The sequence below is a fragment of the Amphiura filiformis genome, chromosome 12 (genome assembly GCF_039555335.1).
Source record: "Amphiura filiformis chromosome 12, Afil_fr2py, whole genome shotgun sequence".
In the NCBI taxonomy this organism is placed as follows: Eukaryota; Metazoa; Echinodermata; class Ophiuroidea; order Amphilepidida; family Amphiuridae; genus Amphiura; species Amphiura filiformis.
This window is the reverse complement of record NC_092639.1, coordinates 33,480,087-33,624,265: the sequence shown is the minus strand read 5'-3', so window position 1 is coordinate 33,624,265 and position 144,179 is coordinate 33,480,087. Positions and strand designations below refer to the sequence as shown.

The window sequence follows — 144,179 nt, the reverse complement described above, 5'->3', positions numbered from 1 at the left end:
TGACTTTGGAGTCTGGTCTGATGTTGGATAAAGCTTCTGGAGTTGCAGCGGCGAGAAGGTCGGGCAACTGGCGTTAGGTAACGGTCACTGCGGATGTCCACCTCATCGTTGATGATCTTATACAACAGGGTCAGGCGTGCAGATCTTCTGCAATCCTCCAGCGACTGCCACCCAAGGTAGGTATGTCCACATTGCTTATTATAGAGGCGACGTTCAACTCAAAAAGCTCAAAATGTTGGTACTTGTATACTATAATTCACCAGCGAATGTTGTCGGTTTTCACTCATTGTTCAAAATGTGACATGCACAGTCACAGCACAACAAATACAGCCCTGAAATGGTCTACTTTTAGCGGACCTTAACTCCGAAACAGTTCAGTCAAAGTTAAAAATGCGATCCCCAACCCTTTGCTTACCTTTGGACGAATTTGTAGTAATCTCCGCTAGCTCCGTGTTGAAAAATGTCCGGTACTTGCCCGGTACAAACATAGAAATGGCCACATTGCTTCAGTCCTGGTAATGAATATTTCTTCCGTAATCCAATGGTTCCAACGTGGGCGTCACGATGATAGTCTCCTACACAACCAGATTGTGTCGGCCTGACGCTCGTCGATCCTATTAAATCGCTAAAGCAGTAGCGTACGCAGGAATTTTTAAAGGGGGGGTGTGAAGATTTAAAAAAATAATAAATTTTAAAAAATGGCCGCGTAGCGGATATCGCGTTGTGCTTGCCAAAAACGCCTATTACCCAAAATCACGTAAGAAGTAGGAAATTTTGCAAAATGAATACCTAATTGAAGTGATTTGGTGGACCATTTTGGTACTATTAGTGTGTAAAATAGTCTGAAAAAGCCGAAAAATTGTGAAATGAGGGTCCACGAAGCCTTTTGTGAACATGTTTTCCCTTTAGGCTTATGATTTCTGTTAAACACAAATTGGTAAATGTCGAAAGCGAATATGGCCACTTGTTTATCCACTATGCAGGGGGGGGGGTGTCTGAGGGTGGATGTGCCCCCCTCAGAAGTAAGAAACTTTTGCAAAATGAAGACCTAATTGAAGCCATTTGGTGGACCATTTTGGCACTATTAGTGTTTAAAATATTAGTTCCAAAAAGCGAAAACTTGTGAAATGACGGTCTATGAAGCCTTTCGTGAATAAGTTTTTCCTCCTCAGAAATGTTGCAAAATGAATGTCAAATTGAAGCCATTCGGTGCATAATTTTTCCACTATTTCAATGCAAAATACTGTCTAAATATGCTTTATTTTAACATATTCCTTTGAAAAGCGATTAGATTTAGATTACAAAGTAAAAATCATCTATACGATAACGATCGTAGCTTGCAAACGGTTTCAGCTGATAACATGGCGCAATGCGGTGTAAGAGATGCAAATGCGTGATGATGGGGTTGACAATTAAAACTTTTAAGTACGTTGCTGGGGTGTTGGTGTAAACATGTATATGTCAATTAACAATTAATGTATGTTGCCAGGGTTGTGATGATGGGTGGGGGGGGTTGACATGTATCAACAACACATTTACATTATGTTACCGGTCAATACCGGTTATGGGGTGAGATCATTTGTGTGGGGGTTGTTAAGGCTATAGGCCTATGATATATTGTGATAATATGTCCTCTATGCCTTGCTCATCTCCCACCTCTCCTCCCCTATCTCCCTCCCTCTCTCTCTCTCTCTCTCTTCCCCCTCTCTTTCTTTGCCGAATCTTTTCCCTCATTTTATTTTTTTGACAGATCCAAGGGGGGTGTTTCACACACGTAACACCCCCCCTGCGTACGCCAATGCGCTAAAGTGAGGACAGCGTGAGCTTGGTACCTGCGTAAGAGTCTGTTCAACAAAGGTGATTGTGAATAATGTAATGATATGAATGAGCTATAATGTGACGTAGCTACGAAAAGGATGATTGACAGCGCCGTATATGGTTCATTAGGCGGAGCCATTATGCCCATATTAGGCTGTTGTTGTGCAGACGGCACGCTCTGCGAACGGTACAAAAAGGTGACTGATAGATATATTATTATGGCATGGCAGCAGACAGGTTGCGCTGTCCTCTGACTGTTCGTCACGTAGACAGACCATGACCTGGGTAAACACGCATACAAAGCAGGGGATGCGACTGCGAGCCGCCATTTTGACACGTGGTATCTACTCTTCAGAAAAATTACTTTTGTTGACGTTTTATATCAAACAATTTTCGATAACAGGTCATACTAGGATTTCAATTTTTTATTAATGAAGGTACATGTAGTTTTGAGGAATAACACGGGATGTTTTGAGTTTTATTTCAACTGGTGGTGTAGGAAGGTGAGTGAATTCGTGAATGAGGCCGGGGAATGAGGTTTTCTTGTTTCAACAATCTGATAGTAGGATACGAAACGTAGGCTAAAAATGTCTAATGACGTCATTCATTCGCCATGTTGACATGAAAACATTAGCTGCTGCGAGGTCAGTGTCGTTCAATTTGTTACCTAAATTCCTTTCAGGATATTCTGATTTCACTTATTTATAATGTGTACGAACATGCTCCATGCAAACTCAAAAGTATGAATGCAAGGTGTAATTGCTGAGAATAGAAACATTGTTGCAACATCATTGAAAACAGGTATGTACTACAGACGTTTTTTCGCTGAAACGTGATACAGGCTAGTAAGTCAATGTGCTCAAAAAGTTGCGACCGCAGTAAATGGCTTTAATGTGTAATCCCCTTAGGAAAATACAAAATTTCGAAATTTGGACACCAGAAACTTGGAGACGTAGTCTAAAAAGTGCTGGTACTTTACCCTTGATACAGAAGTCATCATGCAGTGATAAGTTAGATTTCGTAAAATAAAATCGCCTTTGTGTAAGGCATTCTGCAAATAAGTTCATTGTAAGGCATTGTCAATGATGGCTGCAGAAAAATTCAGAATTTTAAAAACAGACATTTGCCCATGTAACTTTGCTGATATTTGAGCTACAGACATGGTTGACCCCTCATTTTTTAAGTTTTAAAATAATCACCTTTGTAAACAACATAATTTCCATGTGAAAAAAACCTACTTGAAATTCTGTGATCGTGCTACCCAAGGCGAGTGACATGGTCTTTCAATTCACGTCGAGTGTCCTTGACAGGCTTGACTATGCTTCAGTGGTCATGAAAGAATTCAAAAGATAACCTCTCTGCCCCAATTGTTTAGGTATGCCAGGTGAATTCAAATTTGCCATCAAACTGCATCATTTTATATATCAAATTAAAGCCCTTGAGTAAAGAAAGCCAACACTGAAAACCTTTGTTGTCATAGCACTTTCCGTAGCAAAGTTACATCTAGTCAAAGATTGACTTTCATCAAAAAGATTCAGCTAGCAAAATTCCCAAAAAAAGCATTTCGGGGGCGTTTCTAGATCTTAGTCTCATGGCGATAGCAGCTTTTTTTAATGGAACTGCTATCGAAATCCCTCTGAAATTCCATGTGCGAGTCTCTCATCACCAAAAAAAATCAAATATTTGGGTCAATTGAAGTATAGACAACATATTTATGTAGGTTTCCTTGAGCAAGCGGTTCTTTTAAATTCCTTAAAATGTAAATTTGTATTGCCGGTTTAGGCCATTTTGGCTGACTAGCAAATGTGTTAACTGACGTTTCCCTCTCATACCTACTTTGTTACGGAAAGTGCTAAAGGTTTTCAGTGTTGGCTTTCTTTACTCAAGGGCTTTAATTTGATATATAAAATGATGCAGTTTGATGGCAAATTTGAATTCACCTGGCATACCTACATCGAGGTCGCGTCACTGAAGTCATGAAAATATTACGTGTTTGTATTGTAATTGTTCTCAGAAAAATCTCAGATTTTTCTATCTATGGCACTCTAGCCGAAATACAGCAAGATAATGTAAGATAGCATTAATGTTAACCTGTATTTTAGCTAGAGAGTACATTGTATATATATAGCGCCACATCCGGTTCATGACAACATCTCACTCTGCACAGCTCGCTGTATTTTGCTTTATTTTACACCTTTTGTCAAACTTTTTTGCTGCTCATTGGTTCTTGGTGGAATTATTACCTGCTTGTTGCAACATCTAACCAAGCTGTATTGAAGTACTAGTTTTAATGGTGATGTTTGGATGCTTTGTATACTTGGTCTGTATGCAATTCTGAGGTGAGTCTGTTCCAAGATGGCCTCCGCTGTATATCACTATTGATTGATGGACTATAAGCTTCAAATCCGATGTCAACAGCTTACCAAACTTAACTGTTTTATTCTGGACTTGTTTATTTTACCTTCACACATAAATGAAAATGAGTATTTAGTCATAGTTTTTTTTAATGCTGGCTTGCATCTTTTGCCTCCTTGTTTGATGATGGAATGTGCTAAAATCAGACAATAGTCAATCCAAGATGGCTGCTCCCATGGGCAATAACATTTATCACCGATTATGCATGACAACTATAGCAACTTTAACTCTTGTACCTGACTGCCTGTACTATATAAAGCCTCATGCTAGTCCCATATATTACTGTTGGTAGTATACCACTTGGAGTTTTGACCTTTTCACCATGTGGGCAATAATATTAATAGTCAGTATGTTGCCTAAAGCTGGCTTGCTTCCCTGGAAGTGGAAGTTATGGGAATGTAAGCAATGTTAAAGCATTTTTGAACCAATCAAGTGCTGTCAATCAGCATCATAACACAGGAGAAGACTACTCTTGCTCTACATCATGTGGCTCCCATGCAATTGCTCTCCCACCTTCACTGGCAATGCATAACCTCATTACTGAATTTAAGCATAAATCTGATAAAGGTTTGAACTTGTGTAACACATCTGAAAGAAGACTGCCAAGTAAACAAATTTGGACAATGATGTTGTTAATCATTCTGCTGGGTGGTGATATCCAGCTTAACCCAGGACCCATCAAATTCCCCTGCGGTATCTGTTCTCGACCAGTAGCCAAAAACCACCGCGGCTTGGAATGTGATGATTGTCAGGCATGGGTTCACATTAAGTGTGGTGAGGTCACTTCCCAACATTATCAAACTCTCCTGCAGAAAGGTAACTTCACTTGGATTTGCCCTAAATGCGCTCTTCCCAATTTTAGTGACAGCTTTTTTGAAGAAGATTTGCAATCGGACGTCAATCTTTATGACTCTTTGTCAGACCTGGAAAGTACTTATGAGAGTCCTACCAAATTGACTAGGGATGATAAGAGTAAAACAAATCAAGGTGAACCAACTCTTCAACCAAGTGCCTGTAGTGAGAAGAAGAATGACAACAAAAATCAAAAACCAAAACCTAAACCTAAACCTAAACCAAAGCCTAAAGTGAAGAAGAGAAAACTTAAAGTTATGACTATTAACTGCCAGGGCTTGAAGGGGAAACAGCGGCAGAAATACTTGGCTGCTATAATCGATGCTGAAAATCCTGACATCGTGATGGGGCAGGAGTCTAAATTAGATGAGTCCTACACTGACTCTGAGGTGTTTCCAGAGGGATATCTGGTCAAGCGTATGGATCGAAATGCCAATGGCGGTGGTGTCTTCATTGCCTATCGTGAAAACATTGTTATCAATGAAGTCAAAGGTATTGGGGTAAACTGTGAGCTGGTGATGTTTAAGATAGAGGTGTGGAAATCGGCACCGATATATGTTGGCTCCTTCTACCGTCCTCCGTCTAGGAATGTGGATCCTATTGAAGCACTCTCGCGAGACCTTGAAAAGATCTTCAAATCAAAGAGCATTCCCAAACTCATCATCATGGGAGACTTCAATCTTCCATCAATCAACTGGGAGAATTACGACATCAATGTAGCTCCACAGTATGGCATACCTGTGAACGAGGCTATGCTCAATCTCATTGATAGATTCCACCTTGAACAGCTGGTTTTGAAACCCACCAGAAAAAATAACATTCTGGACTTGATTTTAACAAATATGCCTGACAACTTTAACAACATCGAAGTGATACCAGGTATGAGTGATCACGAGGCTGTGACAGCAATGTGTGATACAAACATACAGACAAACAAGAAGAAAGCAAGAACTGTCCACATCTACAGGAAAGCTGACACCAAGAAGATTGAAGAAGATCTAGATAGTTTTTCAAAGGACTTTATGGACTTGTTTGAAACCAGGAGTACGCAAGAAAACTGGGACCTTTTCAAAGAGACGCTGGGAAATTCCATGGAAAACCACATACCAAAGAAAAACATCTCTGGTCGATGGAATCTCCCATGGATGAATAACACCATAAAGAAGTCGATGAACAAACGTAGGAGACGCTATGATGCCTGGAAAAAGTATGGAGACGTATCTGACCTTGAGAAATATAACGCACTCAAGAAAGAAGTCAATGCAAGCCTCAAGAAAGCTCATGATGAATATGTCCAAGGCATATTTGAAGAATCTGAGAGTGACAACTCTTCGAAGAGATTGTGGGGATATGTGAAATCCCTAAAGATGGACAAGATTGGAATATCTTCCCTCATTTGGGAAAATAGACTGTTTAGCCAGGCCAAACAAAAGGCTGAAGTACTGTCAAAACAGTATACATCCATCTTTACGGTTGAGAACATGAAATCTATGCCTGACAAAGGACCAAGTGAAATAGATGCCATGCCTGATATAGACATAACAACCAAGGGAGTTGAAAAACTTCTCACTTCCTTGAATCCCAGGAAGGCAATTGGCCCAGATCAAGTTTCAACCTGGATGCTGAAGAATTTCTCATCAACTCTAGCGCCTATCCTGAAGACTATCTTCACTCAGTCACTAGTCAGTGGAGATGTACCAATTGATTGGAAGACCGCCAATATCTCAGCCATCTTCAAAAAAGGCGATAGGAGTGACCCCAGCAACTACCGTCCAGTCTCACTTACAAGTGTTACATGCAAGATGTTTGAGCACATTCTGGCAAGCAACATCCGTAAACATCTTGATGACCACAATATTCTTAGCCCATCACAACACGGCTTTAGAAAGAAGCACAGTTGCGAGACACAGCTCCTCACAACCATTGAAGATTTAGCTAGAGGCCTTGATCAACGAGAACAACTAGACTGCCTTATACTAGATTTTTCCAAGGCTTTTGATTCGGTGCCACACCAAAGACTCCTCTACAAGTTGGATTGGTATGGAGTTCGTGGAAGCACACACACCTGGATCAAAAACTGGCTCATCTCGAGATCGCAGTCTGTAGTGGTGGATGGAGAGAGATCTGAAGAAGCTGAGGTAATCTCCGGGGTGCCGCAGGGCACAGTATTAGGACCGCTTCTGTTTATACTGTTTATAAATGACATCAGCGAGAAGACGTCATCTACCATCAGACTCTTCGCCGATGATTGTTTAGCATATAGACGCATCCAACAAGCAAGCGATGCTTTGGCACTACAGGAAGATCTGAATACCATGGTGCAGTGGTCCAATACATGGCAGATGTGCTTCAACCCCAAGAAATGCACCCTGTTAAGAGTAACTCGCAAGAGAAATGTCATCCCACACACATACACAATGATGGGTACAGAGCTGACTCAGATGGAACACCATCCCTATCTTGGAGTCGAGTTGTCATCTTCACTGGATTGGAAACATCATGTCAAATTGGTCACCGGGAAGGCTCGTAGGAACATCAACTTCCTCCAGAGAAATCTGTACAAATGTCCACCAGATGTGAAGAAACAAGCCTATACAGCACTCATTAGACCTACCCTGGAATATGCGGCAACCTGCTGGGATCCATACCATCAACAAGATAAGAAGGCACTGGAAAATGTCCAGAGGAAAGCTGCTTGGCGCTTCATCACCAACAACTACGCGCAGAAAAAACAGTGTAACCGCCATGTTATCAGACCTCAATCTACCATCTTTGGAACAGAGGCGAGAATCTGCCAGGCTATCCATGATGTACAAAATCCACCACCAAGAAGTACAGATGGAAGTGCCCAGTCACTACACTCAACCTAGCAGAATAGTTGTCAAAACCAGAAGCCACCACAGTGACCAGTACACCATAATCACACCCAGGACTGATGTTTACAAATACAGTTTCTACCCAAGAACAATACCAAAATGGAACAGTCTACCTATCACAACCATACAATCACCAACAGTCAAGAGCTTCAATGCATGCACCAACCAAGCTGAAACCAGTGGGATACCAGAGCTGTATATTGGCCAGGTCTCCTCAGCAGCTGGTCCAGCCTCCTTCTAGACCTCATCTGTATTTCCTGCACTTTTTAATCACCGTTATCTTTGCCATGCACATATGGTGGTGGGCCGTGTATTTGTGTTTTGTTATTACTGCACCGGATGTGATACTGCACCACTGGGCGCGATACCAGTCTTGATTGGTCTACCCAGAAATCCTGTAGATGTAGATGTATCTCAAGCTAGGGTCTAGGCTAATCAACAACAAGTCAACACAACACTCATGTCAACACTTGCACGAATGACCTACATTTAATTTATAAAGTATATTATCAGAATATAACGAAACTTGGCATAAAAATTGGACAAGAATGGCACTGATACGTTACCTATAGAGCCTAAAAATCGCTGGCAGAGACATTAAAAATTCGATATGTGTATCTCTCCACCCATTTCTCGTAGTCTTTCCATGCTTTCTTGCCGAATTCGTTGACTTCCTGGTAATTTACCAAATAACTCATTGCGCAAGTGTACAAACAGCTTGCAGTCCATTAAAGTTCAAATAGTCTCGATATCAGATTTTGAATGCGCTATAAAAAGCGGACAAAAAGAGGGGCACTTTGGAAGTGATGCCCTGATGGGGATGTGTGGACAGCACCGGGGGACAGAAGTTTAAAAAAAACACCTAAAATGGGAGTCTTTCAATGAGAAGGCCCAAAAGGGGGACTTTCCGTGAGACTTGAGAAATCTGACCAAAAAAGGGGGTCTTTCAGTGAGACTGGGAAAAATTTAAAAGTTGATACAAAATTTTCAAAAATTTTGAAACTAAATTTGAAGAAAAATAATGAAAAAACGGGGTAATTCACTATAGATTCATGATCAGAAATTTTCCATATTTGAAAAAAGGGGATTTTTGGTGAAGGGGGTAACTTCAGTAAACCCGCGGGTAAAACAAAAAGGGGGTCATAGCCAGGGGCGTAGCCAGCTTTCTTGGTCAGGGGGGGCAACATAAAATTTTGGGGGCAAAGACGAAAAAAATTGCAGTTGCATCATACAATACATAGAGACTGTATGTCTTCGAGCTTCCCGAAAAGGGCCTTATTGGGATGATGTGCGTGCGTAGCGTGAAAAAAATGGTATTTTACACTATTTTCGCCCATTATTCGGCTAAAAAAGGGCTTTATTGTTACAATGTGTGCGCGTAGCGCGGAAAAATTTTGTATTTTACACTATTTTGGCCCTGAATTTTGCCAGAAAAGGGGCTCCTTGCCCTTTTTCTTTTCCTTTGCCCTCCTGATTTTCTCTTTCATTTTTTAGTCCTAAATTGGCAGATCATGCAAACCAACAATTTTGCAAGTAATTTCAGTAATAATGTGTTAAACTGGAAGGGGGAAGGTTGCAAACAATGGCAAGCCAACTTGTAGGCAATCGAGGGGGAAGTGAGTGCATGGGCAGGATGTTGAAAGGGGGTCATTTTTGTTTAAGACCTAAGGCTAAGCTGCCTAAAATTTGGGATTTATACGTGAGTGTCAATTGCCAAGCTGGGGGGGCATGTGTAGGATTGATGGGGGTGGCGGGAAGATGCCACATCATAGTCCCCTGATTTTCAGATACTTAGGCCTATACTGAGTCTGTTTACATGCCCATAACATGCAAGAACTAGGCCTACATGCAGTTTCACCTGCCTAAAGGGGCTGTCACTGTGCAATAATTGTCTGTCTAGGCCTAGGAAGCAAGTTTTGGCAACAGCACCCTAACTGCATTATTCGACACCACCCCTTAATATAGGCTATCTACAATTGTCCATTTAAAGGTTTACAAAGTGCAGGGCAGGGGGGGGGCAGGCTAAGGGGAGCCAAAATATTTGTGGAGGCTGATAGGGTGGGCCTGGGCCCCAGCAAATTGTTTGCCCCATGGTTTGTCCACCCCACTGGGCCGGTTGGACAGATTGCCTGCAGGCCAAGTTGTTTGCCCACCCGTGCCGGACAGATTGCACGACCGATTATTTTCTCTAATTGACTCTGATTCTTAGGGGCTGTGCAATAATGGGGGGGGACAAACATTTTTGGCACACATTCATGGGGTGCCTTTTAAATAAAACACTTTTCTTCAAACAGCATTCGCCCAATGTCATGACCCTTAAGGGTGGGGCAAAGATGATTTATTGGCGGGCTAAGAGGTGGGGGGGGGCGATTTTTGGCGAGCCGTTCGGAAACTTCCCCCGGCTCATAATTATGATTGCACAGCCCCTTAGGCCTACCAGCAACCCGCAAATATTCAATCATTGTACCCGACTCAGGGGTGATGCAAAAATTAGCCTATGTGTACCCCCCTGCAGGGTACGGGTGGAGGCAACGATTTTTCAGGCCAAACCGCCTTGGCAGGTGTTAATGGGGCGGGGGTTGGGCATACGATTTGCACTATGATATTTTCACCAACCGGGACACCGTTTCTAGTAGGCCCTAATGCCCTAAAAAGTTGTGAAGATTGTTACTACTAGGCCTAGAACTTGCTCAAATATCAAAAGGGGGGGGGGGGCAACTGGGTTTTTTGGCACGTCGGGGGAAATCTGTGGCACAGCCAAAGGTGGGGGGGGGGGGAAGCAATTTCTCATGTTGAGAATTTATTGATGCATGAATTTGGGCAAATTGTTTTTGGTAGGGGCCTATGAGCACGGGGCACCTAGGGGCGCTATGAGCAGCTAGGCCGTAGGGCTCGACCTATTAGGCTATAGAGAAAGTCAGCATCCGAAAATCTGTGGCACATCATGACCATTGAAGACCGACCCCCCCCATGAGTCATGATTGTGCAGTCGCCGGTCCAAAGCGCAGTGACTCCGCGCGATCCGTGTAGGACTGCCTAGGCCCCGGCCCCCCGGGTACCACGATACAACGTTTCCACTGAAAAGTTCAACATAGGCCTAATTTCACGCCAAGCTTTATATTTTTGCAACCTATTAGCACTTTCCCCACTAGTAGCCGGGACTAGTAGGCCCTGAGACTTGGTTTAGGCCCCTACATTGCCCTGTCTGCCTGGCCAGGGTCCTGACTTTCACGGTGGAGTTCCCCTGGATCGACCCGTGGTGGTGACGAGCTGTGCTTAGTTCAATGCAAAAACAATGTCTTTGTTGTCAATTTTTCTGACAAAATTGTTGTAATTTTGCGGATTCCCACGCAAAAAAGTGTCTTGTTTGATATGAACGATGTGTCAATTTAATTTTGAATATTCGATACAACAATAAAAGGTTATAGTTACACACAGGTAAGCTTATCAATTATACTGTTCAAAGCTCAAATGTCAAGAGTCAGTTCCAATCCCGGCTCCGACACAGAATGGCAATATTAAGTACATTTAAGCCTGCTAAACCTGAACGCAGTAACTCCCAAAGATGATTTTGCTACCCAAGGTAACTGCTAACTAGATGACTTATGTGGCCAAAAATCATGGAATACTGTGGCTTTATTAGTCTTAGAACACTACGTAGGTATTCTAGGTGAATTCAAATTTGCCATCAAACTGCATCATTTTATATATCAAATTAAAGCCCTTGAGTAAACAAAGCCAAAACTGAAAACCTTTTTTTCATAGCACTTTCCGTAGCAAAGTTACATCTTGTCAAAGATTGACTTTCATCAAAAAGATTCAGCTAGCAAAATTCCCCAAAACGGCATCTCGGGGGTGTTTCTAGATCTTTAGTCTCATTATGATAGCAGCTTTTTTAATGGAACTGCTATCAAAATCCTCTAAAATTCTATGTGCGATTGTCTTATCACCATAAAAATCATATATTTGGGTCAAGTGAAGTATAGAAAACATATTTATGTAGGTTTCCTTCTTCGCCAGTTGTTTTAAATTTCTATGTAAATATGCATTGACATTGTCGGTGAATTTGGCTGACTAGCAAATGTGTTAACTAAGGTTTGCCTGGGATACCTACACTTCGGATCAAAATGTTAAAATCCAAAGTTACACCCTTTTTTACCGTGATTTATTTCACTAATTTTGGGCATTTTCAAACTAAATTTTACAAAAGTTTCTCACTTCTGAGGGGGCTGTGCCCCTCAAACACCCCTGCATTGCGCTGAGGTGATGGCCACTTGGCGGCTATTATTTACATTTTCTTCAGCTGCCACTGACTGCCCCCCCTTTCACAATCGTTCCGCCACCGCCGGCCCGGTTTCTGTAGGGCCTATGTCAGTTCCAATAATTGAAACTCCCGGCTCCGACCGGGAGTTCCAACAGGTGCTGTGTATGTGGTTATATGTGTTTAATCTGCATTCACATACACACTTAGCCGTCGATCTGAAGAAATCGTTGCTCAAAAATGATTGCAAATTACACATTTGTAATCATTTTTCACCACAAAATATGATATGAAAACACAGGTGAGCAATGAATATATGGAGAGGTCAAACAGGTTGTTAATTATTGTCATTATTAATATTTTGCGACATTTATATTTATAATATAAACAATTAACACTGAAGACACCCTATGGCACCTTCTACAACTTGAGAACAAGTCCTCAAATGTTCGAAATTTGTAGTTACTACAACTGGGCCTATGTGGAAAATATAATGATGACTTACACTTTACAGTAATGCAATAAATAGCAGAGTAATTTGAGGCTCTGTATCTTAAGTTTTTTTTAAAATTGCATACCTGCCAATTGTCCCTATTTAATAGGGACTGTCCCTATTTTACTGCAACAAATAGCAGTACAAAGAGAGCGATTTTACCATGTGTCCCTATTTTTGCAAAAATATGACTATAGTATTAGTAATGTATAGGAAATTCAGGAATGTCCCTATTTTCAGATTTTTTCTCCCATTTGTCCCTATTTGTGAGGTTTTAGGGTTGGCTGGTATGAAATTGTTTGGAGTGCAAAAAAACCCAAAAAAAAAACGATGGCCGAGAAAGCTTGGAGAGATGAAGAAAGTGAGATATAGGAAAATAAGAAAATAATTGATATTATTTGTGATGAAATAAAACAACTGATTTGCAACTTTTTTGTTTTAACAGCTAATTTGCCTCTTTGCTATTGAACCCATATATTCCTGATAATAAGGTAAAAATAGTGCACCAAATCAAATGCCTTCAATTGGGACTTCAATTGTCAAAATCTTCCAATTCTGAGGGCACATCCCCTCAGACTCCCCCTGCTTGCGACCATAAGTTACATTAGTCTATTAATATTAATTACCCGGTACCATAATTAGCAAAAACGAACCCCTTAACTCTGAGGGCTGGCTACGGGCCTGTCGCGGGGTACCGGACACCAATAATTATTTTTGTTACGCGCTATGGAGCAGTGTAGTAATACACATAATCATGCATAACTCGCAAACGCAGAATTGGAATCAACTTAAATTTTGGGAATAAGATTTTTTCATGGATATCTACTGAAAAATGTCATAAAAAGAGGATGCAAGGATCACAAAATACTAAAAAAGTATGTTTATTGTGAAGATTGTTTTAACTTGATAAATTTCTATATATTTATTTCAGATTCTTATTTTTGTGAGCGACCATCCAATTTAGTGTCATAGGATACCAGTGTAGGCCTATGGTTGTGAGATTGTGTTTCTACTGGCAAGGAAAAAAAGGTACATTGATTTTGATAAGGCCAAGTCACTTCTGACCTACCAGGAGTCTGCAAAAGAGAAAATCCTAATTCACAATGCATTGCATCATGCAGTCAAGCATGAAACACTCCACGGGACGGTTTTGAGCTGAATCAAATACACAGAGAAGGCAAAGACAGCTGGGTCATTTTTCGAGGAATGACACTGACAACTCTAAAAACATATCGCTAACAAAATGGATCAACCAGATGTAATGCACCAGCCACATGGACAAACCAGTGATATGGCTGAAAGCAAGAATGCCATATTACACCCATTCTCATGTAACTTCTGTAATTTCCAGCTACCTTCGTTTGACAGACTGAAGCAGCATTTAGACACACACTGGTTGAAATACACCAGGACTCATTTAAAGAAGAAGCCAAGTGTCCGAAGCTATTATCAGCGGTGGCGGTTATTATCAGCAACTGCAAAGGATCCTCTAAACGCTATCAGTGTGGTTATTGTCAACTGTATTTTTCTCATGAGAATAATATGCAATCTCACATGAGGATTCACACCAAAGAGAAACCCCATCAGTGTGAATATTGTCAGAAATGTTTTACAAGGAAAAACAACCTTCATGTGCACATCAGGACTCATACTAAAGAGAAACCGTATCAATGCGAGTATTGCCAGAGATGGTTTGCTCAAATCAACACTCTGAAATTCCACATGAAGACTCACCGAAAAGAAAGACCTTATCAGTGTCAAAAGTGCTGCAAGTATTTTGCGCAATATGATGTGCTCATCGAACACAGCAAAATTCACATCCAGCCGGACATCTTCCAATGTCAGTATTGTCTTAAAGCGTTTGCTGACAAACGTGTACTTAATAGACATATACAGAATCATACAAAAACTTACGAGTGTGATTATTGCCAGAAATGTTTCGCTACGAATACAAATCTCCGGAGGCATGTCAGAACTCACACGAAGGAAAAACCGTATAGATGCAAATCTTGCGATAATTGTTTTACAGCGTCTAGTAATGCTAAACGCCACTTGGAATTTCACTGCAAAGGGAATCCCTATCCGTGTGACTTTTGTCCGAAGAGATTTGCTCAATTTAGCAAGTTTGAGGTGCATACCAGAGAGCACATCAGGAAGAAACCTTTTTTATGTGAAATATGTCAGAAGCGTTTCGCAAAACTTGACCACTTTGAATCTCACATGGCGCACACAAAGCGAGGGGCCATTGAAATGTGAGGTTTGTCATCGACATTTTACAAAGCTTTGCTTTTTGAATAATCATATCAAAACACACACCAAGAAAAAACATGAGTGCGAGTTCTGTGGAAAAACCTTCAAAAGTGTTAGTCTTCGTAATATGCACCTTGTAACGCACACAAAAGAGAAGCCATATCAATGCGAGTATTGTCAGAAATGTTACCCATTTAAAAGTACCCTTCAACGACATATTAAAGATCAACACCAAATTATCACAAATTCTGTATATAATGATACACAGCCAAATGTAGTATGAGACTGACAATTCAACCACATCAAGGTATGCCATTGCCATGTTATTTATTGATCTGGTCAGTGGAAGATGTATTGTAAGATCTATGAGGACTAGATTTCTCAAAAACAAGGAAATAATCCACATTTCCAAATTTTTAAATTACAGCAATATTTCTGAATCACATGTCATTTTATTAATCCCCCTGAATGTACATGTGTATCAGCAGAGGGGTGAATTCTCAAAATGGTTTGCAAAAATGTTTGGGCTCCTCTCAATGTGCACCCCACCCACCCATCAATATGTCATGTATAATAATATTCATGTCTACAATGTATATTTGGGTAAGTTATTGACAACTTTTCAGTACTCATACAATGTAGTTCCTATATGTTGATTACCATTTTTAAAGTTTTGCATCTGACTTATCGACTGGTTTCATTCAACGACTCAAGAATTATGTGTGTTTATTTGGGGGGATGGGGATATTCAAGAATTTAATAAAGTGCAGAAAACATGCTTTATATCTTTCGTGTTACTGTCTTTTCTAAAAGTTAAGTTGCACAAGTTCCAGCTAATATATCAGTTTAGCTTTAGTAATACATGTTGAGAGTTGAGAGCCAGAAACCCTCAACTCACAATCACCTGCTCCAACGAAATGAGCATAAAGTCACCAGGGCACAGAAGATAGAGTCCATTAATCATGACAAAATTCAATAGAAACAAAAGACATTGTGGAGGAAATATTGATTTTTGAAGACCAAAGCAAGCAGCCAAATGCTCATTTTGTGAGAGCTGGTCATAGTGAGTTACAGCTTTCTGTATCTGAACCCTCAACATACATGTATAAGTCAGTTATAATCCAGTCATCATCATCAATCAGCTGCAGAGCAGGTGACTACAAGCTTTCTGCAACTATTGCGATCATAGGCAAGCGAAACAATTTTGTTTGGCTGCAGCATCCCTTCATCACAGATCAGTATCTCCCAGAAAGTGCTGGACATACTATAAGTACAGTGTGCGCGGCCGTCCCGGTTTCCTCTTCCCATGTGGTGGAATAAAAAGGGCATTATTCTCAGTAGCGTAGGGGCAGGGGGGGCAGAGTGCCCCCCTGACAAAAAAAAAAATGAAAGAAAAAAGTGCCCCTTTGACAAAAAATAAAAGGGCAAATCAGGAGGGCAAAGGAAAAGAAAAGGGCAAGGAGCCCTTTTCTGCGAAATTCAGCCGAAAATACAAACTTTTTCTCGCTTACGGCAAGATATTGCAAAGATTAAGCCCTTTCCATCCTGATAATGGGCGAAAATAGTGTAAAATACCAATTTTTTCTTGGCGCTACACGCGCATTATCGTCCCAATGAAGCCTTTTGTCTCTATGTATTGTATGATGCAATTTAATATTTTTTCGTCTGTGCCCCAAAAATTTTATTTTGCCCCCCCTGACCAAAAAAGCTGGCTACGCCCCTGATTATTCTTTCACAGGCTCGTTGTCTTCGCAGTATGTGATCGAGAAATTTGAGTTGATGAATCTTGACTCTGGCAACCAGTACTGAGAATTTAAGTCCCAATGATGCAGTAACGTATTATTCCAACAATTTATTTTTAAATGTTTTGGAAGTATTTCTTTTCCCCAGCTCCAAGTCAAATTACCCCAGTTAAAATGATGTGTGTCAAGGTGGATTCATTGCGGCTGACACTTTGCATCGAGAACTACAAAATTCTAGTTATTTATTGATTGCGTATTTCAAATTTATATTTACTTCCTAAGGAGAGAAACATTTCTACAATGCGAGGTATGAGTGTATACATATGGGTATCTCCATCACATCATAAATATAATATAAACTACTAAAATCTGCTCCTGATATCAGTGTGGATGAAGTAGCTATCTAATGCTGATATCAGTGTGGTTGAAGTAGCTATCTGCTCCTGATATCAGTGTGGATGAAGTAGCTATCTAATGCTGATATCAGTGTGGATGGAGTAGCTATCTACTGCTGATATCAGTGTGGATGAAGTATCTATCTACTGCTGATATCAGTGTGGTTGAAGTAGCTATCTGCTCCTGATATCAGTGTGGATGAAGTAGCTATCTAATGCTGATATCAGTGTGGATGAAGTAGCTATCTGCTCCTGATATCAGTGTGGATGAAGTAGCTATCTAATGCTGATATCAGTGTGGATGAAGTAGCTATCTGCTCCTGATATCAGTGTGGATGAAGTAGCTATCTAATGCTGATATCAGTGTGGATGGAGTAGCTATCTACTGCTGATATCAGTGTGGATGAAGTATCTATCTACTGCTGATATCAGTGTGGATGGAGTAGCTATCTACTGCTGATATCAGTGTGGATGAAGTATCTATCTACTGCTGATATCAGTGTGGTTGAAGTAGCTATCTGCTCCTGATATCAGTGTGGATGAAGTAGCTATCTAATGCTGATATCAGTGTGGATGAAGTAGCTATCTGCTCCTGATATTAGTGTGGATGAAGTAGCTATCTAATGCTGATATCAGTGTGGTTGAAGTAGCTATCTGCTCCTGATATCAGTGTGGATGAAGTAGCTATCTAATGCTGATATCAGTGTGGTTGAAGTAGCTATCTGCTCCTGATATCAGTGTGGATGAAGTAGCTATCTAATGCTGATATCAGTGTTGATGAAGTAGCTTATCTGCTGCAGATATCAGTTTTCATGAAAGTGTTTATGAAGTAGCTATATTTACAGCTGATATCAGTGTTGATGAAGTAGCTGTCTACTGCAGATATCAGTATTGACGAAGTAGCTATATCTGCTGCAGATATCAGTTTTCATGAAGTAGCTATCTACTGCTGATATCAGTGTTGATGAAGTAGCTATATCTAAACCTGATATCAGTGTTGATGAAGTAGCTATCTACCACTGTTATCAGTGTTGATGAAGTAGCTATCTACTGCTGATAATAGTGTCGATAAAGTAGCTATCTTCTGGTGGTATCAGTGTTGATGAAGTAGCTATCTTCTGTTGATATCAGTGTTGAAGAAGTAGCTATCTACTGCTGATATCAGTGTTGATGAAGTTGCTATATCTACTGCTGATATCAGTGTTGATGAAGTAGCTATCTACTGCTGATATCAGTGTTAATGATGTAGCTATCTACTGCTGATATCAGTATTGATGAAGTAGCTATATCTGCTGCTGATATCAGTGTTGATGAAGTAGCTATCTATACCACTGATATCAGTGTTGATGAAGTAGCTATCTACTGCTGATATTAGTGTTGATGAAGTGGCTATCTTCTGGTGGTATCAGTGTTGATGAAGTAGCTATCTTCTGTTGATATCATTGTTAAAGAAGTATCTATCTGCTGCTGATATTAGTGTTGATGAAGTACAGCAAAACCTCATTATAACGAAATCTGAATATTCATGAGTAAATCAGGCCACTTAATTGGTCAATCACAAATGACATGACGTATTTCACCGTGCGAAGGTCGGTGTAATAAAGCCAATACTACATGGTTTATATCGGGGAAATAGGGCTCACTATTTTCCCTCGGTACTGGCTACAGGCCTATCACCCCTCGCCCTCCAGGTTCGGGGTGATAGGCCGTAGCCTAATACCGAAAAGAAAATAGTTTGACCTATTTCCCTCTAACCATGTAGTATTTGTATACTACTGCTGATATCAGTGTTGGTGAAGTAGCTATCTACTACTAATCAGTTGGCGGGCCATTCAACTTTGACGCGCTATTATTAAACTGTACGCTATGAATACGCACACAACGAAAATTTAAATTTGCTTGATTTGGGTTGCAGTTTTAAAAGCTTCCAAATTTCTCTCTATAACTCCTAATAGCTATATATTTTATATATAACTACAAGAAAGGCTTTCAACATATATTATTATTGTATATTTATTGTATATTTTATTATAAATCACATAGCAGCCAACGGCTGAATTGCATGACATGTACATTAAAAATAGCATTATGAAAAATACATACATTAATAATTAAAACACTCAAACATTAAAAAACATACAAATAAATAAGAACACATTATAATTGCACTTGACTGGATTTGGAACAATATCAAAAAATGACTGGCAATAAAAGCAAATTACATTGCTTTTAGGATGTTGGTGAGAAATGGTAGGGGACTATTTTGAAATCTGTTGGTCCTACATCTAAAAGATTCAAATTTTGGTTGTCTTCTAAGAGTCATGTGGGAGTGATACTTACTAGGTGGAAACCAGTGTGAGAACCTCACAGACGTGCTTGCTTTCAGGGCAAATTCCTTGCAGATGTTTTGTCTCCTCTCAGACAACGAATGAAGTTCAAGGGTAGCTAAGGAATCTGCATAGGTAGTATACTTTCTACCAAGGATGTATTTGCAAACACGTCTCTGAATTTTCTCAAGCTGGGCCACCTGATTATGAGTAAGACCAGAATGCCAAAGTGGGGCGGCATACTCTAAAACAGGGCGTATGTACCCCTTGTACACCAATAACAACTCCTCGGGTGAGAGAGATGCTTCCTTCAGTTTACGGAGCATGAAGAGTTTACGATTGGCCTTCGCATACATTGAATCAACTTGTTCATCCCAACATAAATTGTTTTGGATCATAACACCCAGGAGTTTAACCTTCTCAACAACAGCTAATTTATGATCATCAATGGACAGATCAACATGTGGGGTAGCCTTCTTACCAAAATAAACTTGCATGGCCTGACATTTTGAAGGGTTCAACTTCAATTTATTGCTCTTAGACCACTCATTCAGGGCATCAAGATTCTCTTGGATTGCACTATCATCACTATATGTCCGATTTTCACCTATTGTCAGGTCATCAACGTATTTCCAGACTCTGTTTGTATGCTGGACATCATTCAATGCATAGTTGATCATGGCAAGAAAGGTAATAGGTCCCATGTTGGTACCTTGTGGAACACCTCCAGAGAGAGTAACCCATTCAGAAAAGGTTTGCTTGTACTTAACCCTTTGTTTACGGGAGGAAAGGAAGTCAATCACCCACTCCACAATTGCAGGGGAGACGCCCATCTTCAACAAATTGATGACAGCAATTCTGTGGTCTATCATGTCGAAGGCTTTGGTATAGTCCGTAAGGACAAGAGTGCTAACATTACCAGCCTTTTCAGCTCCAGAAACCATATGATGGTAAACATCAATGAGGCAGTGGGTGGTTGACATTCCTTTCTGATTACCATATTGTCGGTGATCAATGTGGGGCTGAATAGCATCAAGGACCCATTTGGATACACGACCTTCAGCAACCTTGGCAAGACCAGCTGTAAGAGAAATTGGCCTCTGTAAGAGAAGTTTGTCAATGGAAGGGGGGGTTTGCTTTGGAATAGGCACTACATTAGCTTCCTTCCACTGAGAGGGTACTTTACCTTGCCTGAGAGAAGAATTGATAATATCTGCAACAGGCCTACTGAGTTCATAGGCAAATTCTTTCAGAACTCTTGGTGGAACATTATCCGGACCTCCTGCTTTTGAAGCTGATAATTTCTTAAGATCACCATAAATATCCCAGGGTTGAATGATAGGGGGTGGATCTTTACTGGGCAAGTATGCAGGAAGATCATCCAGCTTGAGTGCTGTTTGAGACTGAGAGAAACTGGCTAAGTGGATATTAATTTCATTGGCAACCGCTACATAATTTGTAGGATCAATGTTGGGGACATGAATAGTGTTCTCGACCTTATTCTTGTTGGCAAGGTTACGAATCTCCCTGTGCCATTTACCTGGTTCAAGTTTTTGTAACTTTCTGATCTTGTTGATGTTGTGAGAAACCTTTGCTTTCCGAATTTCTCGGATCACTTTATTTCTGAGCTTATTTCTAGCATACTTGTTTCCATCAGCAAAAGCCCTCTGTCTCAGACCAATGAGGGCCTTAACACGATCCGTCATCCAAGGTTTGTCACGAGAGTGTAACTTGACAGTCTTGGATGGAAAGAATGTGTCAATGCCCCCACTTAGAATGTGATAGAAGGCATTTGCCTTGGATTGAACATCATTTATGTCATACACTTCAGTCCAGGTCTGGTTCTGTATCCACAGACCGAACATTCCATATATGTTCACAAAAAATACCGTAACTTTGCAAGGAATATGATATGGGCACATAAACACAAATTTTTGTCATGAATTGAGATAAAAGAGTAAGAAAAACTGTTATTTTAAAAATGGTGCGAGTTCATAAATCAGGAATTTGCATATGATTAGAAACATGGCTTATTATCCTCATATTAAAAAATCAAGATTTTTGGTTGGTTAAGACAAAAACCTGCGGGATGAAAAGGGTATTTTACAAGACGGAAAAATACCAGTAAACAGTAGGCCATGCGACAACAGCATTGAGAAGGTTCATGCGAGCAGTGTTAAGTGCGCGCTGGCGTATTTCACTGAACGCAGATGAATGGCGCGCTTAGGCTTAACAAAGTCACGCTGCGTGTACTGCGTTCATGGTGTCAAGTCACGCGGTATTGTTATGAAGTTGTTTACTTAATTTTCGTCGATGGGCCTAATCTGGGTAACCAATTTAAACTATTATAACAATTTAGAATTTTAAGTTCAAAATTTGGGACAAAGACTAATCGATAGATAAAGGTTGAAATTACTTGTCTGGCTAAAAATTAGAATGATTAAAGCGTTAAGACAGAAAATATCCGGGTTAGAAGTCCTTAGCAACGAAAATAAATTTGAAGGTAAAGCAAACGCATAAAAAATTTAATTCTAACGACAAAAGTAGACAAAATGGAAATCAAGTAGAGAATTGTGAAGATATTTTCTAATAAAACTTATTTGTTAATTGCCCAAGATGATTGGCTACACATAATACGATACATTTCAAATCGAAATTTTCCATGGGAAAAGTAAAAAGCATACCCAAGAGTGCGACGGTCATTTTTGCCAAGGTCGCGTCCGTTAATAATTTGACCTTTAACGGAAAACGCGCATGATGGCCCTCCGACTGTAATATCAGTGGTATCAGCAGTAGATAGGTACTTCTGCTTATACTAGTGATATCATATTTCATGGAACAGGTACTTCATCAACACTGATATCAATGGTAGGTACCTACTTCTCGATATCATTTGTGATTAATTTTTTGATTGATTTAATTGTGTTTTTTAATTTTATGTGTCCAATAACTCATTCAACCATGCAACATCTTTCAGTATAAAACAATAAATCATTGACATGTTTTTTTACCAAGAATGAGGTTTTCTTATTCAGCCAGTGTTTCAAAAATAGTAAAATCACTGTAGAAGTAGTAATAATATTTTTTTGCACTGAATGATTGTTGCATGAGTGACTGAGGGATCTGAGTCGGAAAAGTGAAGGAAAAAAACACAATTAAATCAATCATAACATTGATATCGAGAACGTTTTGTACATTACTTGTATGGATGTTGAAAAGGAAAGGGCATCTCTTTCTGAAAGCATCATTTTTGGAAATTGGATAACTTTGGGAGGGTTGAAAACGATTTTTGAATCAAGTTATACAAAGAAATGTTTTGTAATTTTAGGGGGGTCTTTTGAACCATGTACTTCATCAATACTGATTGCCAGCAGCAGATTGCTATTTCATAAATACTGACATTAGCATTAGATATTACTACTTCATCAACACTGATATCAGCAGTAGATAGTTACATCATCAACACTGATATCAGCAGTAGATAATGCTAGTTCATCAACACAGATATCAGCATTACTTCATCAACATTGATATCAGCATTAGATAATGCTACTTCATCAACACTGATATCAGCAGTAGATAACTACTTTATCAATACTCATCAGCAGTAGATAGCTACTTCATCAACACTAATATCAGCATTCGATATAGCTACTAAGTATATTCTTCATCAACACTCATATCAGCAGTAGATTGGTACATTCATCAACATTGATATCAGCAGTAGATATGTACTTCATCAACACTGATATCAGCTGTAGATCGCTACTTCATCAACAATGATATCTGTAGCAGATATAGCTACTTCATTATGGAGTTACGAGCAAAAATGTAATATTGTGACATCATAGGTCTAATTTTGGCACCACATGGAGGAAATTTAAAAATTGCTCTGATTTTGTTGAAAATGGTCCCAAATTATTGGTCTTTTCATGATAAATCAGAAAATTAATAGTTTGTGCTCTATATGATGTTTCATTACGTTAGTAACACATCAAAATCGACAACGCCCATTGAGTCCCATTGAATCAATTTGACCTTGACAATTTGTTGTGTTACCTGGATAAGAAAGCACCCAAGATGGTTAAAACTATCCTTTTTCTGGTTTCTTGTGACAAGACAAATAATTTGAGACCAGTTTCATGAAAATCAGAGCAAATTAAATTTTCGCCCCCCAGCGGGGGAAAATTGGACCTATGATGTCACAATGTTACTCTTTTCACCATACGTCATAGTATACTTTTTCTATCACTATTACCAGAGGATCACGATGGTGTGAGTTTTGAACAGGACTGAGTAATTTTGAACTTTACCCTCTGTGCAAAGTTCAATGACCTTTTCCAAGTAAAATGAGGGTACTGTTAAAATGCCTCCATAGCCTAGATTATTTAGCACTAGAAGTACTACTCATCTGCCAAATATGACAACTTTAGCATGATTTGCACGATCGTAGTGCATGCAAAATGAAATCAATTGCACTACTCATGCATATTATCCTGGTTAGGATTTGACCTGTGTTCACTGAAGGGGCATGAAACCTAGCCCTACAGCCCTGTTGAGAATACGATAAATGCTGGGAATAATTTTATGTTTAATAGTTCTGAAGCTACAGACATTTGTAAAGCACTACTTTTTGTGAAGCCTTTACATCACTTTTCACTGGACAGACTTTTCAAGTAAGGTCGGTTGGTCAGGATTTTAAAAAAACTCTGGGAGGCTAAAATGACTCTAAAATAACACCAAAAGCTTGAAAAAAATCTGGCATAAATTTGATATTTTTGCAAACAGTTTTGAAAATGTCCTGATTTTTTCCCCCAAAAAAAGTTGATTTTACATGATTTACATGATTCCAAACTGCAAAATCTGGGTCGGCCGGGCCCGTAAAACATGGATTTTTTTCTGTCAGCTTATCGTTTTATTGAAATTTTGCACTTATTTGTAATGAATCTCTTAACGCAATATCAACACACAACAAAGTGTCTTTTCAGCGGTATTATAAATAGTGTTTTATTTGTCTCATATTCATTACAAGTCATTCTCTCATGTGTACACAGAAAACAAGAATGTGTTAAGTATTCAATTACATGTGTCAATTACCCACAATTCTGGGTAGGTAGTGATATCATACAATGACTGTGGTTATATACAATAACTGTACAAATAACACATGCATATACATGACAGTGACAAAATATCCGTACATTTTAATGACACATTTCTATACAAGTAGTTGTAAGTATTTTCTAGATGATTTGTGTTCTTTGGCTTGGATTACATTTAATATGTTATTTCGACTGCTCAGTGCCAGAAGTGGGCAAGTGCAATAGCTGCCCTGTGAACATTTGGCAATTTACACACAGTATATTGCACTCATCCACACATGGCAGCCATTGCACTTACCCACTTCTGGTACTGAACAGTCAATTTGTTTGTTTCCATCATTTTATCATTCCCAGAGTTGCCGCACCAATTTGGTAGCCCAATTAGGTGACTGAACTATTATCACACAAATTTAAAATACACAGTGAGATCACTACTTTTGGGCTACTTTTGAGCTTGAGCAGATCACTACTTTTGGGCTACTTTTGAGCTTGAGCAGCAAAACATTTCAGCCCATTTTTCAGTGAATCATTAAGTTTTTGACTTTTCCACAGGAAATAAAATAAAATTTCAGACCAATTTTGTTTCAAAATGCCTTCTAAAATTGATTGCTGGATTTTTGTAAATATGCGACATTTCAAGTGTCGCACCCATCAATGGGCTGCATATTTCTTGATTGTTGATTGATGTCATAAACAGTTTTATGACAATAATTATGATCATTTCAAGATGACCCTATGTTGCATTTGGAAGAAGTATGCTTTTCAATAAACAGCCTGTAGAGTCTCACTGTGCACGTTTTTTTTGCAATGTATTGTAATTCTCTGCAATATTGGGCCACAGATGAAATTATGTAAGTGTTTCTATGTTTCAAGAGTATAGCTATTTTAGACTATAACACGTTGTTCATATGCTCAACTTACAAAATGCAATACCAAAAATTTAAGCCACAGGTATGGGATATGAAAGTTTACAAGCAGTAATTCGTTGATTTCCCTGGTGCTCAAAAATACTAAACATGTGCGAGTATTCAATGAATACCCCATACAATAATGTTGCTATCCAATGGAATACGGATGTTTCAGAAGTTGGACAATTGTTGACGATGTCCTACATATAACATATTATACTTGCATACATCAGTATACAATGGAACTGTTATCATGCTCAAACTGAGGTTGCTGACCAGAAGTATTGATACTACGTTTTTATTTCCTATTGTGTTGATGAGCTGTACGCATAAGCCATGTATACTGCCCGAGTTCCGAACAAGAACCTCAAATTGTGCACTGTCTAAGAATGTAAGCAGTATTGATACACATAATAAAGTTACAACATAATATAGTAAATAAACAGAAAGATCAAATAAGACCGCAAGCTCTCTATAACAGGATGCCACAAGCTCTCTATTTCACAATTGTTTATGCTATATTTTGTATATTACAAGTATGTACATCATTAATTAGGAAGCCCCTATCCAGCATAATCTATTATTTCCTCATCCTTGATCCCGATAAAGGAAAAGATCACACACAGTCTAAGGCACGAGAGAGTTTGTTTACATTACATATAATATTTACGAGTTGTATACCACAAAATTTAAGCTGAATTTTATAAATGTACAGTAGTTCCCAATACTATGATGATCTTAAACATGCCATATGGTGTCACCTAAAATAAATTATGTAATTCTTCAGAGTTCTGGGTACATCATGGTGATCATCAAGCGCTTAGTAGAGGCAAAGTCTCTGCCTCCTCTATGTGCTCGATGATAAATGGGTAACCCTTCTAGCTAAACAGCCAGTCGGTGTGATTGTTTACCATTTCTGCGTATACGCTTGATGCACGGCATGTAACTCCTACCAATGCAGGCACAAATCTCCTACCAATTTGGAAATTTTGTTTAGAACAATCAACTGCATTGTGCTGCAAGAAGCAATGATCCACTTCATTGTTTGATGCACCAACAAACTTGTGTAACTGCAGGTTTTTTATTTACACAGGCAAGTTTTTCAAAGACGTCCATTCAAAACATCATCCCTGTTTAAAAGTCACCACTGAGAAGTTTTAAGCTTTCAATGCTTTTTCTTTCCTGCATGGTCCCTAGATAAAACTGTCTATTCTGTTTGGTTAAAATAAACTCTCACATACTTCACAGCATTTGAAAACTGTGCATCAACAAGAACTGACCCAGATAATGAATGTCAAAAACTAACTGCAGTCGTTATAAGCCTATTTTGAAAGAAATCGTCTCCCTTTTACTGATACTTCATCCTCCACCGGTTCCTCCAAGTACGACACAGGTACGTGTACAATTAGTAATAACTCTACCACGATAGAAATTGATGTAAGAGGATGGTAAGGGTTACTTGATCAATGCACAGTGACTCAATATAGTAATACTCTGCAGTAATCACAAGTAGATTGTGGATATAGTTTAGAGTTGGTTTACATTTGTGATGCGATCAAGCTAAACGAGTCTGATGTCTATCAAAATCAAAATTCTGTTTTCAACTTCATTACATGAGCCATTCTCAGAGCTCTATTTTGCTGAAAAATACACCCTAATTAGACTTATAATGGCTATTTTAGTGTTGCTCAGAACATTAAAATACAAAGGAAGTTGAATGCTATTATTGGCTATATCTTAAAATCAATATTCATGACATCCGACTCATTTTACTTGATTACATCAAATTTGTCTGTACCCCTATATGAATTGTACTAGAAGGAAGGGAAACAGGATACCGCTACCGGTAGCTATCAAACACTTGCAGGCATTGTCTTTTGAGAAGAATGACAGCTATATATGACTCATCTGCAGCAATTTCAGATAAATTGTTGACATTATGGAATGTACCTGTTATGACTGAGCACAGTGTTTTGTACACAGTGTATGTTGCAGTAGTATGCCCATATATTGTCGTAGGGCTACATGCATTCAGAGTGTTCAAAAATGGCAACAATTTACTTTTCAATCTTTAATCTCCCACACAGGGGGTGTAGATTTCACATGGAGTCACTCGTTCAGGTAACTCCACTTAAAATGCACACTCCCTGTATGGAAGATTAAGGACATGTCTTTCATAAGGGGTGTATGGATTTCAATTGGAATAGCACATTGATATCACCTGATTTCAAAAGACAATGCCTGTGCAACCTGTTTCCACAAACAGCTCATAATACATGCTCTCCATATGTGCTGACCCCCACCCTAGTCCACAGACACTAAGATTCTGCCCATTACTGCTGACCTTTATTAGTTACACAGATGGTGCCACAGTGTAGATGCACTCATCAGCAGGGGTCATGAAACTTTGCACACTATAGTGAGAGTATTAAGAGGTGAGAGTGGAAATGTCACTTTGAGATCCACTGTTTCAGAAAAGCTGAACTAAACTGAGCTCAAAAAGAAACTTTTTTTTTTACAACTTGTGAATCACAAGGTCATATCTTAAAATACTGTTAATCAAAATGAACCAAAATTACACACAGGATTACCTTAATACTCTCCTCAAAACACATGTTAGTAACCAAGCAGTTGTCCAACTGACACAACAGCAAAATGCACTGTCATGGGACAGCTTCCTGGACTTCCTTCACTTTCACAGCCCAACATTTGGCACCCAGGACCAAAAATCTGTGAGAATGCACACAAGATCCTTGCACAGATGATAAAACGGTGCTGCTTTCTGCTTTTCATACACTTTTTTCATGAAACAGGGCTGGGCTGTGAATGTGGTCCAGGAAGCTGTCCCATGTCAGTGCATTTTGCTGTTGTGTCAGTTGGATAACTGCTTGGTTACTGACATGTGTTAAGAGTAGAGTATTGAAGTAAATCTGTGTGTAATTTTGGTTCAATTTGATGGACAGGATTTCAAGATATGACCTTGTGAAAAATTATAAGTTTCTTTTTGAGCTCAGTTTATATTAGATCAGTTGCTAGCAATTATCATATACGACCACATTCCCACTGCTGAACGATGACAGCGTGCCCACAAAGGCGGTTACTGCATGCGTACTGGACGCAGCAGATGCATATAAAAATGGCATGCTGTGTTCGTTCATTATATAACACAATCTGGTCCAGGGAGGCCAAAGGAGGCATTTTTGTAAATTGAGTTACTATAATTATTACCATATACAAACATTAGGCTTCATAACCTGAAAACACCAAAAGTATATAATACTTGGTTATAAAGCTATGAAGTTTTGCAATGCCTATTTTCTTATGTATTTTATGGTTTTTTAACTCCATATTTTTGCATTGATTTCAATTTCAAATTTGCTGCCTTTGGCTTCCATGGAACAGATCGTGTCACATTTGAAATGCTCACTGTACAGAAATTCTAATCTTGTTCTCGTATTGATAGGATACAAATATTATCTTATCATACATATGACAAAGTATTCAATGCCAGATTAAAATAAAACACATTTAGAACTTTAAACACAAAATAGGCATTATGAATTGAATCAGAGTAACAGCTTTTGTAAACCTACAGTTTCTACCAATGGAGAACACACCCTGTTTATCACATAAAAACAATGGGGTCACACGATGCACCAGCTTGGTTAATTGAATGAGGTGTTGATGTTTCAGTATTTCATAACGTGATTCAGTTAACCAATTAGAACCCCATGTTTACGCAGTGTCAAAGTGCAAAAGAGTGCCAAACTTCACTAAATACTTGTGTAGTACAAGTACTATAAATCACACTGTGTATTCACAGAATTGGGAGTAACTTAGTTGCTTAGTCCATGAGGCTAGACTAAGATAGTCATACTGCCTTTCTACAATTTCTGAATCTTTCACTCTGATAGTAGTTACAAATGATCATGAGTTGTATTCAATAATTAAATTATTAACAGAAGAGTAACAAAAGATGTTTCTAAACTAAATGGTGATTAAATATAACACAAAAGGCTGCCGTTGATCTCACAACAAACATTTTTTTATACTTTTTACCAAAAATCTTATAATTGAAAGTAACACAAAAATCTTGACCTTGATAACCAAATATGAAAGAAAAACACTGTTCTAAATCAGCGCTAGAAAACAAAACTAATAAAGTTGTGTTGTGAAACAATACTGATTATAATACAACTTAGAGTGTGGTTAATATCTGTACAAAAAGTTTTCTACTTACAATAAATAAACATTATACAAATGTACAATTATAATGACTCTAATTATTTACAATGTGCTCGGTGCCAACTGAAACATCAATGTGGCAGCCCTTCCTAAAATTATGCTATTCCAGTTGAAATCCATAGCCCCTATGTAAGACATGACCTTAATTGACCACACAGGATTTGCTGAGGTTAAGGGGGTACTACACCCCTTGCCAATTTTGTGCCTATTTTTGCATTTTTCTCAAAAATTTTAGCGCATTGGTGACAAGTAAGATATGTATATTATAGGGGCAAGGACTACAACTACTGCACTAAAAATGCAGCAACTCAAGGCAAGTAGTTATTGATTTATTGATCAAATATTGGTTTCCCTCATTTTTGACTGTAACTCCACAACTGTTGTCTGTGTTGAAATAAAATTTCCAGTGCAGTAGTTGTAGTCCTTGCCCCTATAATATGCATACCCTACTTGTCACCAATGCACTATAATTTTTGAGAAAAATGCAAAAATAGGCACAAAATTGGGCAGGGGTGTAGTACCCCCTTAAGTATTTGGAATTCACACTCCCTGTGAGGAAGAATAAGGTAATGACTTCCATAGGAGGTGTATGGATTTCAACTGGAATAGCCCAATATAGCTGCCTAGCAGCCTTATAATCACCTGTGGGCCAACATTAGTTAACCCTATGGGCACCACTGTGTTTCTTACAGAGTTTCCGATTGGTTAAATATGCTAATTATTCATCTGAGTGACTAATCAGCAGGTAGTACTCATGGGAAAAAGCCTCTTCAGCCCAAAAACCATTCTTACCGTGCAGCTGATTGGTTCAATAAATCATATATTAGTCTTCTTGTAACCAATCAGCAGGTAGTGCTGGTAAAGGTGTTGGGAGGCTATTTGGAAAAACAACCAGCATAATAGGTGTGCTTATATTCCAATAATTTGTGAAATCAGAACTCTTAGTGTCACAATTTTGGTGCAATACTTCAAAAGAGCTTCATAATTTAAATTCATATTTCATGAGATTTAATTTATTTTCTGAAATTATGTTCATTTTCCCTCTTCATCAATTTGATCTTAAATTTTGACTTGGATTTGGATTTTGAAAAGCATTATCTTCATCTGATTTAAAGCCACCTGTCTGTATGATTTTATGAAAAGGTGGCGGCGAGCAAGTTCAAAGGTCATTTACTTTCTAAAAATACTAACCTTTGAGAAAAATCTCAGTGTTTTTTTAACAGTTTTAAACCTTGAAATATCAAGCCTTAACCAGGTACTTTTCAACAGAATGGATCACACTGATATACAATAAAGAGGTTTAGCAGTTTGATGCAAACTTACACATGATGTAACATACATATGCAGACTAGCTTACTTTGTATTCACACAAATAAGTAGAGTATTATGTAAGAGTAACTAAACCTCTTCATTATATTGGTGACTAATAAAAAGGGGAAAATGTAGTGAACTATGTGGGCATGTAATTATAATAATATAAGAGGTAAAAGTCGGTGGCGGTGCCACGGGGGGGGGGGGCAAATGCCCCCCAGTCAGAACTCTTGCCCCCCCTGTTGCCCCTCCCCCCGAAACCCAAAATTATGAAAATTTCCACTTTTTGCGGTAATTTTGCGCAAAATTTGTTGATTTTGCCCCCCTGAAATTCACTTTGCCCCCCTTATTCCCCTCGAAAAAAATTTCCTGGCACCGCCACTATAAAAAGTAAAATATCATGTACAATAGTATATATTCAATACATATATTGTAGGGTCATATAATATGAATATGAAGATATTTCTCATTTTACCCATTTGATTTTTTTGGCAGGAGAGCTTTCTTCAAAAAGTGCACTTGAAACATCTTAGAACTGATAAACTCTCATTTTAATGATATACACACCCAAAAATATTTATATCCTGGGTATAGATTGGATAATGTGTTAATAATGGTTAACTCAGAACTACAGCTTCTGAGATGAGAGTGTGGCAAGTTTAGATTCATAACACAGAAAATCTATGAAAAATCACTTCTTTTGGGTAAAATAGGTCTTGCAAATGTACAATATATTGATTTCTTATAATTACATTTCAAAATTTACAATATTTTACAGGTCCAACAAAATTCTGATATCATCAAAATTACCACTCATGAAAACAACCCATTCTCCCACATTATTTTTTTTTTTAATATATTTTTTTTCTCAAAAGATTGCCTCAAAATAGGCAAACGAAAGTTCAAAGTTAGCTACACATACACTTTACTGAAAGGTTGTCACAGATAAGGGTGGGTTCTCAAAGTTCTTGACTAGAAATAAATTCTAATTTACACCAAATTTGAATTTTTCTACATTTAATTACTGCCTTTACAGCAACTGAATTAGCACCCATGATGACTTATCATTATGTGAATTACATCATGTCCCTATTCGCTCTTGTTAATACACCGTTCCCCTCTTATATCCTACCCTGCAACATATCTGGATCTGGTCTTGCAATGGGTTATTCCAGTTGAAATCCATACACCCCCTATGGAAGACATGACCTTAATCTCCCACATATGGAATGTAGAATTTCAAATGGGGTTACCTGAAAATCTACACCCCCTGTTGCTGGAGAAGTAAGGTCATGTCTTCTATAGGGGGGCGTATGGGTTTCAACTGGAATACCACCATGTTGAGTAGCAACCTCTAAGTATCTCCACAATCTTGCTCATCCCTTCAAATAAATTTCATCAACATGAAAAGTTTGTATTCCATACAAAATCTGGTTTTCCTATGAAAAGAACACTCTCTGCACGTACGACACCTCTGCCCTGCAGATCGGACACTTGACGCATTCCTGTGCGCATTGTTCGCAGCAGATCATGTGACCGCATGGGCAGAAGACGGTGCCCATTTCTCGTTCTAGGCAGACTTGGCATAGTCTTGAGTCCCGCATTGAGGAGAGTTGATCTTGTAGTGACACGACTAGTTCCGCTTCTACTCCGTCCGATGAGCTTGTTCCGTCTTTGGATTTGTCCTGAAAGATTACAATGTTTACAAGAAATATGTCAACTTGATATCTTTACCAAGTGATAAAGTAATAATAATATTTTTAAGTTAAAGCCACACTCACACATTATATTTCCTTGTTTTCCAGGAAAATGACAAGACTGTAACATAAGCAGATGTAAAATTTACCTTGAGCACATGGCAGCGTGCACATGGATAGTCTTACAATTAGGGTCTGATTTCCCCATGCATGGCCACCCAATATGCCCAACATAGTAGGACTACGACTGGTCAGTTGCACTTCTATTTGTTTCAAGTGATGGCTTTAAATGTATTAACAATGTTAACTTCACCTGTCATCATTTTTGTTTTGTTGCAATTTGAAGGTGACCTCAATGTGTATACTTTGATCAGCTCGTAATCGGCAGGTCTTATAACATCGCGGATTAATATCAAAATATTTCATTTTGAGAATTTTCTTGTAACATCTCGCCACAAGCATCACAAATTATTTATTCAAGTCCTATACATTATCTACTTTCTTTAACACACAAAATATGGGCCAGACAGGTCAACTAATAGCACTCTCAATGTGACCCTACTTTTCGGCGTAGTGGTGAAAGCCAAATATTTCCCGCCTATTACGAGCTGATCAAACTATATTTTCATATTTCGTACTTCAAGTATTGATCAGTGTATAGGGGGGGGAGGAAGCAACATAGTACAGCTGTATAGCATAATCTTTTAATCACAGAAACTAATTCAACAATAAAAGATATTCTTCTTCCATGAGGCTGTGCTCATACAAATTAATATTGCAACTCATCAGGGGTGTGAGAGGCCACAGACCAAAAACGAGGAAAATCACTAAAAACAGCGTAAAATCAGGGTAAAAACACCAAATATGGGCTGAAAATAAAAGAAAAACGCATAAAATTTGGCAACAAAAAAAGAGGAAATCAGCTGAAAAGAGGAACTCTCACATCCCTGAACTCATACATATAAATAAAAATACACTAAAGAAGTTCAAATGGTAAATCCTCTGTTAATTCTAGAATTAGAGTATAATTGCTTGTGGTCCATGGGCCTGTTCAAACTGGGATAGATAATAATTTCTCAAGATGCTAACATCAAAGTTCTCAAGTTCCCCATTTTTTCCCAGTATGGTCCGTTTTATTTCTCAACATCAAATTCATTGGCTATCCAAAACGCTGTACCCAAGTTTCAGAAAACATATCCTTCAACTCCAGATGACAAAAAGTATACTCTTGCATTTATAATATAAAACATAGAGGACCCACATAATGCACTATTACATTACAACAGACACCATAACATTAAGTAGTACATGCCCCAAGGGCATTACATTGGGCTTATGTAAACCGGCAGCATCTTACTTTAGCGTTCATTGTCCCCTCCGGCGTGGACTCGTCTTCTGAATTGTTGACGTCCCTTGAGCTGTGCGATTTGATTTGTGGTAACCTCATCTCGCTGGCTCTCGATGGCTGTCTGCTTAGCATGATTTCCTGGGAGTGAGTGCTACGTAACGTCTGCGTGGAATAGGACACTGTATTGTATCTGCCATCAATGTCTTGACTGTACTGATGCTGAAACGGAATAAGACAGGATAAGATTACGGTTAAGTTATGGATCAAACTCTATGGCTATTGTATGCTGTCCTGGGAGTGAGTGAGTGGTATGTTATGTCTGGGTGGAACACAACTTATCAACTGCTCAGTATCAGAAGTGGGCAAGTGCAATAGCTGCTATGTGTAGCTGTCTTGTGTAGATGAGTACAATATACTGTGGTGTGTGTGGGTGTAATTGCCAAATGTTCACAGGGCAGCTATTGCACTTACCCACATATGGCACTGAGCAGTCATTTTGTGTATTATCTACTATAGCTGAAACAACAACACCTTTGTAAAACATACATAACTTATTAACAACAATAAATCAAGCAAGTTTTCAAAGTATATGATTTGTAGAATGAACTTTTGCAAAACATCACAAGTGTTATTTTTCAATAATATATTGATTTAGATAATGAAAATCATTTTTTTTGTTGCTTCGACCAATAATACCTAGTCTACCCTTAACTTAGTATAGCTAATCAAATCCTGTATACTAAAATGCAGAAATTATTGCACCAATTAATCTTTAGCACTTTGCCCAATTTGACCATTTCACTAGATTTTAAATTCACAATTCTAAGCTTCCTTACACCTCTACAACAAGAGCACCAATGGCGCTGTGGCTCTGTGCTTTTTGGTGACAGTGAAAGTTGAATGTGCAACAGGTGAAATCATTCGAGTATATGTGACATATCACATACATTCAATGGGTACATCTGGTCGGTTGGTAGCTATCTCATTTGCATAGCATACAATGATACATCAATCACATTGTTTGATAAGAGCAATATGTTAAACATGCAGAGTGATGTCACTACAAATTGGGACTAAAATAGTAGGCCTATCCCCCGCCTATCCCAAGGGAAAATGTTGACTGTACCTGCCAAGTTTCATGTCCATATAAGAGTTTTTACTAATTTTACCTCAAATGACCCCTGGATGACCTCAGGTGACCTTGAAATGACCCTCCAAAATTAGGCTCTAAATGTTGACTGTACCCACCAATTTCAAAAGAGACCATTTTTGACATAACAAGGCGGTTCTCGAACCACGAGTCTCGCCTGCTTTTGTGACCGCCTGCTTTTGCGATAACTGTTGGTAGAGAGGTAAATGAATTTGGCGGTTATCGGCTGGGCACGATTATCTGGCCGATGGTAACTGTACCCACCAAGTTTCATGCCCATGCAACAGTTTTTACTAATATGACCTCAGATGACCCTGGTGGCCCTGAAATGACCTTCTTAAATTTTGGCTCTAAATGTTGACTGTACCCCTCGTGCTAAGTTTCATGCCCATACGACAGTTTTTACTAATTTGACCTCAGATGACCCCTGGTGGCCTCGAAATGACCTTCCAAAAATTTGGCTTTAAATGTTGACTGTACCCATCAAGTTTCATGCCCATCCGAGTTTTTACTAATTTGTCCTCAGATGACCCCTGGTGACTCCGAAATTACCTTCCAAATATTTGGCTTTAAATGTTGACTGTACCCACCAAGTTCCATGTCCATCCAACAGTTTTTACTAATTTGACCTCAGATGACCCCGAAATGACCTTCCAAAATTTGGCTTGAAATGTTGACTGTACCCACCAAGTTTCATGTCCATACGACAGTTTTACTAATTTGACCTCAGATGACCCTGGTGACCCCAAAATGACCTTCCAAAAATTTGGCTTTAAATGTTGACTGTACCCACCAAGTTTCATGTCCATAAGACAGTTTTACTAATTTGACCTCAAATGACCCCTGGTGACCCCAAAATGACCTTCCAAAAATTTGGCTTTAAATGATGACTGTACCCACCAAGTTTCATGCCCATACGAGTTTTTAATAACTTGACCTCAGATGACCCCTGAGTGACCTCGGATGACCCGTCATGACCTTCCAAAAATTTGGCAAAACCAAAGAACTATTTCATCAAAGTAATAAATCAAAACAGAAAGATGCTTCCTTTACGAGTTATCACTCATTGAAAGTGCTACTTTGCTATACTTTACATGGAAAGCGGCTATCTTAAAGTCGTCATATTTCCTTAATTACATGACCGATCAAGCTGTTATTGGGATATGTGATGCACAGTTGAAAATTAATTGTTAAAATATTTGGTGACCTCAGTTGACCTTTGACCTTGTGTGTGACCTTTGACCTCACGAAATTGGAAAAAGTATGTTGCGCTGAAAAATCAAATTTGGCAATACCAAAGAACTATTTCATCAAATAAATCAAAACAGAAAGATGCTTCCTTTACGAGTTATCACTCATTGAAAGTGCTACTTTGCTATACTTTACAAAGAAAGCGACTATCTTAAAGTCGTCATATTTCCTTAATTACATGACCAATCAAGCTGTTATTGGGATATTTGATGCACAGTTAAAATTAATTATTAAAAGATTTGGTGACCTCAGTTGACCTTTGACCTTGTATGTGACCTTTGACCTCATGAAAATCTAATCAGGTCGAGTACCTCTGGCCACATAACTCCCCACCAAGTTACGTCACTGTACCCTTATACGGATCTCCAGATAATCTGTTCACTAGGTATTTTGCTTATTACGCATATATTATGCAAATTAGGTACTTAATTACCATATTTTACGCTCAAAATCTAATCAGGTCGAGAACCTCTCTGGCCCCGCTTACTCCTCACCAAGTTACGTCACTGTACCCCATACGGATCTCCAGATAAGCTGTTCACAAGGGTTTTTTGCTTGATACGCATCAAATACGCATAAATTATGCAAATTAGGTACTTAATTAGCATATTTTGCGCTGAAAATCTAATCAGGTCGAGAACATCTGGCCACGCTTACTCCCCACCAAGTTACGTCACTGTACCCATATACGGATCTCCAGATAAGCTGTTCACAAGGGGTTTTTTGCTTGATACGCATCAAATACGCATAAATTATGCAAATTAGGTACTTAATTAGCATATTTTGCGCTGAAAATCTAATCAGGTCGAGAACATCTGGCCACGCTACTCCCCACCAAGTTACGTCACTGTACCCCATACGGATCTCCAGATAATCTGTTCACAAGGTATTTTGCTTATTACGCATAAATTATGCAAATTAGGTACTTAATTACCATATTTTGCGCTCAAAATCTAATCAGGTCGACACCCTCTGGTCATGCTACCCCCTATAAAGTTTCATCATCATAGCACTTACGGTTCTCAAGATAACGCGTTCACAAGCTTTTTCCGAACACACACACGCACACACCCCCACACGGACACACACACACCATAGTGATTACCAAGTCTCTCCCTGAACATTCAGGCGAGACAAAAACATGTTTTAGACTTTTTTGAAAAAATGCTTCCTTCATCCTAAAAAGGTGGTTTTAAATGGTCAGTTTCCCATACTTTTGTACACGAGAGACATTCTTCAAAGTTTTATTTTGGCCTAATAACATGGCCTACATGACTGAAATTGATATATATAATGCGCAATATAAAAACAATGATTCATCTAATTTTTGATAACCCCCTTCGGGTATATGTGGGAGCGGGACCACATGTGGGGGGAGGGGGGTACTAATATGCATGAAGAATACATTGTATGATAAGAGTAATTTGTAAAATTCGGTATGTTAAATATACAGAGTGATGTCACTACAACTTGGGACTAAAATAGTAGGCCTATCCCAAGGGAAAATGTTGACTGTACCTACCAAGTTTCATGCCCATATAAGAGATTTTACTAATTTGACCTCAAATGACTCCTGGATGACCTCAGGTGACCTTGAAATTACCCTCCAAAATTGGGCTCTAAATGTTGCCAGTACCCACCAAATTTCATGCCCATACAACAGTTTTTACTAATTTGACCTCATACCCCTGGTGATCCCGAAATGACCTTCCAAAACTTTGACTCCAAATGTTGACTATATCAAGTTTCATGCCCATCCGACAGTTTTTACTAATTTGACCTCAGATGACCTCTGGTGACCCCGAAATGACTTTCCCAAAATTTGGCTATAAATGTTGACTGCACCTACCAAGTTTCATGCCCATATGACAGTTTTTACGAATTTGACCTCAGATGACCCTTGGTGACCCTGAAATGACCTTCCAAAAATTTGACTCCAATGTTGACTGTATCCACCAAGTTTCACGCCCATCCAATAGTTTTACTAACTTGACCTGAGATGACCTCTAGTGACGCCGAAAATACCTTCCCAAAATTTGGCTATAAATGTTGACTGTAGGCCTACCCACCAAGTTTCAAGACCAAATGACAGTTTTTACTAATTTGACTTCAGATGACCCCTGTTGACCCCGAAATTACTTTCCAAAAATTTGACTCCAAATGTTGACTCTACCTACCAAGTTTATTGCCCATAGGCCTACGACAGTTGTTACTAATTTCCGAAAGCAGCCATATATCGGGTCAAATAATTGATCTTTGTAACTTTTTTCTGATTAGAAAGTGATTTCCTGCTTGTCATTGATCCCTTGCCATTCCTTTTGATTTCTCTCAAAATTTAGCTCATGTTTAATATTGCACAAGAAACTTTGCAACCTATGATTTCTGAAACCACTAATTTCAGTCACATTTGAATTCAATAATTATTATGTACATTATTTATGTTCATTATCTAACATTATTTGAACTTTTCTATTACTGCCACCACCCCCCCTTATGACTTAATGAATTGTTCATTCATAACTGTGACGACCTTGAGAGTTGAGACCATCCAATCAGAACAGATCAGAATCGATCAATACGCCCGAAAGGTCATGACCTCCTGGTTGTAAACAAGCAAGCTGCAGTCTAAAATCATGGCGAGATCGGGTCCATCGACCTAACATCGATCAAATAAACCGTGGTCTTGAATTTCTTAAGAAGGCCTGGCCTAAAAACCATGTTATTTTTCAGAAGAAAACATATCAATCTTTGATATTCTTAAGTATAAAATTGTTGTGCAAAGTGGAACATCATTTATTTAGACTGTTTTTGCTATGTAAAAATACGAAAATTATTCAATTTTGCGAAGAGAGGTAAAATAAAATCTCATTGAAAATATAATTTTTCCTCAGAATCATGTCCACAATATGATTAAATTGACTGTTTTTAACTATATTCTAACAAAACTACAAAGAGTGTGATGAAATACGAACATTTTGCATGACTACATGACTTTCGGTCCCGCTTTCGGTCCGTGTTTTGCACAAAAATGGAGTTCACAAAAATATGTGCACTTGCGCAAGGAAAAATAGTCCACTAGGAAATTCATTTACCCGATTCATTAGTTCAGATTTATTCAAGATTCAGACATGTTCTTGGCCATTTTTTGGCATTCCTCAACTATTTCTTTATTTAAATTGTAAAAAAATAGTTAAGAAAAGTTATGAAATCGTAAATAACTTCTGAATCTGAACTGAATCCTAAGAAACTAACCTCCGTTGGTTTCCGTCACTTTCGCGCATCTTAAATTACACAGACCAAAATAATCTCTAGCACACACGGGGTACCACAAAACAACTCGTTCATCGTGGCTTAAAAAAAAAAAAAATCATCTTTTATCGACAGTATTTGAAATCCACCTGGAGTGGAATCGATTAAAAAATAAATAAGCAACATTTAGAAACAAATTTCAAGACATCATATCACTCAGACAAACATCCTTAGCATAAAAACCAACACCCGAATTAGCTCTCTAATGCTTTCTATGACGTAGGCCCAGTAGCTCCGCTCAGAGCCAAAAAAACAGGAATGTATTTGCATCACGGCAGTTACTTGGACAGCAAAAAGCAGAAAAATGTCCACTTTTACAGGTGCTGGTTGAAAGTGTAAGATAATCTGTGAATGGTAGGCTTAGGGGACAGAGATCTATGAGCATTGCATGATACTGACAGAATGTGACATTTTCTGGGTTGTGCATTGGACATGTTATCCAAAGCTCCCAGGTTTAAATCACAGCTAGATAGTCAATGAATTTTCACACTAGTTGTTATTCATTATGTACAGTTGATGGAAAACAAATCTATTTTTATATTATAGAATGTAGGTTACCAGATATGAACAAGTGCCTCGACCAAGATAGAGAGGTTAATAATTCACTTGCTCTCCTATGGGGTGTTAGCTTTTTCAACTCAATTGCATCCTTTTTCCTGGCCTTTCTTGTCCCTGACATCCACTGCTGATGGCCTGTTACAGACCCAACAACAATAACCAGGCACTTTGGATATTTACACTACATTATCATGATTATTACCATACAAATATTATGGCACTCGAAAATAAACATTATGTACACATTAGAGTTTCGGCTAGGTCATAATTGACATTGGTATAATAATTTGCCACAACTTGCAAGACAGGCATACATTTGTACTTCATTTTGGGGGGGGGGGGGTCAGTCAAAATAGAAGCTTTAAAAATCAAAGTTTTTCCCCCAGGCATTTTACTGCATTCACACAAATGTCTAAACTTGTTAATTTATTCTAAAACTGTAATTTCCTTTACAAGTTGCACTCAGTATCAGAGAGTGAGGGTTAATGCAAATACACCCACTTAATAAGTCACAATGTGTTTTCATGCATTTCTATCAGCTGTGAACTGGAAATCATTCTGACTACTAGTCTGTATCACCAAAATATCCATGGTTTTCATGCATTAAAATATCATCAAACTAGACTTAAAATTTTGAGATGCATTTGGGACTTGTGAGCCTGCAATACATGCATCACTTGAGCCCTTGAGTACCGTTTTCAGCCAACTGCACTTATCAACTGTGCAGATTATTGATAAAATATAACAAAAAACAAAACAAACAATACTTAAAAACAAGAAATCATCACTCAAAATAAATGGGGCAAAGGCTGATTTTCCCCTGAAAATCCAAAATAGCCCTAAAAATTGAATTACACGGTAGATTTTTAATAGAAAGTAGCCCCTAAAAGGAAACTATTTTTAGGCTTGTGTGGCTCAAAATAAATGGGGATTATGGGGATTTAGCCCACAAAATCCTGAAAGCCCCCCTCCTCCAGTTAAATTAAGGGGGGATTAGTATAGCAATTAATTGAATATGGGCTGTATGATTGGATGGAAAACAAGGAGAATACTGATCAGGGTATTTTGTAAATGTTTTCCATGTAAAGAAACAAACAAAATATGCTTCCTAATTAATACGTCCAATATTGTCACATCTGGATCCTATCATACTGACATGTAAAGCCTAATTATCATGACAATGCTGTACTTTGGTTTGACATTGTTTATAAGAAATGTAGGATCGGCTGGATTAAAAACAGAATGACATTGCAAAGTTTTGTCTGTTATAAAAGACTTGCTTGCTTGCTTGGAGAGACCGGCACTGTGTTTCCCCAACCCTTTCAACCCAGATTCCTGACTAAAGCATGTTAAATACATCATGTTGCAATTGGTTAAACCAAACGACAAAAAAAAGGGCTTAAAAAGATTCATCATTACCTTAAAGGGACAATCGCATATTATTATGTACAGTACTTTGTCTAACTGCACTCTCTACAAGCATCCACAGATCGCTTTGATGATAATTCATAACCTCATGAATATATGTGATGCATAACACCCAATCAAACTTACAGTGTATTTAGTTTTCAAAAACAAATATGATAATATTTAAAATACAGATGGAATCAAAACAAATTGCAAAGTGACGGTTATGAATGAAAGTTATTTTTCGGGTATTGTGAAAACTCTTAAAATTTTGCTTGGACCTGGAAATATCCTTTGAGGCTGCACCCCTCAGGATATTCTTCGGTTCCAAAGCAAAATGTTAACAGATTTTTCACAATAATATCCTCAGAACCACTGATGCACAGTCATTAACCACTAATTAGTCCACTAATTTGAAACACTGCAAATAACCTGTTTTGTACTTTTATCATAACCTTATGTTAAATGCATGATTTTGTTATCAGATTGCTTTCCCATTTACCATATGCACAGTTTACAAGCACATAATTTATGCTTGATTCAAAAATGCTAATAATCTTTTTATGGCTTCTCATTTTAATAACAACTCACTAATTGTCCTTTAAAGTCCATACACTGCAAGTGAATTCTTAACTTTCAAATCTATGTTATTGGTGCTTTAAATCAACAAACACTCTTCACATCTCAATCCACTAAAGCAATTTTCCCTGCCCTTTTCTGTTTTTCTCCCATCCCAATCTATTAAACTCATCAACCGATGATGATGACATTTACATGTAAGGATGTAAATCAGGGATGTCTGATCATAGCCGTACATTTCTCTGCCCGTTTCAAGTGCTTCCCCCTCATCAATTAAGTTGCAGGGGAAAGCAAACATTGCGTCCGTCCTTGACATATCCTGTGCTATGTTGTGTCGATAAACACTCGTGACAAAGAAGATCAAAGCTTAAAACAACTTCACACCCAATGTTTTTCTTGTCTGGGTCAGCCCTTTGTAATCCCTAATGAATTTTACTGCTAGTAATGCAAAGCTTGATTTTTATCCCCTTATACTGTACAGTTTAAATGTCAATACAGGTAGAGAAGATGAGAAAGATAGTTTGAGGAATAGACTATTCCAGTTGAAATCCCAGGAGAGGGGTGAGAGGAAGGAGAAAGTGTGGGCAAAAGAGAGAGAGACAAACAACCAAACAGAGGCAGAGAGAGCAGGAGGGGGAGACAGAGGGAGGGTGAGAGGAAGGAGAAAGTGTGGGAGAAAGAGAGACAGACAAACAAACAAAGGCAGAGGAGGGGAGAGGGAGAGAGGGGGAAAGGAGGGGAGAGGAAGTAGAGTGGGTGAAAGAAGAGAGGGAAACGACAGAACAAGATGGTAGGGAAAGGAGAGAATATGGAGAAAAGGGAAAACAAAGAAAGAAAGAAAATGGACAGACAGAGACTGATATAGAAAAAGAAAGAGAAAAGGAAAGGGAATATGTTTGACATAACCGACAGCATACTGAACAAGGATTTCTGGATGCTGCTTGAATTAGGCGGGTGTGTACACATTGCTGGCACTTTTTAAAAGTGTTGGACCAAATCAGTCTCCCATTTCCTTACTTTTACAAAACAGGATAACTTATTAATCAGCACCTTGACACCCACACTGGTACTGAAACAAATATTTACACATTTTGCAGCATACCTGCCAAATGTCAAAGCCTAAACATTGCTGAAAATAGTCATTGTTCAAAGCCAAATATAAATACATCACAAATATTCATAAAATGGCTATACTCTCATCTAATTTACTTTTCTCCCAACAATATTTTTTCTGCATTCATCTTTTTGTTTCTTTATTGGTGCTACTGTTATATTGGCTATTCCATTTGACCCACCCACCCCTAATTTTAGCACTTTTACATCAACATTTGAGGCATTTCATGGGACACCTAATAGTACTCCCATCAAAACACCTTACCTGGACTCTGGGCTACTGTCTAGGCAAGATTTCCTGCAAGCACACTCATACTAGCCTGCTGTCGAAAATAAACATCTCAAAAAAGTAACTAACCCCCCTTAAATAATGACCATTATTCAAAAACGGGTGATTGTATTACAAATCTGTAAAATACGTTGGAAGCAAAATTTATTTCTGCACATTTTGACACCTCATTTGTAGCAATTGATTAAATATTGACGTCACAGCGTACATTTGAATCAATGTAGCCCAAGATTTGAAAGTTGCAGTAAAGTGTATTGATTTTTTGGAAGGAAATCTATGTAATGATATCAGAGTGTTTTTGTATTGTAAAAATTTGTATGTAAGTGCAACTTTCAAATCTGGACCTCACTACATTAAATTGACCGGTGTTTTATTGTTTTCCGGGCTATCGTATCAAATGAGGTGTCAAAATGCGCAGAAATAAATTCTACTTCCAACGCATTTTACAGATTTGTAATACAATAGCCCCCTTTTGAATAATGGCCATTATTTAAGGGGGGTCAGTTACTTTTTTTGAGATGTTTATTATCTATTTGTGCAACTATAGCACCTTTATATCAACATTTTTTATTTGGGACACTTTATAGTTTTCCCTTCCTCACCTGGACTGGGGGACTACTGTCTGGGTGTAATTTCCTCCATGCGCACTCGTAGGCCTGCCGTCTCGTGTGGACCACGTCAAAACGATACATCTTTCCAAAACTTGTGTCTGGTCTGATGAGCACCACTAGTGATCCCCAGCCAGTATGCGAGTGCTGCTGACGAACGACTCTTTCGACGTTCTCACACTGGAAAGAGATAAACAATAAATAAAAAAAGATGCAACTTTACAAGGAATTGAAATAACAAAAACATAAATCACATTTAATTTCAACCTAATTAGGGCTCCTCCCCAAATAAGTGTCACTTACAGGTTTTTTTTAAGTGGCACCTGTCACAGTGCCCCATCTTAATACTAATTACGGCGTGTCCGTCCGTCCTTCCCTCTGTCCGCGCGCTATCGCGTTCGCGCGTTTCGCATTCACGCGGTGCACTATCGCGTGCTCGCGGTGCACCTAGGTTTCATTATCACTGAGGTATAGGACTTTTTATTTTTTCGGAGGAGAGCAGGTAGGGCAACTACTTGATTAAATTTCTACATGTTCATACTACATACTCTGAAAATTTTAGAAAATTCGCACGAGTCCGTTTTTTTTAAATTACATTTTTGTTCCTAAAATGGGGGTTATAGCGCCCTCAACGGGCACTCTCTCCATAGGGCTACATGTAAAGACCAGTTATATTCAAATGGCCCTAAAATAAAACGGACTCGTGCGAATTTCCTCAAATTTTGCATATGATGTAGATTTTTACATCTGGAATGTAATGCTAGTGATGTCGTTGCTGCTCTTCTAAATTTATTTTTAAAATGTCCGCCCCATACCAAGGTGGGTGCGCTATCGCGGAGTATCAACGGGAGTGTGCGCGGAGTACAGTGCGCACATCGGAAAGGCATTACAGTGTGACTAACAGGTGCATCTCATCGGACCAATAGGCCTATTTTCAAGACAGGATTAACATAAAAATCATCAGTTATGATATAACCCGTTTGCGTTGAATTTCGGGGTATTTTGGGGTCCTCCAATGTGGTAGCAGGACAGGGTTTGAAAGAGGCGAACGATGGGTTTTCAGATTATGGGTACCGAAGTAAGCGTCACAGCTACAAAACAGAGTTGATTAATCTATGAGCGACGCATATCGTAGTAGTTTGAAAGGTTAGGACAAGCATTGTGGGTAACGGGTGTTGGGTAATTAGAGATAAGCCTATCACGAGAAACGCCCAACCCAAGAACCGCGAAATCTAGTTTACAATAAAAATACAACCAAATTCTGTCAAATGTCTGAATAAAATTACCATCTAAACCTTCCGGCATAGAATTATGATGATTCTGATCTCATATACACTGTGTTTTTTATTATTCTTTGTGTGAAGTCCCAATTTTGACTTTCATTCCATCATTTTAATAAATACCCAAGTCTGAAAAGCACTACCACTGATCCCTAGCCAGCTAAAGTGCTGCTGACAAATGGCTCTTTCAACATTCTCACAAGGGAAAGGGATTAAAATATGTCATTTCACAAACCTGCATCTTACATCGAAACAAGAAAACACCTTTGGCTTTAATCTACCAAATGTTCCACAAGCTAATCTGTTAGAGTTGTATAACACAACAAACCCCTCCTAGTAACAAACACTAATTGATTAATGAATAAGTGTGTATGGATTAACACCATTCTGTAACATACACACAGTATCATCAATCCGCTATGTCTAATAACACAACCTGATTCACAAAATGGGAAAAACACAAACAGATCAATTTGCCAATTAATGTACTGTCTGTTTTGCAATCGTTTTATCACACACACAAACACGCTAATCCTCCTCTGCAATTGGAAATGGTTAAATAACAAATGCGCTGCATCATTGAATCCAGCAATACATGGTGTATTTACCTACATTTTCACTGTGAACATCATCTTAAGCACATAAATCGTCCACCATATTGGATTGTCATGGCCGAATTTGACCAACAAGAGCATCTTACAAAGCATGAGCAATATTTTGTGCACAGTATTTATGTGTAACCCTTGGCTCACTTCAAGTTTGGTAGCGATATAGGTGCATATTTCACTAGTTTCTCTATCAATCGTGCAGCAGAGCTTACACACACACCCCCACACACACATAAGGGCGGTTAGTTGGCATACTTGCGGCACAAATGTGATAAAGCATTGACATCGCTACCAAACTTGAAAAATGTAAAATGTTAATAAGATTGCAGTAAAACAAGAGGTCCTCAGATACATTAAGAAAGAATCATGGGACCACTATTTTTCCACCCTTTATCATGGGTGAAATACAAACATGGTGGATTGCACCATCTCCACTTCAGTTCATTGCAAAGTGAAGAAAGTGTAGGCCTGTAGAGAAAAAAAAACCCTGAAATTTTCTCCATAATGAGTAGATAAAAGGCTTGCGTATCATACTTGGATACTATCATACATTTAAACACCCTTGCATAAAAGATAACTTCATAAAGCTGCGCAATAATGTATTTTCAATTGGTAATCAGTTCATGAATTACACAACAGACATATTGACTGTGCTATATGCGTCACTGTCATATGATTTATTAATTGTGCATATGAGTGTCATCTTGCCATTAATTTATTAAAATCAAAAACAACTGGCAATTCATAACATCATTAAATATCTCATTTTGAAGTGAGGTTTCTAAAAATACTTTCCTATAACTCTAGGGATGCCATTTCATTTGTGTGGGGGTGTGGGTATTGTGCATTTGTATATCCATCCAAATGAGGACACACACAGGAAAAAAATACAGGAAAACATAGCCACTCAATAACCGAGGATGTCCTCATTGAAATGACTCTATTCAGAAGATCGCAAATACATAATTATGCCGATGGTTGACACAGAGAGGGGGTATTGGTAGGGTTGCAGTTGGATAGTATAATTTCTGTGTAACGGTTCAACATCTGTGGACAAAAATCAGCATCATTAATTTTGGGAAAATAAACAAAAAAAAGTAATTTCATTGATTTTAAAACAGATTGGTAAACCCCCATATACTGTATTTCTGAGTTTCAAGTGGACATTTACTCTTACAAATAGCAAAGGAACCCAAACTCTCTCTTGTACCTATCTTTCAGAAACACCTTGTATTGCATCATATTATATTACATCCAGTGTTGAAATTCTGCAAAAAATGCCAAAGAACTTACAGAATTGAGATAAATCAAACAATCAATATCGCAAGAGATGGACATTATTTTTTACATGGAAAGGAAAAATAGAGTACCCAAATTGAAGCACCAACTTCTAAATAGAATTCAATGTGCTATTCATGTTGAAATCCCTACACCCCCTATGGACGACATGATGTTAATCTCCCACACAGGGGGGTGTAGATTTCAAATGAAGTCACCCATTCAGGTAACCCCATTTGAAATTCACACTCGCTGTTTGGAAAATTAAGGTCATGTCTTCCATAGGGGGTGTATGGGTTTCGACTGGAACAGCCCAATGCTTGCGACCCGACAATTATTGAACTTGTCTAGCTCTTCAGACTTGAGGCTTCAATTGCAGACAGCGTTTCTTATACGCGCGGAATAATTAAACTGTAATTTCACCCTTTACCCAAATGTTATCGCCCCCAGGTCGACTGTTTTGTAACAAAGCTTCCCGAATTGGTTCGTCAAACTTTGCGTCAGCTTGCATAACCTCCTTTGCCTCTTGTCATAAAAGTATCTCTGACATGCTAGCTCTATGGACGACTTGAATTAGATGCATTGAGGCTAAACAAGTAATTACTACACCAAAGATTAAATAAACAAACTAATAAATAAGATTCCGTAGTTAACAAAATGAGGTCTGAAACCCTCTAAACAACTCTTCTCGGTTTCTCAGTGTCATTTAAACCCAGTTTGTATGGTTTTAATTGTTTACAAATTTATTCGGTAAACTTCCTGAGTATGTTTGTGTCAAGAGATTGGATGGTTACGGGATCTACTTGATCCTCCTTGCCGGGCAAAATTTGCAATGCGCAGGAAGGATGATGTCTCCCCGAACACTTGCCCCGGTTTTGATGAGATGGGGAGCATAATAACCTCTTGTTGTTCAAGTCGATGAGTTTGACAAGACGAGGAAAGCCATCACATCATCATGGACTAATTTTGCAAAGAATTATTTTCACTGAAATTTTAAAGCACCAGCCATCTCATTAAATAAATTACTGGAGTTTGTTTTTTCTCTGCGAATGGATCCAAATAACAGCCTCATCTACCACTTTATCACATCAAAAATTAAGATTTTGGCATCTGAAGAAAGCGCTGATTTTTCTCATATCCCTGGCAACCTTTTTTAAAAGGTTTTTTTTAAAACAAACTTTAAAAAGTTTGTTTGGCTTATATGAAAAAATATAAAGACTCATAACATCGTGTATTAATATTGAATGGCGTGCCGTGCATGCAGTTGGGCGTATCACTTATGCTAGTTGTGTGTTGCGAAATGCGTAACTGCACTGGCTGGCATGCTCTTATGTGAACTTGTTCCGACTTTTTTGACGTTCGCAGTAACAAAAACCGAATAATTTTTGCCAATTAAGGTAAAAGGTAAAGGAGACGATCCTGTATAAACAGTGATCGGAGTGCCCATATCTCTTTCATTGGCGATTGGGCCAGATTCCTCCATGTAATGTTGCTATAGGGGGATCGCTACACCTCCTTCACAGTGAGTCTGTTACCTTCCCAGCATTTAAGAATGCCGGTACCCATTTATACACCTGGGTGGAGTGGAGTAACAGAGATAAAGTGCCTTACTCAAGGGCACAACACGATGACGTCGCCGGGTCTCGAACCCACAACCTTCCGATTAAATGTAAGCGTCTACCTTTAAAAGTTTTTATGAATATCTTTATGATAACTTGTCGCCATCGGAAAGGCAATTTTGTTTTGTGAACATTTTAGTCCCACAAATAATAGCGCAATATTCACCGAGTCTTACCTCATGGCATAGCAGAGCAGGATAGAATTCAAGAGTTATTCAATTGTGGTGTACAATTAAAGGATCACTTACAATTATTCCTGTCCGATTTATGCTTGCGAAAAGGCCCATGACAGGTAGTCAATAAAACAGCATTGCATTGAAGGCATGGGCACCTGTCACTAGTACTGTAGCAAATGTACTGCTTCTACAAAACATGTGGTGTAGTCAGTGTACCCATAAACAATATCGGACGCATCACATACTGGTCTATCTCGAAAAACACGCATTTCGAGAAAATGCAATTGAAAATCTTAGTATTAAGTTAACCTTTCTATAATTTAATTCTACTATGGATTTTAATGAAAGTGGTTTTAAATTAAAGCATATACTTAACAAATTTATTTAGGTGGAATTTTGAATTATATTTATGTATGCAGTATTGCTTAAAACTACACTAAAGTTGTAGTTCTGTATGTGAAATAGTTAATTTCCCGATATCGTATTTAAAATTCGTTTCATACTGGTCTATCTTGGGGGCTATCTCGATTTCGCGAACAATGATGTGACTTTAGGCGCATCACATACTGGTCTATCTCGAGATAGACCAGTATGTAATGCACTTTCAATACGATATCGGGAAATTAACGATTTCACATACAGAACTACAACTTAAGTGTAGTTTTAAGCAATATTACATACGTAAATATAATTAAAGATTCCACTTAAATAAATCTGCTAAGTGTATGCTTTAATTTAAAACCACTTTTATGAAAATCCGTAGTCTAATTAAATTATAGAAAGTTAAACTTAATACGAAGATTTTCAATTGCGATTTTCTAGAAATGTGTGTTTTTTTCGAGATAGATCAGTATGTGAAAATACGTATTTTGAAAAAATCATAGATAGTTTAAATTAAACATTTTATAACTAATTATCTAGGAAAAATTGAGGTATGTAATTTGTTGTATTTGAAGAGCTCCGTAAAAAAGAACTATATACCAATTTTCTCGAAAAAGTCAAAAATTCAAGATAGACCAGTATGTGATGCACCCAACGAATTGATCCTTTTGTGTGGAGCTATCGGACGGGTCACTTTCATGGCTCATATGAGTATTTAGTACATTTCAAAGAATTGAAACTTGACAATTGATTCATCTTTTTTTTTTTTTTCAAAATTGGTCTTTTTTAGCTGCATGATTCTGATATGAATCCATAATGACCTTTAAATACATTTAGGTACACAAACTCTTACTCCACAACAAGAGGTCAAATGTTGAGCTTAACTGTTGTACAGCGATTATAGAACTTTTCCATCAGAACTGAGACCATTTTCACTCATCGTGTTAGTAATGGAGTGTGGCAAAATTGCCTCAAAATGAAAATCAATGGCCAGCTGGTTGCTAGAAAACGACCTCCAGAGTCATGGATGACACTCCATGCTTGAAGAACAGTTTTGATTACTTAAGCCGCTATAAGAAATATTGAACTTGAGTAAAAACATTGATTCAGATTCTGTCAATTATGGTTTGGGGAGATAAAAGTGTATGTGGCCCAGGAACCTCATTTTGACAATATGAACTACTGAATTTCACTGTTATGTAATGGCAAAGTTGTTCCTATTGCTCCTTCTACCTACCTGTCACCAAAGTTGATTCTGATTCTAAAAGAAATATTCAACTTGAGTAAAAATTGATTCCGATTCTGTCGATTTTGGTTTTAGGATATAAACGTACGGAACCTCATTTTGACAACATGGAGTACTGAATTTCCCTGGTATGTATTGGTAAATGCAACTAGGCTACAGTATCTATTGCTACTTTTAAATCAGTATTGAATTTGGTTTTCATTCTATCAATATAAGGTTTTCACTATGATGTTAGAGGTAAAGTGGGGGTACAAGGGGGCAAACCTGTGTACACAGATCAGAATATCCCTCTCTCTTTTGAAGTGATTGGGCCAGACTCCTCCATGTACTGTTGCTGCCGGGGAATTGCTATACACATTGAATAAAGCTGGTACCCATTTGTGATGCGATCAAGCAAAATCAGTCGGAACTCGGAAATATTAAATTTTCAGTTTCTTATAGGATAGTAAAAAGCATTTATAAAGCTGGATTTTACAGAAAACCCCATTGAAATTGAACAACCAGTTCCAAAGATTTGCGCAATAAAAGAGTTTCCAAAACAAAAGGAAACAAAAAGAAATATCTCCTTTGTTCGGCAATATCTCAAAATCGATATTTCCGAGTTCCGACTGATTTTGCTTGATCGCATCACATTTGTGCACCTAGATGGCGAGAGTTAATGGGGCGAAGAGCCTTGCCCAAGTGGACAACACATTCACTGCAGGGATTCAAACCCATGACCTCAAGGTACCTCTAGCTCAATTATAGTCAAAGTCTTAAACCGCTGTTGCCCCCATATTGGAGAGGAACAACTCTACCCAACAATTTACCTCAACCTTTCCTCAAAGTTTTTCCATGTTACAGTTTGGGTTCCTTACATACCTTATTTTGACCTATAAAGAATGATTGAACATTGATTAAACATTGATAGAAACTGACAGAGCTGTAGGGGATTTCTCAGAAGCTAGGAGGCCCACCCATTTTGACAATCTTAATTCTACTTGGATGTTGTGTATGGGTTCCTCCATAGCTCATTTTGACCTTTGACGATATTTAACTGTCAATTCATGTTACAGTCATGATAATGGGATTTAGGAGTAAATGTGTTTCTACATCTACATGTAGTTTTGTAAACCCCAGAATATCCTTTCTTTACATTCAACTTTACTTTTGAAAATCTGTGCTTCTGTTTTTATTTTTTTTTAACTACATGCAATCATAGGCGTGCAGCCAGCTTTTTTGGTCAGGGAGGGCAAAATAAAATTTGTCAGGGCAAAGACGAAAAAAATTTCCCTGTCGTGTCATTTTGACTCAGTATTATTGGTGGGATATTTTTTTTTTTTTTTTTTTTAGAAAGATACTGTATGTAAAGTCTTTGGGCTTGCAAAAAATGGACTTGAAAGCATCATTAATTTGATCTTGTGCACTACATGTAGTTTTGTAATGTTGATCTTTTCTTGTTTGTTTGGCTTTATTGGGACAATGTGCATGTGTAGCGCTCAAATATTTGATATTTCACCCTATTTTGACCCATGATCGAGGTGAATTTTGGTGGGAAACAGGCTCCACTACCCTTTTCTTTTCCTTTGCCTTCCCAATTTCCTCTTGCATTTTTTTTTTAATTTTGCACAGTTCTCTTTTTTGTCAATGGCTTCCCCCTGGCTACGCTACTTTGCAATCCATTACATTATTACAAAGTGTACCAAGGCTCAAGTTTACCTCAAAGTTTCATCAATTTGCCTGTGGTCCCAGATTGGACCAGTTGCCGTCATTTAAAGCACAGGTTCATGCCTGTATTTTACAGGGCGGAGTGCATACATGTATCTCTCTTTTGAAGCGACTTGGGCCAAACTACTCTGTATATTACGTTTTTGTTTAGGATCCGCCAAGCCTGCTATACAACGACTATCTTCCCCACATTTATATACCTGAATGGAGGGAGACAATACTTGTCTAAGGGCACAACACTGCCAGGGTTCGAACCTGCAACCTTAAGATTGTGTGTCGGAGACCATACCACTAGGCTCCCTTGAAATCAATTAAAATCCCATTTATTAATAGAGATACACTATCCAAATATACTTAACCCAAATCACAGATACCCATAACCAAATCAAAGAAGCGGGTGTCAGCGCCACAGAAACGATAAACCCATACACCTTAAAGCAACAAATCAATCGACACCTGCATGTATGGTAGATGACATATCTGTCAAAGTGTCATCATTTATTGCCCTAAAAGCCTCGTGTCTAATTGTTCCTACCTTGCCTTTAAGATACAAAAAATATCACGCTCCTATACAAATATATGATTACAGCGTATCGGATAAGTGCCCACAAGGCTTTTTGGCCTAGTTATGACTCAATATCATGAAATGTATACCCCGTGATGACATTTAAGTATTCTGTGCTAACCAGGTGCCACCGGTCGATATATATACTTTATCGTGAAATAGTTCCCCGATTTCGTCTCTGATACAGAAATATGACAACACGCACTGTTGTTCAAAACCAAATTAAAAAGAAACAAATTCAGACTCGTAGCGCATTTTTAAATTACAGCGATATTTTTACAATATCATGGTCCAATTCATGCCACAATATCAATCAGCGCTTTCAAAAACAGACTCTGCCTCCAAAGAATACAAAGAAATCAATCACCGTCTGGTTGCTGCCATGAAAAGGATGTCACACCGCTTGGGAAAACAAGACACTATAGCTTGGATTACATTGTCTGTTTGTTAAGAAATTAATGTTGAGGATTGCTTGTGATGTTTCCATGTGGTGTATTCTAACTTGCATGGAGGCCTATAACCAAAACGATCCCATTTCAAGTTTTGACTTAAATTGCTCCAGCAGCTTGGATATTAGAAGCTAAAAACGTGCATGGCCTATAATACTGGTATACCGCAATGGGGGAATGCAGCTACAAATTTTTGGTTGATACCATCGTAAGGAAACATGGTCTACAAGCTTACTGGGATTATGAGAAAAATATGAAATTTCTTCAAATGCAAAATTCTCAATTTTGATGGGGTGAACTGAAGTGGGAGTGAAATGTAAGCAGGTATCAGGAACTTTAAGTTCTCATGAGCAAATTCCCTCTTAAATAGCAGCTGGTAATGCTTTGAAGTATATTTACATTGAAAAGGCTAGCCTTATTGATAACCAAGGCAAGGCCCACATACACAGGAGCTACAGGGTGACTAGCCTCCTGAATTTCACAAAATAAGTTCCATCAGGAAAATATTTGTCAACGGCAAAATTGGATATTCAGTTGAACCCCATACACCCTCAATGGAAGACATCATAACTTTTATCTTCCACACTGGGAGTATGAATTTTAAAAAAGGTTCCATGAATTGGCAACTCCATTTGATTTCAACTTAAATAGCCCAAATGTATACACACATATTACTTTTGGTTGAATATGTTAAGGATAGCCTACTTTATCAAAAAGTACTTTGAGCCCTGAGGACGAAGGGAGGAATTGGGTTTCTAGGCTGCAAGAAGGCTAAATTATGTATTTCATGATCATCTATGCTGCAAATCACAATTGCGCATGCAAAATGCATGGACCCTCTATAAGGAGTAAAAGCGTGATCTAGACCTCAAGTTCTGTAGCGACGCAGGTGCATACTTCACTGTTTGCGGTATCGAATCATGTGCGTAAAGTTAACTGAGCAGAGCGTACACAGCTACAAGCATGCGTTCAAGGGCAGTTTGTGGTTTGTCTTATGCAGTTGTTCATTCATTTGGACAATGTCAATTTTGTGCTGAAAGACTCTGAAGTTATACGGTAGCTATAGTCTTATTGAGTTATTGATTTTGTGGTGACACACTTCTGAAACTAGACTATTACACCATCCTCAATCAGTTTTCAATTGGTCAAGGATAGCTAAAAATAATATTGATCAACAAGAGAGGGATTTTGTAAAAATAACATCTTGTTTTAATAATGATGTAAAAACTTCTTGAAAATACACAACATCCTCCATCAGTTAGATTGCTTGGGTCAAGGTGACATAACAAATATATTTTCATCTTGTAACAAGAAAATAAAACATTGATGACTCTCAATATATTGTACCAATCAAGGCCCTGCCGATATCTAACCTGGCATATCATTTAAGCTTCCTTACTATTTCCTATAGAACTGTACAACCTTGTTATGGCGCCACATAATATATCCTATCCCTGTCATCTACCAAATTGGATCAATTCGCATGGTTGCCAATTTATCCTGGGTTCAGCTACTTGAAGCAATATTTCAACATTTCCATAAAAATAGATCTGCATTTCTTTTCCATAGAAAGTTAAGTTTTCATTGTCAGATATCTCCCCTTGAGCCAAACAAATACGGTAAAACAAAGGAAATCACCATTTTATTCCAGCGTCAATATCACCAATGTGTGTTACTTCATCAGTTGTCTTGATGTGGAACATCCCGTATAACATGTACCGGTACGTTCCAATTTATGAACATCCCGTGTGATGTTTTCATTGTATGAATTAAGCAACCGGACACATCGTTTTGCTAACATCTCAAATATTGTCACAAATACAGCATAAAGCCTTGAATTTTGCAGGTATATTAGTTTATTTTAAAAATAAAATACATTATATTCATGTAAAATTAGAATTTTGAAAACCAATAGAGGGGGTGATCCTCATCAAATGTTACAATATTTTTCAATCATTTAATTTTGACACTCAAAATGTAAGATCAACTTTTGATAGAACATTTTGTGATTTCAAAAATCTGACCTTGCAACTGATTCCACTATTTTCTTTATTCTTGAGATTGTACAATACTCACCCTGAAAAATGTGTGGTTTTCAGTGAAGGCACGGAACAGCGCTTGTGCCACCTTGCGAGTGGTCAACCTAAACTTGAGACACGACATGACGTAGTCATGACAGGCTAAAGACAAAGATGTGTAGTAGTGGACGGAGAACCGGTTCTGATGATATGATACCTTGCTGATATCTTCAAACTTTATTCTGTTTGATAAAAAAGGAATAAAAATACAATAACCGTCATTTATTTGATTGGGAATGCATGACCTAATTTAACACTACACAGCAGCATTTGATTCCAATGCACCTGAGATAAGTAGGACTTATCAAACAACTCTAACCCTAATATCCTTGCAATAATTGTACCTTACCTCTGGTCGTGATTTGTATAATCCTGTTGTATTTTATTCCGTTCTGTTGTATTATATTATGTTCAGTTCTGTGCTACTCTGCTCTGTTCTGTTGTTCTATTCCATTCTATTCTATTCTATTCTATTCTGCCCTCTATTCTATTTATGTTCCAATTCTTTTCTGATCTGTTCTATTCTATTAATGCTCTTTTCTGTTCTGTTGTTCTATTTGTTCTATTCTGCATTGTTCTGATCTATTCTGTTGTTCTATTCTGTTTTGTTATTCTAATCTATTCTGGTATGATCTGATCTGTTCCATTGTTCTGATCTGTTCTAATCTGTTCTGTTGTTCTATTCTGTTGCTCTATTCTGTTCTCATTTGTAGAGTGCCTTCCACGTAATGCAAATTTCAAGCCACTACTGTTTATAGTGGATATTTTAAATTTATTTTCCCAATGACGTGAGCCAAAGCTTAGTTCACATTTACACATATCTTTATTTAGTTCTGAAGTTTTTTAGAAACATAATCATTACAAGTTTTCAATTATGCATGATTTGGCCCCTTTTGATTTCATTCAATATCAAACCTACCACATCTAACAGATCTGATCTGCGTTATTCCTAAACCAGACAAACAGAACTAGTCAGTGACGTAATCAACACTTTAAGAGAATCTTGTTTGCGTTACTTTGCCATCACCTCGAGGCGATTAATTTCTCAAAACCAATTCTCACTTGCTCATCTTCACATACAGACACTCTCGCCGACACTGCAGCGGCTATTTCTTATATATAATGTTGTGGCAAATAATAACGAGACTTGATTCAATTTCAATTCTATCGCGTTCTGACAAGTTCAGCTGCCGCGCGTCACCTGCCACGATGTTGACTGTCACAAAACGACAATCAGAGTTGCGCTTCTCAAAAAGCAGATGAGCCGACGATCGAGCTGGAATAGACATACATGTAATGTAATGACTTTGCAAGCCAAACATTCTCATCCATCCGGCATAGTTCATATGAACCTCAATATGTTTACACATTCACAAAATGACCTTTGAATCTGTTGGGTACAAAAACTCATACTCCACAACTGGAGGTCAACATTTTGAGGTATGATGGTTAAATGAAGGTTTATGAACTGTGTCTCTATAAATGAGATTATTAATGGCTCATAATGCCATGTTTCAACACATTCCATCAGTGCACGGTTCTTTAACCCCAATATGCTTGTACACTCAAAAGCATGACCTTTGAATATGTTGGGTACAAAAACTCGTACTCCACAAAATGAGGTCAACTTGTGAACTATGCCTCTTCAGTGGGGGTTATTGAACCTTGCAATGAGACAGATGTTATCTTGGCTCATACAATAGTGTTTGGGTATCATCTATAGTCACAATGGGATTTCAAATCTTGAGAGGCCACCTATCAGATCATATGGAAGTCATTCCTGATATCTTCTTTGTAGGGCCATACACAAGAGAATCAGAGAGAAACGTTCCAAATACAAGATGCATAGACTGAATAGGGGTAATTATTTGTTAGAGATAATAACCAGGGTATCTACAGATCTATTTGTATTTACACTACATGTGACATACAGCTGCAAATGTATTGGGCTATTCCAGTTGAAATCCACACACCCCCTATAGAAGACATGACCTTAATCTTCCACACAGTGGGTGTAGATTTCAAATGGAGTCACCTATTCAGGTAATCCCATTTTATATTCACACTCCCTGTGTGGAAAATTAAGGTTGTGTCTTCTACAGGAGGTGTATAGATTTCAACTAAAATAGCCCATTACAGGACTCACTGAACAAGTGGCGGCTTTACATCTGCACAGAGTAATTTGTATATGGTTAACTTTCTGTGCCACACATATTTCATTATTTCCCCGCTTGTTTTTTCAATTTTCCACGGATAAGCTCAGCTTTAGGAGAACTACTAATCTCTGAGTGCAGTGGCATCTATAATATCTATAGTTGAAGCACACAGACCTGCTCAGTGCTGCACCAACTTCATTCTTTTTTCGCTTGGTTTTTTTTTTCAATTTCCTTTGATAATCTCAGCTTTGTTTAAGGAGAATTACCAATCTCTGATTGCAATAGCATTTCTAAATATTCTCTACAGTTGAAGTACACAGACCTGTGTAATTAAGGGTAGAGCGAGGTAATATTGGTGAAGCAACCAAAAAAAATTGATTTTCATTATCTAAATCAATATATAATTGAAAAATAACTTTGATGTTTTGCAAAAGTGCATTCTACAAATCAAATACTTTGAAAACTAGCTTGATTTATTGTTGTTGATGAGTTATGTAAGTTTTACAAAAGTGTTGTTGTTTCAGCCCTCTTTACAATATAACTCAAGAACCACAGGACCTACAAAAGTATATCTGTGATATTTGAATTCTTCTACACACTCGCTATGATATGATCAATGCAATTTTTGCCAAAGCCCACTACCATTCGCAAGATGCTGTAAACTACCTAATCGCAACAGTTTAAAATAGTTGCTAACCTTAAGAAACACTTTTGGGTGTTCAATTTAGGCAAGAATAGAGTTCTGTGCAAATAGTTTGACAATTGAAAAGGAAATGTTCACTTTTACAATAATGTATTGGCCAATATTCTTGTGTGCAAATTTGCAAATGTCAGCATTTTTCCCCCCGCCACAAAGCGTCAACCATTTTGGATATGTGATGAGATACTACTCTACTTGTGATCGCAATTTCTCTCTCTCTCTCTCTCTCTCGCTTGCTCTTTCTTTATATCTCTCCTCTCTTTTTTAAATATAAAATCATTTACAACAAAAAATACTATTTAAAAACTGCACCCAACTTGAAATGTGAGTATCTATCTCGCACTTAAAAATCTGTTACTTTAATAGGTTTTCCAAATTCTGAAGATATCCATTTCTCACCGTTGGTTTTACAAAGGCAATTTAATAGCAATTGAAGTAATATGCCATTTCTTGAAGGGCACTCACACAAGGAGAATAAATTGCATTAGTGGTAAAAATACATTGCACATGTAGAATTTGACTTCAGAAAAAAATTCTTTCTTGGGATTTAAATATGCAAGAGAGATGTGAGAAACAGAAGAGAGAAAAGAAATTCACAAAGAAAGATCTCATGGGATGTGCAGGCACCAGTACATCTATTTAAAATACAGAAATAATTTATTTTCTAAAATTAATTTCAAATTGGTACTGCCGGAAATAAATGTCTTCTGTGTCATCTGATGAGTTTTTGGAAATCTGATTGGGTCTGTACTCTAGTATAACATACTAACTCTTTCAGAGCTTGCTCTAAAGCAAATTTGATGAAATTTTACTTTTTAAAGTAATGCTTCCCTCAAATACATTATCAAAAAAAACAAAAAAAACATAAACACCACTTTTTTGAGAACACACACACATCACGTTTTCACCGACAACATTGGACCTGTATTGTGTGTGTGTGGTTGTTCACCGACAACCGTGGACCCACACACACTGACATATCATAATCCAAACATGGACTGGTGTTAAAACACCTACGATAGAGGACCCTACCCTATATGCAAAGGTATGCTGTATAGCACTCTCTGTCGCTGTCTTACAATCCACGGTTCGCAATTTGTGTTTTTTCACTAAACAGGTGTGAATTCAAAGTCCGCATTTGTAGGTGAAAACAAACTCAAATTATTTACAAACATGCACCCAAGTTTGATAAAATGTTGAGACCCTCCATTCCTACATGTAATTTTAATAACATTGCAGTACACATAATGCTCCTTTCACAAGTGATAGCCGAGTACCTCTTTGGTTGCTATACAAAGCTAAAAGAGTCCACAATTTTGTAAGTTCCCCCTAAGACTTTTACAATAACTCAAGCAGTTTATTCTAAGATTAAAATGTCACACATGTGCGGTCAAAACAGCTTATTATGCAAGAAAAGATGCAGTTTTAAAAGTCCTTGCAACTCTCAAACAATGCAGTAGGCCTGCCCTACTGTAGATTACATTCTGCCTGCTTTGCCAAGAGTTGATTGGACCAAAATGCAACTGTCAAAACTGCGTCTTTTCTTATGTAATGAGCCATTGTCACTGAATGTGCGACAATGTAAATGGGTCCAGGTGTGCACAACAAAATAGGCTGCAAATGATTTTATTTACAATTTTTTTAATTCTGTGAAAAACTTTTCAATTTATTAAAATAAATTTTAGGGGTGAACTTAAAACTGAATCTCAAATTGAGTGTACTGTACATCCTTCTTTTATACCAACCTGTGCATGAGTTCTCTTTGTTCGGATAATATCTGCAAGCCTTCAGCAAACACCCCAATAACCACCTTCTGCCTGTCCATTGTATCAGCAGGGAAGTACTCTACCCCATACCCAGCTAGCTGGCTTACTCTGGCGATCAGCTGAATCTCTGAGTAGGTTGGTGTGATGGTGCCTGCCAGAATGCGATGTGCCTCCTGGACCGCCTCCACTTGGGAGTCTCTGCAAAATATAAAACATTTGCAATGTTATTTCCTACATGTAATTTGAAAATGAAATAATGCTTTAATTTTAAGATGAAGTAAGGATTGTATAATGGATGCCAAAATACTGTGTCTTCAGTGTTCTTCATAAATTCCAAATTTGAGCAACAATTGGGGTATATGCAGTATGTTCATGGCACAATGTCTGGTTTGCATGCTTGTAAACTGTAAGCTGCTCAAATTATGAATACCAAAGAAGACAACTTCAATATATCTCTGCATTCTTACTTCACAAACAACAGTCTTTCAACTTCTTTTTCGAACTGTTTATTGAAAGAAGAAATTCTAAAAAAGTTTTCCAGTCCTTCAATAATATCGAGCTCTTTGTCTTTCTTGACTGAACTTTGGCTGCTGAGACATAATAAAATGGCTTTGAAATTATCATCAGCTGAAAAGAAATGGAATCCCAAACAACCCTATAAATACTGTCTTCATTAACTTGATTTATTATATTCAAATGCTAGGCTCAATTCTATAAATCATTTTATGATGTTATTATTGAGTGACAAGTCTGTGAGAGTTGCTACTTGTTAAGAAAGTTACAAAAATATCATGTAAACTCTTTGTTGAAACTATTTTGAAAATATAATATTGAGCCTAAAATTTAGACTTATGGAAGCAAGCATTCAAACACTATTTTAATGTTTCTCTTCAGTTCAATTCGTGTAGATACTCATCGGGGTGTATTCAGGAATTCAAAAATGCTAAAATTGCTGGGGAAATGCAAAATGGACTAATTCATTTAAAATACACATTCTCTCTGTGAAAGATTTTGAAGGTATCTTCCACAGGGGGAACATGAATTTCAAATGGAATTAGCACATTAACCATCTCTATTTGAGACTCTCATCTTCCCTCCATGGAAGATTCAGGTTGAATCTTTCTCAGAAGGTGTATGCAATTCAAATGGAACTGCCTAATGTGTTATCTTCCACAGGGGTAGTGTGGATTTTAAATAGCATAGCCCAATTTGGCTTTTATAAGTAACCAGATATAGGCTGCTTTTGCAGATTTGAGCACCCATCTGCACCCCTCCCCTTTGGATCTGTCTCTGCTCTTCAAAGGTATTTGAAAAATTATGTGAAATGAGATTTAAGCATACTCGTAACTCAAAAATAAGCTTGGTCAAACTGGATAAAGATTTAGAGTGACAGAAATATTAAAATCACGGAGTTGATACACACTGATTGACCAGTCTATATTGATTCTGAGCAGCATCCCATCCCCTGAAGGCTAAATCAGACTCCTGATGAAAAGTGGTTGACACCCTAAAAGGTATCAGTATCCCTACGTGTGAAAGAGCACCTCTCCACCAGCTCATCTCGGCAATATTGTGCTTTCACTGTTGATATAGCTCACCTGGTCCTACATGATAGCACCAATATTTTGTCCGCAACAAAATGCAAGGGAACCACCGAGTGTGATTGGTTAAGAAACTCTTTTAGTTCTCAGTATCAAATTGGCTCTATTTTCATATTGTACAGTCCACATAACTACAGGTCCTTTATGTTGGACTATGTGTAAAGCTCGCCATTACAAAATGGTCTGAGGGTAGGGCGAGTAAAGAGAGATGGGTCACTTCAAAAGTGTTAGTTGCAAGACCCATTTTGAACAAGTCTCGAGTATTTGCGCAAGAATTAAGTTACACATGTTAGGTTTTAATAAGACTGGTGCCAGAGCTACTAAAGACTTGATGGGATAACACTTCGTCTTGATCCAGGGATGGACGCAATTAAGTAGAGCTACATCAAGGGTGTTAAATTCAACTAGCCTTAAGTGAGTAAATTAAATCGGATGCTTTACAAGTAAATCCGCTTCAAGTTGCTTCCGCATAGTGTCAAGTAATTTATGTTTTCAACATCATTTTGACTTTTGCTAAATAATGTAGTTCCATCCTGCATACTTTTAATACATTTACTAAACGGGGATTGGTCAAACTGGGCCCAATCAAATGTATGGTACCGTACATCTGTTGATCCAGGGGCTGCCTTTTGAGGAGAGCGAGACCAACCACTCTCTACTGTTCTCCTTAAATCTGATATAGGAGAGTGATTTTTAGCTCTCCTTATTTGACCATTCTCTCCTTATATTCTATACTAAACAGCTCTCCTTGAAGGTTCCTGAAGAGCTATTTAATGCTCTCCTACAAATTCCAAAAGCCAGTCCCTGTAAATGATCAATACATCTAATCCATCCAGATCAAACAAGAATCAAGGATCTTGATCTGATCTTGATCTGCCTACACCTTCCACCTGCAATCTGCCCCTTCCCAAATTACTTATGGATATGTGGTCTGGTAGAATGGCTGCATACTGTGTGAGTAAAGCCTGGCAAGTCCCAGCTCTGCCTGCAACCACCTGTCCTGGTAACTCTTGATCTTAGCATTAACCCAAAGACCCCCCAAATAGAGCAAAATAACATATCCTAAGTGCCTCCTAGATCCGGGTGAAGGCAGACAACACATCGGGCATCCCTGCCAAAACCATCCCTGGAAAGTTAGAACAAATACACATAGTCTGCTGCACGTATTTACGCGAGGTCTGGTAGAATAGCTGTATATTGCTAGAGTATATGTCTGCAAAAACAGCCTGTCCCAGCCTTGGACCACGCATCCAATGCACTAGCATTAACCCAAAGACCCCCAAATACCACTGTGCCTCCCCTGGATCAGGACTTTCAGGATTAGGGCTTGCAACATGTAGGGCACCCCTGCCACAACCCCCCTGGAGCATTAGGATAAGTAACTACACCTACCATGCTGTATATACTTACGTGAGGTCTGGCAGAATAGCTGCATACTGGGTGGGTAAAGCCTGGTCCGCGATGCCCAACTCTGCCTGTGACACAAGGGCTAGTAAGTCTGTTTTGGTTTCATCGTCCACTATAAAATGTCCCAACAGTAACCGATTCTTGAGCGTTAGGTAGTACACATGCCTGAAGAAAAAAGGAAAAAAGAGAAGACAAGAACTATGAATATCAACACATTTAAATGCATCTCCTGGGTGTCCATGTTCACTGAAATGGCTATTGTTTTTTGTTCCACTTCTTTTTGGAAATTGTTAAATCATTCATTATCATAGATAGCACCCATAGTATGGCTTACCACTAAACAGGCTGTGAAAAGCCTGTGATACATATATACAGGACATTCACTTATTTCTTAAGAAACTAAAAACTCAGCAGGTTCATTGTTCTGGCAATTTTACATCTGGGTATGTTGTCCTCTTTGCATAAAATTTTGGGACACTGTTCTACATGTAGCAGTCACACAAGCGGGCATGTTGTTCCCTTTGCACAAGATTTTTGTGTGCATAGTGACCAGACTGCACCTGTATGCTCTGGTTTTCCTGGACTTTTGTCCATTGTGTGAAGTCATCCAAACCAAGAGAATTCTGATAACATCAAATCTTCATACCACATCCTTCTGCTAAATCCTAACCCTAAATCAAAACTCTAACCCTACAGACTTGGGATGCTGACCATTATATTAGACCTACATAATTTCATAATCATACATCTATGTCATGATGTATCTTGTCTTTCAAATTTATTACCACTGAATTTGCATCAAACATTTTTAATGGAAACTTATGCTATGTGTTTCATACAAAACCTACTAGGTCTGTTACAGCATATGACCCCACATACATGCAGAATCACTTCACCATATTTTCCTCCAGTTCAGATTGAACAATACATGTTCGATTAACCTCAAAAACCTTGAAATGTTACCCTAGAAATCTATAAATGCATCCACCATCTGATGCTACACTTCTTTTTTCAATCAAATTTCTGCATAATTGTATGCAAATGAGAACCATCATTACAAATTATACCCAACCATACAACATCACCAGGGTAAATCAATTCCCATCAAAATTCAAGGGGTGCTACCCTAAGGCCTAGACAGTCCTGTGGAAGAAAAAATCTAATTTAAAACACAAACTAGAGCAAATTTGGAAAACAAATTACGTCCTACCCAAATATAAGAGAGCTGATTGAATGTGAGTTCAGGTGAAAATCAGCCGACTTTTAATCAAATTATTGCGAGACATACAGAAGAAGCCTTGTTGATTCAGCTTGATACAGATGAACTGCAGTTTCCAATCGTATACATTACTATTGAGTTAAAATGGACTCAATTCTGATGGCACAGTTCTTAAATCTCCATTTAACACTGTAAGGTCATAATTTGACCTGAAGTTGTAAGTATGAGATTTTGTACCCAATCCATTTAAAGGTCATTCTATTAATGTACAAGTATATCAGGGTTAAAGAAATGTGTCTTCGTTGATGAGCATGTTAAGATGGTTTTGTAGGCAGAGATATTTTGCTCATCTTACAAAATTTTTGCTTAAAATTTACAGACCTTTTTCAAGAACCAATGAACCAACTTTCTGCTTGTTTTTACCTACATCTGAGAACATTTTTTATAAAGATTTTAAAAACAACTTGAAATTTTTTTCAATGTGTTGGCTACATTCATAATAGATTTTGAGGGTTAAAATTACCCGTTCATGAGATTACATTTTCACGCTCTGTGACCTTTTCAAATCGTATGTGTTTTTACTGTTTTTTTGCGCAAGACATTTGAGGCTTTCCCTAACAGTTTCCACTGTCTTAAAATCTATACTTGAACTATTCTCCCTGAATGCCAAAAGGGTATTAAAGTGACATTCATTAAGTTTGTTCCATTTAGAAACATAGATGCATCCATCTGGGTCCAGAGACTGAAGAAGGTGGTTATTATAGCGCCCAGGTTCTGACAATTAAACAAAAATACTTTATTTGGTGTCAGGCCATAAACCATAAAAAGAATACTATAGGCCTACACAGAAGACAAAACAGATAATGTCATCCACACCAATGAGGTAAAACCAAAGAATACCAACTCTGCCATGTTTGCATGTCCCTCATGGAGGGCAAATAGTTGGGTTTTTTAAACTCCATATATTTCAATGCGCCCATTAAACTTCCATTTGAAGTGCATTATTGCTTACATGTATTCTGCATGTAACACATTGTAGCAAAAATATGTGCGCTAAGCGCTGAGTGCATAAACCTTTGTAACGCTCAAACTTAAAAAGATGCAAATTATTTGCCCTCCATGAGTGATAAACCAAAATGGCTTATTTATAGTGTTACACACTGGGCAATTTTGAGTCGCTACTCTCCTGGTATAATCTCTATGATCCACACAAAACTTTTTGTGTCTAAACTAGAGTCCGAAGTTTACCGTTTTCTAAAATCCATTTTCCGTGTTGTAATCCGTGTTGTAAAATTTGTAACTCCATGTTTCATGAATAAAGCTTAAAATGTATAAACCATGATATAATGTCACAATAAATATTGTTCAATATCGCGATCAATATGCTCTGATTGGAATATCCGTGTGATAATAGACCGACTGTTGCGATGTTTGGATGGATGTGGGTTCATGCCTTGGTAATATACTTTTATTTCGGTATTATTAAACAGTGTGACTTTTTTAAGCATTTATTTCTCGTATCTTTTATCAGTTTTTGTCACATCACTAAACTTACAGTATAATGTTAAACAAGCTTCGCCCTGAAAGAATTCAAAAATTCTGGGAAGATATCTTTGAAGATTTTTGTGATAAGGGGAATGTAGGGTGGGAAGAAATTCATATCCGAATTTCAAATGTACCATTGAGACTCAATTAAGATCATTTTATTTTAAACTATTCCATAAGGCAATTGCTTTCAACAGCTTTCTCCACAAAATTGGAAGAAAAGATTCTCCTCTTTGTTTCTTTTGTGACAAATTTCCGAAGCTGTGGTTCATGTTTTTGTGAATGTGATAAAGTTAAATGTATCTGGAATGAGTTATTTAACATGTTAAATGACAAACTTCACCTGAATATTCAGTTTAATAGTTTTGACCTTATGTTTGGTATTGCCAATGATAATTTACTTTCCTTTTTTAATATTATGCAGTAAATACTACATTTACAGATGTAGATTTCAGGAAGTGAACCCAAACTTTACTGCTTTGAAGAACTTCATTTTGATGAAAAGAAAAATGGAATATGATATTGCTTATAAAAAGGGTAAATTAAGTAATCACTTTAAAAAGTGGTGCTTTGACATTTGATGTACAAGGTGCATCAGCATTGTAATATTGTTTTGCCATTATGTCACATGTATGTTGACTCTGTATGATATACAAAATGTATCTCATTATTCATTATTTGTGCATTATGTAGTACACTATGCCATGTATGTATAATAATATACACACATTTGCAGCTGTAATTGTGATTCTCTGTGATTATATTATTCTTATGTTTGCTTTTTCCAATAAAAAATATAATGACAAAAAAAAAGTTTTTGTCACATCATATAAAAATGTCATTTTCCGTGTTGTACCTCCGATTCCGTGAATTTTTACCGTTTTCCGTAAAACGGAAAACTTCGGACTCTAGTCTAAACCTCTATCTATTCTAAGCATCCACCAGTATTATTTATGCAAAGCAACAGGTCCATCTATTTTATATCCCCGCTGGCTAGCTGGTGCTTTGTAAATTATGCCTCTAGACCATTTTGGCACTTGAAAACATTGACTCTATCTGTTTAGGTAGGTTGCTTGCACTATTCCTAATTACATCAAACCATAGTCTACAAACACAAGTTTTCCTTGTCACCATGTGACCTACTTCAGCCCATATGTCTGCATTTAAAATTATGATGATACAGACACCAAGTATATCTTCTTGGGGTTTGTGATGCAATCCAAGCTGAAACAAATTACAAAATGTTTAAGGGCAACCAAGTTATCAGTTTAAGAGTTTTAAGTTAATCATATTTAAAATCTTCAGGGGATAAAATGTAGACCTTTCAGTTTGTACCTTGTGAGGCCTTTCTGCCCTGACCTTCTTTCTTTACTCTTTACAATTTGCCCTAGTGTGATGCCAAAATGGATAGTTGCCAGGTGAACTGGTTTATGCTATCTGTGTTCTGAACCATGATCAAAATGATCACAACACAATTCAATAAGTCAATAGGATGCTAACAGGTGTGCAAACCAAGCGTGAACCAGTAACTAAGGTATGACGTATTCAATATGAGGGCGAATTGCAAAAAAAAATGAAAACACCTTTTTCAGGAGTAAAATTGACTTGAACCTGAAATATTTTAATATTATTCCTTTTATCACTATTGGCTGAATCTTAAATCAGTAATTTAGTATTGTTGATGGGAATTGGAGATGTGAGAAACATAAAAATATTTTTACTTGGTCTTACATATTACTTGCCAATGTTTTTGTGTTATAGTTTGTTGTTACTAAGAACGTTCAGAAAACTGCACTTACTTGGAAGATCAATAGTATAATCAGTATTACTTAGTACTTCAATGATAACTGTGTTTATTTGTTTATCTTGAGGAGACAAACTCATATCCACTGGGGTCATCTAATCAATATACAATACATTAAAGCTAGAAATATAGGTCAAAGAACATTGCCTCCAGGTATGAGAGAGGGAGAGAGAATGTGTACTTGTAGCAAGCTAGTGACATTTATTCAAGAAAACTAAAAACAATATAAGCCTGCATCTAATTACATTTACAGCAATATATACAAACAATGCACCTTTAAATTTGAGTTCTGTCACATGGAAAAGCAATCACTTCATAACTAAGATTGAAAAATACTTCTAAATTTACCAGCAACCATTGTTATGCCAAATAAATTGCTATCTTAGAGATAACGATCACTTGTTATACCAATAAAAGAATTAGTTCCAACTATTTATACTTCACAAACCAACTGATTGTACCACAACCACGGGTGATCGTATTGTGCGACCCAGGGGTAAGGCAACACAATACCATTTGTGAGCGTGTGTCGCAGTGCACACCTGCCGTTTTCGCTGCTGTACATTCAGAATCCTATTGCAAAACCTATGGGGCAATTGGTTAATATTATACCAGCAACGCTTAGGGACTGTGTTGAAAGCCAATGTTTGCAAATCCCTTTAGCAGATCCAGTTAAGAGCACTCTACCGGATTGGATATAGGATAGAGAAGATTTCCTTCACCGTGCTCACAGCTTTTTATCCCCACCATGGATGTAAGTGTAAACACAGGGGAACATACCAAGATTTGATGCATATAATGCCCGCAGAATGTAATTTACTGTGGGATATGGAAAAATAAGTAAAATTTCCATTTCAAAATAAACAAGGAGGCTAAGAATTGTTCTGAAAAGTTTTGACATGCATGATTTACTCTGCTAAAATTATGGGATAAAAGGGTAAAAATTTTCATTTCAAAACAAACAAGAAGACAAAGAGTTATCTGGTTTCCCAGATAGGATAGCTGCGATAAAAGTAAACATTGAGCAAAAGACCGAAGTTTTGATGTGTAGGATGTTACTGTGCTAAAAGTATAGGATATGAATCAAATTTTCATTTTCAAAGCAAACAAAGATACAGAATTGCTCCGCAGCTAGGAGGCAACATTGGGGAAAGGTACTACATGTAGGTTTTGGCATGTACGGATTGTGTTTAAGTAATTGGGATAAGAAATGAAATGTTCATGAAGGTACAAGATTGTTCCCCCAGCCATACACACTATAAGGGAGCTCAGGGTCAATGCCCCAGCTATGATCATGAAAATGCATGGGTAAACATTAGGGGAAAAGACCCAAGTTTTGCAAAATTATGGAAAAGCAAGTCACATTTTCATTTCCAAAACAAACAAGGGAGAGAAGAATCATTCCCCGAGCTACGAATGTAAATGTAAACATTGGGGAAACTACTTAGGTTTTGACACATGTAGAATGTAATTTACTGTGCAATATAATGGGATGAAATTGTCAAATTTTTATTTCAAGTCAAACAGGGAGGCAAACAACAAGTATTGTTCAAGGAAACAAGACTTGGGGAAAACTACTTTGAAATATGTAGCTAAATGTAATTTACTGTGCAAAATTATGGGACGAAATTGTAAAATTTGCATTTCAAAGCAAATTAGAAGCCAAAGAATCACATTATATAGGAAAAAACAGATATTTGAGATAGAAGCTATAAGATACTGTAAAAGTGGTATTTTTATGGAACATTAATTTTCGCATTTTCCCGTGCCCAACACAGATATGTTTATTTTATGCATAGGTTTATGTACAAAATTTAAAAAGATCCTTGATCCAATTGATAGCGTCATCCCTCATTTTTCTTTATCAAAACTGAGATTTTGGTATCAGAAAAAAGCTGATATATGTTTCTCATTCATCCCAGTAAAATTTAATGTTGCGATATGTTTCTTTCAGAAGGTATGAACCAAAACATGGTGAATTGTGTTAACCACACCGGAAATGTATGTTAGTATGTATCCGATGGGGCATTGTTATACTCATTTTTGTTCCTCATATCAAAACCGCTGGATCCATACAAAATTTGCAAACACATTATTTTAATGGTAGGCCTCAATGTATTGAAAACAGAACAGGAACAGATTGAACCACTCTCCACCACAAGTACAAACTAAGTGCTGATTTTGCTTTTTGCCAAACAAGATTTGTCAGAGCCCTGTTGTTGAATATAATCAACACCCACACAAAGGTGAAACATCCGATTTCAAAATTTGTATAAAGTAAAGAAAAAATGTGCAAAACAAGGAAATGTAGAGAAAGAATGTCAGTGTGCATGAAAATTTCATGAAAATCACAAGTGGCATGTTTTTTTACGAAAATGTTCATGCTTTGAAAACATTTCTTTTGCTCAAAAGACCATACAAATACAATGTATTGATTTTAAATGTGAACATTTTGTACCCCCCAAATGAATGCTGTTTAAATTGTGAAAATTTTGTGCCATTAAAAATTTGGCTTCACAGTATGCTCTTGTGTTTCTATTTCCCCCTCCTGTCAACAAAATCCTTGCAAATGATTGTTTTTTTCACATGCAGCAGCATGTTTAGAATATACCGAGACATCAATTTCTCTCTGTCGAAGAGCATTAGAAATGTCAGAAAATGTAAAACTCACTTTGTCTGTCATTCAAATGAGTTTCCATACATGCAGAAAATCCTGACACCACAAGACTAGAGATGCGCAAAATGTCTGCACAGAGCAAAGCCTCGAAAAGTGAAAAATAAATCGCAGAATATGATCTAAGAGAATTTTTGAAGCTTTAAAAATAGCACACAGGTAATAGAATGTCTTGGCTGTGTGATTGGCCTCTTCACAAGTATTCCCTTTCAATTGCCACGGATCCAATTTCCCAATTTTTTCATTGCTCTAAGACTCAATAGCACGGACAACAAGATTGAGAAGAATAGGATCCCTCGTTCTATCTACTCTCGCTTCCCTTGAGGAGGACCGGAACTAGGGGGAGAAGAAAAAAACTGTAAGATTTTCTGCTACAAATTAAATCAGTCACACACTGAGGCGCAGGAAACTACACCAAATTACGTGTTGCGAGGGAGGAAGATTGTCTTGTTACGCCGTGTTTCATAATGGCTGAGTGTTAAGTGATCGCACTATGTAACATACATCCCCTTACTGCTTAACACATGTTTACATAATGTAAGAAGACCGCCAGAGACCTAATATTTTGATGTTAAATGTTTTTTCTTTAAATAATATATCCTTTTGTGCACATGCCAGTCGCTCGTCTAATGTAAGACTTGCCAGTAGTATGATATAATTTAAGATCTTCAAACATTTTTCAAACACATTTGAACTTTTCTCTAAGGGGAAATTCATACATTTTGAAAAGGGTGCTTTTAATCATTTTCAGAAATGTGATTATTTCTAAACTGTAGACATTCAATTTTAAAAACATGGGATTACATGACTGTGAAATATAGCAACTTAAAATGTATGAAATTCACAAATCGCTTTACCAAAAAATATGCATTTTTATACTACTAGTATATTTAGGCTAATGTATGTTGAATTTTGATTAAAACTCTTCCCCGGACTCTTCCATCTGTTTTTGATTGTTGTTGAATAAATGATGCCCTGACAATGCAAAAGACTTGACTGATCATGAACTTGAAAGACTGATCACCTGACTTTGACAGTATTTTGTATCTAACTGAAATTAATGAAATCAATCCCCATCAGCTGCTCTATCAATTGATGATGAACATATTACAATCTGCTTACAAGCTCAATATATTCATTTCTGAAAATATTCATATATTTTTGTTTATTTTTCATTAATTTTCTATTTCTCACTGATACTCCAATATCATCTTGCTTCGTTAATCTAGTAAAAGCTCCATGGTTCAACTACATCGGTAGTCATCAAATATTATCCTCCCACAAAATTTGACACTATTGTGAAAATATAGTTGGGCGAAATAATGGGCCTAATCAGGGCCAATTACAACAACACAAGCAGTGCATTTGTTATGGGGCAAGATGTCATGTTAGGTAGTTAGTGAGGACAAGGTCAAGGCTAAACCATGCATGGTTGACAGCATAATTTTCTGCTGTATAAACTTTCATACAGAGTGTGCATTGTATCACACCAATTTGTGGTTGTGGCTAGAATACTTTGGTTGTATACTGTATCATGTGTATAGGGTTCAAAAATATGTAACACAAATTATTACATGTAGCTGACCAGGGAATCACAAAACTTTGGTTCACCCCAAGTTCAGTGTATTTCCCTGGTCCTAGCATCGGAATCATATGCATAAAATTAATCCCACAGAGCGTACATGCGTGCATGCATGCGTATAAGGTTGGTTTGTCAGCGCGTTCAGTGCTGCCAGGGCACCATGAAAAAGCATTGATGTCACTACCAAACTTGAGGTACAGCACATCATTTCCTGATGAAAGATCATGTACGTTCTTGTTTTCAATAAAGGACTCTCTACTCCTGAATGAAGTAGGGGTCTATTTTGTCCCCCCATCCCCCGGTTTTGTCCCTACAAAAATACTGTTCCAACTCAGGGTTCAAACTGTCAACACATGCAAGCAACTCCTCAATTCAGGGAATTTTTTTTTTTTTGGCCCTGTTTTTCACCAAGTAACATACACAGTTCCGCTTTTCCCAGAAGCTTAAATATCAAGAGCATCTTCAAAATGCTCATCAACAAGGACACAGTTCTTTAACCCCCAATACGTATACCTTTGAATGCATGACACAAAAACTCATATGCCACAATTTGAGGTCAAGTTTTAAGATATGGTCGTTGAATACAGGTTCATGAGCTTTGCCATTGGAAATGTGATTATTGTGCTGATAGCAATGCCAATTCTGTGATAGCTAGGCAGGGCCATGCACTGTCATAGACAGGATTTGAAAAATGAGGATTGATGGGGCAATAACAAAGTTCCTCTTTTTATTCCTCTACCATCCTCATTTGTTTCCTTTTTATTTCTTTATTTAACTTAAAAAACACGGCCTTAATTAATTACGGCCTAGCTTGCCTGAATCTATTAGCCACATTGTTGTTAGGCATATCCTCCTGGTAGGTGGGGGCAGAACCAAAAGATTTTTTGAAATCCAGCAAGAAATATATAACTTACCTAAAGCAATCATAAATATTGACAGCTCATAGTTTCTAACATAAAATTATTTAGGGCCATCACATAAATCACCTGTGACGTCTATTCATGTCAGAGTAAATCTGTACACTTTTGTTTCAATTTGTGTTTATTCTGTTAGCTTAATACCTATCGTGGGTGAGTTAATACAAGATCACCTTATCGCCCAAGCCGAGATGATCCTGGTTTGTAAGGAAATGTTTAAAAAAAATCTATGACGTCTATGATATCCTTCCAGTCTGATTGAATTTTGTTCATTTTGCACATGAGAAATACAGCAAAACTGAAGCACTGACTTAGCAAAATATTCTTTTTGTATGCAAGAAAGAATGATGAAGAGATGAAAAAATACTAAAATAGTGAAACAATTACCATCACTTATGATAGAAAATATAGAAACACTTTAAGGCAGATGAATTATATTTATATGCATAACACATTAGCCAAGCGAGAGGCAGTTTTAATTTAAACACAAGACATCTGCTGTTGTTTTTGCCAAATTTATCATGTTTATTGCCACGTACCTACATGCATATTAATTAGAAAATATAGAATATTGTTTATTCTATTTGGGTTAAACATGACTTGATTTCATTCTATATTTTTTCAAAAATGTTAATTTTACGACCAAGACAGGGGAAACAGAGGCATTTTTTGTGTTAAATTTAGGGCACATTAGTGCATTGAAGTACTTTCATAGTTAGTATTACTGCTTGAGTTTGTCTCAGGTTTGAGTTAAGGAACAACCCAAAAATTTGATGAAGCCCTATAAACGAAAGTCCTTTCGTTAGAAGGCTAACCGCCTCCCCCCTCTCCTCTAATGTAACTGTCAAATATCGAAAATTCCAACCCGTATTCATTGGGCACAGGGCCGTCGCTACGGTCGATGGGGTTGTGGAGGGGTGCGACATTGCTAGTACATTGTAAATGTTCTAAACAGCTCTCCTTGAAGGCTCCAGAAGAGCTATTTAATGCTCTCCTGCAAATTCCAAAAGACAGTCCCTGCATTTCCATGTTCAACATGCCCTATTCCTTACTAGTTCTTACAAAGTATTGCCGAAGCCGGTAGGTGCACAGAGCTGATAAGGAAACATCAATTCTAAACATTCCAAATCTGTCAGTGTTTAATATTATCACATCAATACCAGTGACCTATATTTCATCACCAACACTACCAACTTCTTCATCATCATCATCATCATCATCCTCTCCACTCCTGAGCTTAAATCTTATTTACCACATCCCTTGCAAACAGCTTCGGAGCACCAAATACAAGATTCTATTTTTCACATCGAGGACACCGACAAAGGTTTTGACATGAGGTTTGATAGTTTATGTTTATAGTTGCTGTATGTTTACAGTTTCTCAATTAAGCACTCCAAATCTATCAGCATTTAATATTACCATATCATTCACTACCAGCAGAGACAGCTACTGTCTATGCTACCAGTGACCTATATTCCAACACCACCATCCTCCTTCTCCTCATCATCATTGGAGGAAGCTAAATTAATAATCATCTACATTCCATCCTCACCAGTTTAATCTGATTTACCGCATCCCTTGTAAACAGCTTCCTCTGAGCATGCTGAGAACCATATGAAAGATTCTCTTCTTCTACCTTGAGGACACTGACAAAGTCTAGATATTTCGCCTCAAAGCCAAACTCGGTGGCCTATTTTTTTTCCTGACTATCTGATTTACCATCCCTGGGGTATATACAATTTATTTCCAAGAAACGATTCAATCAATGGGTGAGGCCAATGATGATGATGCTTCGCTAAAAACACCTGTATAGAGCATTTCTCTCCAACAAAAATTGAAATAGATTGACAAACACAGACTTACAATTGTTGACTAAACATTCACTATTTACTCCCAAATTAAATTTTTTACATTTCTTATGTCACAGGGTTAGTGCAAGAAAGTCATACATGTATAGAGTATTTTTTCTCATTTTGCATGAACAGAATTTTTGTGTTATCATTTTGATAAATTTAAAGTTCTTAAAACTTTTTTTTAAATTAAAATTGAATTCATTAATTTTCAGACTTATAAAATAGCTTAAAGAGGAAGCCCCACTAGAGCAGTTCATCTGGGGTGGACTAAACCTGCCTGGTTATCAAATTAATCAGTGACAAGGTTATCTCTGAATTTGACAGGTATTAATTGATGCAATAACATTAAAACATCAATTAGCACCTCTCAAATTCAGAGATACCCTTGTCACTGATTCATTTGATAACCAGGCAGGTTTGGTTTACCCCAGAAGAACTGCTCTGGCGGGCCATACATATTGCATTGTAGCCCTGGCGGACTGCAGCAAATGGTTGTCATAATAATAATATTTTGATAGAGATAGTAAAATTTATTAAAGTGGACAATTTATAACCAGCAGGAATATACATAGTATAGATTCATGTTTACATGCCTGCCACAGCGGACCCTCATTCATTGTTATTTATAAATAGTTACATAGCAGTGTATTGTATACAGACTCTGTACATGTAGACATTATTTTTCTATTCCCATTCTATTCCCAGTAACTAATCATTTTCTAACGAATGTTTGATGACGTAAAATCGATCACATATTACCGGTTAAAATATATTATCAATTTTATGTCATCAAACATTTGTTAGAACTTAAACATTACTGGAAATACAATAAGAATAGATCCCTACATCCACTAAAAAGTCCGCAGGGTCCTTTAGGGAAAATGCCAAGTCACCTACATATATATATCTTCAGCTAATAGAGGTTATCCGTGTTCTATAAGCTGCATATCCTACCAGCGACACCTATACCTTGTTTAGGACTTTCAAAAGAAGTACCTGCATGTGCAACCATGACTATTTCAAAATAGCCCGCCAAAGTCATGCAGGTAACTCCGAGGTCGTGCATTGAATTAGTTTGAATGAGGTACTACGGGAACCAGTGCCTTTTGTTAGAAGTCACACATGAGTAAAGTGGATAACCTCTATACCTTTTACTTTTTGCTTTAAAATGATCAATTATGTAAACTTTAAACAGGTCTATTATTCTCTGCTGATCGCTGACCTGGACACTGAAACAACTTGGCTTAGTGTAAACACCGACCCTGTGCGCATTTCTTTTGTAAGTGTCATCCTTTATTTTGATGACATTTACCTGCTACACTTAAACCGGACCTTCCGGCCCCACAAACAAATATCCAGTGTTGTTTGTTGACAAATCCAAAAGGTTCACAAGAAGTTCACAATTACACGACAGGAAAAAAATCTGTTCAGTGAGATGGATCTTTATTTTTGATGAGTTCAAAAAATTGAAACCCTCCATGTAAACCACAGTTACACACATGTTCTAATGCATTTTAAGTAGATTTCCTAATACAATCATGCTGATTGGCTGATTAACAACCATGACAACAAAATGATTGACAACAACAAGATAAATATATGAAGAAACTTTGCCTCTTCTACACACTTGATGATAACCATCGCATACCTGGAACTTTGAACAATTAGGAAATTTATTTTTTAAGTGTTTAAAAATACATTTCAAAAGTTAAACCTTGACAACAAGGAATAGAATAGTAACCCTAACACTGAACACTGCTTTTTGCTAGGAAGTTAAAGAAGAGATGAAAAAGGAGAGAAGATGAACAAAGAAGTGACTTGGCACCCTCAGGATTCGAACCTTACACCCCTCACATGCCAAGCACACGATCACCAGCTGGTAGCCATTGGGATTTTGCTGGTCCGGCCAGCAATTCCCTGAGCATATAGTACTTACGATAATTGCGTCATCGCAGTGGTTATCCGCATGGTATTTTGTGGTATCTAGGCATGTTAGGGTTAAAAGCAAATGAAGGAATGCAATTTTGAAAATAATAGCATGTATCTACTGAGCAAACTTGGCAAAGGCTTGACGGGTGATGAGGAGCGTTGTAAGGTATTCACAGTAACGGCCTCAGTAGAAACAGATTGGCTGAAGGGTGATGTGGGTTAACTTCACCATCATCCACCTTTGAGGTGGTTAATAGTGGGCAATACATATCAAGATGCCCGATAGAAACCATTAAATGACGATTTAATGTGTGACACCGAAAGTCACAAGTGACAAGCTACAATACAGCGTACATGATCTAAATCTGACCTTAAACAGCTTGAATGAAGGCAACAAAAAAGTTTTTCTAGACTTAATTCTACCCTTCCAAATTATGCAGGAAGTGATTCTTACTTTGCATTTGCAGCACAGCAGAAATGACCCGGTTGACAGTGAAAGGACTAAAAATGTGGGAGAATAAACACTATGGACCACAATAGCCTCAACCCAATGGCATAGTCCAATAACTTCAATTACATAACCATCAGTGCAAAATTACACCTCAAGTTGCAGGGTACGAGTTTTTGTACCCAAATTTTCAAAGGTCATTGAATGAATGTACAAATGTATTGGGGTTTAAGAACTGTGCCCCTGATAGATGAGCATGTTGTGGATCCTAGTGAAAAGCAAGGTGATACGAGGTGCTCAGTATAAACATGTTGATAGACAATGTTTTATCCAATGAAGAAAATGACATCTTATAATATTAGCAATGATGATGTTCCCTTCAATATGGGCCTCTTATTGACAATCTCATACTCCCCATACATACTATAGACAAGATAGTGCTACATGCAGTAGTAAATAGGTCTTGCAATCAAGATGCCTTCATAATTTGGAATGCTTTTGTACAGTTGATTGAGAGGACTGATTGAGCATCAGTCATGCTGATCATCAAGAAAACACCAACAAGACAACAGAAATGCTGGCCTGGTCATTTGCTCTCTGCAGTCATGGACTCATGTCCATATTAATGAATAATTTAAGACTTCAAAATTCTCAAAGTGGTGCTTGGTGTGTTATAGTAAAACACAAAGATGACATCAGTTTTTATCGAATTACATGTTATCTAAGGGTGAATGTGAGATTATGGCAAACACAATGTTCGGAAAAAAATGATATCAATTCATGTTTTGATAGTCTCCGTAACTAGATCAAAACATCACTTTCACCAAGTGTGCAAATAACTATAGCCATCTTCCTGTGTAAACATATGATACCTCCTAAGCCGATTTTAACTTAATAATTTGAAGCATGGCTGGTACTAGCTGCAGTATGTGGCCATGCGAACATGTCGAGCGTGTAGCGCAAGAAACGAACATGAAGCATGAGCAGCAAGCACAAAGCACTCTCCGGATGGTATACCTCTCTGGATCCTCTCTGGATAGTCTACTATTAAAGCAACATTGGGGACACAACCTCTTTGGAAAGCAACAGAAACCCGAAAGTTGGTACTGTATTGTATAAACCTGCATTTGAGGTCTATAATGTAGAACCCCTAATTTTGATCACTTAGCCCCTAATTTTACTTCACATAACAGTGAAGAGTCTGGGTAAATATTGATCGCTTACATTACTGGACCAGACCCGCAAGTTTCAGAGACTACTCATCAGCTGCCCGTTTTGAAGCAAAACACAAAGTCTGAAGAAAAAAAATCTTGAGAAACTGAACTTAGTTCACTGATACTTATGTGAACTTGCTGCCCTGGATCATATGCCAATGAACTAAACTTGAAACTGTATTCTTTCTTCAGTCTATGGTTGCAAAGAGTCTCAAGCTATTGAACCTGCATGTGAACATAAAATAATTCAAATAAAAGGTCAATTGATGTTACATTTAAAGCTGCCCAGGATTCCTATGCCAATGAACTATTTCATAGTTTACCTGTAAAAGAAGTGCTATACCCTTGACTTGTCAAAGACATAACCTTTACAGAATCAATTTGTTGTGCATTTTCGTGATAACAATGTACTTTTCGCATCAATAACTTGGATAAACATGCTTCATTCAGTGCAAATCTCAAATCGTGATCGCAATATTTTGTTTAAAAAGTACAAAAATACTGATATGTGATATTGGCAAGTTTCTAGGGTTAAAATAATAATGGATATTGCTGATAAACAAGGGCGTAAATTGGGTGGGGGACAGAGGGACACGTCCCCCTCACTTTTTAAAGTGGGGGGGACACAATATCAAATGTCCCCCACTTTTGGTCCCCACCCTAAAAAAGGAAAAGAGAGAAGAAAAGGGAGAAAAGGAGAAGAGAAAGGGAAAAAAAAGAGAAAGGTTAAATTGCATGTAATTGAGTATGCCCATCACCGCACAGTCGGTACCGGTATAGGCCTGTGGTTATTTTAGGCATTGTGTGAAGGTGGGTGGGCCCATAAGCGTGTGATAATTCAGGGGCGGGTCTTATAGGTCTAACATATCAGTGGACCTGTGTAACATTTAACATTTTGCTAATTGAGTTCGGACCCTTTTTTTGTTTTTAAAGCAATGATTTAAATAGTGTAAATATGATGCACTAAATGGCTTCAATTGGACCTTCATTTTGCAAAATTGTCCAACTTCTCAAGGTGGAACATCCCCTGACCCCCCTGCACAGACAAGTAGCCATTTTCGGTTCTGCTTTCCACATTTGCCAATTTATGTAATTTATAGGCCTACAATAATAGGGAAATCTTTTCCACGAAAGGCTTCATGGACCGTCATTTCACAACATTGTGGCTTTTTTAAACTAACATTTTCCACACTATTAGTGCCAAAATGGGCCACCAAATCGCTTCAATTAAGTATTCATTTTGAAAAAGTTTCTTACTTCTCAGGGGGCACATCCCCCTCAGACACCCCATGCGTGGTGGGTAAACAAGTAGCCATTTTCACTTCTGCTTTCCACATTGCCAATTTATGTAATTTACATGTACATGTATAGGCCTACAATAATAGGGAAAACTTTTCTCTGAAAGGCTTTGTGGACTGTCATTTCACAAATTTTGGACTTTTTTAAACTAAAATATTACACACTAATAGTGCCAAAATGGGCCACCAAATCGCTTCAATTAGGTATTCATTTTGCAAAAGTTTCTTACTTCTGAGGGCAGACACCCCTGCATCACGCATGCTTGTGACGCTGATGGCCGCTTTATGCCATTTTTAATGTATTTATTGATTTCCCCACTTTCAGTGTGTCCCCCCCACTTTCAAAAACGGATTTACGCCCCTGCTGATAAATGATATTGCCTTAACATATAGGGTTCCCCTACATTTTTCTATCAAGTTTGAATGGCAGTGGGAAGTAGCACAGCAAATTTGAATTGACTGTAGAAAGCAGCAAATCTTAAAGATGTGTGTCAAAGTGCACACATCTACATGTATTTTATGGGACAAATAGGCCTAAATCAGTTGATGGAAGTCTATTCATATTAAACAACATATTTATGGACTTGAGTCACAAATCAAGTTGTGAGTAAAACCAGTTGATCGAGTCATGAGCTGAGTCAGGTCATCAAGGGATCAATGTGGTTGATCACAAGTTGAGTTAAGTCGGTCTTTGAGACGAGTCACAAGTGAGCGAAAAAAGAGTCATGCCAATCCATTTGAGCTTTTAAATTCATATCAAATTGGTTTTGTATGCCATTTTATTTTTACAAATTTAAACAATCAAATCATTTTGGTTTTTATTGTGAATTTTTATCCTCATTTATGAACCAAATCTGTCTCAGGGACACTATGATCAATCAAGATACAGTAGTTCTAGCTCCAAATATTTTGATATCTCTTTAAAGTTGTTTTCACAATATGACAGCTTTATAAGTAACCCCTGCATTTGCCTCTTCACAAACAACTTTCCCCCTGTCTGTCTGATATATCTCCTCAAAACGAACCAATCCCATTGAAAGGCTGCCATGCAACACACTCAGACACTAGGATCCACAACATGCTCATCTATCAGGGCACATTTCTTTAACCCCAATACATTTGTATAACCAATACATGACCTCTTAGAATTTGGGTACAGAAACTCATACCCTGCAAGTTGAGGTCAAATTTTGCTCTATGATTGTTTAATTGAGGTTATTGAACTATGGCATTGGGATGAGGCCATTGTGGTCCATAGTGAGAGAACATGATGGACTTTATTTTTCTCTGCTCGGAATAGGCAATTGACCCAGCTCACCCCCTATGCAAAGAAACTTCCACCCTTGGCGACTGGACGACATCAATATGGCGTAATGCTTACACAGGCACGTGCAACGCATACAATATCGGACGGACGCCAAACCATTGAACCCATTGATGCTGAGGGAGGCCACTTGGCTCAAGGTAATAATACAGCAACAGATGGGATGGGGGAATGCAATAGAAAAACAGAGTCGGGACTGGGAGAACAGCCTGTGCGGTCTTGAAATTGTTGCCGGAGATAAGTCCTGTTCTATCATCAGTGCAATGAGGCATGGCTAATGTTCTGATGATGAGGTCTTCAGAGGGTCACACATGTATTGGGCTGTCCACATGACATTCAATAAGTAGGATACCTTACTTTTCTTTTAAATGTATAGTGAACAAAATAAAACATCCACTTCTATGAGTCTCTGAGTGATCTGTCCTTTCACTTGTCACATAGTTACATATTTTGTCATCAGCATACTGATTTACTGAACTTTGACCCAAGGATGATGATGTTTGCAAAACAACTGTTTTCTCTACATCTGGAATCCTAAAGCAAGAAGCAATTCAATTCATTCAGAGCCTAAATGTTGACCTGTAGGCCTTTACAGAATCAACCTAACACAGTATAAGTCTACTTACTTTTGCTAAACACACTGACATGGATTTTCAGGGACCACATAGAAATACATCTTTTCCTTTTAAAACAAACTACTAAAACTCTGCATAAAAACTGATATCCTTGCACCGAACATAAATTGCATGAATATATGGTCGTATTTGACTGGTCAACCTTTTGCCTTAAAAATATAACATGATTTCTCACCAGGCATGTACGATATACAGCCAGGTTATCTATACATCGCATTAAAGGCATGCAATTCCCGGATGCAATTGTGATCATAGTGCATACCGGAATATACTTCAGCAGACGAAGCAGTGAATAACATGCAACAGTCCTACCATGGAAAAACGTCCATGATGTACAAATGTAGCAATTACAAGAACCCTGTACAAGAACCTAGCAAAAGAAAATTTGGTCTTACATTCACAGAGCCAGCCTTGCATCTTTGAAACACCCGATATTGTATGGAGCCTTTTAGGCAATACATCCAATTAGGGCCGATGAAGTTATGGGTGCACTGCTGGGGATGACAATGTTTTAACTAGAGACACAGCCAGCCTAAAGGGTTCAAAATCAGATAATTTAAACCGTACAACAAGACCATCTTTTGTGCACAGATTAAGGCCGTTGTACATTCCATTTTCGCAGCATCATACTATGCTTCTTTCCATCGCATAAAATTGTATACTCCATGCCATCTATCGCTACAACAAGGATGTATTCTTGCAGGTCCTATAGCATGACAGCTCATGCGTTTGGGAGGTTTTTCCCTGACTGCCAATCACCGTGTAGAGCGGTACAGCACTGTGATATTTTGATACAAATCAAAGAAGTCAAAAACAGAATTCAACTCTCGGTGATGGTCAGAAATCCATCTCATGATGAATAATTTTTTCGCAGAGGTCTTACAAATCTGGCATGCATTTTATTTTGAAATCTTTTAGCTTGCTGAATCACCAATGAAAACATTACCTTACCCTCCCTAGCAGTGCACCAATAGCTTTATCGGCATTAATTGGATGTTTCTGTTTTTCTTTGCAAGCTAATTCCCAGCCAGCATTTCAGGATATATACAAGATCTACAACCTTTCCTTGTCCTAACAACATGACCGTCTCTAGTTCTAATGTAAAGAGCTAATCGCTGATTTGTTCTGACATCTTCACCATTCGATGACCTACTATTTAACCGTTGTTTGCTACATATATGTTCAGGCACTGGTCATAGTGGTCTTAGATTTTAAAACATTAAAATCTAAGACCACTGATAGATCTATAAGAATGGGCAAGCAACATCAGTACTCAGTAAGTGGCACTACATGTAGCTAGAAATTTTTGTGATGGAGGGAGGAAAATTTGCTTAAAATTTTAAACTTGTTTTATATGGTTGAATTTTGCAAGATTTTTGACTGGAGAGGGCCAAAGCTCCAGTCGGGGGAGGGGGCAATCTGTGGCCACCATTGAGCACAATGACATTAAGGACTATGACAAAGCTCAAACCAGAAATTCTTAATCTTTCATTCAAAACCCCATTTTAATATTCTGTTCATAACTGATCATAGAAATATCAAATGATAAAAACTTGGAAGACACCATATAATGTATCTAAATACATACAATCTATTATTAGGATCAATTTTCTCTGGGCAGGAAAGGTTTTTGTTTCATCTATTCTTAAACCGCCGCCCCGTGGCACGCTGCATCGCCAATAAATTGTAACCGGCAGCGAAAAGAAAATGAGAAAATCCATCTACATGTACACACACTGTTAACAAATTGACAATCCACACTGGCAATGTCTGTTTCATTTCGTCTGTGATGGGAACAAGCCTATTAAATCCAGAAGAATAGCCGATGCATGAAATTATTTCTACATAAGGCTAAACTGTTCAGCGATTGCCTTTTTGATAAGAATAAAAATACAGTAAGCTTTAGCCGCTTACATCAAAAGTCACCATATTCAGGTTAAATTGCCATACATGTTCATATTTTTGGACAGAATCAATACAATTAAGTAGGTTACTGAGCTATAGAAGCAAATTAGGTTTATTTTAGCTCCATAATTGACAGCTTAATGTATTATCGAATTATAAGATTTTCATGAGCGCAATAATTTTCTGACATATTTTTAGGAGCAATATTTAGGATACATCATACATAATTAAAATAAGGTTTCTCAAATTGTAGAAGTAAAAATATTTGGGTGTTTTAAGGGCTGGGGTATGAGCGTTTGGACAGTATTTATTTTGGGACATTAGAGCACATCAGACATATCGAATTGCATTCTGAATACGAAGAATGTCATTCTGATATCAAATAATTTTGATTTTTGACATTCGCAATTTCATACACATTTTATGGCAAATCATTAAAAATTGATATTTTTGATATTTAACAGTACTTGAAGTAAACTTTATAAATCTGATGATTTATACTTAAAGTGTATGTAGCTGGGAGGAAAAGCCGACGATCAATTGAAAATTTTGACCTTTCATATTGAAGATATGGAATTTTTTCCAAAAACACCAAAAAAAATTAGGTCTTTTTGGGAAAAAATCCATATCTTCAATATGAAAGGTCAAAATTTTCAATTGACTGTCGGCTTTTCCTCCCTGCTACATACACTTTAAGAATATATCATTAGATTTATATAATTTACTTCGAGGACTGTTATATATCAAAATTTGAAAAATATCAAATTTTTATAATTTGTCATAAAATTTGTATTATATTGTGATTTTAAAAAATGAAAATTATTTGATATCAGAAAGACATGCTCAGTATTCAGAATGCAATTCGATAGGTCTGAGGTGCTCTCATGTCCCACAAAAAATACTGTCGAAACATAATAAACGCTCATTTTGGATCCCTTAAAAGATTAGTGAACTAGATATATTTGGATGTTTTGTGCCTGTACACCAACAATTTAAAAGCCAGATAGGTACAGACTACAGTACATGGAGGCAATGCAGATACATAATTTCAATCAATTTAAAAAGGCACAATAAAGTGGAAGGGAGCTAAGAAAATCTTGTTGACTGTATAAATGATCCCAATTTAATCCGATAAAAGCATGATTTACAGAAAATTAAACGGTGAAGCTAAAATTGATTTTGCAGGCCATTTTTCTTGTTCAAGAAGCAAGCAATTTTGTTTTTCATTGCACTTCTCTCCTTTCTCCTTTTCCTTGCTATTTTCTTCCATTTCATGCTTTGTTTTACAAAGCTATCTGGGCCGGCATGCATTTTATAAGCCTACACTGGCTATCCAGGCTTGTGCTTTTTAGCTGCGGGTAGCAGCTCTATAAGTCACCATGTCTCTCCGTTAGTCCGTTAGTCTGTTAGTCCGTGCGTCCGTTAGTCCGTTAGTAACAAACGCTAAAAGATGCTGTTACGTCAACATCGTTTGTCGCATGGCTATGGTACTTGGTGAGGGGAGGGCCTATACGGCCCCATACTGGAAAAGAGTTTCGCCCCGAAATATGCTAATTAGGTCATTAAAGGGGCATTACACAATTTTCAACAATTTCTAAAAAATGCTGTTACGTCAACATCGTTTGTCGCATGGCTATGGTACTTGGTGAGGGGGAAGGCAGGTACCGGCCCCATACTGGAAAAGAGTTTCTTCCCGAAATATGCTAATTAGGTCATTAAAGGGGCATTACACGATTTTCAACAATTTCTAAAAAATGCTGTTACGTCAACATCGTTTGTCGCATGGCTATGGTACTTGGTGAGGGGAGGGCCTATACCGCCCCATACTGGAAAAGAGTTTTGTCCCGAAATATGCTAATTAGGTCATTAAAGGGCATTACATGATTTTCAACAATTTCTAAAAAATGCTGTTACGTCAACATTGTTTGTCGCATGGCTATGGTACTACTTGGTGAGGGAGAGGGCCTATAGGGCAATTAAGGGAAATTTGGGAAAAGTGGGGAACATGAGGGAAATTGAGGGAGTGGGGAAATTAAGGGCAATTTTGGGGAATTAAGGAAATTGAGGGAAATTCAGGTGAATTAATTGATTTTGTGGGCAATTAAGGGAAATTGAGGGGAACTGGGGAAAATTGAGGGGAATTAAGGGAAATTTGAGGAGGATTCAGGGAAATTGAGGGAAATTCAGGTGAATTAAGGAAAATTTGGGAAAATAGAGGGAATTAAATTTGGGAAAATGAGGGGAAATTGAGGGAGAATTGGGAACATTGAGGGAAGTTAAGGTTTTTCCCGAAAATCGTGTGGACATCAAAAGTGTCCGAAATCGGTTTCCGAACACTTTCGATGTCAAGACGCTTTTTTCCAAAAATTGTGTGGACATCAGAAGTGTCGAAATCGGTTTCGAACACTTTTGATGTCAAGACGCTTTTCCCGAAAATCGTTTGGACATCAAAAGTGTCCGAAATCGGTTTCGAACACTTTTGATGTCAAGGCGTTTTTCCGAAAATCGTGTGGACATCACAAGTGTCCGAAATCGGTTTCGAACATTTTCGATGTCAAGCGCTTTTTCCAAAAATCGTGTGGACATCAAAAGTGTCGAAATCGGTTTCGAACACTTTGATGTCAAGACGCTTTTCCCGAAAATCGTTTGGACATCAAAAGTGTCCGAAATCGGTTTCGAACACTTTTGATGTCAAGGCGCTTTCTTTCCGAAAATCGTTTGGACATCAAGCGTGTCGAAATCGGTTTCCGAACACTTTCGATGTCAAGATGCTTTTTCCCGAAAATCGTTTGGACATCAAAAGTGTCCGAAATCGGTTTCGAACACTTTTGATGTCATGACGCTTTTTCCCGAAAATCGTTTGGACATCAAAAGTGTCGAAATCGGTTTCGAACACTTTTGATGTCAAGATGCTTTTCCCGAAAATCGTTTGGACATCAAAAGTGTCCGAAATCGGTTTCGAACACTTTCGATGTCAAGGCGCTTTTTTCCGAAAATCGTTTGGACATCAAAAGTGTCCCACTGTCCGGAATCGGTGTCGAACACTTTCGATGTCAAGGCGCTTTTTCCCGAAAATTGTTTGGAAATCAAAAGTGTCGAAATCGGTTTCGAACACTTTTGATGTCATGACGCTTTTTTCCGAAAATCATTTGGACATCAAAAGTGTCCAAAATTGGTTTCGAACACAAATTTTCAAATTTTGATTTTTTTTGTTGGTGTGGATGGAAATACCCTTTCTGGCATTATTGTAAGATGAGCGCCCTCAAAGGTTAAGCTCACAGAGGGGTTACAGGTCAAAATAGGGGTCAAACTTGAACCTGCTTCAAAGACACCAACACTGCAAAATTGAATTCCTTGTCCCGCAGCGACCGCTACGGATCCGACGGTACTTGTTTTAGTATGAGCTTGAAACGGTCCATGGATTTCCCATGGATTAGCATGTGTCCCTCACGGACCAACCTGGGTAAACAAACAAACAAACAAACAAACATTTTTATTCTAATTATGAACCAAGTCTGTCTCTGTCACAGAGACACTATTATCAATCAGGATACATCTTTTTGATTGTTTGATTATAAACAAAACTACAATATTTTACTATAAAGTAACATGCGCCCTTAAAATCCTTGGCATTTTCGCTATGGTTTCCTGAACCACTGTGATTTATAATCAAACAATAATGAAACACTATGCATGTGATGTAAGACATACAATAAATCAATGGTCTATCCTAGCTGACAATATGTCAATTCATCAAGTCTACCTGCCTCATCATCCATCCCATGCTCATCTGCCATGACACAGTTCTTTAACCTATGCTTACTACATGATTTGTAAATGGAGGTGTCACTTAATTATGCAACTGGGAATGAGAGTATTTTGACTTTTATTACAGTGAGACATAATGTAGTTCTATTGCACCATTTTGCAAGGATCCGCCATCTTGCTACCAAACAAGGTTCTCCCTGCAAACACACACGCAAAAAATGCATTTTTGTGTCTTGTGCTTTCTTAGCAACGTGTCAGAAGGTTCTTGCAAAGCATACGTGGTAATTAAAGCAGGCGTACGGCCGCACGCACACTGAGCACGCACTTTGCGGGTAGAGCCTCATTTTGAGATGATGGTGACCAGACAAGACAAACACAACAAATTTGGCTGATTCTATTTACTGGTATTGAGTTGGGTTATGTATGCCTAAACATTACAAATAGGGGCAAAAAAAAGTTTGAAAAAAAATGAACCAATTTCATAAATAAGATCATACACTATGGCTTTAACCATTAAATTTTGTATTAAACTTAAACTGTCATCCCAATTGAATCACATGTTTACTGTAAAATTTGACATTCTCGTGAAATTTTTTATATTATTCAACACTGCACAGCTACTGCAGAAATAAAAAAATATTATTTTTATGATGTCATTTTATGTATAGGTCTGTGTAAGAAAATGTTTGTTGCTAGTATTGATAGAATGTTACCATGGTTACCAAAGACTCTTGGTTACCAAAATCTTCTTCATTCCATCACGCTCATGAGTATTCTAAATTCTACGAGTTTAGAGCATGGAGGTAGTAGAGATATGTTTAGAGCATGATCAATCTGAACATATTATTGTAAATTAAACCAGCATATTTTTAATAGCCTGCTCACCTTTGCACAAATTAATGCTTCAAATGTCAATTCATTCAATATTCCTATATGAAAACTCACTGACATGGCAACATTTAATAACCCATTGTATAACCTATAATGTGTTTTTTTTCCCAAATGCATCATTGCATTTTAATAGAAATCTTTTCATACAAAATTAATAAATTTTGTGACGAGGAGCTTATTTAACATATGCGCTAATAACAGATGGCTTAGTGTTTTCAAAATTATCTATTACTACCATCTATCATTTCAAATCAATTATGCAGTCCATTACGTTCAAACAATTCATTCCAGCATATACTGTAATGCAAAAATACCAGGATCATGTTTGTATATTGTGGTATAATCAATGGATATAAACTAAAACACATAAATTGATGAGCAAAACCATCAACAAACAACAACAACAAAAAAAGAATTTTCAATTTCCATTGAATCGGAGACATATTTGAGAGTACAAAAATGTATCAAAGAAGAAAAATTTCATTTGATGAAATTGACTTCATTGCAGCTCTATCATTTGCATCAATAAAGCCCAGGGAGAGGCTGTGAGAGGTGATATCATGCTCATGTAACGGACCCTACACAAACATTTTCCTGGAGCTACCGTAATACCCTAAGCAAGTATTTTTGTCACATTTTAATGCAATAGAATAAAGCAATTGTTATTTTTCCATTGTTGTTCAAGTTCCTGTCAAACATTCCCCTTTCCCCTGATTTTTAACATTGTTGACACATTCAATGTTGTACAAACGTATATATCGCTTGCTTGCTATGGTCGCAGAAATAGAGCCATGTTGAAGTTTTTCACAACAAATGGGGGTAGATTTTTCAAAGAAAATCCCCCCTCCAGAAATGTTTGTACATTGTAGATTGTTTGTAGGTGGGAAAGGGGGGAAAATTTTAGTACATTGTAGATTGAAGGTGGGAAAAGCGGGAAAATCAAGACCAACTAGTAGAACTACAATGTATGCCAAAGTCCATTTATAGTTCCAGTTGATCTGAATATGCCACTATTTATTAACCTTCATTTTCTGGTAAATGAACCTTAATCTAAATGAGATATATTCAATGACCTTCTTCCTCAATGTCCATTAAACAGAGTTGTCACAAATTGGCATCAAAAGGTTACATTATCAGTAGCAGCAATTTTTTATTTAATCTCAAATGCATGTTTCATAAGATGTAGAAATGAAGAGATATTTAGCATGAAATGAGAGTTCAAATTTTCTATTATGAAAAGACATTTTTGTTGTTGTTTGACCACACCCAAAAATATTGTCTGGAAAATAAAGCAACCAAAAAACAAAACAAAAATCTGTTCTAGGGATGGATGGCCTTGCCAAGTAGCAATTAATGACCCTAAAAATCACAGAAAGTTTGAAAATTCTGTAAATTCTATTTTTTTTTGGCACACATATTTTGAAAATTGTCTTAATTTTTGTAAAAAATTCAGGCAAAATCAATCTACTTTGGCCAAAAAAACAACAGCTGTTTTTAATTTCATACTAAAGAAATCCTCAAAATGCCAAATCTGGGTCAGTCAAGCCCAGGCCCGTATGCAGGATTTTTTTTTGGGGGGGTGCTGATTTTGAAAAAGTGGACCTTTTTTTCCAAGGGGGGTGCGAATTTGTAAAAAGTGGACTTTTCCTCACAAATTTGGACCTTTTTTGGCCAAAAAAGCGTAAAAACCCTGATTTTTTTGTTTGCTACGCTCGCAAATTGTCATATTTTGGGACTTTTTGCATACTTTTGCACATTTGAAGTGCGACCGCACCGCACTCCCCCAACGTGACGGGCCTGGTCAAGCCTGTAGAATTTTCTTCCCTGTCACCTAATGGCAAAAAGAATCATAGCTAACACTGAACTACACCACGGTGCTGGAAACACTGTCCATTTACATCCAAGACCATAATGATGAATTGTAGCAATTTATATTCAGGCCTTGCAGATAAAATACAACCTTAAATTTGACCAATATAATTACCTTCAACCTAATCTGGATATGGACCAGATAGTATCTGAAATCATAGAAACCATGGCCGTGCCATTAGTCCCATTAGTCACATTGGCAAAACTTGGAGATTGGTCTTTTGAATTTTATAATTAGACTTTCATATAGGCCTATACTCTTTCAATAAAATTGTAATCAGTACGAATAAATGAAAAGCTAGATGCATCATAATTACAAGTGGGTATTACAGATGATAATGGAAGCAAAGGTGGTTGCTACATGTACAGAGTAGGTTACTGACTTACTGATCAAAAACATGCGTATATCACAACCGAAAAGTTTTCATTCAAATCCTGTGATTTGTTCCAAAAGCAGAAATATCGAAAAACAGAAATAACAGATACCCCTAAAGAAGTTGCTTGAATTTTTACTGATCATTTCTGTAAGTAATAATGTTTGTTCTTAAATAAATTCATTAGGTTTCCGCCAATCATTACTGGTGGTTTATCCTTCTTCATTCTGCCTGCTTCATCACCAACAGAGGGCGCACTAGCACCCAGAAATGGATCTTATAGTGACTGAGAAAATGTGCCCCTCATCTCTGTTCAAGGTCTTTGGAGCTCTTTTCGGTATCCCCATGGATTGTCTGGTCAGTAATTAATAGTAATTGGTTTTGACAAGATTCTCTATAATTTATGTTTGGTCATATGAGGATCAAAACTTACATTTCTGGGTGGGTCAAAATCGATTTCACAAAAAGTGTTGTCATATAAACTCATATTTAAGGGACGCACCATTTGATATCAAGGGGGGGGCTGGGTAGTTGGGGTTGTGACAAATTTTTTTTTTTAGCACCTCGGTGAAGCAAATTTTTTTTTTTATCCCCTGGATGAAGCAAAATTTTTTTTTTCAACACCTCGGAGAGGCAAAATTTTTTTTTTTTTTGCAATCGTAAAGTCCTATAATTTTCAACAATTTGTTTGTCGAGTTGTAAAAATTTGTCCATATTTTTAATCATTTTTACGTTTTGTAGCAACTAAGTTTTGAGTGCCACAAAAAAAACATCTTTATTTTTATGTGTAAAATTTTCTTGAAGTATAATGAACCTCTTCTGGCGCGAAATATTTTGGCATATTAAAGCTAAACTGGTGAAATATGGAAAAATTGGTGGTTTTTAGGTTAATTTTGTCAGAAACCCACATACAGGCGTCAACTTTGGGGATGATTGTATGATGGACCACCCCTAGCAAATATTTATCCCCCCGGGATATACGCCTATGCTCTCAATCAGTCATGTGGCACAGATTTCTATAATAATTTTGACAATGGGGTGGAATTTGGTGAAAAACTGTGAAGTAGAGTGAATCAAGTGTTTTCACTCACAGACCGGCTCACATAATAACTTTTCATAAACAAATGCGCACAAAATACACGTACCAGTTTGAAGCTAAAATATATTCTTGATGAAAAAGGGCAAATTCAGCAGCAAAGCGAACAAATTTGCCAATATAAAAGCTATATAAGGTTAATTTTTCTTCACTATTCTGTGACAATTTTTTTTTCACCCTTGACATCAAATCTTTTTTTTTTCTTGTCCGAGGTGGATCAAATTTTTTTTTTTTTAGTCTGAAGTGGAGCAAATTTTTTTTTTTTTGCTCAGATGGCGCGACAAAATTTTTTTTTTCAAAAACTACCCAGCCCCCCCTTGGTATCTAATGGTGCGTCCCTAAGGGTGCCCCATAGAAAGCAGCACCTTAGGATTGCTGGCTGTTCTTACTTGACCTACATGTTCGATTCATATCACTGGATTTCTTAAAGATCCCAGGATTTATGTGATATGTTTAGTTTCTACAAAAAACAGACACCTTTGGAAACTTTTGAAGAATTGCTTGGCTGTTTCTCACAAAGTTACGTCCTTGTCATTTCTTATAAACAAACAGTTTTAACCTTGCAGACCAATGATCCCTGGTAGAGATAGAACAGACAATGATACCACCTCATGTTTGTATTAGTCACAGACTACACCAGCTGATAGGAAACCCATAACAACCCATATCATATCAATACAATTGTCAAAAAATATCTACACTTCAACCTCAAGATAACTTAGCAACCCTATGTGAAATTGGTCATTAGTTTGTAATCAATTGTCATAAATTTGGTTGATGAGTTATTGGGTCTAGTCTGTGCTGCAGACCATGTAAATATAAGAAACTACAGGGTACAACCTTCTCACAGATACCAGAGTGGTATGCCCCTTCACGGCTCGATGTTGTGGCTTTGTCATACTTTCAGCGCCCCGTTCACAGCTTTGCCGGTCGTCCCTCCACGATCGCATCTCGCTGCTTCATGTCTACTTGCTCCGCTTGACAAAGAGTTAGGTCCGTATACACAAAACAAGTTAGACCTGGTGTAACTTGAAAGGAAAAGAAAGGAGCAAAATGATCCCTCCCTAACTCTAACCTCCATGGTTATACCGCATCTAACCTTAGACCTGGTCTAACTTGTTTTGCGCATATAAGAGGCTACTCTATTGTGCCGACTTCATATAATTTGAGAATACATCACCTTCATCTGAAATGGTGACTTAATGAGTTTCTACAGTTTGTAACTTTTTAACATTTTGGTTCAACATGTTGAAATTGTCATCCTTTTTGCAAGGCAATGTGTTTCTACCCTTTTAATGTTATGTTTGTATCACTTTGAATTGGCACGTTTTTACCAATCGCATGGCCCCTTCACATTTCTACAGGACACAGCACAAGTGGTCAAAGGCTTTTTAAATCTTAACGAAAATACCAACTTCCTGTTTCAATGACCGGAAATACACTCTCTTCTTCGATGCTCTACAATCACACTTCATACCTTGTTATTGGTTGTTGAAGCTCCTGCGGTGATACAAAGAACTTGACCTGCAGACTGAGTCGATCGCGGAGACTTTCCTCTTAGCTGACAACCAATCGGATTGCGAAGATTTAGCCAGAGCAGCTCACCATGAAGTGAACGGACACGCAAGCCAAAGTAGTCCTTCTCTAGCAAACCTAGATCTTCACACACCTGGAATATGGAAATAAAAGGATGAAACTTCTAAATTTAAAATTGGTCAGGAATAGCTGAGTTTGTATTACTACTTTAGTACCTGTACGGATTAACCCTAACCCAACTAGGACTCACTAAAGCTCAGAGTTGATATACAGAATGGCATTATAATGCGCCACTATGATAAGGACGATTTGCGTATTGGGCAACTGATGCACATTCTGTACTTTAAAGACCCAGCTGTAATTTGGGACTTTAAGGAATTGTGTTTATACTAGTTTCTTGTTTCTTCAAGTTTTGTGTTGAAAAATGTGGTAATTGAAGAATTTGTTTAATGGAATAAGTTTCTACCTATCTGAAGAGTGTAGATGCAAAATATGATATACGTCACTTTCAAACTTTTTGCGTTAAGGCCACCAACATCTGTCATATATTGCTAGCTATCAATTGACAAAAATCTAAATGTATATTTTTGAAACTATGAACAAAAACAGCACATATTTTCTTATTCTGTTCTTCATATTTGCCTAAACCTTAAATCAAGACCCTTTCTTCATAGACATGGTTCTGTCATTGTATTATTATTGCTGTTGTAATTCTTTGTTAAATATTTCACCAACTCTTATCACAACCTATTGAAACATGAAGGATTTAGTACACTAAACCATAAAATAACAAACATCACTGCAGTAAAGATCATAAAAAACTAAAAATTCCCATTGTACTTGGTAGTTAGTAGTTACACATGGTTACACCAAGTCTTATTATCATTTCAAGTTATTCAAACTCTTCTCATCTAAAAGTGACTCTCAAGTGCAACCAAAACCCAAAATACAGGATGAAAACTATGTACAGGAACTTCAGGAAGTGTCCTCTATTAAATGACTTCAATAGCAAATCAAAACTTCATAAGAACTATCTTTTCCTTTACATTATATCTGTAATGCTTTCATGGTTTCCTATACCTGACAATATTTCTCTATGCTACAGTTGAGTTCACTCATCCAGAATGGCCAATTAACCAATCAATGATAATCAAGTGTCCATTCAAATTACACCGCAAAATGCCCCAGGTCATCATCGCCATGAAGCATTCACTCTTATTTCTCTATAAACAGTTTCTCTATTGCAACGATTAATCATGAGCAACTAGCTTGCAGCATATATTCGGAATGATTTTATTTCATTTCTTTGCAATCGTAAGTGAAACCTTGCGCTAGAATAGGGCTACCCTGTGTCAACAAGGCTGTTTACACACCAAGGGCAATTTCATTTCTAGAATCAGCAACAAATTCTGTCAGGCGTTTTAAGATTCCCAAGTTATTCATAATCACGATACTGGAAGTAGCATACAATCAGGGGGATTAACTCGACCATTGAGTCATATTCTGTGGTTTCAAAATCATTCAAAATCATGCCGTTTCTTACATTTTGCTTACCGATTATGTTGGAACTTTGCATCATTATTTAAAGTAAGATTTAGAATTATAAATCTCTACTTGATCAATCAACTTCAACTTCGGCAAAATATTTCCTGTTTTTCACAAAATTAAAAACTTTGTGCAAGTTCATCGACTCTGTCAAATTTAGCCTTTATTACTAAAGTAAAATCACCTGTCAATTTCACCCTGTGGAATTATGATACTAGTACCACTGAGTACTAATATACATCATAACAGGATTACTGACTGATCTATCTTGTAACATAATGAGTTTTCTACCTTTGGCCTTGCATATATATGACATATTATAAACCTGTATAGAACTAGCCCAGTTCGCAAACCGCCGCGCGGCTAACCCTGATTGACGTCCATTTTACATAATAATATAAGACAATGACACATAGTCTAATTTGCAGGTGACACAGTTCATTCAAGTTCCTTTCACAATCAAATCTCAAACTTTTGGCCTCAACTTGTGGAGTAGGCCTACTATGAATTCTTGTTCCCAGCACTTTTAAATATCATCATCTTCATATAGAGATCACCAGGATGTAGGTTTCAATTTTGTGTCCTGACAGCTAGCTAAGCTAGGCAATGCTTAGCTAGCTGTCAGGACACAAAATTGAAACCTACAAGCATGCTTGAGATCCTAATGACAGAACATCATGAATGCACTTCCCATTTGTCCACTTTAAACATCTCCACTACAAGTTGACAGGCAGCTCTTCAAAACTGCCAATTTTTAATGATCCACGTTTCAAAATGCTTCTACAGTATATTATTACTGATTAATTGATTTTGGGTCAATACCTCAATATCACAGCAAGCGATAAACATTCTAAAAAAAAAAAACACATGCTAAATGTGTACAACATCAAGTTCAATGTCTGCCCAAACAAAATGGACACTAAGTAGCTCATCTCGACAGCCATCAATCATCGTAAAGAACATTAAAAGCTTATATACCGATTATCTATCCTTAAGTCTTAATTGACAGCCTCATTAAGTAAAGCACTACCTCATCCTTATCAGGGTACAGGACCAGAATAACCCAACTATTAAATCAGGGTTGCCACAATTTTATACCCAAGGTGCACCCAAAGTCATTAAATTTGAGCACTAAATCATAAAAGTTGAGTGCTTTTATTGAATCGCCTTATTGGGTGCTTTAGTCAGGATTGCCGTAAGTTTTCAGCCCAAAGGTGCAGCAAGCACTGTGTGAAGATGGTTCCAAATCAACACAGATAGAAGGAAAAGGCACCCAAAATCATTAAATTTGAGTGCTTAGTTGCATTTAGCAAATAAATCACCTTATTGGGTGGATTAGTCAGGGTTGCCATAAGTTTTCAGCCCAAAGGTGCAGCAAGCACTGCATGAAGGTGGTTCAAAACCAACCTAGTCAGAGGGAAAAGGCACCCCAAATCATAACTATAGCAAAGAAATCACCCAATTGAGCTCACTAGTCAGGGTTGCCACAAGTTTTCAGGCCTAAGGTGCAGAGCATCTGCATGAAGAAGGTGGCAGCCAACCCAGTGAGATAGAAAAAGCACCCAACATCTTTTTTCACAGTGATTGATAAATCAAGTGGCCAAAAAACACTGTGAAATCAGAAAAAATAAAGGGGAAGTACACTGTCACTTTGATAATTGCAAAACACTGCAAGTTTTTTTGAGGCGCTGCAAGCCATCAGCCCAATTGTGTGAGAAAGGAGCTGTGTTGGCAATAACCCTGTGCCTAGTATTAAGATTGAGTCTTGCAGCCAGGCAGTGCTCAGCAGCAGTAGCTAGCTTTGATCAGGAAAAAGGAAAGCTTCATCATGAGCCTGGGGATTTCCTGTGAGGAAGGACACTGTTGGATTAAAATCAGCTCTCTCGCTCGGTCTATCTAAATTAATGGCATGACAGTGACCAAATCTATGTGGAAGAAAAAATATCACGTCCACACATTTTATTTTAGACATGAAAGCCGTGTTCAAAGTTACACCCAGCGTAAAAATATGCTAACATTGGTAAACATCAGTCTTGCAATACACTATAAATGCCAGTGCGCCCTCTATTTTTTTGCCAGTGTCCACTGTCTAGGCATGAAGGTGGAGCCTCATAATCTAGTTCAACCTGTGACCCCACTAAATAGCACAAATAAACCACAGCCTGGATGTCTACCCTTCAGCAGGGTGGGGGCAACAACACATACATAGTAGGGTACCTCCCCTCAGTGTGTTCTTATATTGAGGAACTTACTATTTATTTGACGAATTTAAGGTTATGACCCCATATTTTGTGGAAATAATCAATTTGTCAACTTAGAAAAAATAGGCTTATAGGGTACATGATAATGCTACAAGTAGCAATTTTAATTTGTTAGTTTTGAATTACCCATAAGCATCAGCATTACGTATTCAATGCCTTCAACTACAAAAATGCTCCCTCGCCCACATTCATCTCATTTTCCACCAAACTTTTTTTTTCATAGGCAAATAATTTAATTACACATAGATATTTCTTCAGGCGTCTCTCCCGATGTTCCCGTCTCCTGTGCAGATTAGAGTAGAATTCAATTTTTCCAATTTCCCATACACAGTACCGTAGGGCTGAAGTCACTCTAAACCCACATAGCATCAATGTACATAGTCAACGTTCAGTATTTTATGTCTATCTGCTTTGAGAGACTAGATGGGCAACAATTTGGGATATCACACACCATTGACTTTTAATAGAAGGCTATATTATTAATTAGCAGAACTTGCAGAAGAGTAGGCAATGTTTCTTCTGGCACAAATTTTATACATAGTTGCACAGAAATCATTAGTTTATAGAGACATGGCCAAGCTGAGTATCAAGCAATTATATTATAGCACAGACCAAAAAAAAAAAAAGCCCAGTAGTGACCAGCACTAAGCTGATGCGCAGATTTCATCTCACATGGTTTGTGGAACATTGTGATAAAGTGGGCCATTGCGATTTAAGGAACCTGGGCAGTTCTACAAAAAAAAACATCAAATCATGATGTTTTTATCCATACATTCTTACCAAATCAAATTTAATTCAATTACAAAAAAAGTAATTTTAAATTAAATTTCTTTTTTTTCAACCTGGAACAATACTAATTTTGTAGGTTTATAAGATCTTGTTTTACCTCAACATCATTTCCAAAAAAATGTAACAACAAAACACATCGCCTGAAATAAGGGTGAAAAAGCTCAAACGCTTGCATATTTCTGAGAAACAGAATGACCACAGCTTGGGCTGGGGTCAAAATACCAGGTTCCGTACTGATTAACATACAAAACATGACCTCCCTTTCCAGGTCCCTCCCTGCATACCTCCCTACAAACTATAAGCTATCAACAATTCCGATTGTATCTAGGGGCAATAAGTGATCATAATTAACAAACAATTGCCAAAACGAATGATACACCATTTTTAGATCATATACATGGTTGAAGTTGCCACAAGTATTGAACTCTACAACATCAGCGCCTACAGCTCCAGGTCACCAGGTGATCTTTTTTCCCCCCAGCATCTTCAAAGCAAATTTCATAAATAGAATTTAAGCTTCTAACATGAGCGCAAGTAGCCACTAACTGGCTTATAGTCTATTTTGAGACATCAATTCTCCATGTTAGCAATTAGTAAATTATTGATGGGTTAATTTTAAGCGACATCGACTGCGTCAAACTAGTTTCCATGTTGATAAATGATGAAGAATTAAACGGCCTGTAGTTTATACTATGTATGGTAATAATTGGGTAAACTGATGCATAAAGCTATATATTCTGGACACCAATCTGATCATTTAATGATTTCTCCATCACTATGTGCGTGTAATATTATTATAAATTTATTTACACTTTATACTGATGAATTTTGCACATGCTGCCATGCTATGCTTCACAAGGCAATGAAAAGTATTATCCAATTTTAATACAGCACCAAAAGCCTTTTTTTATTAGTTAATTCAAGTCCCTTAAAGTACATTACAATCATGTTAAAATAAAAATTTCGACAGAAATTGAGGGTGTGACTCCTCAGCAAATGTTACAACATGGCTATGAACATTTTGTAAAAGAAATCCAGGAAGAAATGTCTGTACATATCCTTTAAATTTAATATTCTTCCCTTTGTTGCTGATAAAATTGTTTGAACAAATCAAATCCCTTGCATTTCCTCACATCACATCCAAGCTCACATGGGTACCCCATTCCTTTTTTAAAGGAATTTTTATTTAAGGCTTAGGTCTATTTAACTATCATACACTGAGAGATTGATGAGTGCTAGCCTGAAATTCACAAAAATTACTCCCCTACAATGTAGCAGCTCTTCTACACATCCTCAGGAGAGCAGTGTTTAGCTCATCTCTGCATATTTTGAAATTCACAGCCTGATGCTTTACTTTATTATACAAACCTACATGTACATGCATTATATTTGCACAGAACCAGGGCCAGGGTTCATGTACAGGCTCAAAATATGCTAAGGTGTCATATTATAGCCATATATTTTGACATCTTTTTTTAAAAATAATAATTATAGAAATGGAATATTTGCTAGTTTAGTGGCAAGTTTAGGTAGTAAAGACATAGCATACACAATTTAAGTAAAATCCTTTCACTCTAAATAATAAAAAAAAAAAAAAATAGCTGTAAAAATGCCTATTTTTACACTTTTATTTGTAACATGCCATGAGACGCCTTTTTTCAACAGCTTTTAATTTTTTTATGGATCCTTATAGAAATTCATGCGTCCTGTTTCCCAAAATGGTGCAGTAAACCAATCAAAAAAACAGAAAGAGGCATTATGAATTATAAGTTAACAGATCAAAAAAAGGATTTAAAAGTTTGCCTTGCGTATGTTACTATTGTCTGTCAAACTTTTGATTGATTTTGAAGTCCCTCAGTTTTTTATAAACAAAGACTTGAAGCATAAACTAAAGGGTAAATCTATTGTAAATAACTTCATTTCTCCATATTATAATCAATTTGTAAGTGGCTGCCATCTTTTTTGAACATATAACAATTTTAAAATTTTTCTTGAAATGTCTGTCAAATAGTAACATACGCAAGGCGGTGCTGTAATTCCTGCTAAACTAGGGTGATACAGCTAATTATGCTACATGACATAGCATTTAGCTCCACCTAGCTTTGTGGCACTATCACTTTGTGAGGAGAAGCTTTTTGATGACACAATCCATTGTTAAGTGTTGTCTGTCAAACATTTGTATGCATAAGTAACATACATAAGATTTGTATGTGTCTGTCAAAAGTAACATACGCAATACGTTTAAAAAAATTAAAAATCACTTGATGTTCACATTATGATGATAGTTTAGAGTGTATAAAAGTGTTTTAAAACATGTGATTTATAAACTGCATGTGATCTTTATTCAATTTCCCATCTTGAACTACTGTTTTTGCCAAATTATTATTCTGTATGTTACATTTGACAGACATCTTGCGTATGTTATGGCTTGACAGACACACATATTTTATTTATAACAATTTATCCTCCTTATTGTAATATTTGGACACATTTTTTTCCACAATCAGTTGCTGTAGGTCCTACACCTAAATAACCACAAAATACTAAATGTAATACTTTATAAATTTTTATTTGATTGCAGAAAATCATCAAAATTGTGTCTGTCAAATATAACGTACGCAAGGGCTAGAAAATTAAATTTGTGAAGTAAATGGTCTATAACTTATCTTTCTTTTAGTGTATTATGAACGATATATGTGCATACTATAATTTAAACCTGGTTGGAGACCAAAAGAAAAGAGCTGGAAAAATAATTTTGTGTTACACTTTTATGACACCTTAGCTTATTTTGAGCCTACAGTAAACATTCTGTGCAGGAATGACATTTTCTTTGCCATCTTTTATCACTCTAAATAATTTAAAATAAATATGGAGTTAAATCGTATCATCTGGGCATATAAAGTAATAAGTCGTTGAAAGGATCTCATTCCTCACGTGTGGGTTGTCTTTAGGCCTACACTTTGTAAGTATCATTTGAAATGCCCAAATTAAGGCTTCAAATAAAACACATGGAATGATTCTACAAATCATGGTGACTGATAAACAAATGCTGGTGTTATTCCTGCAGTAACACCTGGAAAACCTTTAGAAAGGCACGCACTACTGCACCGTAAAATACTAGATCACTTTAGTTGCAGATAGAACAGCCCTCAGGAAAACATATCAATAACAGTCCCCACCCATACCATTTAAAGGCATATCAAATACACTGTTGACCAAAAAGCGACATATGGGACATACTACGCTCAGTATACATGGTATATACAAGTTCCCGATTTTCACCAGATTTCCAGTTCCCTACTGCTGTGTACAATCTGCAGGAATGGGTGGCCTGAAATCGTACACCGTAACAAAAAGGGATCAGCCACAGGGGTTAGAAGGTTTTCCCGTTCCTTTTATAAGATTCGCTGTAGCTACCAAAACAAACTAAGTGTCAGTGGAAGAATGGGATGAGTGAGCCAATCCGGGGAGGACTATCTCTTGATATATTCCAATTTTGCTCTAGAACATTCTACAATTAAATGCCAAACTCAAAGCAAACATGCTCAAAGTGAATACACAAAAACACAGTTTGAATTGTTCAGAATCATTGGAAGGGTGGAAAAGAGGAAGGATTGTGCGCCTGTGAGGGGTAGTATATTTTCCCCGACATTAGACTCTCAGTCTCAGGTGTAACAATGAGCCCCAAAATAGAGCTTAAATTCTATTTGAAATCCAAACCCCTACTGTGGAAGATTTGGGAATTCTAACCAAAATAAAGCTTCCATGGGGGATGGAATAGCCCATTGCAGAAAGTAGTTCAGAGAAGGGTACTTTCTATAATAGTATTTTTCTCAAAAATCACAGCAATGTACTTTTTTGTTTGTAAATGTAGTATTAAAACATTTTCCAACATGTTTAGCAAGTGCCATTACATGTAGTATATTTTTATTTTGGGGGGGGGGGTGTTGTTCGTTTTGGTGTCAATTTTTTAAATATCATTCTGCACATCCCCCAAACCATAATAAGACAAGACCCCCCTGTAAACTCATACATTTCAAATGTCATATTATTGACAGTATTTACTATGCCTCACATTTAGATTATTACTTTAAAAAATCATAGCATTTAATCAAAACATAATGTTGGACATCTGGTAATCAAGTTAAATGAATAAAAATGCAAATCAAGACTTACAAACTAATCCATACCAATATTCAAATTCAAAATCAATATTTTTTTCAATATCATGATGACTCATTTCCCTGGATCCATTCTCAAATCCTATTTTATAGTTTGGATATTTAAAAGATATTTAAATTCATACCACACAAGAGTCAAAATGTCAAATCTGAGGGTATATTCGAGGATCAGAAAGTTTATGGCCTATCTTCTATAGAACTCCACAACAAACTCCTATACATGAATTCAAGACTCATAAATGAATAACTCACTTCACAAGTTCACAGACACCCTCCATAATACAACAATCACATCTTTTATCTGATGATGAGCTTTAGGAGCACGGCATATGCCCGTTGACCTGAAAAGATTCGGTCAAAGATTCCATCATAATAGATTGTGTTTCCTTGTACGTGGGCTAATGTTGACCAGATGTGCAAAAAACGGTATCGTTTACCAAAATGTTCTCAGGCAGAAAATCCAATCTATTATTCAGATTTGTGTGCAAAGGAGTGTAAAATGATTTCATGATACTCTTGAAGTTTTAGACCCGAGGTATAAAAGCTACTATGAAAACAAAATGTCATTTCACCTGTGTGTTGAATGTGTTGATCAGTTTGGTGATTCTTCTTCTCAGAACCAGCCTATAGGATCCATCAAGGATCAAAGAGGATTTACACACACAAACAAAATGCTTATAGCGCATAAAGAAGGCAGCGCTGAACAAGAAAGAACAAGAATAAAACTACAAATATGAGAAAAACAAGGCATGCAAATAGGAAAAACAAAGTCACTTAAGGGCTGGGGTATGAGCGACCTTGAAGTACCGGTATCTGGAGAGGGGAAGCAATGAGTTACCCCAAATCACAGCGGCAGGTAGTGACTGGGCGCCGAAAAGTGCTAATATATATTTATTTTGGAAGGTTCGTGTTTGTTTTAAATTTTGGGGCGTTTTTCCAAAATTTGATATTTTTGGTGATATTTCAAAAAGCGACATGCCAAAGACAACTCTTTGGGCACATAGTTTGTTATTGTTATTGCAGTTCTTTTCCACATACCTACGTTAACATTCGATTGGGTGATTTACTAATATTATATATTTTATGACTGCAATTTGGCGTTTTCAATGCGTTTTACACGTATCATGAAATTAACGCATAAATATCTAGTCACGCTGCTTTTAGAAGTTTTACCTGATCGTCGGCTTTTGCAGGCAACAGAATGCAGATCGGCTCACGATAAATGTCGTATTCCTCTATGTGGTTCACTTATTGGTAAAATGAGTTTGTATTCCTTGTAACAACACACACATTGTCGTCTGGTAACCGGGTCTGGTACTGATTTTGGGACAGCCATAGACTTCAGCGCCGTGTCAAATCTCATAAAAACCACACGACTGACGACTATGTGTTTATGTTTCCCGCACGAAAGCTTGTGTCTACATCTATTACTATACTTCTTTGGAAACGTTGACCTTTGACCATTCTTTGTATAACGCCCTGATATGACCTTGATATGTTCGCTTGATTGGGTACGTTATAGCATCCATACTATACAGGGATACAATAGTAATAACATGGTGTGTGAGCATGGTGAAAGACTCATTATTGATTAGGCGCGGACATATTAAAGGCACAGGTCCTTTGCGTGTATAGCAGAAAATTATAATAGAATGTGTGAATAGAATGTTTGGAATTTTGCAACTAAAATACTAACTGCATTCTGCATTATGTATTTATTTATTTATTTAGGCCTATGCCTATTTATTTATTTACTGACTTATTTATTTATTTTATTTATTTGGTATATTAGTTAGTAGGACTAGTTTAATAGTAATATTCCATGATAGGCTACGTCGGTTTATTATTGATTGTTGATAACTTGACAACTTGATTAATTGATCGATTGATAGTCATTTCACATTATATTCCTAGTTTATAGGCCAATTTGAATAGCATCGTGCATATAAATAGACCTATCAGTATTGATTTATTCTATTCAGCAATATCAAGGATTACTATCAAACTTCTCATAGCTGATTGTCAGTTGGCTCAGTGGTAACGCAGTAGGTTTTACAACACGGAGGTCCCGGGTTCGATTCCCACCTCTGCCTATTTTTTGCAAGGCTGAGAAAAAAATGAAATTTCTGGACTGCAAACTTATTTGTCGCGCGATCTGAGCTGGTCCTTTTCTGGTGGCTGTGTCTGTTACAGGCACACTCCCTCTGCATCCAAACCAGGTTCACGCTCATTAGACCTCCCTTAAGCAGGAAACAAATGTTTTCAATGATTTCTTAAAAGCTGATTTGGATCTAGTCCAAGCTAAGCTCATTCCAGGGAAACTTTGGGATTTGGAAGGACATTTTCAATGTAATTTTGATCCATAGAAGTTTTGCTTCCCCATGTTACAGAAATACATGAGAACAAAATACCAAATTGGGCTATTTCTAGTTGGTATCCCCATTTAAAATTCACACTCTCTGTGCCGAAGATTATTGGTCATGTCTTCCATAGGGGTGTATTTTAACTGGAATAGCCCAATTCTGTGTCCCATGCTTCCTTCATGATGGCTTTTCATTAGATGCCCTATAAGCCCCTATATTTTATATTCAAAATTTGAGGCATAAAGTATGAACTTATTAGTGAACTTGTGGTAGGGCATACCTACATGTATTCATTTTCTTCTCCTTCAAAATCAATGGTGAACCCTAAATTTACATAAACTGCTCATAAACAATGCATTGCCTTACTCCTCCCATGCCTTAGGACCCACAAATTTGCAAAGCTCAATCAATGAATGGGCACTCGTTGATATAAATAAAATCAGCCCTTTTAGAACAAAAGATGAACTCATTTATGCCCACTATGTCCAATCACCCATGCAAAGATTTATAAAACGTTTAGTTGCATGGACACCCCTTTAGGCAACCGATGTGCACTTTCCAGGCTAACTACATTGTATAGCAGACCATGCTCTTTAAAATGTTTGGTCGTTTAAATCACTTTATTAAATGCAGTGTGTTCATGATTTAGCATGTTTAAGATGAGATGCACTTCTTGTGTGTGGGTGTGCATTGGTGTTCGCCTGCAATACAAGACTTTTCACATAAAAACCATGGACCAACCACTGTCCTCGTTTTACAGAAAATCGCAATGCATTTGAGAGATACATTTTGTACATCCGCTAATTGTATTGATTTGGTGTATGTCGTCAATCGCGGATACACAGATGTCACACGCACATGAGAAAATGCCCTGTAAATGGGGACACACTGGAACCATCAGTCATTCATGATTGTTGGACGGTGTCGGTGTCAAACAGCATTCATCATGATGTAAACAGACCTCTGGATGGATAATCCACATTTGCCACTGTGACATTCGCACAAGATTTTTGTCAAATCAGCTTCAATCTGTGCATCAAATATGTTGACTTTTCAGTGCTGAACAAAGTCTGCTTCTGCGGGCGACAATACCACTTATTTTAAAATCACCTTTATTTCCTTCCTGCCGAAAGAGATCACATCAATACGATCACATGGTGTTGATAATCTAGGAAAAAATTGGCTTTTTGGTTTTAGGTTTTGAAAAATATCTTAATTTCACCAAAATTTCAGTCGCACATTAGCTAGCCAGCAACACTCAGATTCTGACGTGACAATTTAAATTCATACTTGAGTACCTAACACAATTTTACAATTGGCCTACTTTTCAAATATTATGTATTAAGCTGTGCTAATTTGTGTAATATTCATTCCTCCCTCAAGTAAATCCCCAAACTCTTCTCAAATATTATAGAAATCACCAAATTGCAAGCTTACATGTGGTACTCGGATGTATTTTAATATGATGCAAAATAATATTGACAACTTATATTAAAATCATGTATTAAACTGTGCTAATTTAATGTAATATTCATTCCAAGTAAATCCCCAAACTCTTCTCAAATATTATAGAAATCACCAAATTGCAAGATTACATGTGGCACTCGGATGTATTTTAATATGATGCAAAATAACATTGACAACTTTATGTATTAAGCTTTGCTAATTTAGTGTAATATTCCTACCGCAAGTAAATCCCCAAATTCTTCTCACACATAGAAATCACCAAATTGCAAGCTTACATGTGGTACTCCGATGTATTTTAATACGATGCAAAATAACATTGACAACTTTAATATAAAATTGAACAAACAAAAAATAGACTTGAAAACTATAGCAGCGGAAATAATGCCTTTAATACTGTTTTGTAATGACTTGAATATTTCATAAGGTGACTAGCCGTCCTCCAGGAAACTAATTGCCTTTTAAATTAGCACAATTTTGCACTAATAATGTTTATTTGGATTATTTCCCACCTATGTTCAATTTCTACGGAGTATGCAAGTCACTACTTGTACACATCAACCATTTTGTTCCTATCTAGTGCAAGCTAATGATATAGATGTTTTTCATGTGCAGAACCTATGAAGTTACATTTGTTTCAGTACAGAACACTTCCACATTTTTATAAACCTTGCATTTGAAGATATCTAAACTTGTGAACTATTAAAACTGCCACGCTTGTTCAAAGTCAACAACTGCTTTCAACAAAATATGTATCTAAACCAAATAGTTTTTACTTTTGTGGAAAAAATCTTCAGACGTGTCATAGAAAATTAGCGATCAGCAAGTAAAGAGCTAAGATGTATTTTCGTTACAATGAGTGGGAGGGTGGTGTACTAGTGTGTGCCGTACTCGCATTATGATTATATTAAAGAATTTGCTAAATCAATATTGCTTAATGCTTAGTGCCTCAAAACTTCATGTTTTTTCTGTATTTTCTTCTGCTACAAATGTAATCATATTTTGCCTACATGCTCTATTGTATTATTGTATAAGTCGTCTCCATCTTTATGATTTACCACACTGCAGGAAAATTTAACTCACTTCTTTCTCAATGTAATATTCTGATACTGCATGCATGAAACCGCTCATGTCAAATTAATGCTCAAAGTTCGCCGATATTTCACGCACATGTCACTTTGAGCTTATATTAGGCTCTCTCTAGCAATACACAATCACTCAAGTTCATAATTTATTATTCCATTTTTATTGAAAGGTGTTTGGCAGTGTCTTTTCCTGCACAGATAATAACATTTACATGCAGACTATTTTTATTGAGGTGTTTCTCTCTCCTGAAAAGCAGTATATTAAATTATAAAATTTCAGAACGGTTTTAAAATTATACTTTCATTTCAAACAAAAACCTGCTTGTTCTTACTACAAGTGAAAACAGAACTTTGTTATTTTGAGGCTGAGCTGTGTACCTCTTGGTGTTCCTTGCCGTCTAAAAGGCTGTTGAAGCATGCCTATATATATTCTGTCTCGAGTCTTGCATCTTTGATGTGTTGATACGGAACTTAGCAATTGACGTCAATACTTTCCAGTAAAATTGCAATACTTTGTCATACCATAATGAAGCTATCAAATTTAAAAGGCTGAAAGTAGAGTGAAATGTTTACTTCGTGGTTTTGATGAGATGGAAATTGACTAAAGCGTATGGAAAGTACTATAAACAAACAAACAAACAATTCCCAGTGTTCCAGGAAGTTTCCCAAGGAGGGCAAATTTCCAAAGTTTTTAAACTGACCCTATCTTAAAGTGAAAATGTGTAAACAAAAGTCACCATTGTATGCAAATCTGGCCCATCAAGGATAATTTTATGATCAGAGGTAATTTATGATCTTTGCTTCAATGGATGTTTCAATGGAAGATACATGTACATTATGCTTTATGGTAAACCTTGGGGAAAAAACCAGTCCATCCTTTCCCACCTTGTTGATATTCCACTGTGTGGTGCCCACCTCCTCCCATGCCCACCCCCTCCCAGGCCCAGGGCCCCCAAATTGCCCTGTGCATCTTCCTTTTTAGCCCAAAAAAACACCATGTTTTGGGCCAAAATAGTGTAAAATCTAACAATTTTAGCACGCACTGGCCGGTTATATAGCAAAATTTACCTTCGTTTTTGGCTAAAATAGTTGTGGATCAAACAAAGCAGATAGAGTACTAGTACATTTTCTTAGCCGAATGTCCTAGTAATATTTATGCTTGTCTAAGCCTAAATTGTAATACTCCCCCTCCACCACTGTCGATATCGCGATCTTATACCCAAATCAAAACTTGGCCACATGAGTGCAAATGCCTTCCTCACTGTGAATTTTGGGGCCTCCAAATTTTGGCCTGGCTCAGGGCCCCCAAAAAGGTCAATTCGGCCCTGCCTCCTGCACCTAACCCCCATCTCATCCCTGGAAGGTGCATTTATCTGAGCTGCACAGTACAATCTTGCTGTCACAAATAATCAGCATAACATAGTGTAAGTAGTCCGAACACTCCACTCCAAGCTGACCAGATTTCCTTCCTGTCCATTTCGCATTTTAGTTTTCATCCTAAAGTACCCATCTTTTATAATTTGTCTAGAAATCGATTAAATGGGGCACGTAAAATGTCAAACAATAGACTTTAAGGCGGTTATTTCCCCTTACACAATGTACACCCTTAGGGAGGTCATTAACTGGGAATGGCAATTGATTTGGGTGATATGAGTTGCCATGAGAAGCATTTCAAGCACAGTTGGGCTACGTATACAGGTACTTCAAAACCAATAGGGCTACATTAATAGGGCACACCATTAGTTGAGCATCATAGCAAAGCAGATATGAAAGAGCCCCAGACACGGGGAGCTATGGAGCACAATTTCTTTCCTAATACTGTTCAATTAAGTGAACCCCCCCAATACTTACAATCATCATTCCAGGTATTTCCCAGCCTCGTAACAGAAAATAAAATATAAATGAATGAAAAAAAAATGTTGGGCTCTACATGTATATTTACTGGATACTAGCTACTACTCCTGGTTACTACTATGAATCAATTGAATGTGTTCAAATCTTCAGATTTTATAAAAGGACCTAAATTATGCGCTTTGTATGCCTTCTACTGGGACTTGGAAATTGGACCGCTTGACATGCTTGATGCCGTGTCTGCCGCACCTCCGGTCTTCAAAGGCTTGTGGCAACCCTGCAAGCAAGAGTGTTGTGTGAGTGAGCTATATGAGCTAGGGAAGTGTGATCATCAGTCTTGTCTTACAAGATACTTCAACTTTAATTTGAGCATCACAACAGGACATGCTATTGGGTCGGCAACAGCCAACAAGAAAATTGGTTGAAATTTATTGGAAAGCTTATCTTTACAGCCACATTGTAAGCAAAAGAGAGAAAAAAATATCAGAAGAAATCAGATGATCCAGAAGAGCATGCATGACCAGAACAAGGGAGATATGAATACAGTAAAACTAAAAGAGCCATGGCAAATCAAACCATTTAGCCCGCATCGGCACGTCAATGCCTTAGCAAGGTCAAGGTCTTTGCATTATAAGCAAACACATTCAAATGGTATTCTAATAATAACTTTTTTTTAAATTAAAAAATTTCAACACACAATTGATCAAAATGATTTTGAAGAAAAAAATTCCCTTGCCAACATAGCCTTTTTTCGACTAAAAACAAACAATAACGGATAATACTTCTACGGGTTTTTGGCAAAAGGAAGCTGACACATTTCTTTTGTTGGGGGCCGCACAATTCTTTTTTACAAAAATACAATGAAATACAATAGAATTTCACCAATTTGATTCATCTGCCTATAAATTCAATTTATCATTTTTTCCAACATACGACTCTTTCAAGCTTTCAAGAGCTTAATACTGTACCAAATGTGCATTTGCTACTTGACGCAAGTGTTGTCAGGTATACTGCTAGCAGTTCAATCACCTTGTTCCCACTGCGCAACGGTGGTCATCGTATAACGATAAAGCTACTTTCAACTTGAACGATAAAGCTACTTTCAACTTGACAATCCCCCTATGATAAGCACTACATGCCAATACATGTATGTAATCTCTAATACATGTACTAAATGCCAACCTCTGCCTAAGCCGTCTCAGCTGCGCACGTAATGATTTGAATATGATCTGAATTCACATACTGGAGTAACATACCTCCCAGCGACCACCACCACTGCCGTGCGCGATGTACACAAATGACGATGCCTCGGAAACGGATCTGTCGTTTTTGTCCCTATTGAGTGGCAAATGGTTACATGTGTGGTGTAGATACATGCCTAGCCCTAAGATAAATTGCTATTCCATTCTCCTCTTCACTAAAATAGATCTGAATTTATCGAGTACGATCGGTGGAAGTAGAAGCAGCAGCCAAGTCAATGCAATTTTCATGCAGCCAGATTGAACCCAATGAGTGATATCCACTTATACATGTAAGTTATAAATGATGCCGATTGCTAATGGGGTGTCGGTGGAATTAGGCATTGTTGTACAAACCAAAATGTCATCATTTTAAATAAACTCTCTATCAAATTTGTATTAAAGAAAAAGTTGGAGGAACTGTTGGTTTGAGATTAGGAGCCATGTCTAAAAAAGCTTGGCTTCAATTCAACCCCCCCCCCCCACACACACACACACAAAATCATATTAGCAGTTTATTAGTAAGTAATTATTAGAATCTATATAATTATTGTATATATGAAACTGATCACTTGCAACACATTCAGTTAGACACAGACAGAAGTTCAAATTTAACATCAGAAACAGATACCAATTGTTCCTGGTGATAATGTTAAATATTTGAAATATTGTCTCTAATTGTTACTAGTTTCGATAAGGACATCAGCACTATTTCATTGTTCATCATGTTTAGAGACATTGGAAACTGGTACCATTTTCATTAGTTTTGATCAATTAATAAAATTATGTCAAGAGTTGGAATTGAAACCAAGCTAAATCAAATACTATATTGATCAATTATTTGAAGTAGAAGAGTTTCTCATTCATTTTGAATTAATAATAGAATACAGCAGCCAAGTCTGATCAGGTGTGTGGAACAAATGTCATGTTTACTTAATTTGGTCTCGCGACTAATACTGGGTAATAAGTAATATACTGTGATGATGAATACTTGCACAAATTTTAGCTTGTCCTTTTCTGGTTTTTCAACTACGCAGATGATTTTTTTTAAATTATTACTCCTAATACGGTCCATGTTTTTTTGCTATCGGAAGGGAAAGAAGTAACAACAAAGGAGAGAAGATGAACAAAGAAGTCACTTGGTATCCCTGGGAATTGAACCTTAGACCCCTTGCATGCCAAGCCTAATATCACCAACCGGTAGCTACATGTGTTTCGCCAGCGATTCCGTGCATGTAAATTACTTAGGGTGATTATGATTGCCCACGCTTTTTGCAATCGGAAGGGAAAGAAGTAACAAAAAAGGAGAGAAGATGAACAAAGAAATCACTTGGTACCCCTGGGAATTGAACCTTAGACCCCTTGCATGCCAAGCCTAATATCACCAACCGGTAGCCACATGTGTTTCGCCAGCGATTCCGTGCATGTAAATTACTTAGGGTGATTGTGATTGCCCACTTTTTTGCTATCGGAAGGGAAGAAGTAACAACAAAGGAGAGAAGATGAACAAAGAAATCACTTGGTATCCCTGGGAATTGAACCTTAGACCCCTTGCATGCCAAGCCTAATATCACCAACCGGTAGCCACATGTGTTTCGCCAGCGATTCCGTGCATGTAAATTACTTAGGGTGATTGTGATTGCCCACGCTTTTTGCTATCGGAAGGGAAAGAAGTAACAAAAAAGGAGAGAAGATGAACAAAGAAATCACTTGGTATCCCTGGGAATTGAACCTTAGACCCCTTGCATGCCAAGCCTAATATCACCAACCGGTAGCCACGGGTGTTTCGCCAGTGATTCTGTGCATATAAATTTAGGGTGATTGTAATTGCCCATACTTTTTTGCTATCGGAAGGGAAAGAAGTAACAACAAAGGAGAGAAGATGAACAAAGAAATCACTTGGTATCCCTGGGAATTGAACCTTAGACCCCTCGTGTGCCAAGCACAAGATCACCTACTGATAGCCACAGGTGTTGAGCCAGCGATTCCATGGGTATACATGACTTGGGTGATTGCGCCATGCATGCACACTGGTTTTCCTTGTAAGATTTATAGGCATTGGGATTAGGATGTGAATTTCAACAGTAAATGAGGCTGAATCCCGGGCTGAATATTGAGAAAAATCAAAATTGAGAATATAGAAATATGAAAGTCTTAATTCAACATTCGCTATCTATGGTTTCAATGAATTCAATTAAGGAAATAGAACTTTAGATTATCGAGATGGATTCAATTACGTATTATGATATGCCTAATTTGAAATTATAGATAGTGGTATCACATCAAAGGCATAATTTTGAGATATTACATGTGTAGCATTGGTCTAGTATACATCAAATTATGCCATATTTCATTTTCATAATAAACTTTCGATTATATCAAACTTTATTAAATTTATATCCGAGTTAGTTACTTAGCATTTTGGGCTATTCCAGTTGAAATCCATTCCCCACCCCAGGGAGCATCACCCCCATTATTTAATTACATGTAAGTAACCCCATTTGAAATGCACCCTCCCTGGTCGTGTCTTCCATGGGGGGTGGGGTGTATGGATTTCAACTGGAATAGCACATTCCGACATCCCACTTTCAGTCTTGTTTACTCATGTCAGATCACAAAATATTTGCTCAAGAAAAGTACCAAATTTTATCAAATCTGCATTTTGCGTTAAGTTAGATAGTAAATACATACTAAAATACTATGCAAAATACACTTTAAAAACAGGCTATACACTCATGACTTCAGATCAGATCACTGCTGCGCAAATTGACAAATCCATTTCATTCCTAATTTTACAATACGGTACAAAATCTAGTAAAATGTCATTTGGGTCAGATTTCGGGAAGCACCAACGGGTTGAAACCAAATTCTCTCATTCCGTTCTCAATGGATTCATCTTAAAGAGGCGGAATTTATTTCAGAGATTGGTGGTAAAAAATTATTGCAATGCCATCATTATATGAAATGAGATGCTCAGGCATGCAAGCTTTGGATTTTTTTCTTCTCCTCTTTCCGTTCTCGTGAAATATTGATGATGAAAACAACTTGATCACACCTCTGGGAGTGATATCTTGTCAAACTTGGGGCATTTCTGACTCATATTCGGATAAAAGCTGACTTAATTTGTCTTAAAATTAACTCTTCACGGGTTAGTCAGTTGCTTAGCTGCTGCGTAGTTTGAAAAGAAGAAGGCCGCAGGGGAACTACTAACTATTCGTAATCATTACTTGAAGCTTCTGTCATGATCAGCCCTAAAATCTGATTAAAATGTATGAATAATGTTCAACTCACTATCACAACATGCGTTTCGTCGGGAGAAAATGAACAGAGTGATGACTTGAATTTGAAATCAAAAGAAGATTTGCATTTTAAATTATCTTACAAAGATTTATTTTTAGAAATGACAATTTTGAAATTGGAGAGAAAGATTTTAAGCTCTACAAAAGATAACTCATACATGGATGTATTGCACAACTGAGAAATGAACATTTTGGATAAACGGCAGAAATGTTCATCAAATTTTGCTTTTTTAAAATCAATATTAGTATAATAATAGTCATCAACTATAAATTGCATTAGTTAGCTTCAGTTTAAATTCAACGCTTCTGAAAATGGTAGGCAATTATTTATATAGAAATGTACCGATCGCATACATTCATAATTTGGAATAATTAGGAATATATTGATTTGAGGGTAGATGTGTAATTAGGCATGGCTAAATTTTGCACAAAATTTGAGTTTTCAAAATGCATCAACTTGACATGGCAGCAAGGTGTGTGGGGATATATAATAATTTGTATTGAGATTTATTAATCTCAAAATCAATATTTCCGAGTTCCGACTGATTTTGCTTGATCGCATCACATGTGTTAGGGAAATCTTTTGGTGGCATCATCAAATCCCGGGCATCAAATCAACTTAATAAAAGCATGTATACATATGTATTCAAGTAGTGATTTGCTTTAATATTTACCTCTGAAAGACTGAAATCATCACATTATAGATCACATACCATAAAGATTCACCTAATGGCGCTAGGGGTCCTTTGACATTTAAGTGGAATTTTGGGCACAACCTAAAAGTGACCTCCCGTAATATTTCCACCAGCAAATAACAACACAGAACCTCAATTCTAGTTTGTATTTCAGAGGAGGGAGCTCTCTATTTGCATATGAAATTTAATTTACCCTAAGGCAAAGGAGCCCACGCGTGGCATTAGGCGAATCTATTAGGTATATCTCTTGATCTAACCAGTTGTTTTCTAACTCATTTTACCTTTATTTTGGCACTCATCACTACCCATTTTCCACTGCATCTAAATACAACTTGGAATATGTACATTACCTTGAAACCTTTCTTTCAATCGTTAGCCTTTTGCTTAGGAATCTGCATAAATGTTAGCCGTTTTGTTCTGTGTTTTGTCTTTATGTGCTCTTTTCATGGAATAATTGGGAGAGGAAAAGAACAAACCTCTTATTACATTGATCAATTAATATCACATATCTATTGATTAGCTTCACCTGGATGTCTTTTATGTTCCACTTTTTTAAAATTAGTTTCATATTGGACAACAAATTTGACAGCAGACAAGCTATTGCAAAGCGTAAATTGACGTTCTACACTTTCATCCCTGCAGAGATTTGTTGTTTCTTGCTTCGCCGAGTGTCCCTCATCAATGGACCACAACAATAACAATAACAAAATAATACTAGTTACATGGTGCCTCACTCCCTCCAGGGAGGGGATGTTGCAGCCAAACAACCAAACGCTATTTTTATCCTCTCAGGAGCCACTGGAGAGCACCTTGAGCAGCTGGCGAAGCACTGAACCTGATGGCGATGCATCCTAAAAACATCTCCACTTCCACATCGCCGCGATTCACGCCGATGTGTAAAAGTGCACAATCAATGCTATACCAGACTGAAATCAATACACTTGCTACATGTGGCATGCATTAAAAGCCTGTGTACACACTTGGCAATATGGTAATGGTTTCATTTTTTTCGTGAAATGCGGCACATACAATGAATTGCACGCATGTGTGTGTAGTCCTAATACTAGATATTAACTATGTTTCTATTGATTAGCGATACTGATCATTGATTTACATTTAAATGCCCTGGTCTTTAAAAATGATGAATTCCTGCTACTACTGGTACAAAAATATTTTGTTGCATCCGCACTACATTGAATTCAAGACATTTCAGCAAAACCCACTTCAACCCTAATGGCCCTGCTGGACTCTTTTCGGGATATGTGGCTTCAGAAAAGTTTGAAACCACCACACTATGCACATTTAGCAACCAATTCCATCACAGATTCCCTCCCCCCCCCCCCCTACATACACACACTACTGCCCAATGCCGAGTTGTTCTTAGAGAGCTAAATTGCCAATTGAACTCGCTAGGGTTCTCACAATCTCACTGTTTTTGAGCCCCAGGATTCCCAGAAGCTCTAGGCTTGTTAACGAATTTAGGTTGGAAAATGGGCTCGTTGTTGAGAACCCCTTATCATGCAGTCTGCAAATGCAACACTACACAAAAGGCTTGAACCAAGCAGTTCAATTCTTTTTTACGTAAAAACTCAAAACCATCAGCATGATATCACAGCTACATGTAGTCTCGTTTGTAGTCCACTAAAGCGCCACTACCCTTTGAGCTAATTCCACCCGCCCCATTAAATGTGTTAAGTGGAACGCATCGTTAACGGAGGTCTCCAGAGATTAATTAAAAATTGCGCTGTCCATTGGCGTTGAATGCATCATTTGACATCCATTCATCTAGAGGTTATTACATGTAGCTGTTGCTATTAAAATGTGGTCGTTTTTCCACTTAACTGTGCTACTTTCTGCCAAAAATACATCTACATGCTTTTAGTTATTATACAGTGCATGTTCTAAAATCTGGGCATAAAATTTGTGATCAGATACAGCAAATTAAATTTGTTGGAGAAGATCAATCTTAATTTTTTTCAATAATCTTGCCAAATCCCGGGGCCCAATCCCCAACCGGTAGGCAAGCAAATGCACTGTCAAAGAGCAGACCAGGTACATCAAACTGGTTTTACTTGCGCAAAATAATGACTGTTAATTTGCCATCTTATAATCATAAATTTTGCTGTCAGATGATACACCTCAAGATTTTTTTTCCTTCAGTAGAATGGATTTAATCTTTGAAGACATACATGTATGGTACATTCTTTGTTCTGGCAACATTGGGTACATACTGCATACATACATGTAACCTGGGGTTTTGATAATTACACAATGAAGCAACTTCTGCATTTTGGCTCCATTTTTTACATAGGTAGCTTAGAAACTCAAACAGTTGTGTTTGAACTATGTGTTCATAAAATGACCTAGTTTTGAGAGAGGAAATTCAAAACTGCTGTAAGCAACATTAGGACTTTGTTGGACTGCCAGGATTGATTAATTTTGATACATTTTGGGTAATTGGTATGAAACTGAAGATTTTGAACAAACTTTTAGTCAGTACTTGTGGGAATGCAAGTGTTTCCTGCAATATTGCAGAATACAGATTTTCAAGCATAATGGTGAATATTTCATGCAATTTTCTGCAAAATTGAGTCACAAGCTCACAAGCTAAGAGATAGCTCAACCACTTTGAGTCACTTTAAAATCCCGGAATAATAATAAGCATAACCCTAACCCTAACCCCAACCCTAACCCTTAGAAAAAGGGTGCGGAGGGTAAACCAGAATTGTATTGAAAACAAAGGGTGCGCACCCAGTATTGTACCAAAATCCAAAATGATGAAAACTTTTGCATCTTCACTGTAGTTATCATTTGTCCACTTACAATTATGTTTAAAAACATGCGGGACAAATTGTCTAATTGGGAGGGCAGGTTAGTGTAGTGGTCTCTTAGTCGCTTCTCACCACTGTGGCCGGACTGGCCGGGTTCAATTCCCCGCGGTGAAACATGTGAGTTTGGTTGCCGATCCATGCTCGTCCTCACAGGTTTTTCTCCGGGTGCTTCCCATATCCCTGTCCCGTCATATCCGGATGACTTCCTTTGAATTATTTTAGTAGCCTCTGAGCATTATTGGGTTTAGCATGGCTTCAGCCGAATGTTATAAATAAAATAAAATAAATAATATCTTATGCAAATTAGGACAAATTTTACATTGAAAAATGTGTCTCGTCTCCAGTTCCGAGTAACGCCATGGTGGATTTGGCAGGGCAGATTCAAATCGGTACGGACAAATCGATATCAAGTTTAACGTATGTCGGGCCTTTGTCGGCCTACATCTGCCACTGCAAAATCCAACATGTCGTATTGGCATTACTCTCAATTTGAGACAAGATTTGTCGGCCTACATCTGCCACTGCGAAATCCAACATGGCGTATTGGCATTACTCTCAATTTGAGACAAGATACCCTATCAAACCATCAAATTTGAAATTTTACCTACATGTATGGTAAAATATATGATGTAGCTAAGCTGGATATAAGAAGGCACTGAGCTGAGGTAGAAACTTGCAGCATGAAAATTTAGTGACATGGATCAATCTGAGTCTGACTCTTGAGACTAGTGTCAGGGCAAACTTACTCTCTCGCTTTGTGATGATGTTTTTCACAAATAATGTCTACATGGGATATATGTACATCAATTACACAAAAGTGTATAAGTTAACACAAAAATCCAGGATCCTTTCAAAATCCCAAAAAGAAAATTGTGTCAGATTGACAGATTTATGAATTCACAAATAGGCTGATTGATGCTGCCACACTCAGGATAAAATGTATCTACAAAAGCAATCTGCACTTCCAAATTTGAATTCTCTTGCACACTGTTTACTTCCTCCAATTCTGCTATCTTCTCAATATAAGCTGTGCTGCCATCAGGGCACCTTTTTCCACACAATTGGGCTACTTAACTATACTGCTAAAGATTGGGTTACTTATGTAATCAAGTTGGGCTAATATCTTTTATTGGTCAATTTTTACAATTTAGAGTCAGAAAAACAGCCATGAGAACAATAAAAAAAAGTAAAATTCTGAGAACAGGAAAATCTGGCAAAACATGAAATTGTTTTAAAAAAACAGGACAAATCTTAGCCAAGGAAAAGGACATTTGCTTTTAGTTAATGGCTGCTTTATTTATCAGTCACCGAGTTTATTATAGAATGAAATTGTGGTTATCTACCCAATAGGTGATTTATTTACTAGATTTGGTAAAAAAGCACACAAATATTTATGACTTTTGATGGCTGTCTTTTCCATGAATTTGACATAGCCTGGCCCGGGAGCCTGGCTACTTGCATGGATCACCTGCTGCCGCCATGAAGTGATACTTGCCACATTTTGATCTACAAAATAGTGGCAATACTGCCAATATTCATTTTGTGACATCCTTTCCACTCTGAATCATACACACTCATCTTCACCTAGCATTTGACACCATTTTTCCTTGTACATCGCTGTATCAACTAGATGTCAAATTCCATTAATTCTTAATTATCCATCTATGCTTGTTCTCCTTTCAAGGTTTTTCATGCTCAATGGGTACACAGGGAAAAGATAAAAGCACTCACTTCACCAGGGCTTATAAAAATGTACCGGCATGCGTGTCACAGGCTACTTTCATACCCATGTAATTCCCACGTTGAACACTCTACGCCAAGCTTTATTATTTCCAACTCGTGACTTTTTTCAGTAAATTTACTTAAAGATTGCTAGCTTCTATTTTACGTTTCCAGCGCCAACATTTTGCAAACTCAAAAAAACCCTGGCGATGCCATTTAATAAATCCCAGGTAAAGTCCCGGTGGATATTTAAGGATGCCGTTACATAGTTTGTTATGCACGTTGTAATCTTAAGGGATCCTTCCGTTGGGCTCAGGAGGCAAAAATGTGCGGTTAAATTTTAAAAAGAAAATTAAACGCTGTATCCGTTGAAACATCTCCTGAATAGTAATTGTAACAGATTAGTGTTTTATTGAAGGTTTCTGTTTTTGAAATGTCAAGGTTAAAATAGTGTGGTAATGACGAATTGTGCGGAATGATGATTTTTAACAAGGAGAATGTCTTGCCCACAAACTTGTGTGTATTTGGCTATTCCAGCTCCAGTGAGACCTCATGAATTTCACTGGACCTTTGGATGCATTGTAATTGGTACAGGGTTGTAGCTAGGATAGGATATTTAAAAAAACATAGTGGTGGGTGCCTTTCATTTAATGAAAATCTTGCAAATTTGGCAACAAAATTCTTGACTAATCCAATAAAATTGTGTAATTTTGGCCTCTGAGTGGTGGGCTCCAGTGCTAAAATTGCAGCTGAGTGGTGGGCTCCAAAACTGAGTGGTGGGCTCTTCCGCCCACCACCGCCCACTGTAGCTACATCCCTGAATTGGTATAACATTTAAAAATCAATATAACAGACTACGACAGTGCTAGTTTTCATGTCCCTCAAGTGAACATGAACATTGGATCTATAGGGTTACTTTTTAAAGTATTCAAAAGCTATTCAGAAATTCTTATTTTCCACATCATAAAGTCAAATTTGGAGAATCTTAAAAATGAGTGTGCTTTAATGCATACTAGGAAAAATAAAGTATGTTTAGAGGGTACATCTGCTTTATGACATCACAACTAAACTGCCAGCAGCACGTAGACAAGGTTCAACATGTACAAGAGGAGAGGGTGTATAAAAAAAATATTGGCTTTCTCTGGGCATGGAAATTACGGAGAGCACATTCAATAGGGGTCTACATAATAAGCTAGGAAGGTGCCAAAGGATCCTGGCAAAATTGGTATTGACTGGCTACCATCTCACACATTCTATTTCCTACCAACTTGTAGGGCCAGATTTGCAATATCCTCTCTCTTTGTAAATGTTGTTCCTCTTGCTTGCAAGTGGGAAAGGAGCACATCCAATTCTCAATAATATTATTTTTTCACAGCATGACAGCAGCCCCACCCACACACCCGTTTTGAAAACTACAAGTCCATTTTATGTTTAGATCACAGTGAACAATTTTAAAGCTCAACATTTAGTTTTAAAATAATTGATCATTTTGAAAATGTCAGCAATATTTCCAATTAAATATTTTAAAAATACAAAATAATACACGAAGACCTACAATACCCTACAATGAATGAACAACCCTGTTTGTTTTCACACTTTCTTCTTATTTTTCTCCATGTGATGAGAGATAAATTCATATATATATATCCTGAACATACTTCATTTATTTCAAGGGATATGCCACTAGGATCCACAACATGCTCATCTGATCAGACACAGCTCTTTAACCCCAATACATTTGCACATTCATTGAATGAACTTTGACAATTTGAGTACAAAAACTCATACTCTGCAACTTGAGGTCAAATTTTGCCGGGAATTTTGCACTATGATTGTTTATTGAGGTTATTGAACTATGTCATTAGGATGAGGTGATTGTGGTCCATAGTGTGCTCTGTGACAACATCCACCTTGGACACTGGTAACAGGATCCGGTCAATTCAGCCATGTGAAGTATCATATAACTCAGCAGGGTAGGCAGGTAAATGTATGTGGGCTGTATGTACATTACATGAATTGAAAAATCATATTTCTGATTACATGTATGTCTATCATGCTACTCATTTTCAAAGCAATTTGTATTCAAGGGGTGTGACCCGATCCCTTATTCCCCATTTCTCCTCATCAAAACTTAGTCCTTCAAGAAGATTCTTGGCTGAGATTTTAAAAAACTATTGCGAAACCAAAGAAGTGACTTTGGTATCAGAAGAAAGCTCATATTTTTCACATAACCCCAGTAAAATAAAATGGGTCCGAGACATGTTTCGTTTAGATAGTGTGAACAAACATGTGGTTAATTGTGGTAATCACAACCGGAAGTGCGTACAATGTACTCTCCTAACTCCTATGGGGCATTGTTCATGTTATTGCTTCTCATATCAAAACCGCTGTAGCAACACAAAGTTGGAAGATAGAAAATAGAACAAGAAAAAAAATAGAAAAATATAAAAAAAAGTGTGATTTGCTCCACAGCAACGCCCTCAATTTTTGTTGAATTTCTACTTTTTGCATGATTGTAACAGGGCCGTAGCAAGCGGGGCGGCCGGGGATGCCATGGCCGCCCCACTTTTTGAGAAATTTGTTATGTTTTTCTTTATATCTTTATTTCAATATGGGCATATATTTGTAATTTGGCCGCCCCACATTTGTGATGGCCGCCCCACATTTTTCAACCTTGCTACGGCCCTGGATTGTAATGCCCAATGGTGTAATAAAATACTGAAGTCTGAAGTGCTCTAAATTGTACAGTAAAATTTAAGTTTTTACATTAAATACGGAGATCTCCTGTTTTTATTCCTAGTTCACCGATCGAGTAGTGGCTAAACAACACATTGCATGCATGTGTATTATTGATTCACTGACGTATAAACTGTGTCCATATCATCACTATTCGTTCATGATAATAAATAATACAAGTTATATGATCGGCGAGTTAATACATGTACATGTACACGCATTGTAGGTGCTGGAACGAAATAGTAAGTTTCTTCATTTTACCTCTTTTGTTTGGCTCAAAATTAACAAGGGACAATTGATGTGATCAGTGAAAACTACATTTCTAGGAATCTATTCTTTTAAATGCAAATCACACATGCACTTATATCATGGCAGGGCACCAAGGCAATCAGGTGCTTAAGAATATGTCCAAAATTACACATTGAAGGGGCACCGACACCCGAAACATAGGGCACCTACTTAGGCTAATGTCCTCAGGTTTCTTGGCTATGCACCATCACATTTAATTTCACAATAATGATGAGACCATGATAATGCAGAAGAAATTGCATATACGAGGGGGTATCAAAAAGTTTTAGAAATCGCCCAGAAGTGAAAGAGCTATATCAATGAAATTTTGTCAGTGCAATCACTGGTCCTATGTACATTTATGGTCCAAAAATGGTCTCATAGGTATGTTTACTTTTTTTACAGGTGGCGCTAGATGCCAATAACCTGCTGCCCCAGTTACTGCGCATAAACTGCAAGATTGAGAAAATTGAGGCAAGCAGCATTATTAAGATCCTGCTTTTGAAGGGTTGCAGTGCCTAGAAAATTGATGATGAAATGAAAGTTATCTTCGGTGGTGATTGTGATATATGTCACTGTCGCTTTTTTGGAAAAGGAATTTTTATTTCATCTAAGATTTTCTGGGCACTGTAACCCTTAAAATGGAACTTAATCATGCTGCATGCCTCAATTTTCTCCATTTTAATGGTTATGCGGTTACATAGGCAGGTAGTGACATCTAGCTCCTGTAAAAGAAAGTAAACATACTTATGAGACCATTTTTGGACCATAAGGACCAGTGATTGCACTGACAAAATTTCATTGACATAGCTCTTTCACTTCTGGGCGATTTCTAAAACTTTTTGATACCCCCTCGTACTACAGACATTTAGAGGTTTCAAGTTGCTGATTTTATAGTTCTACTATAAATTGATCTCATCTGGAATTTTTCTTGGCAGGTTTTAAAAAGTCAGCCTCTACATGTAGGCATTTTTCAGGCTCAGGCTCAAAGTTAACTCAATCGATAAGGCGTTTGATTACATGGTGCTAGAGGTTGCAGGTTAGTTCGAACCGTGGCAGTGGTATAGTATACGTACGTTCTCATGGAAAATAGCTTGAAATTCCCCTGGACAAGGAACATACTGCTCATGATAATTGTCTTGTTTAAACCATACGAAATTCGGGGAGCTGATCCTGGTTGCAAGGGCATGTGGAATGTCTAGGGTTGTGCTGTGTCCCTGTGCTGAGAATGATGTGGGGTTGTAGCGGTCAGCGACAACCTGTAAAGTGTGCTGAGGCTTGTGCATCAACGTCTAGGCATTGCTATAAATCACAGCGCTTTTGAAAGAAAAACACAGAGGGAGAGAAAGAGGGGAGAAAAAGAAGGGAATAGAGGATAGAGATGTGGAGAAAATATAGAGAAGGGGGAAAACAGAAGAAGAAATTGCATGCATGTGCAAGGAGAGAGCCATCGTGATTCAGAAAAGCTCAAAAATTTATCCATTATATTCCTGGTTGCTTCCACTGCCTTTTGAGGAGAGCGAGAGCAATCGCTCTCTACTGCTCTCATTAAATCCGATAAAATATAAATGTAGGAGAGTGATTTTAAGCTTGCCTTAATTGATCATTCTCTCCTTACACTTCTATTGTAAATTTGCTCTAATTAGCTCTCCTGGCTTGAAGGCTCCGGAAGAGTAATTTAATGCTCTCCTGCAAATTCCAAAAGACAGTCCGGATTGATCTTAAGTTCTTGGACAATTTAGTGTAAATGCCAAGTGTTGTGTCAAAAGCGTATGTTGTACTACTTCACAGAAGATCTGATCTCAGACTTCAATTGCGACCCCCTGCCTAGTAACAGTTGACATTAGTTTTGAATAGCGTGATTCTGATTGGTTCATTTTTTTGAGTCGTGTGTAGTCACAGTTTACAACGTCACTAATAATGTGCATGTGGAATCCTTGTGGACGCATTCTTTGCTTTCAAATTGTAGCAAGTAGCAACGAGAGCAAGCCTGGAAACAAGCAGGCGCCGAGCGATTTTTACCCTACGGTTACCAAGTTTTGACGCCTGGATCCAACCAGAATTACATGCCCAGGCGCCAGAGAAAATCTGTATTTTGCGCCCGGTATATGTGACCAGTATTGCTCCATCAGTGCTCAGGAAATGGCCCAGTAAAACTTTGTCAGGCAAGCTCATTTCCACTCAAAATATTGGCCATATCCAATGTATTTTCAACAAAAAGCAGTGCCAAATCTTATCTTTTACCTAATATATTTCACCAATTTTCCTTGATATTTGCCTTCAGGGCTCATAATTTTGGCAGTATTTTGCCTTGTTTTCTGGTTAGGTGATCACGATGATCGCGATCATGGAGGCGGCCATCTTGAATTTTGCCGACATTGTTTCTAGATCTATATTTTTTTACAATTTGCCTAAAATCATGAAAAAATAAATAAAATAAAATGAAATGAAATGAAATGAAATGAAATGAAATGAAATGAAATGAAATGAAATGAAATGAAATGAAATAGAATAGAGTCCCGATTTTAGTCAATAGATTTACATATTAATAAAAATAAAATAAAATAAAATAAAATAAAATAAAATAAAATAAAATAAAATAAAATAAAATAAAACAAAACAAAACAAAACTCATAGTTTTTAACTGCAGATATAATAACATTGTTATAACTTGTTATTTGTTAACTTGTGGCAATAATTAATAATATAATAAGTTTAAAACAAATAACATGGATCTAAACGTCTCAGGTGAGCATTGATGCTGTAGACATAACAAAAATAAGCATTTTGATACTTTCAGAAAAATGACTCCTGGCTCTTTAAAAATGGCTCCTGGTTCACTAGAAAATTACAGGACCAGGAGCCGCTTTTTCAAATGTTTGGCTCCTGGTTCAGACCGACTTATTTCCAGGCCTGAACGAGAGCATGACTAGACATGGACACAGATGCAGGTCACAGATTACTTTCTGGTCACCAATACAGTACGTTTGACCAGGTGGCGAGTGGCATGATAGAGCCGGCAACTTGTGAAACCGCCCGGCCGTATGGCATTTTCCATATACTCAGTTAGTTTTGTGGGGTAATATCGAACCCTAACGGTTTTAGTTTGTATTTATATTATTTATTAACATAGGCCTATTTGTTTGTGATATTTCAAGCGTTTTAAAATTTCGAAATAATCCCATTCAAATACACATATTACACGGTTGACAATGAAAATTGACTGAATTTAGAGGATGCACGGCGACCACCACCTGTGTTTGACAATGATCTGGTCACCTTGCGAACATTCAGATTCAGTACCAGGTATTATAAACTCTCAAACTCTGTCTTCAACTGACACAACCATTATAATGATTTACAATAATAGGCAACTCTGAAATTTATACCCCTGGCCCTTTAGCGCCATAGGTAGAGCAACCGGTTTTTTTGGAGAACAATACTGTTACATAAGACGAAGAAAAAACCCGCCCCGGAACCCGCCTTACTCATTATTTCATTGTAGGCCTACTTATTGCAATTTGCCATAACACATTACATACATGTACGTAATCAACACAAAGCTTTTGTGAGGACGAACATTGTAGTGAGTGGGTAAGAAACTGACAGCGGAGGATACGAACGACACGCCGATTTTTAGTTGTCAATCATAAATTGCCACAACGTTTTAGTATTTTACTGCATGGCATTCCGCAAGGAGCATGGTAAATTATGCCGTATTTTTCCAATTATCATCTCATATGTGACACGATCTGATCCATGGGGGCCAAAGGCGGCAAATTTGAAACTGAGATAAAGGTTAAAATACGGAGAAAAAAACAATAAAATACATAAGAAAATAAACATCAAAAACATTCATAATTTTAGAACCAGGTACGCTAGACCTTCAGTGTTTTCAGTAAATGATAGCCTATTGTATGTATAATGTAATAATTACAGTAACTCAATTTTCAAAAACCAGGGACTGAGTTTTATAGCGCGTGCAGTGCGATTCGCACGCAAGACGCCTGAAAATACGCCGAGGTGCGATTTTTTCAAGACACCTAAAAAAAAAAAAAAAAAAATTTTTTTTTTTTTTTTTTTTTTTTTTTTTTTTTTGGATTTAGAATGTACCTAAAACTTAAAAATGACCCTGGAAATATTTTAAAATTAAAAAAAAAAAATTACAAAAAGATTTAAAAAAATTATAAATTCATGTTCAAAATAGGCAAATTTATAATTGATGTTCACATTACAACCTATTTGTGAAGTAAAGAAGCATACAAAACAAATGCATTTTAAAATCATTCATAGATTATTATGTGAACATAAGTTACAAATTTGCCCATTTTAAACAAGAATTTATAATTTTTTTAAATCTTTTTGTAATTTTTTTTTTTTAATTTATAAAAAAAAATCCAGGGACATTCTAAAGTTCCAGGGACATTCTAGGGACATTCTAAATCCAAAACAAAAAAAACCTTAAAAAAATTAATTAATTACAAATGACATCTATGCAGTATACACCATTCATTACCCCAGAGCTTAACCATGGCCAGTTAAAAAAAAGGACATGTATGTTGTCACAAAATTTTGCTAAGTTTTAGCTGAAAATGAAATCATAGTCATACACCAGTTTTGAAAAAGCACACCTTGGTTTATTTAGGTGTGCGATTTGCAGCACACCTAAAAGCACACCTCGGGTTATCCAGGCGTGCGATTTACAGCACACCTGTCACATTGCAAAACTCAATGCCTGAAAAACGCCTCCTTTGGCCCCCATGGACCAGATCATGTCACATATATGAAGTAAGCTGAATGCAATCTGTACTTTTGTAACATTCCGATCGCTTTTGATCACCTATTCACTCGGTCGGACATCCAGGAACATTGTCCCCTTCGCACAAGCGCGCGCATAGCAACCAGCTCGAGAAAGGGAAATTGCACATGCGTACACTGGTTTTACAAGGCTATTTCCCCTTTGTGACGTCAGCCCGACCAAGAGAATTATCGGCGAATTTGCTTGAAAACATGTGAGTTCATGTTGTGTAAACATAATTAGCATGGGCACAAATGAAATTACGATGCCCGCTTTTAGGTAAAATTGGCTCGTGTCTGATGAGGCATGACCACTTCTTGAAGTTCTTGTAACTCATGAACTCTTGGACCTGGTTAGTGGGGATTATGCACTTTCAGTTTCCCACGCGTTTGAACGGGAATTGGATTGCGTACTTTTTCGGTGTCTAGTGAGCAAATTTCTTCAATATTTTGAGAAAATGATGTCAAATTTTCTATTCTATATTGTTTGGTAATAATGTCTTTTGCCAATAGTATGTTTAAAGTTGTAATTTTGTGTTTTTGATCGCAAAGATCGGATATTTTCGTTCGATTCAATTCTGAACCCTTCGCATGGGTGCCGATTTCGGCAGAACTTTGACGATAATTTTGCCTTTTTGGACACCAAAATGCATTCGATCCTTAATTTTGTTACAACCGAGTCTTAAATTAGCAAGCACAATAAGGTTGGTACCACTTTTATATACATTGATGAAATTTTCAAGTTTCTAACCGGCGCAAATTGTTAAGTGTGTATTTCCCATTGACATCCAAAATGGCGTAAGCCAGTCCTTAATATGTAGGTACGGCGTATAGGACTGGCAAGCGAGTCTAGACTAGACCTGGTCGGAGCTGCGAGTTTTAATTATTGGTACTGGCATTGTATAGCTCCAGCTTTGCAACATGCGCTGGTCAAAGGTTTACAGCAAAATATTATTGTAATTGTATGTAATACACATACCCCCCCCCCCCACACACACACACAGTATACCACAACAAGCTTTCTGTAACACCGTCAGTGGCAATGCAATGCAACCAGGTTCTGGTTCTGGTTCTGGTTCAGGTTCAGTCGGAATCACAGTCGAGCTGCATCTTCTCCAACATTCTTTGAAGATTTGGGTGGTCAATGTGCCGTGTGTGTCTCTCGTAACTTCATGGAAGAATAAATTAATTACTTATACATGTAGCTGCTTGAGGTCCTACTTTTGACCCCTAGTGGTTCCAGTCTGTAATTGTTCTGGGAATGAAGCTGTATCTGTGGGACGTCTTTCTTTACATGTGGCGGTAGATCTTCTGTGATCCCCTTCTGTTAGCCCTGGTGGTCTTTGTGAGTTGAATGATGCTATCAGCCTTGATCCCCACCTCATTGTTGATGATTTTGTTCATCATCTGGATTCTTGTTTCTTTCCTCCTGTGTTCTAATGTCTCCCACTTGCCACTTCAGCTCCTCTATCATCTGAGTGACACTATCCCTTTGTTTGTAGTTGTTGAGGCAAAACCTGGCAGCTTTCCTCTGGATTGCTTCTAATGACTGTACATCTCCCTTCCTGTATGGATCCCAGACACCAATGCAGATTATATTGATGCTACGTACGTAAACTAAAAACTTACCTTGTCAAGAAGTGTCACTCCTAGGGACGCCTTTGGTAGGCGGTATTCACGTACCACGGATGGAGATTCACTTACAAAACACCACATCCTAACTGCAGTAAGTTACCAATTATCTTCTGTCAAGCTACATAGTACAGCACTTCAACTAAAGATGATAATTTCTCTCACTTTGATTAAAGTTCTGGAGAGACATGCGTGCATTGGAATTCATTGGCACAACATCAATAAAGTGTTTCTACTCTCTGCTTTCATCAAGTTTCCCTAAAGCCAAAAAAGGATATCTGATTTGTCTTTTTTTTTTCTTTTTGATTACAAAAAAATTAAACGTAACTTTTTTTTCATCTTTATAAGGTATATCTTAATCATTAAATACAAGAAAGTATAAAAATACTACGGAAAATATCCATATACTTTAGAGAAAAAAATATAGCATTAACAAACACTATATAAACAAACCAGCCATGCCAGATGTTAATGACATTGTTCTTTGTCCAATCGCCAAACTCAATAAGATAATCTATGGCAAGTAGCTATTTATCAACTATTTTGATTGGCTTAGATTATGCTTGGAAGAAATAGAGGGCAGAATCATGGTCGCTGAATCTCATCTGATCTCACTCGCAGGTGCCTGCTCGCAGGATTTATCATCGCCGAATACCAAAAACATGAAAATGAACTTCTTCGGCATCTCTGGGCCAGAAAAGGTGTGGCGATATTCATGATATTAGCTAATTTTAAAACAAATTAAAAAATCAAATTTCATACAACAGGATTCAAAACAGATTTTGTTATAAAAAACAACCTGAATCACAATTAGGCCTATTTATGCCCGAGTTATAAATAAAAAAAGGTCAACTATCACATTCTGGAATCTAGTAAGGCCTACCGATGTATATGATTCAATAGGCCTCGAATTATATTTTTTGGGGGCACCCATTTTCAAGGCCAGTGCAAAGACAAAGAAGAGCACCAAGGCCTGGCCTACAGTTAGGCCTACCGTAAAATGGGGGGTAACTTTGGGCACTTTTCAGAGTTTTTAAACCACTGCTTCCAAACAAACCCCATTACATTTCTAATTATCTCTTTTTTATGACATTAGGGTTTCCTTCTACACCTTGAAGTTGAAAAAGATTTTTGTATAATTTTATAAGGGTGCCCTATAGGCCTAGGGGTTAAAAATAGCATGACCAAAGTTACCCCGCATTTGGGGCAACTTTGGTCAGAGATTACATTCCATGAAGAAAAAAAAAAAAAATTGATCTTCGCTGTAGGCCTATATTGTTATTTTTTGTGACATTTGACCCCTTGCAAAAATAATCAAGCACACATCCTTGCTCACAAATATCGATTTTTATTTTTTCTGAGAAAAATGTAAAACAATGCTCATTTTTGATCAAAAATCCTGATCTTTTTCGTAAATTTGCTGTACGAAAATATGACCATTTCAAAAAATATATTTGACCGACCAAAGTTACCCCGCTGACCAAAGTTACCCCATTTTACGGTATCTGTAGGGGAGACCGGGGCGTGTCCGTCGGAGTATTTTTTTCAATCTCGCCTAGAGAAGGCAATTCTCATGTTAAGACTATATACCGTAGTTCATAGTGCAGTTATGCTGCAGAGCCAGGGGCGACGCTAAAGGGGGGGTAGGGGGTGACACCCCCAATACACAATTTAGTCGGCAAAAATTGCCTGTTGTCGTCAAAACCATGCGATGGTCGGCAAATGTAGTCAAAGCTATGTGATTGTTGGCAAATTGAGAAAAAAGATTAATGTGTTACGAAATTGTGCCGTTGTTACGTAATAGACCTATTGCGAATGTCATACTCATAGTAGTTACTGATAAAAAAAATTGGTCGAAACTGGTATCAATTTTGTGCATGAAGATTCTGGGATCCCCAGCTAGAAGGCACGTTATATAGAATACCCAAATGAACACTCTCGTCAGAGTTAAGTTGTCATATTTTGTGGTTATCTCATCTTTCTTGTTTGTTTCTTTATTCAATACCGTATTCATTATCAATGTCACTGTACCAGCACGAATTGGTGGTGACGTCAGCAAGTCTTTTGGACTTGGATGAGATCAGGAACACTCATTCCATCCTTGAATTCAGGACCATTTCGTTGCTGTTGAATATCAAAGGACCACCATTTATAGCAAGCTGTAGGCTACATTGTTAAATTCCATTTGAGTTTTCACCTCCACCAGGAGCAAATTCCATTTTCTGTGTTCACTTGTGAATTCAAGGAGGTAGGCTTTCAGGGTCAGGGTTTCCTACCCATATACAAACATGCAAAAATCTAATATATTTGCAGTAATGTTTTGAAGGAGCAATCTTTCAAAAGTGCGACCAAATTCATTACCATGCGACAAAGTTTTTGACCGGCGCCTCATAACCTTTAATTTTGAAATTGGGTAAACTTGTTTTGGGATCCTGTATATTCAAGGATCCTTATATTTTTGTGGTATAGGCCTTACTCTATGGGGTTTATCTCTCAGAATTTCACATTGGAAAAAAGGAAAAGAAAGGGTCTCCTCGTTTTCCTCCAAAACTTTAAAGGACTGAAAACTACTAACAATGCTATATTATAATTTAATATTGACAACAAAATTTCCCTTAAAAACTTAAAAACCTCGGAAAAGACGCCTTCCCAGCAAACACAGAGCGTTTACAGAAAAAGTTTAAATCCAGCACCTTTGACGATAAAGGAAGTTTAGGCCCCCTATGGTACAAATATTGGCATATTGAAGCGGGTGACATGGTACAAAAGTGGCAATGGTTCAACCCCCCCCCCGCTAGTTACGCCACTGTGAAGACGAGCAGCACGACAAATTACAATAATCATACTTTAATACTACGGAAGTATTGAAGATCCCGGGTGAAGATCGCTGTGACACTTCGCACTTCGATAATAATGTAAACTTTCCAGCCCAGGTTCACCACACAAACTGAATTGCACAGATCTAAATTATTTTGCATAGAGGGCGTAGTACCGTTGGTTTTTTCAGGCAGGTTTTCAGGGTCTATATTTTCCATGCAGGGTGTGTTTCTTGTGACGTCCACAGATTCTGTACTTGGTCATGGCAGGTCACTCCAGGGTCACAATTTAATAGGTCTTCAGCAAATGGTTCTCTCGAATTTAAAAAAAAAATCAAAATTATTTGATATCAGAAGGTCATTCCTCGTATTCAAATTGCAATTCGATATGCCTGGTGTGCTCACAGGTCCCTCAAAAAATACGCGAAAACGTTGTGGGGTGTGCAGTGAATAGAGATTGAATCAAATCAAAATGTGCTATAGGTTAGGATGCATCACATCCTGTGTTTGGCCCATTCACTCATCCTTTTTTTTTTTAATTTTTTTTTTTTATTCATTTTGCTTTTAGATTAAACAGGACAAAAGACAAATAACTTGAGAAAAAATAAACAAAAGATAGAAAGAATAAAAACAACACACACAAATACAAAAGCATCTCTTATATCACTAGTACAATACAATATTATGCATATTTTTAAATTCGTTTAAATACTTTGTTTGTCCGTGGGCACATGAGAAAGACAATAATAATTAATATGTTATATTTATATATAATTACTTTTTTGTTACATTATTTTCTTACACAAAACCTTCCCATTTCATACGAAAGATATTCAATTTATTTATTCTCTGAAAACAAGCTTTTTCTTCTTCAATTTTTTACTTAAAAATGTGAGAACGTGGCGATATATGGTTTTTCATTTGAAAACCTGTTCCTAAATAAATAATACTTAGCACTCAGAATAATATAGTTAAGCACTTTGAACCTTGAATGTCCTTCCAGTCCCAAAATTATATCTTTATAACATAGATGTATTCGAGTCTGTATCTTTCCATTTAACCATGTCTCTATCTCCTTCCAAAAAGAGTTTATTTGATGGCATTCCCAGAACATGTGATCAATTGTTTCTTTATTTTGACATAAATGACAATTTTCGTTCTCTTTCAGATTAATAAGCTTTAAATAACTATTGCTTGGAATTATTCGATGAAGGATTTTATAAAAAAAAATCTCATTCTTTCTTCAGTGGTAATTTGAAAAGGTAATGTCCAAATGTATTCCCAATTTAGATTACCCAAATGATCAAACAAACGATCATAATAATTCTGATTTACTGGTTTTGTTGATTGTGACATGTTAAATTGTTTAGATACATCACGAGTTGTTAACTTCTTTACTTCTAACGAAATATTTTTTTCAATACTTTTAAGTTTACCCATATCTGTTTCAGAAAGTTTCTTTATTTCTAATTTCCATTCCCTTGGTAAACTATTTATAACACCGTAATATGTTACAAAATCAATACATCGTCCATATTTTTCACAAAGCTTTTCGTATGAATAAAATGAACCTTTATCATCTAATATATCTTTAATCTTTATTAGTCTTGTTCGAGCTCTATTAAGAGCCTTGTTTACATCTTTTGAAAACAACTTGTTATAACTTAGTGGCATATGCAATACATCTTCCAAATTGATTGTTTCTTTGTTATTACATTGTTTAAAACTTTGCCAGCTTAAAATGACTTCTTTGTAAAACTGGGGGAAATTTGCAGGAAAAACAGAATCATCAACATTGCATTGTAACAGGAACTCCAGACCTCCCCTTCTATTAAAGAAATAATTTGGGACATCTTTCCACGGTGCATAACCTTCACTCAAAAATCTTTTTAGCCACATTATCTTTAATGCTTTGTCTGTATTGAATATATTTACCATCTCTATTCCTCCGCTTTCTTTTGGTGCAATTAAAACAGAACGTTTGATTTTTTCTGGTTTTCCACTCCATAAGAAGTTATACAGTATCTTTTGAACATCAGATAACACATTTCCACTCACATAATCTGTGGACATTAAATAAGTCATTTGTGAAATACCAATACTTTTTACTAATAAGACCTTTCCTCTAAGTGTTAGATCTCTTTGTCTCCAAATATCTAATTTGTCCTTTAATTTTGTGAGTCTTGGTTGAATATTATACTCATTACATTTTTTACTATCATAACCAACAAATAAGCCCAATATTTTCACAGGTTCCTTAGTTGGTTTAATACCATAAACATAATCATTACAGTGTCTAAGACTTCCTATCTTCATCAATTCTGTTTTCTCCAAATTTATCTTCAAACCAGACAACCTTCCAAACTTATCTATTTCTCTTACAAGATTCTCCACAGATTTTGAATCGGATAGAAAAAGGTTGCATCATCTGCAAAAAAGGAGCACTTAAGCTCCACCCCACTTGGGAGTTCTATGCCATTAATATCCTTACATTTCAAAGTTATTAAAGCCAACATTTCTATCACACATACGAATAATGCTGTTGATAACGGGCATCCTTGACGAACACCTCGTGTCAGATCAAACCAACCAGTAGAAAACCCCTTATTTATTACACAACTTTTAATATTTGAAAAAAACATTTTACCCATGAAAGCAGGTTTGGACCAAAATTAAATTTTTCAAGGTTGCCATAAGAAAACTCCATTCAACAGAATCAAAAGCCTTCTCCAAATCGGCAAAAAGCAACATACCAGGAATGTGGTTATCATTTGTGTACTGCAGAATATCTTCAACTAAACGAATATTTTCTCCAATATATCTACCTTTGACAAAGGCTGTTTGATGATTACCTATAATACTTGGTAGTACACCTTCCATTCGTTTAGCAATTGCCTTTGTACCTATTTTGTAATCGATATTTAATAATGATATTGGACGCCAATTTTTGATAAGCTTTGGATCTTTTCCAGGCTTAGGTAGAAGAGAAATTATTGCTTGTGATTGCGTTGTTGAAAGTTGACCATTTAAGTAGCCAAAATTTAAAGAGTCAACTAAAATATTTCAAAGCAACTCCCAGAAACATAGGTAAAACTCACTAGAGAAACCATCACTCCCAGGAGATTTATTTTTAGACATATCTTTTAAGGTTTTGTAACATTCGTCCAAAGTCAAACGCTTTTCACAGAGCTCTTGCTGTTGTGGAGAAAGCTTGGGAATCTCAATTTGATTTAAATATTCCTCAATATCTTCATAACCTTCACCATCTTGTTTACTTGAGAAAAGATCTTCATAAAAGACTTTGATTTCACCAAGAATATCTTTTGATGTTGTTTTAAGGACATTATTTACAAGTAATTCATCAATTCCCTTTTTTGAAACATTTCTTTTTTCCAAGTTAAAAAATATTTAGAGCTTTTTCTCCTTCATCATAATACCTGTCTCTTGATCTCACAATACTACCATTAACTTTGTATTTATATATTTCCTCTAAGTTTTCTTCACTTCGGCATACTCGTGTACAATTTCTTCTTGAAGTTCATTATTTATCTTTTCTTCAAGATCAATTAATCTTTTATTCAAAGATCTTTCACGTGCATTTCTTTCTCGATTTTTTGTGGTTGAATATGATATGGTTTCCATACGTAATTTGAACTTCATAAATTCCCAAAATTGTTGATCATTTAAGTTAGCATATTCACGTTTAACATCTGAAATGACACTTTTAATTAAATTATGATAATCAACATCTTCTAGAAGACTATTATTGAACTTCCAAAAACCCGGCCCACGAGGCTCGGTATCACTCAAAGAAATCTTCATAATAATTGTTTGGTGATCGGACATAATACTTGGTACAATATTACAATCTACTATATTCATTTTAAGCGACTGAGGTATAAACCAATAATCAATCCTTGATGCAGAATTGCGATTACGTGTTGACCATGTGTAAGCTATTTTGGTAGGGTTTCTTGTACGAAAAATGTCTATTAAATTGTTTTTAAAAAGAAGACGTTTGAGGGAAATTCGGCCATTCTTATGCTCATCCTTAATAGTATTATTTTTAGATTTTCTATCCAAAGTGATATCCATAGCTAAATTCATATCGCCTCCTATAATCAAGTATTCTTTAATTACATGTTTTTCTATAATATTGCTTAACTGATCATAAAAGATAACTTGATCTTTGTCATTATTGGGAGCGTACACATTTAACAGGTAAAAGGTTTTTTTTCGATACTAACTTTTGCTAAAATGAATCTTCCTTCCGAGTCACTTATCACTTGGTCAAACGTACATGTAATTGTTGGATTTACTAAAATAGCTACACCTTTACTATCGTTTGTTCCATGACTAAAAACAATATTACTTGACCATTCTCGTTTCCACTGTTTTTCTGAAGTTTTACAGCAATGTGTTTCCTGAAGGAATATAATGTCTATTTTTTTCTTCTTCATATACATAAAGATTGCTTTACGTTTTTTTACATTTCTCAACCCACGGACATTCAGAGATGCAACATTTATACACGACATAAATAAGAAGTACAAATAATAAAAATAATAATATTAAATAATAACGAGATTTGAAATAACAAAAATGTAATCAAAAAGATAAATCCTGATCTACTTGATCAGTTTAGCGGGTGTCTACCCACCCGAAAATATTACAAAATGTTCACCAATCAGTTCAAGAGTTCACCTTGCTTTTATAGCAAAGTTCTTTCAATAGTTCTTAATATTTAATGTTTGTTTATTTTCATTGTTTGCGCTTTAAACTTTCAGTTATGGTGTTGAGATTCACTTATTGATGCGGAACTCCGCTATCAAACTGTCTTTCATTATACTTGTAAACAGTATTGTGTCTATAATAATGTGTTAAGATTAGTCTATCATGGGGTGCAGCTATCATTCTAACTCGTTTCCAGTTGGTTGATCATCACCAAGGTCTCGCTGATCATCCCTATGGTCTCGTTGTTCAGTGTGCCGGCAATTCCTGTGTATTGGGCCTGTATATTCTCCATAATCTCGACCGTATGTATCATCTGCATAAAAAGGCGCCTTGTTCCTTAGCAATTTGCAAAATTGCTAAGGTCTGTTTCTGTCAAGTTCTTTCTTTAAGTTAGGCGGGCAGCCTAACTTATTTCTTTCTTGCACATCCGCCATCGGCGATGTGCATTCTTTTTACCGCGTTCTTCTTCTTCTTTCTTCTTCTTCTGTCAACACTATGATCAGCCATCGTAGCCACATGCTTTCAGGCATGTTGACCATACTTGGTCAGTATAACCGTTTGGTGGTGCCACAGATGTCACATGATCAACTTCCGGTCAAATGTCATCCACTTCCGGTCAATGGCCAAAACTTGGATTTTCACTAAAAATGCTACTCCTCCCACATATTACATAGCACCGTGACGTCACTTACACATGCATCATCTATAGCCAGTGTCTAAAAGTTATACCACAAAATTGGAATCAAAAGTCATTAAGGGGTCACTTCCGGTAAAAGTCTGAAAAATTTGTAAAAATATTCAAAAAATCACTGTCTTTACAAATTACATAGCAGAGAGTCGCCATTAGCACACATGCATCGCTACTAGCTAGGGTCTTTAGGATGCCTACAGTTTTGGGGTCAAAGGTCATTAAGGGGTTACTTCCGGTCAAAAACCAAAATTATCAAAAAAGTTTACATTTTTTTATCTCAAAATGTAAACAAACCAGAGTAATATACCCATCATACATGAATTAGTGTTACATGGTGTATGCATGGTATTTTTTTTTTTAGGGGTCAAAGGTCATTAAGGGGTAACTTCCTGTTTTAGCTAAATAACTTCAAGAATTTTTATCTCAACAACTAAACATAGTAGAATTTTTTAATTAAAAGTGGAACAATGCATTTTGTCGTTGTATATAAGGTTTTATTTTCATTGAGGTCAAAGGTCATTAAAGGGGTCAAAAGGTCAATCATAAATTTTAAAAATCATAATCCATGTATAAGTTCCGATAAAGCTGAAAATTCACCAGGAATATTCCTTATGACATCCTAAGCACTATGTAATATTTTTGCGGGGTCAAAGGTAATTAAGGGATCACTTCCGGTTCTCACAGATTCAGAGTCATAACTCATTTGTCACTGCTGGCTGTGCATCCTCATGATCGCAGGCGTAGCATAATCAGATCTCGTTTACATTATTGATTTTTATTTAGGGTCAAAGGTTATGAGGGTCACTTCCGGTGTTAAACAAAATACCTTCTAAAATACCTGGCGGTTGTGCATGCTTTCGCATGTCGCAGGCGACCGCAGCCAGATCTTGTTGCACAGCCGCCATCGGCGCTGTGCATTCTTTTTACCGCGTTCTTCTTGCACATCCGCCATCGGCGATGTGCATTCTTTTTACCGCGTTCTTACCTAGCCGGGACACCGGCTAGGTCTTGTGATGCTATCGGATCTTTCTTCGTCTTCTTTCTTCTGGCAACACATTTCAAAATGCTTCTTCTCCTACATGTTACATCCTACAATGACGTCACTTGCACATATGCATCGGCTATATCCAGTGTCTATAGGATATTTACAAATTTGGGGTCAAAGGTCATAAAGGGTTCATTTCCGGTATAAAACCAAATATCTTCAAAATGCTTCTTCTGCCACAAATTACATAGTACGATGATGTCACTTACACATATGCATCGGCTATTACAGGTACACAAAAGTTATTCTCCGATTTTGGGTCAAAGGTCATTAAGGGGGTCCTTTCCGGTCTGAAAGCTAAAAATATTCAAAAAATCACTGTTGTTACAAATTACATAGCAGAGTGTTGTCATTAGCACACATGCATTGTTACTAACCAGGGTCTTTGGGGTGTCTACAGTTTTGGGGTCAAAGGTCATTAAGGGGTCGCTTCCGGTCAAAAACCAAAAATCATCAAATATTTTCATTTTTTTATATCTCAAAACGTAACCAGACCAGAGTAACATAAACTTCATATATGCATTAGTGTTACCCGATGTATGTACGGTATTTTTATTTTTTGGTCAAAGGTCATTTAGACGTCATTTCCGGTTTTAAGCTAAATAACTTTAAGAATTTTTATCTCCATAACTAAGCATAGTACATTTTTTTAATTTAAACTGTAACAATGCATTTTCTTGGTGTATATGAGGTTTTTTTTATATAGGGTCAAAGGTCATTAAGGAGGTCAAAACGTCAAATTTGCAATTTTTTTTTAATTACGGAAAAGTAGCTGTATCTCAGCCTATTTGGAACACAGATAAAGCCCCTACATGCTACAGTGATGCACCATTGGGGTGAGATGTCCATAATAGCCGGTCAAAGGTCAAACTTTAAGTTAAGACTGGCATTTCCGGCCCCGGCTAGGTCCAGATCTGTAACCAGATCTAGTTACACAGCCGTGACGTTAGTCACGGCTGTGTCTTTTTTCTTACAGGTTCTTCTTCTTCTTTCTTCTTTCTTTCTGTCAACCATTACATTTGCTCTAGCACTCAAACGCTTACATCGATTTTGACCTAACTTGGTCACAATGATCATTGACCGTGCCCCTACATGTCACATGAAACTTGTGGGGTCAAAGGTCATGCAGGGGTCACAGGGTCAAAAACGTGATTTCAACTAAAAATGCATCTTCTCCCACAACTTACGTTGGACAGTGACCCCACTTGCACACATGCATTGTTATTACCCAGTGTCTATGTGGTGTACACAGATTTGGGGTCAAAGGTCATTAAGGGGTCACTTCCGGTATAAAACGAAAAACCTTCACACATTTTATTAGCTAAGTAAAACATAGCACAGTAACGGTATGTTCACATATGATCTGCAGTCACCCAATGTATATGTGGTATTTTTTTTATTTGGGGTCAAAGCTCATTAAGGGGTCACTTCCGGTATAAAAAGAAATACCTTTTAAATGCATCTTCTTCCACAAATTATGTGGGACAGAGACACCACTTGCACACATGCATTGTTGTCACCCAGAGTATATGGGGTGTACACAGATTTGGGGTCAAAGGTCATTAAGGGGTCACTTCCGGTATAAAACGAAATACCTTCAAAAAATTTTATTAGCTAAGTAAAACATGGGACAGTAACGGTATGTTGACACATGATCTGCAGTCACCCAATGTATGTGTGGTATTTTTTTATTTTGGGTCAAATCTCATTAAGGGGTCACTTCCGGTATAAAATGAAATACCTTTAAAATGCATCTTCTTCCACAGATTATGTAGGACAGTGACGCCACTTGCACACATGCATTGCTATTACCCAGTGTCTATGGGGTGTACACATATTTGGGGTCAAAGTTCATTTAGGGGTTACTTCCGGTATAAAACGAAAAACCTTCAAAAATTTTTATTTGCTAAGAAAAACATAGGACAGTAACGGTATGTTCACACATGAATTGTGGTTACCCAATTCATATGTGGTATTTTTTTTTTTTTTTTTCAAATGTCATTAAGGGGTCACTTCCGGTCTGAGACGAAAACCTTCAAAATGCCCCTTCTGCCACAAATAACATGGCAAAGTGATGCCACGTGCACACATACATTGACATTAGCCAATGTCTATGGGGTTTTCATATATTTTGGGGTCAAAGGTCATTAAGGGGTAACAACACGGCTGTGTTCGTGGTCTTGGACCACAGCTAAGTCTAGTTACACAGCCGTGACGTTAGTCACGGCTGTGTCTTTTTTCTTACAGGTTCTTCTTTCTTTCTTCTTCTTTCTGTCAACCATTACATTTGCTCTAGCACTCACATGCTTACATCGATTTTGACCTAACTTGGTCACAATGATCATTGGCCGTGCCCCTACATGTCACATGAAACTCGTGGGATCAAAGGTCACGCAGGGGTCATAGGGGTCAAAAACGTGATTTCAACTCAAAATGCATCTTCTCCTACAAATTACATAGGACAGTGACGCCACTTGTACACATGCATTGTAATTACCCAGTGTCTATAGGGTGTACACAGATTTGGGGTCAAAGGTCATTAAGGGGTCACTTCCGGTTTAAAACGAAATACCTTCAAATATTTTTATTAGCTAAGGAAAACATAGGACAGTAACGGTATGTTCACATATGAGTTGCAGTTACTCAATGTATATGTGGTATTTTTTTAATTTGGGGTCAAAGGTCATTAAGGGGCCACTTCGGTATAAATCGAAATACCTTTAAAATGCATCTTCTCCCACAAATTACGTAGGACATTAACGCCACTTGCACACATGCATTGTTATTACCTAGTGTCAATGTGGTGTACACAGATTTGAGGTCAAAGGTCATTAAGGGGTCACTTCCGGTATAAATTGAAATATCTTCAAAAATTTTTATTAGCTAAGAAAAACATAGGAGAGTGATGGTATGTTCACACATGAATTGTGTTTACCCAATGTATATATGGTATTTTTTCATTTGGGGTCAAAGGTCATTAAGGGGTCATTTCCGGTATGAAACGAAATATCTTTAAAATGCATCTTCTCCCCATTACGTTGGACAGTGATGCCACTTGCACACATGCATTGTTATTACCAAGTGTCTATGGGGCGTACACAGATTTGCAGTCAAAGGTCATTAAGGGGTCACTTCCGGTCTGAGACAAAAACCTTCAAAATGCCCCTTCTGCCAAAAAAAACATGGCAAAGTTATGCCACATGCACACATACATTGACATTAGCCAATGTCTATGGGGTTTTCATATATTTTAGGGTCAAAGGTCATCAAGGGGTCACAACACGGCTGTGTTCGTGGTCTTAGACCACAGCTAAGTCTAGTTCTTCTTCTTTCTTCTTCTGTCAACACTTGCAGACCCCCCCCTCTTGAAATTTACAAATTGCTCTAGCTCCGACATACTTTCATGGATTTCAACCAAACTTAGACACACTCATCACTGGCACTTGCTACAAATGTCACATGATCAATTTCCGGTCAATGGTCATCCACTTCCGGTCAATGGTCAAAAACGTGATTTTCACTAAAAATGCTTCTTCTTCCAAATATTACATAGCATCGTGACATCACTTGCACACATGCATCATATATAGCCAGTGTCTAAAAGTTATACCACAAAATTGGAATCAAAGGTCATTAAGGGGTCACTTCCGGTAAAAGTCTGAAAAATTTGTAAAAAATATTCAAAAAATCACTGTCTTTACAAATTACATAGCAGAGAGTCGCCATTAGCACACATGCATCGCTACTAGCTAGGGTCTTTAGGATGCCTACAGTTTTGGGGTCAAAGGTCATTAAGGGGTTACTTCCGGTCAAAAACCAAAATTATCAAAAATGTTTAAAAAGATTTTATCTCAAAATGTAAACAGACCAGAGTAATATAATCATCATACATGAATCAGTGTTACCTGATGTATGCATGTTATTTTTATTTTGGGGGTCAAAGGTCATTAAGGGGTCACTTCCTGTTTTTAGCTAAATAACTTCAAGAATTTTTATCTCGACAACTAAACATAGTAGAATTTTTTAATTAAAATTGGAACAATGCATTTTGTCGGTGTACATAAGGTTTTTTTTTCATTGAAGTCAAAGGTCATTAAGGGGGTCAAAAGGTCAATCATAAATTTAAAAAAAATCAAAATCCATGTATAAGTTCCGATTACCCGAATATTTTACATTATTGATTTTTATTTAGGGTCAAAGGTTATGAGGCGTCACTTCCGGTGTTAAACAAAATACCTTCTAAAATACCTGGCGGTTGTGCATGCTCGCGGTCGCAGGCGACCGCAACCATATCTAGTTCTTCTTCTGTCAACATTTTGCAGACCCCCCCTCTTGAAATTTACAAATTGCTCTAGCTCCGACATACTTTCATGGATTTCAACCGAACTTAGACACACTCATCACTGGCACTTGCTACAAATGTCACATGATCAATTTCCGGTCAATGGTCATCCACTTCCGGTCAATGGTCAAAAACGTGATTTTCACTAAAAATGCTTCTTCTTCCAAATATTACATAGCATCGTGACATCACTTGCACACATGCATCATATATAGCCAGTGTCTAAAAGTTATACCACAAAATTGGAATCAAAGGTCATTAAGGGGTCACTTCGGTAAAAGTCTGAAAAATTTGTAAAAAATATTCAAAAAATCACTGTCTTTACAAATTACATAGCAGAGAGTCGCCATTAGCACACATGCATCGCTACTAGCTAGGGTCTTTAGGATGCCTACAGTTTTGGGGTCAAAAGGTCATTAAGGGGTTACTTCCGGTCAAAAACCAAAATTATCAAAAATGTTTAAAAAAATTTTATCTCAAAATGTAAACAGACCAGAGTAATATAATCATCATACCTGAATCAGTGTTACCTGATGTATGCATGGTATTTTTATTTTGGGGGTCAAAGGTCATTAAGGGGTCACTTCCTGTTTTAGCTAAATAACTTCAAGAATTTTTATCTCGACAACTAAACATAGTAGAATTTTTAATTAAAATTGGAACAATGCATTTTGTCGGTGTACATAAGGTTTTTTTTCATTGAAGTCAAAGGTCATTAAAGGGGTCAAAAGGTCAATCAAAAATTTTAAAAAAATCAAAATCCATGTATAAGTTCCGATTACCCGCATATTTTACATTATTGATTTTTATTTAGGGTCAAAGGTTATGAGGCGTCACTTCCGGTGTTAAACAAAATACCTTCTAAAATACCTGGCGGTTGTGCATGCTCGCGGTCGCAGGCGACCGCAACCATATCTAGTTTCTTCTTCTGTCAACACTATGATCAGCCATCGTAGCCACATGCTTTCAGGCATGTTGACCATACTTAGTCAGTATAACCGTTTGGTGGTGCCACAGATGTCACATGATCAACTTCCGGTCAAATGTCATCCACTTCCGGTCAATGGCCAAAACTTGGATTTTCACTAAAAATGCTACTCCTCCCACATATTACATAGCACCGTGACGTCACTTACACACATGCATCATCTATAGCCAGTGTCTAAAAGTTATACCACAAAATTGGAATTAAAGGTCATTAAGGGGTCACTTCCGGTAAAAGTCTGAAAAATTTGTAAAAAATATTCAAAAAAATCACTGTCTTTACAAATTACATAGCAGAGAGTCGCCATTAGCACACATGCATCGCTATTATCTAGGGTCTTTAGGATGCCTACAGTTTTGGGGTCAAAGGTCATTAAGGGGTTACTTCTGGTCAAAAACCAAAATTATCAAAAAGTTTCAATTTTTTATCTCAAAATGTAAACAAACCAGAGTAATATACCCATCATACATGAATTAGTGTTACATGGTGTATGCATGGTATTTTTTTATTTTTTTGGGGTCAAAAGGTCATTAAGGGGTAACTTCCTGTTTTAGCTAAATAACTTCAAGAATTTTTATCTCAACAACTAAACATAGTAGAATTTTTTAATTAAGAGTGGAACAATGCATTTTGTCGTTGTATATAAGGTTTTATTTTCATTGAGGTCAAAGGTCATTAAAGGGGTCAAAAGGTCAATCATAAATTTAAAAAAATCATAATCCATGTATAAGTTCCGATAAAGCTGAAAATTCACCAGAAATATTCCTTATGACATCCTAAGCACTATGTAATATTTTTGCGGGGTCAAAGGTAATTAAGGGATCACTTCCGGTTCTCACAGATTCGGAGCCATAACTCATTTGTCACTGCTGGCTGTGCATCCTCGCGATCGCAGGCGAACGCAATCAGATCTCGTTTACATTATTGATTTTTATTTAGGGTCAAAGGTTATGAGGCGTCACTTCCGGTGTTAAACAAAATACCTTCTAAAATACCTGGCGGTTGTGCATGCTCGCGGTCGCAGGCGACCGCAACCATATCTAGTTGCACAGCCGCCATCGGCGCTGTGCTTTCTTTTTACCGCGTTCTTACACAGCCGTGACGTTAGTCACGGCTGTGTCTTTTTTCTTACAGGTTCTTTCTTCTTTCTTCTTTACACAGCCGTGACGTTAGTCACGGCTGTGTCTTTTTTCTTACAGGTTCTTTCTTCTTTCTTCTTTCTTTACACAGCCGTGACGTTAGTCACGGCTGTGTCTTTTTTCTTACAGGTTCTTTCTTTCTTCTTCTTCTTCTTCTTCTTCTTTCTGCCGACCACTACATTTGCTCTAGCACTTACATGCTTACACCGATTTTGACCTAACTTGGTCACAACCATCATTGACCATGCCCCTACATGTCATATGAAACTTGTGGGGTCAAAGGTCACGCAGAGGTCATAGGGGTTAAAAACGTGATTTCAACTCAAAATGCTTCTTCTCTCACAGATTACGTAGGACAGTGACACCACTTGCACAAATGTATTGTTATTATCCAGTGTCTATGGGGTCCTCACAGATTTGGGGTCAAAGGTCATTAAGGGGTCACTTC

The 144,179-nt window shown here is 37.2% G+C and overlaps 1 protein-coding gene across 1 annotated transcript; it reads right to left on the bottom strand.

The window, feature by feature from the left end:
* Nucleotides 1–32,276: 32,276 nt before the first annotated feature.
* LOC140166101 (E3 ubiquitin-protein ligase MYLIP-like) lies at nucleotides 32,277–128,209 on the bottom strand. Its single transcript, XM_072189485.1, is given in 9 exon segments — nucleotides 32,277–32,680; nucleotides 34,050–34,259; nucleotides 44,299–44,484; nucleotides 55,690–55,873; nucleotides 60,293–60,511; nucleotides 63,325–63,486; nucleotides 93,144–93,205; nucleotides 93,207–93,335; nucleotides 127,977–128,209. Coding segments are annotated over 9 exon segments (1,485 nt in total). The 5' UTR covers nucleotides 128,064–128,209; the 3' UTR covers nucleotides 32,277–32,434.
* Between the last annotated feature and the right edge of the window lie 15,970 nt (nucleotides 128,210–144,179).